The 142,148-nt window shown below is 49.9% G+C and overlaps 9 protein-coding genes across 12 annotated transcripts in view; 4 read left to right on the top strand and 5 right to left on the bottom strand.

Annotated features, from left to right (window-relative positions):
• The window catches only part of LOC128274710 (leucine-rich repeat-containing protein 20), a 9,507-nt gene extending 9,212 nt beyond the window's left edge, over window positions 1-295 (top strand). The window contains exon 3 of the mRNA XM_053012992.1: window positions 1-295. This exon is cut by the window's left edge and continues 941 nt beyond it. The gene's annotated coding sequence lies outside the window, so the exon portion shown is untranslated.
• A 1,735-nt stretch (window positions 296-2,030) lies between these two features.
• Window positions 2,031-17,938, bottom strand: LOC128272357 (GTPase-activating Rap/Ran-GAP domain-like protein 3). The gene is made up of 13 exons (XM_053010149.1): window positions 17,778-17,938; window positions 15,437-15,506; window positions 11,173-11,259; window positions 10,162-10,243; window positions 9,773-9,891; window positions 7,953-8,184; window positions 7,772-7,870; window positions 7,495-7,598; window positions 7,183-7,300; window positions 6,519-6,628; window positions 4,753-4,905; window positions 3,389-4,304; window positions 2,031-3,328 (listed from the first exon to the last, which is right to left on the bottom strand). The coding sequence occupies exons 1-13, from the start codon at window positions 17,936-17,938 to the stop codon at window positions 2,031-2,033; spliced, it is 3,549 nt and encodes a 1,182-aa protein (XP_052866109.1).
• On the top strand, window positions 13,661-14,990 carry LOC128272358 (uncharacterized). Its single transcript, XM_053010150.1, has 2 exons — window positions 13,661-14,416; window positions 14,502-14,990. The coding sequence occupies exons 1-2, from the start codon at window positions 13,831-13,833 to the stop codon at window positions 14,606-14,608; spliced, it is 693 nt and encodes a 230-aa protein (XP_052866110.1). The 5' UTR covers window positions 13,661-13,830; the 3' UTR covers window positions 14,609-14,990.
• A 56,284-nt stretch (window positions 17,939-74,222) lies between the features above and the next one.
• On the bottom strand, window positions 74,223-76,424 carry LOC128271706 (adenosine 3'-phospho 5'-phosphosulfate transporter 1). Its single transcript, XM_053009324.1, has 2 exons — window positions 76,109-76,424; window positions 74,223-76,029 (listed from the first exon to the last, which is right to left on the bottom strand). The coding sequence occupies exons 1-2, from the start codon at window positions 76,138-76,140 to the stop codon at window positions 74,640-74,642; spliced, it is 1,422 nt and encodes a 473-aa protein (XP_052865284.1). The 5' UTR covers window positions 76,141-76,424; the 3' UTR covers window positions 74,223-74,639.
• Window positions 76,425-76,783: 359 nt separating this feature from the next.
• On the top strand, window positions 76,784-78,799 carry LOC128274698 (probable glutamate--tRNA ligase, mitochondrial). Of its 2 annotated transcripts, none has more exons than XM_053012978.1 (3): window positions 76,784-76,995; window positions 77,055-78,239; window positions 78,306-78,799. In XM_053012978.1, the coding sequence occupies exons 1-3, from the start codon at window positions 76,797-76,799 to the stop codon at window positions 78,545-78,547; spliced, it is 1,626 nt and encodes a 541-aa protein (XP_052868938.1). In that variant the 5' UTR covers window positions 76,784-76,796; the 3' UTR covers window positions 78,548-78,799. The 2 variants fall into 2 exon arrangements, with proteins under 2 accessions (XP_052868938.1, XP_052868937.1); XM_053012977.1 differs by having other exon boundaries at window positions 78,297-78,799.
• Window positions 78,609-81,108, bottom strand: LOC128274699 (serine incorporator 1). 3 transcript variants are annotated; one of them, XM_053012980.1, is made up of 4 exons: window positions 80,935-81,108; window positions 79,637-80,651; window positions 79,206-79,371; window positions 78,609-79,143 (listed from the first exon to the last, which is right to left on the bottom strand). In XM_053012980.1, exons 1-4 carry the CDS (start codon window positions 80,968-80,970, stop codon window positions 79,005-79,007), a joined length of 1,356 nt encoding a protein of 451 aa, XP_052868940.1. In that variant the 5' UTR covers window positions 80,971-81,108; the 3' UTR covers window positions 78,609-79,004. The 3 variants fall into 3 exon arrangements, with proteins under 3 accessions (XP_052868940.1, XP_052868941.1, XP_052868942.1); XM_053012981.1 differs by having other exon boundaries at window positions 79,206-79,362; XM_053012982.1 differs by having other exon boundaries at window positions 79,206-79,352; window positions 79,642-80,651.
• A 288-nt stretch (window positions 81,109-81,396) lies between these two features.
• Window positions 81,397-83,065, top strand: LOC128274313 (probable N-acetyltransferase san). The gene is made up of 2 exons (XM_053012465.1): window positions 81,397-81,537; window positions 81,656-83,065. The coding sequence occupies exons 1-2, from the start codon at window positions 81,530-81,532 to the stop codon at window positions 82,368-82,370; spliced, it is 723 nt and encodes a 240-aa protein (XP_052868425.1). The 5' UTR covers window positions 81,397-81,529; the 3' UTR covers window positions 82,371-83,065.
• Window positions 83,066-83,129: 64 nt separating this feature from the next.
• Window positions 83,130-88,323, bottom strand: LOC128274312 (hormone-sensitive lipase). Its single transcript, XM_053012464.1, has 6 exons — window positions 86,548-88,323; window positions 85,654-85,931; window positions 85,430-85,567; window positions 85,124-85,361; window positions 84,926-85,051; window positions 83,130-84,859 (listed from the first exon to the last, which is right to left on the bottom strand). Exons 1-6 carry the CDS (start codon window positions 88,282-88,284, stop codon window positions 84,746-84,748), a joined length of 2,631 nt encoding a protein of 876 aa, XP_052868424.1. The 5' UTR covers window positions 88,285-88,323; the 3' UTR covers window positions 83,130-84,745.
• A 20,337-nt stretch (window positions 88,324-108,660) lies between these two features.
• LOC128273828 (uncharacterized) lies at window positions 108,661-111,306 on the bottom strand. Its single transcript, XM_053011883.1, has one exon. The coding sequence runs from the start codon at window positions 111,304-111,306 to the stop codon at window positions 108,661-108,663; it is 2,646 nt and encodes an 881-aa protein (XP_052867843.1).
• Between the last annotated feature and the right edge of the window lie 30,842 nt (window positions 111,307-142,148).

Here is a 142,148-nt window from a genome sequence, read left to right as displayed (position 1 = left end):
CGCCACCGTTCACATGAAGCGGCAATCGAAAGCGTTACCGGTAGAGGAAATTGATCAAAATTATGAACAAGAACGAATCGCTCAGTAGGCAGTGCCCAGCCATTGTAAAGACTGTAAATCAAACAATAAAAACGAATCGCTGCGAACCCTCTGGGCGGTGCGTCCTCCGGATTGTGCTTGGATGGGTTGTGAGTGACCACTAACCGGTATTTGAATCGTATTGGCCCCAGGCGGCCGTGCTTTTTTGTAAATAGCACCGTGAAAAGGACGATACAATCGACAATAAAGAATCTTATACACAACTGGACTAGTCTTGAGAGTAACGGGTTCCGGGGGGACAGGAGAAAACCTGCTAACGGAAACAGTATCGTTTCTTTATCGCAACGTTGAAGTTTCCCGACCAGATGACGCCGAAATTAATACACGAACTATTCGGTCGTTTTAAGGGACATTTATGCAAACGAAATCGTTACAGTAAGTCAAGAAATGTTGCCAAAGATACGCAATGGAAAGCAAGCGAAGTAAATCAGTTTCTTTTGCAACGTTTATTCATCACCACCTTGAACGATCTAGCATGATAAACATCTGTTTGTGGCTGTGACTGATAAATGATGATAACAGTTCCTCGTAAGCAGAAATAACTGTATGGGTTTTGGTTTTACGTTTGGCTCTTTGGTTCGTGGCTTTTCAGCTGTGTAACAGACGATTTAATGAATGCCTAGGTAATGCTTGATAGTTGTCCTACGATGGTTCGGATAACACCGGACAGGTGAAACAGAAAATTGGTGCAGACAGCCGTGTTGAGTTTGTAGGACGAGCAAACAACTGGATGGCTGGGTTCCTGTTATTATTGTTTTGGGACTGTGTATATTTATATTCTCTCAATCTGATGGCAACTAGAATAATGTGTGAGCACTGATTCAATCTGTTACTGTCCCGCAAACCGTTTTGCCTTATTGGTTAATAGTCCTGTACCGTCTCACTTAGTGAAGACGACGTTCTGTAGGAACCACCGCAAACCAGTAGCGTGTTCCGACAGCTAATAATGATAATGTTGGTTTGAGGGACGCAACAATGACTCAGTACGGTATGCTATGTGTATATCATTTAACGTTCTATTAAATACTATCTGTGGTGGATTAAAACGAAACTACGCGCCGGCTCTGGGTACCGCTGGTTAGCCTACCCAACAATTCCTCTCCGATTTGTGCAGCTGCATATTACCCTTTTCTAACGATGGTCCGAAAGCCGGTTCGGAAGCCCATCATGAATAAGGACTGGTTGAAATCCGGTCATGGTTCGAATGCGGTGCGTGCGAGATGGATGCGATCAATTCAGGGGGCTCAATTGAACTGATCCTTTCGGGTGTGGCCGAGATCCGAACCCCATCCGAACCATAAACGATTTCGTTAACACGGGACGAAACAGTGGGGCTTCTTAAATATCTGTATTTTGATTCGCCTTCGCTGCGGGAAATACGTAACCATGAAAGCATGGCTTACCGAATGGCTTGCGAACGGGTTGCTGGACCCAGGCTCGGGCTCGCGAAGGCTGCGAATGAAAGTGCGTGCGTTTAGCGTTTTTCTCTGTAGAAACCTGAATGAAGTTCTGGACATTTCGGGGGCAACAATAGTGTTCCACACGATTTAATAGGCTACCAACTACCACTCGCACCACGCTCAAACTCCAACGGGTTCTATGCTTGGCAATTTCCAACTATACTACACATTCATCAGTCACCGCGTCGGAACCACTGCCACGTTCCGGACGTGGCACGAGAGACGACTCTATGAAACCATTTTAATTTTGTAATGGGTTTGGGCCAGCTCAGGTTGGTTCTTCAACAAACCATTCTGTCCTCACACAGGACCTGTTCGTTCTGTGGCAGCTAGAAGAGTCGCTTGTCTTGTCGATAGAGTGTGTGTATGAGTGTGTGGCTATCGACCAACTTTTTATGTAACAACGGGATGTGGATAATGGGCGTATTTGTGCAATTTAGGACCGCCACCAAGATCGCACCAGTAAGCGGCTTACAGGGGCGTCAGTACGGAGTTGCGCAGATCGTCCTGCTCGAGCTTGTCCTTCATGCTCAGCTCCTGCAGATCCTGCTGGATCTGGTCGAAGATGCTCATCCCGGGCAGCGTGCCGCCGCCACCGTCGGTCGCATCCCCTGCGGCTGCGGTCGCGCTCGGATCCGGATCATCACCCGGCGAAAGTCCTTCTTCATCCTCTTCGTTCGAGGACTGCAGCTGCCGCACCCGTTCCTGGGCGCTCTCGCTGGGCCGCGTGACGACGGCCGCCGCGATGGCCGCGCTCGGGTGCATCTTCGTCGCGATGGCCGTCGGTTTCTTGCCTGGCTCGTTGCTCGGGTAGTGGTAGTGGTGCGACTGGACGTGCGTTCCGGTGAGGTTCGTCAGCGGGATCCGGTAGATCCGAAGGGGCTTACTGTTGGAGCCGTTCGAGGGCGATGTTTCACCGTCGGCCGGGCCCGATTTGCCCAGGTTGAGCGTTGGCTGCCGGATGAAGGACTTACGCGTCGGCGAGCTGGGCGAGGTGCCCTTCACGATGGTGCTGTTGCGGGGCGAGTTGGGTGGCACCGAAGCCTCGCCAAAGTGCCGGCACAGGTCCTTCGTGTTCGGTAGCGGCTGGGCACCGAAGTGTTTCGCCAGGTCCTTGCTGCAAGTCGTGGTCGGTATGGAGAACGAGGAACCAGCCTCGCCGTACGAGTTGCTCTTGGACATCGAACGCTTCAGGTCGTCCACGGAGAGGGTCGCTTCTTTCGCCTTGCCACCGCCACCGACATCCGCTTCCGGTTTGGGGTTTTGCAACGATTTCGCCCGCTGTATCTGTGGCGCTGCGAGTGAGCTGGCTCCGCTGGCCGCTGTCTCCTTGGTGGCATCACTCGGATCCGCTTCGGCCACGGTCGCCGACGGGGAAGCATCCTCATCGGAGCTCAGCCGGCTGCGGCCAGGGCTCCCGCCGGACGAATCGTCCCCGGGCGCCACGCGACTCTCCTCGATCCGCGGCTTGCTCATCTGCTCGTGGTCCTCCGCGTCGAAACCGCGCAGTTTGGCACCTTTGGGAATGAACTCGGGAGCGGTAGTGACGAAGAAGATGTCCTTCTTCGAGGTGACCAGCTGCAGCTCGGCCATCGTCACGGTGTGCACCAGGTTCCCGTTCACCAGCAACCGGATCTCCATCGTGTCCGGCGTGAACGCGATGATGTACGGAAAGGCGCATACCACCGACGACGGTGGCGTATTGAACTGGAAGTCGAACTCGGTGCTGTTGTTGCACTCCTCCGACAGCTTCTGAAAGTGGCATGTATCTGGAAGAAAACGAAGGGTCAGACGAGTTGATCGGAACTACGGTAATGTCGGCCACTTACGGTTATAACACAGTAGGATCTCCGTGTCCTGCCCATCGTACAGGTCGAGGGCCGCCACCAGGTGGGTCTGGGAACGCTTCAGCGTGTCGGTCTCGTGGAGCTTCGTGGCGTGCCCGCTCAGCTCGGAAACGATCTCGAAGTGGTGCCGGTACCCGACACAGATCAGCAGGCCCGCATTCGGACACGAGCCCTCCAGAATGGTCATGATCGTCGGCGAGTCGTGCAGGTGTATCTCCTTCAGAAACAGGAACCCCTCGACCGTGTCATTGTCGCTGTTCGGGCACCACGAGGTCCAGGCCGCCGTGTGCTTCCACTGGTAGATGAGCAGCTTCCGTCCGACGGCCACGGCCATCCGAAGGTGCGCTTCACCGGCCCGCGAGATCGCGTACATGTGACAGCCGCGGGTCTTCTCGATCCGGCGCTCCTTCACGTCGACCCGCGAACGCTGCACGAGCCGCTCGTCCGTGAACTCGTTCAACCGGAACACGTGTATCCGGTGGCCGTCCTTCTGTACCGCAGAGCCCCCCCGGACCAGCATGATGCCGTGGTCTTCCACCACGTTCATCTGCCGCACGCAGAGCGTCTTGTCGAACACGGTCCGGTGCGTTTGGTCCTCCTTGATCAGATATGTACCCTCGTCCGAGGCGAGAAACAGCTGGTCCTGACCCCAGCTGTCGCCGACCAGATCATTCCGCGGCTGAAACGTCGGATAGAAGCACTGCGGTTCCCACGGTGGCCGCTTGAACACCGTGCCCGCCGACGCTATGCTCGTCGGGGCGTCCCCGCGCACGATCGCCTCCAGCTTCAGGGCCTGGCCGATGCGCACAAACTCCACCTGCCGTGCGTCTTCCTTCAGCTTTGATGTGCGCGGCACATCATACAGCACCTCCGAGAAGGCCCTCCGGTTAAGCATATTCTGTTGGGCGTGAAAAAGAGAGAGAGAGAGAGAGAGAGAGAGAGAGAGAGAGAGAGAGAGAGAGAGAAAAGCGTTATTAATTACACATGGATCAGCGGGCTAAGAGATTACGCTTCCGGCCACAGATTCCGGCGAAAGATTCTTCCTGGACGGAAGAAGATTAGTATTTTCCCGTGCACATCGAAAATGAGACGCAATAGTGGGACGTAGGGCGGGCGAACTGATGGCAAAGAGCACCGTATGGTCGTTCGGTTTTATGGCCCAAACTAAGACAATCATTTATCTTTTCTGCCGTTCTTTTTCGACCCACCCGACACCCGTGCGGACCGTCCTGGTCCTGGGAAGCGATATTACACTCCATTGCCGCAGCGCGGCCAGGTGCGTAATAATCACACGAGGAAAACTCACAAACACATACACACACACAGAAAGAGCGTCCCGGACTTACCATTTTATTGTCGTGTACGTACTCTTCGTACAAGTCCTTGATCAGCATCTCGAGCGTCCGTTCACGCTTCCGGGCGAAGGTTGGCGTCTGGAAGGTGGCCTTCTCGCCGTTGATCAGCTTCACCAGCAGAAAGTCCCGGAAGACGGCCGGATCCTGGCGTTGTTGTGGTGGCGAGCAGGAAAAACACATTTTCAGTTGATTACTATTCACTTGGACCCGAATTTCGAACTCGCTTTAATGTGCGTGCGGCTGGAAGCTTGGAACTGGAAGCTTTATTAGGGGGGGGTCCTAGATAGCTTGCTGTGAGTTACGCAAGGAAAATCATCAATCATGGCATCATTTGGCAGGCCTGACCTGCTTCTGTCGTAGCAGATTTCGCTTTCAAACGGATTCGTTGTGGGCCTTCTACGCTCGTAAAGGTGAATGAGCAAACTGTCTGTCCACTACTTCAGAAGGAAGGGTCTGCTGTTAAGCTATTCCATCACTTTAATGTACAATTTTGAAGCAGCCAATCACATTCGGTCTGCATTTTCGGTCGTAGTTTACGTACATTGAAACAGTAGCCTGAATATTGAACATTAATGTACCAAGGACGAGAACTGAGGCGGAACTGTTCCATTCATCCTTCCAAAATTGTCGACTCAACTACCCACTTCATCCAAAATGGGACACCATTATTGCGGGTCCGCTACTGGATGACTGTGGGTTTTCAATTTTCGACAAACCCCCAACAAAATGTTACTATTTAAAGTTCACGGTCCGAAACAGTCAACGTGGCGTTATTGCAATTTTGCTAATTCAACGTGTATCGTTAACGCTAGTTGTGCCAATGCCCGGTCCGGTGGCAATAATGGCGAGTGCAACAATGTTCATCACAATTGGATTACCCGGAACACGCCAGTTAGCCATTACGATGCGAACAACGGCCACCGCCCGTACGCCTTCCGGTTCCGGTGGGGTGCCGGAGAAAGGTCCCCGACTTTGTCGCGGACGAACTTTTCTACTTTGTGACAACCGGTCGGGGGGGCAGGTTTCACTATCCGGATTAGTCACTAGACGTACATGAATATGCATTGTATCGCCGTTGGCACGATTCCGGCGAATTCTCCAGACGCTGGCTCCAGATTGCAGCCATATGTTGGTTCGCCGTCTTGGTGGCTGAGGCTCTTAGTTTTTATGTGCTTCGTAAACCATTCAGCGGCGGCTATAATCCTCACTAATCCATAAGCAAACCACAATCTGGGCGCGTGAGCGACGTGAATCTGGAGCGGGAAGGTTCGGCCCCCGAGGTTCGGGTTGGAAACGTCCTTGAATTCGTCCCATTTCGGAGGTGCGGCGTGAACGAAGGACTACGCCCTGTAACCGACCTACGACATCGCGCCAACACGCTGCTGCCGCTGGTGTCAGTCAATTTATTGAGGAAGCGGCACGCGGCGCAACTTCCGCCGTACAGGGTTTGGCGCTCGAAAAGTGTTCACTTTTCTCACCCCTGCTGGACTCGCCCAACGTTCACACTTTTACGCCGTGAGCAGGATGCGAGTAGAAACGGTCAATCAACACAACAATGAGATTTGGATTCTACCCAATTAAGGCACCGTTAAAAGGCCGACCACACAAAAAGCACACCGTCAGGTGGCGAGCAGTGTGTCCTCACGTGGACCGACGGCGTGACAGGTGAGTGGTTCGTGACACGCCATCATTTTCGGGGCCCTGTTTCGGAGAAAGGTGCGAAATGGTCCTCCTTCGGGATGGAGCACCGTACCTACCTCGAACTCGGGCGGGTTGGGTAACGTTGGTCCGAACGGGGGAACCGTCTCGTCGCAGTACACGGCCAGCCGGTAGCGTGTCCCTCGTCTCGTCACCACGGCGAAAACATCTAAAGCGCGAAGTGAGGGAAGAAGAAAAAAAGGTAATCAACAGAACGGTCCTTTGAACGTACCGGACGTAGGTGTGTGATCCGGTTGAGTGAAAATGATTTATTACTAGATGCGCGATGTGACACGACCAGATTGACCCACGGGACCCGACTAATGAAATTGTAGAGAGAACTGACCACCTTTAACCTACGTGAGCCCATTATGGTCTAATATGCGACATGTTAAACAATTCAATCGTCGAAAGAACTGCGATTGAGTGTGTGAGTTAAGAAAAGGTTTATTTTCGCCTGTTTATGGGTCACGTCATTACTAGTTTCTGACTGTTTAATGTGTGTTCTATACTATCTACAGTTTCAGAACTAAAATCACCAAAGAACTGAAGAACTAACGATAGAATCGAGATTTTTGTAAAGAAAAAGTCGACAAATTTCATCGAATCTCAGCGATTGTTGGGGCATTCGGTAACAGAATCAAATCAAAGAGAACATCACCGAGAGGCGAATGCGACCCATGTTTGTGATTAGGAACCTCATAATGTCATGACGATACTTACGTGTAAATTGACTCTTTACGTTATTTGGAATAAACTCCGTCGTCTCCTCGCTCCCGGCTTCTTCGTCGATGAAGATGATGTTGACAATGTCATTCCCGATATGTCGCTTGCGCTCCACCTTTGGAATTGGAAACCGAACGGACGGACGCCATGGGAAATTAACAATCACGGTAATGGAACGGTAACGACCGACAGGTAAGCTCTACAAAGTACCACCACCATTCCGAACCGCCAACCGATCCGAAATCGATCGTCTTATCGTGCGGCCACTGGCGGCCGCGCATAAATTAGCCGCGGCCGCCGCCAACTCACCTGCTGCCGATTATCTCTGCTGAAGGGCAGCAGCGTCGATACGTGGAACATAATTTCGTGTCCTTCGTACAGCGTGTAGACCGAGTACTTTCCCGTCATGTCTCCTGGAAGCCGAAACCGAGGGGGGTCGATAGACAGGTTAGTTGGTTGGTGGGGTTTATCGCTCGCTCGGGTTAATTTTAGATACCGAACTGCGTACACGCCCGTTATTATTAGCTCAAACAACGAAAAGAAAAAGCCCGAAAAAACGATTAACACTTTCGTTGGCGTCACCTACCTTTAACGTCCAGCCCACCGCGGTACCGTTCCCATTCTTTTAGGCGTATTCTTTCGCCCAGCAGGGCCAGGAAATCGTCAAACTCCGCACTTCCGGTTTCTGTGGGGCCACGGATTTTGGAAAAAGAAAAGGAAAATGTAAGAAGGTGTACCAAAAATTGCCCAGACGCATCCCAACCAACCATTGCTCAGCATCTCGTCGTCCATCTTCTGGCCCGCCTTCATGTAAACGACCCCGAATTTGAAGTTCACCGAGCCCTCCTGCTCCTCGAGCAGCAGTAGGTCCTTCTGTATGTCGGCCGAGAAGATTTCCTTCGGTGATTTGTTCGCGTCCATGAGCGTGAAGTTGGACAGGATCTGCTTCACCGTCAGCTTCTGCTGAGGGTTGTAGGGCAGCGCCAGCTTTTGTGCACCCTAGGGGAAAGACACGACGCTGGCATTATTAGCATGAACCAACCCAACGTGATAACCGTGATATGTTTCCCAGACGCTACCCACGGCCAGCCGCCGGAGTACGCCATCCGCAAATGTTTCTGCTCCATGTTCTAAGCCCACGCTCCCCACGGATCGGTCGCCACTTTACATTCCTCGTGACGTCACGGAGAACCATCGCAAACGTGCCATGTGTGTGTGTGTGTGTTGAACATAACCGCTTACACGGCACGCTGCGGACGGAAACATCAAAGTGAGTGAAAGATTTGGAAAATTACTCTTCTATTCGCTGTTTTTCTTCTGCCTGTTTTCTTTTGGCGGCGCGATACAGCAAAATCGTATCCTTGATACTTGAACCGGGCTTGGGTGGTTGGGAATTTTAACAGACTTCGAGTGCCCTACTTAGCACCCGGGAAGCCCCGGTTTTTAGGGTGTACCTTTGGGACTCGGGCTCTGCAGCAAACGGGTTCCCTTTGGACAATCCATACAAATCAATAAATGTCAGCTCGACACGAGTTTGCTTTTGCTGAAAGTGTGGTTCTCAGCATTCCATCCCTGCGAGTGGCCGGTTCTGTTACATGTTTATGCTCCTTCCTTCATTACCATTTTGTGTGAATGACTTTACAGCATCATATTCGGTTTCTAAATACGTCCAAACTTGCGACGCATTAAATTGTTGGCCAAAGAAAATAACGCTGGTGACAGTAAAAAGGCTTGATATCTGTGAAGCACGTGTCGTATGGGCCCCTGGAGACTTTTGGCGCCGATCGATTGACAAATTTTCACCTTTGCCTCTTCAAACAATGGGCTAAAAATAGACGAAGATCTACGACTGCTACCGCTGGGGACGTACGCCATCGCCCAACTAACGTGCCGTGCGTCCTTTTAGCCGTGGCCACCTTAGAGTGGTTCGTTGTCTTCAGACACGCACCGGGAACAAAGCCTGCGGCCTGCGTACCTACTGTATCCATCGGCACATCCATTTTCAATTTGCCAACCCTCGGGAACCGCTGGCGGCCGGAAACCGACATCGACAAATCGTCCGTAAAACGAGCCGGCTCCAAACCGAAACGAATGGCACGAAACTTTCAATGGCCGGAACATCAACGTTCGGACATTTATCTCGTCGCCGGTAGAACCACGTGGGCCGGAAGCGTCCTAAGACCCGTCCCCAATTCCCTTTATCTTCCTAGGGTGGTCACCTGAGGCCAGCGCGAGGGCAAGGTTAGTACGTCAACGTCAAATGGGATCTTTCCCGCCTGGCTTGGCTTGGCCGCCCGGGTCCAGAAATGCTGACACCGGAGACAGCGAAAATAATGGTGGGCGCATTGGATTTTATTATGTTCTCCGCTCTTGAGGGACACTCGGGGCACATTTAATTAGTCTCTGTGGGTCGGCAAAAGGCCGCGAAATATTCCATCGGTTGAACGTTGAGGGCGTAGAAGATTGGTGAACGCTCTGGTGAACTTTGAAGGATTATGCACGCCACAGTGCCCCTTCTGGGAGATATGTCTTCTTTAACCACGATAGCGAAGTGTAAAATGTAATAAAGGGTGCAGGCTGTAGTTACCTGCTTCCGGAACAGCATGACCCGATACAGCGGCATACACTTGCTGCCCGAGTCCTGCGACACGATCGACAGAAAGTATGGATTCTTCTCCGAGTCGATGCCGACGTAGTTCTGGTGCACTGCGGAAAGGAACGGTAAAGCACAATGCGGCGAAGTTATTGAAGGAGTTTTCCACTAGCCAACCATATTGTGTCGTAAAATGTTTCATCGGAAACGTATAACGAGAACGAAGTGAATTAAACTGTTAGGTAAGAGGACCTCCGAAGGCCTTCCACGAAACAGACCCGGCCCGCCAGGAAGTGCAGCTGTCAGGTGCAAGGCTATATAAAAATAAAATCAACAAACCAGCCGTTGAGCACGGCGAGTGATAAAAATGGCGTCTTACTTACACTTTCCGAGAAAATACTTGAAGTACCATCGCGTTTGATGTTCCGGATTCTCGAGAATGGGTATGCTGGGTGAACCGAATACCTTTTTTCCGGCCAGCAAACGTCAGCAGAGCACCACCACGGTTCGTAGTACGTAGCGTTTTAGGGAGAAAGAAGAAAAAAAAAGGGAAAACTTTCAATGAGCGTCTCGCTCGACGGACGTCTCCCCGAAGCCCCGAAGCAGCGGGAACCGTGGCTCAAAGTTCTCCTTGCTGTTTTGTTTTACATCAAAATAAGCATAAGCACCATGCGAAAGTATTGAAAAGCGATAAAAACGTGGGGCGTAAATTGGAATTTTCGGTCGACCCGCTGTCGCTGGCGCTCTTCGCAGTGATTTAAGGAACCACCGAGTGGCACCGGAGCCACTGAAGTTGGAGGTTGAAGGTTCGGCAGAAGGGATCGAATCGCGTTCGGGGCCGTTGCTTCCGGGAAACTTGTCATTCTTTTCGACTTTAAAATTGCCGGCGATGCTCTTTTTTCGATGCCCTTCTTGGGTTCCGGGTTCCGCCACGCAAGCGGCAACGTAATTCATTCCAATTTCCGACAAAGTTTTCAAGAAAATTGATCTTCGTGCCGAGATTATTATTGACTGAAGGCAAATAGAGAAGGAAAAGCCAATTTAATACACGAGAAGGGGCGTACGTTCTCGAGTGCTGCCCAAGTGTGTAAGACGATTGTGTAATGATGTCGGAGCGGAGGCACACGGTGGAAAAGTTACCACCGCAGTCGGTAAGACTCGTCCATGTAATCGTTTGACAGGAATCGGCGATGCAATTTGTTGTAATGGTGTAAATCTGCAGCAATGTTCTAAAGTAAGACTTGCAACACAACACAGTGGAGTGCCCGTTTGTTGAACAAAACAATTCATGGATAAATTCGAAAAATAAAATGTTGATTCGCTAACCAAACGCTAGACGCTACAAATGGGAAAGCTTATTATGGGCGGTAAAATCTACGGTCAACGCTACGTACCTCATCCTTTTCGGCTAGCGATTCTCCGTTCTCTAGGCGAAACCGACGACAGTTGGGATCGAGTCCGTCAATTTCCGACTGCGGCAGCTGCACGGGCGAGTCGACACGGGAAACAAACCGGAAACGGAGAAACAAATCAGAAACTGATGCCGTGATCCGAGGCCCGAGGGAAGGCCCTCAAGCATGCTGCCAGCGCTGGTTGTGCCAGCGACGAAGTACGTTCGTCGTCGTGTGTCTTCAAACCAAACCAAGCCATAAACCGCCAGAGCCGGGGCCGAGGATATAGGTCTATTCCGGTGTCGCGTGGTTATGCCCTGCCCAGCGCCCAGATGAGAGCTTGAGATAGGGCGCGGCCGTTGTGGTGAATAATTAAAAACCATTGTCCTGCTCGGCGGTGTACTCGGCTTCAGCAATTATGACGTACGATTGCGCTCCACCGAGCTTAGGTGCTACGCGGGCGCACTATTCCTATCAGGACCTGCGCTGCGCCCATAAAGAACGTTTAAATCTCCTTTGTCATCATTTCTTTTGCTTCACGCGGCCCACGGAACAGTAGTGTAGCAGCGGACCAAAGTTCTGCTGCTGCTGCTGCTGCTGCTGCCGCTCGAAGCAACGCCAAGGACACGGCCTGCCACCCGAGGGCTGTGGGCCACGAAATGTATAATTCATTACGAAAAGATTGGCCCATTCGCTATGGTAATTTGGTGTGTCAAACAAGATGACACCTTAGCGCCGGAGCGTTGCCACTGGGTCACAGCGCAAAGAGTCGGCTCCACGTGGTACTTCCGGGGCAGATCACACCGAACGCGTGTTCCAATTTCAAATGGCTACCCATCAATAATGGGTGAAGGTTGCGCCAGCTGCGAGCCCGTGAAGTACCATCCGGCTTCCGATCACTCTGCCGCTGTCTCCGTGCTTTTTCGTGTTCCGATATGCCAGAAATTGATGAAACGCTGTAACGCCACTTCTGCTTGCCTGCCTTTTTCCGAGGCTTGGCTTTGGCGTGGAGTGAAAAAGCTAATGAGAAGCTTTGGATGCGACGGTTCGGCCACTGTTCGGTCTGCTCTGTTCCGTCACCGTACGACACGCTTTTTATTGAAAAATCGACCGACCGAATGTGGAAACGTGTCCTATCGGAGGCGACGGTAGTAAATTCTGTCTTTGTCCTGTCGTGTCAGTCGTGGCAAAGCGGATGGTTAGTAGATGGTACGGCACCGGAACAATCCATTTTCCTCACACAAACGGTTCAATTTTGGAGCACCAATTCAAGTTTTATTGTTTGCAAGACATCGACTTCCCGAATACCTTAGCGGTCACTTTTTGCTGTTATGAAAAATACAATCACTCTACTCGACCCGTTGCAGCCATAGCTCAGTGGTCCTGCGAAGCGAGTTGCAGCGTATGAATTAAACATGAAGCATGACGCGGAGTACCCTGCACACTGTCACAACAAGTGGAACCCCCTCGACCGGGTCTTTGGAGCGTATGATAGCAACTTTGCCCACCCGAGGGATGCGATAAAAGGCATCCAGACATTTCGGCCAAAACTTTCGGTCGCCGATCACAAACCGAAACGACCGGAATGCACGACGGGCCAACGGGTTGACGTTGAGCTAACACTTCTTTTTTGTGAAAAAGTGCTCAAAACAAAAACTCCCTCGCGGAGCATAAACTCGGATGGAATTAAACCGAATAAATGACCACTTTTCGTGCCGTGCACTTTTGTGCCTGTGTTTCCAGTGGATGGTTTTAAAAGTGTTGGACACCTTCCAACAAAGCGCATCCAAAGCTTCGCTATCGTCATTTGCCACCACGATTTTTATGACCCCGGTGAGGGTGATGTTTTTTTTTGTTTTCCATTTTGTCAACAGGTCGTCCCGAGTCGTGATAATTTGATCAACTTTGGCGCCAGCAAGCAATCATTTTCGGTGCATCGCCGGTCAGCATAAAGTGGGCCATTTGTGCCACCGAAAGTAGCCAGAAAGTCATTGGAGAGCCGCGGATCATGGCCGCGGATCATGGCCGCGGAATGTGACTCAATTTTAAAATGTGCCTTAAATTCAATCACTTTCGGTTCCAACGGCGGCACATTTTCGGAGCACTGGGTGCATCCTTGCGCCTTTGAGAGGGGGACAAAAAACAACACAAAGTCGTGCCATCATAAAGAGTTCAGCGACATTCCGGGCACTCCGGGCATGGCCGGCAAGCGGCGACATTGTTGACCGATTAAAATCAATTTTAATTGAAACCATTTAACCCACGGCTCCCACGGCCCCAGTCGCGGGCGCTTCGCGTGGCAACCGTGAATCCGGGAGCGGGGGTTCATGCGAAAAATGGCGCCACCTTATGCCGTCGTGGTCATCGTCGTCGTCGTTCATTGATGCCAATTGATTGACACTCAGCAGCCCGGCCGTGGTCAGGCGTGGGTATAAATATTGCTGGCCCGGCGCGACCGCGGGCAACATTGTATCCGACCGCCGTCGTTGCTGTGTGTCGTTTGCAAATCCCGCGGGTGTGATCGTTTCGCCTTTCGCCTGGTGTGCACTGTGGCGTGTGACTTTTTGGGAGTGCCCCCCTCGTGGAGCTACAGGTTTTGTGAGAGAAAGTCGTTTCAGTGACGGTGAGAAAGTGCCCGCCATCAATCGGCCGTTCGGAGTAATGAAGACGGCAAATGGATCCTTTCACCCGCACCGGGTGGCTCTGTACGTGCTGTGGCTGTGGAGCGTCGTGGCGGTCGTCCGTGCGCACGGCTCGAAGGAATCGCTTGCCGGGGGCGCCAAGTACGACAACCATCTGAACGCCAGCCAAGCGTTCCTGGAACCGGACATGATCTCGGTCAGCCGGTACGACTCGTCGGCCGACGGGGTCCACAGCGATGTGGCCGATTCGCCGTTCGGCAACCACCAGCACCACCACCACCACCACCATCAGTTTAGCTGCCAGGCGTGCCAGTACCGGAACGTGTACGCGATGGCTTCGCTGAAGTCGATCAAGGCGCACTTCCTGATGAAGCTCGGCATCGAGTACACGCCAAACCGGACGCGCTACCCGGAGGTGCCGGAGCGCATCCTGAACAGCTTCCACGACAAGCTGGCGCACCGCCAGTCGCCGGTCAGCCAGCTGAAGGACAGCTTCGACTACCAGGGTGACGAACCGTCCAGCATGCAGGCGGACGAGCCCGAGGAGGCGGAAGATGACTACGATTACTATCAGATCACGAACAAAATCTTCATCCTGCCGAACCGTGAGTAGCAAGCCGGCCACCGGAAGCGCCTACTAATCCGTGCCGCTGTCGGGTCCGCCCGCGTTTGTGATTGATCTATTCGCAGGAACGCTAAACCACACCGCAACCACTCGAATCACCCGCCACCGAACTCTGTTACCTAAACGTTTTAATTACTTTTACGGGGCATTTTCAAAAGAACATTTCTTCTAACCCTAACTCTGCGCGTTGCAGAGTCAGCGACAATTTTCGTCTCTCTTTTCAGCACCCCGGACAACATCGGTTCCGATTTCCATTCCAGGCATTTCACACTACCGGCACTCATCGGCGTTGTAATCAAGATTGATTCCCTTTTCCAGAACCCGGGCCGGGCCAGGGTTCGGGATGCACAACCCATTCGGATCCCTCGGTTCCCTTGCGCCGAGCAAACATTTTCGCCACGGGGCGGGATTTTCCTTGAAGTCCCAATTAATGCGGATTAATTCGTGTAAACGGAGCACGGCCGGGATGCGCAGTTTGTGATAAATGAACATTACGGACCGTTCTCCGGTTTCACGAACGGTCCATTCGGTCCACGGACCACTGGCCGGCCGGCCCACGGTGGACGATGGTCTGTGAACTGTTTGGAGATTGTCTGGATCTCAGCTCGATTTTAAATTTTATGGTCAAGCCAAAGTAGACTCATTTTTTGCCTAATAAAGAGATCGGATAAATCTGACAAAAAACCTGACTGTTTGGCGGTGTTCGTGGAAGGTTAAAACAATGTAAAATCACTAGGATAAAATCCAATGAAAGACACCAATTAGACGAATTGAACGTAATTTGCATTAGGCGACATAAATTGTCCGATCCGGACTATCATTACTTCTTATTGTTGCCTTACTACTAACGACCAGTCAACCGGTCGTAGCGAGTGGCAGCGATCGCGTCGTTTTCGGCTTTTCCACAGTCAACGAGCCAAGTGCCATTCAAATTTAGCGCTCTTTAAACATCTTTCCAGCACGTTTCCAGCACACTTTTGGAATGTTAATTATCACTTACCTGGTCCACCGATCCATAGTGCCGCCTGGAGAAGACACCTCTCCTCGATATGAGTTCGGTGGCGGAAGTGCTGTAAGTGAAAAAAGTAAACCCACGGAAATTAGTATTTTTTGTCACCTTCGGAGCCGGGTGCCGTCCTAGCCGAAGGCAAAAGATGGAATGGTGTTTCGACAACGAAAGAAAAAAACAACGATCATTATAAAGGATCTGCAGAACCGGAGAAATGATGATTCCATCCAACGGCGATGCGACTGCAGCTGCCGGGGTTTTCTCGGGCTCCAATTATCATTAACTAGACTTTGCTGGAATCTGCCGTGCGCTTTTGTGAGCGGAATGCAAACGGTGGCCATCGGCCCGGAATGGGACAGGGCAACGAACAAACTGCGATGCGGCCAGTCCGATGTTCTTTTAATCCCGTTTTGGTGGCGACCATTAATCAGTGTCAACCGTGACCGTCCACACTGCGATGGTCCGTGATTCTTGGCTTTCCTGTCGGTAGTCCGGTAACCTTTGGGTACCTCAAACTGTAGCCACAATAGTGGCTCCCCCTGAAAGAATTTGCTAAACCATTGCATCATCCCATTTTAATTTTCATTTACAGATTTTTTTCTTTTCGATTTTTTCACTAAAAATGTTAAGAAACGAGACAAACTTATCGATTAAACACAGCACACCGGAAGCGTAACCTGTAGCACCGGCAAACATTGTTACATTCGTCTGCAAAACACACTCAACGCCGAACGCCAAGCCGATGTTTCGCCAAGCATCTGTTTATGTAGGCCAACCGCAAACATAAACATCAGCTGGCACGGAACGGAACGAAGAACCGTAATGTGTTTTTGGCGTTTTTCGGCCCCAAACCTAAAACGGGCGGTCGGTCGGCAATCTCTTTTGCGATGACTCGACAGAACCAACCCCGCAGTGAAGGTCGGACCCGAGTCCTGCCGAGGGTTTATGTTGCGGAATCGACACGGTTTGGGATGTGGCTTTATGGTTGAAGGTGGGCAACGCTCGGTAAAGCCGAAAGGAAGATTATGAACTATCGTTGCAGCCGACTCGCCGAGTGCACAACTGGAGTCGACCGATCCCCGGGTGGCTCCTGATTAGGTGCAGCGAAGCGTACCCTGTTTATGGCGTCGAATTCGAGTTCTTTTGGGAGCCACAAAACTCGGTGTTCTTGGGTTTTCTAAATAAAACCCCAGGAGGATGACTTCCCTTTACGGAGCAACTTTTAGCCATCGAGATGCGGTCAAGTGTTGTTATCAAAATGAGCTACCCCCAAACACGTGAAGCACATCGTAATGGCGTCACCGGCTGACTGCGCCATTGCCAGGCGACGGCAGCGGCAGTCACAACGGGAACCGGAAATTAAAACGCTTCTCGTTAATTGCCTTTACGAGATAAAGGCAGCATCATTCTCTCGCGCGTATCCTTGACAGCGCAAAGCGTCTTCGTTTGTTTTGTCAGAACGGGCCTCGAATGGCTTGGCCCGAAATGTGCCACTCACTCGATCGAAATCTTAAGCACCCGTATTCCAAAGTTTCGTCAAGCAAAACCCGTGGCCACACGGGAACACGGGGCCAATTCGGGGATCTCTCGAAATGACGTCTTAACGTAGCAAACCAGGCATACCGATGAACACGGGCGGGGCGCGTGCTGATTCATGCGGAAGGCTGTGTTTTATGCACGGGGATTTACGGCAGTTCGTGTCTGCGCACCGTATGCAGTGTATGCTCGGAGGTCACGTGGCGGATTTTATCGGCACAAAAATAAGGTGCATTACAGCACATAAAACGGGGCAAATAAGCTGGAAGTTGTTGTGGGAAAAAGTTCGTTGTTCGGAACCGAAAAGAGGTTGCCTCCTTGGTTTGCCTACACCTCCGGGCATCTCTCGGGAACGGGCAGCCTGAGCAGCTCAGTCGTTCGTCATTATGTTTTATATTCGTTCGAGTTTCGGAATGTTTTCATAGATAGCGACTTGTTGGAGGAACATTTTAAAAAGGCAACAGCATACCTGACAAGCGGTAAGCATAACTTTAGGCGTTTAAGGCAGGGCAAACTCAGGCATCAGGACTTGCGGTATTGACTGTTATACGTTGCTCTTTTAATAAATGAAATCTCCGACGGGAGGGTAAATAAATTATGATCGTCCGCAAAGTGCGAAGCCGAGTTGTAAGCTGTACGCTCCCCGTAACGCTAATGTGTCATTAATGGGCAAACAACGTGGTACACTATTTACACTATTCCTGTTCCGTACAGGAACCAACATTGTCCCCGACCCCTGGTCCTGGTAGGTCCAGCTGGGTTTTCGCATTAAGCGAGCAGCCGGGAAGCAACTTACATCACGCTCGATGCACGGCGCTGCAGGACCCGCAGTGCACCGATGTCCCGGTGCGGGGCCCTCGGTGGTGGTGTGAACAAACTTTGGCTCCGATCGCGCACAGGATCCGTTTCCCGGTACGCCCGGAAGATGGTGGCTATTTTCAGATTGAAGCACAACATTCTGTCCACTGGTCGAGCTTTCGGCAACGAAGGGTAGCGCCCTTCACCTACGCAAACTCCTCATTACGCGCAGCGGGGACCCACCGCTTGGGACCCCACCGCACGAAACTTTGTAACCGGGAAGTGTCAGCCAAAGCAGCCACCGTCAATCGAGACGCAATCGAAGACTCGCAATTGGTTGTAACTGCGGGAAAGGGGCGACTCCTTGCTGCTGCTGCTGCTGACGTCGTTCGGCCGCTGCTCTCGATTCGACAACAAACTCGATTCCGGATCCGGACACTCACACGTACGCACACACACACACACACTATCCGGTTAACGCTCCCCGGGAGACTGTTTATGGTCGGAAACACTTTGGCGCGGTTGTTGTTTACTTGGAAATTCAATTTCCGTCAACACATCGCTGGGCGGCTGGTCCCACGGACGTCACACGCTCGCTGCGTCACGCTAGGCGTAGGTTCGGCAAACTCATAACCTGGTAACGGTTCACACAGATCATTGGATTAGCAGAGCGGGATCGCCGTCTGGCCCGCACGCCGAGAAGGGTGGCGTGACAAGTGACAGTAAACCATTCTCTTCGACGGCGACCTTCACAGTAACGTCACCGAAAGTAATTGGACCGGGAAGGGAAAACGGGAACAACGGGAAAACTTCAAACCGGGTCGGGATGGGAGCCAAACTTTGCCTCTTCCCATTCAGACTGCCAGCAGTCATCGGAACAGATCCTGAAGTTGTCAACGCCAGCTGCCCAGGCAGGATGGTGCATTTATCGACGGTCGCTTGTATCAATCTCGGTCCGCAGCACGTGTCCCTGTCAAGTTCATGGCGCTCGGTGCGCCAGGGCACTGAGCCCCTGAGTTCTGCTCGTAATTAACTGGGGCGCTTAAATATGCTCTTAACATGCGGCACAAGACTTATGTGGCTGGGATGGGTGGGACACGACTGAGAATCGGTGCGCCCCACGGCAAAGTAATTAATATGCCGAAACGGCTCATTTACGTCGGCCCGGACTCGGCCCGGAATGGGTTTTGGGATTTGAGCCCTTTTCGGAGTGGCCATTTCGTGAAAAGTGCAACCCCGGAGGGACAGCGGTTCTGTAATTGGAAATCTAAACGATGCAATTAATCGAAGCGTTTAATTGCTTCCCGAGAGCGTTACGGGGGACGGGGCGAGTGGCCTTTGAAATGCAATTGGAAAACGGACCTCGCGGAAGGATTAGTTTATGGTTTCGCCATTCGAGAACGGGTTTGGGACCAACGTTTTTTAGCAAATGGGCACATTAAGAGGAAGCCAAATGGGTTCGAATAAAGACGCTACACGCACATGTTGCCCAGTTGCTGTTAAAGTTTAATAAAAATTGCTATTAATGGGTCCCAACCATGCCAAAGTCCACGTGAAAGCAAACGGAAAATCCTCATTTCGATCATGGACAAGAGTTTCTTTTTTAATTTGCACGCTTTTGCTGCACCTCTTATCAAGTGACAGTCCTTTACTCTCTAGAAGCAATCGATCTATTTGCTCCACTCTCGGTATTTTGGATTAGTTTTCCCAACACCACAGTGTCCCGGCCCGGTGATCCCATAGACCATGATTTCCTGATGGGCCGCCATTTTTTTGCTACCCAGTTTTTCCACTATCCTTTGGGCCCAGTGTCACGCCTGGTGGTGACCTGAACCGCACCCGGCGTGATGGACAAAGGGCGCCCAAGCAACACGGCGTCCCCGCCAACAGCACACAACGATGACCTTATTTGCTTACCAACGCATAACAGTGTTTTTTAACGCCGGCGGGGCACACACTGTAAAGCCGGAGTACGGAACGTACGGCCCAGAACCGGACGGACCTGGAACGTGAAGCATGGGCGAAGAGCGTTGTTCCGATGGTCAAGAAACGATGTACTTCCGATGTAGGGCACAGCAAGTCGTCTGTGGGCAGCCGACAGTGTTGCGTACCTTGCGCTTGTTTAACATCCCTTCACCGTTGCGTTCACACCCTCTTTTGTTGGCTTCATTTTCTGGCAGATTGAGTCCCTTTATAATCGTCTCCGAGAGACGATAACAATACGGGTATCTGAATGGGACTTTTCACGATCCTTTTGATGAGCAAATCAGCAATTACTCGATCGCAACGCAACGTGCACCGTGTTCGAGTGACGCCAACATTGTGGCACGCCCCACGATAATGGCTCGTAAATCGTTCAAAACCCTCAAAAGTACGCCCTTCAATCGAAATGGTTACATTTCTGCACAACGTGAGCCAACGGGAATGTAGTTACAAAAACCGGTGTAAGCTCTAGTGAATGAAAACGGTGAGCAGAATAATTAAATCAAAGTCCCAAAGCCACGGTCTTACGTGGACGTGTCGATGGGAAAATTAATTATCCAATCACCGTTTGCCGGCCCCCGGTTTTGCAAATAGAAAATTAATTACCACTACCAGTGTTTTCGGTGCGTGAGGTACGGAGCCAATTACGCGAACGTGCCGTGGATGGTGTTGATCCGCTTTTAATTAATCATTCGAAGCGATCTCAAGTGGCACTTCTTGTCGCTATAAGCAGATTGTATAAGTGCTCGACCATCAAATCTGTACCATTTCGCGGGTCGTGCGTTATTTATCGCACTGCCGGAATGGCGCCAAGTGGGTCGCCGGGACCCAGGGAATAGATGAGCTCATGGTGCTGTGAGTTCATTATCACTTTGCTGCTGAAACGATTCCAACCGATTTGGCTGGAGGAACGCGCGTGCACGATGCATGTGCACTTTAAAATTATCTGCTCTCCCATCACGCAATTTTCTGGAGCCTTTGGAGCCATTTTGGGTTTCATTCGGATCGACCGAGCTCCCGAGCCGTGCTTCTGCGGTTCGCACAGTAAACATAACCCTGGAGAAACGGCATCACACGGATGACCCGGATGGTGGCAGCAAAGGACAATGACCTACAATGGCACCGACCGAGTCCGACCGGAAGTGCGCGTCACCAAGTGTGCTCGGAGCTGGCCGGAGTTTACTGGCCAATTTTTGGCATACCCTTCGGATGCGGTGGGGTTCCCTGCGGCGCGATCTAGTTTTAAACCGAACATTCACATTCCGGTGCGCTCTCATGGGACGCCAGAGTCCACAGGAAACGATATGATATGTTATTTTAAGCACCAGCACACAGCGCGTATCGGGAGAAAACGCTGCTTCCTTTGTGTCGCCGTTGCCGAGGAATTTCACCGGAAATGGTAACTCTGAAAGAGTTTACCGTTGACTTTAAAGTAAACAGGTTCCCAAGAACATTCGGATGCAAATGTAATTTTGTCTCGTTCTGGACTTATGTTTCGATTTTGACCTCAAGGACAGCCGCCGTGTTATTGGTTTTCCGTGAGCGAAAGTTTGTAATTGATAAAGACCATCCCATTGCGAATTTGTACTGTACCGGCATGTTTCGGTTGAGATTGAATTTAGAAAAACTTTTAACACTGCTTGTCGAATACGTGCCAAATCTTACTATTCCCAAGTGGTGAAAATTCAGTCCCTTTCGATACACCACAAAACGTCCAAAGTGGAAACCATCGTATTCGAACATTAGCGAAGCAGAAGCTCCGACCCAGCGAAAGCGGTCCAATTTGTTTCCAGAATCCGGTAGGTAGTGCTTAGTACCTTTTCGGGATATACCGGTTCAACCGATTGAAGCGGCTAGTTGATTGATGGCTGAAAGCTATACGAGAACGTGAACGACCCACCATCGGTCCAAGTGCTGCTCAAGAAGACTCGGGCCACTTCGGAACCACCAAAGTACGTAACGAAAGAAGCAAAAGGTAAAAACTCCGGTACCGGTAATGAAGAACGATATGCTTTTGGATCCTACGCTAAGAGAGCCACTTCAAGCACCGATCGATTGGTTTCGCTCTTCATCTTCAGTCCACCTCGCGGCACGACTCGAGTTTCTCGAGGACGCCAAACTTGCAAGTCGAAACTTTAGCTGTCGACCGGCCGAAGATCGTAGATTTTCTTCACTTACAATCGAGATTTTCCGATTCGAGCTTTGGCTAGACTCCTGTACGGGCGGGAGCTATTTCTCTCACGTTCCATCGTACAAAAGACCCTTTCACCTCCGCACGCGATTCATGATTACCACGGACACAAAAAAAAAGTTATCCGACCGGAAAAACCGATCCATCGTGTCTAGTCGGACGATTGATTACTTCAAACTTGTTTGAGTCCATTCGGTGAAGGATGTGGCCTGCAGATTGAATGTTACAATCAATCCACTGCGAACACTTTTAGCCACAAATCAACACATTCAATGTAAAATATTATTTACTTTAATTCCTCATTGCGCTCATTAAAATGTCATACTTTTATGAAAACTATAGTTCTTTTTATATAAATAATTTTCTAGTTGTCTGAGAACCATGCGACTTGCGTGTAACTATTATACTTTGCGGACTAAATTTAGCACCACCGAACGTTAGTGCCGAAAAAGGGCCGGGATGCTTCATTAATTGCTCCATTAAGCTGAAACGCAATAGCACACAACGAGCGCCGTAACCTTGGTCAGGTTTCGTAAGGGCATCATGTAATGACCCCTTGGTTACACTATCTCTTCGTTCTGGGATGATGGCGTTTTAATAGTTTTCCATCGAGCGAGCCGATTGCTCAATTACTAAGAAGTTTCACGTGGCGCTTGCAACTGTGTGAGGCTTGAGTGTCGGTGGTCCCAACATTTACGTCGCCAGCCATTCGTTGGCCTCAATTGACGGCCCCACCGTTGACAACCGACGACTAAATTAATCATTTCGGTGAGCAACCAGGCCCATCCATCGGCGGGCGGCGTGCGTGAACAATGAGCAGGATTAGAGAAGGAAAGCGTTACATTAATGTTGGCAGTTTATAATTAAGAATAATTGTCGTCCCGTAGCTCCGTTTAACACTCGCTTGGCATGCGACACTCGCGGATTACGATCGCAACGGATTACGCAGAAAAATTGGTTAATCCTTACGGGACCTGAGCCCCGTATCGTAGCCCCTAGTTATGGAAAGCAAATTGGAAGTTTGTATAGGCTTACCGCGTGAAGGTCACATGCACCAAAGTTAAGACCCATTAAGGATGCTTTAAACTACAACATTGCCCATTGCTATACGAATGGGAGAACCAACATCTTTATATCGTTTTAAATCCAATATTGTTGTGGAATGGAAAAACTCTATTGGCTTCAGCCAGCAAACGGCAAGAACTTTGCTGTGCCACTTCCTTTTGTGCCTCACTGGATGCATCGATTTCAAAACATCCAGCATCGCTTGCAAGAAGTAAAATAAGTTTCAAGCAGTTCCACCTTTTTGCAACAATTCCCGGTTGGATATTTTTTCCCTTCGGTTGACGAGTTGAAATAGTTGAAAACTCATTTTATTTCCGCTTGAAAACGTAGCCCGTTTTTGTGGCGACTGGAAGAGCGCTTTTGTTGGCAGACGCTAAAGTTGCGAAACAATTCGTTTATTATTTTGCAACAAAAAATCGTCCCCAACGTGTCAGCTAATCGTCGCGACAGATTAATCAAAAACTACAGCCACGAGGACACTCCGTTCAACTGGCAGGATCGTCAAAAATAGCAGCTTCTGAGAATCTGAAAAGTTATTTTACCTTCAACATTTTGCCTTTATCCATAAGAACTTGAAAGACAAATACAGTTTAATATGCCAGTTTCTGCATTTATACGTGTTAGTATACAGAATAAAAATCAATTCAATTCGAAAATGTACTTCAGGATTCCCGTTCGCCGTTTGGCCGATGTGCGATGCATCGGAGATTAGAAAATTCAGTTCTCCGATAGCGCCACGAAAGATTGCTTCGGCAAACAAGACGAATCCCATTCGAGCGATCGACCTAATCCGGTTGAAGCCATGTTTGCACGGACGGCCAAAGTGCAAGGCAATATCCCTGTATCGCTGTTTGATACCTACCGGGCGCCTCCATCGCCGGAGTGCGGGTAGCAAGCAGTACGATTGAGCTTATTCCTTTGTTATTCACCTCCCAGCGTGGCGAAATGGGATGGTAGATGACATGAGCTGACTGTTGAAAGTACCGGCCCAGACGGGCATACAAAGGAAAGAAGTCGATTGGGATCGCAATCGAACCTTCGCGTACCAGGTTGGGGGCGCATCCGCCAGAAGGAAGGCGGCACCGTCCTGTAACGTGAGCTATCATCTCTGCAGCCGGCAGGTAACGTGATGAGCGCTTCCGGGAATTGAAGGCTGGCTCGGTGCGGCCCACGTGAGAACTTGGCCCAGGATATACACATAGCTCCGGCCATGGGCCAGAGTTATGATCACGGTGAAGGGCACGCTCGTGGGACAAATAATGCAGCCCATTGATGACGCAACACGCACTCAGCTTAACAGAGGATGGTTCGAACGGGTTGTCAAGCGGATCCAGACAAATGCGCCTCATAAGGCCATCGCATTTCGTGCCTTTATTATAAAAGCGATCGGACAGTTTCGGATTTTATTATCGAACAGAAGAAAATTCATCGATTTTCCAGCAGCTGAACAGCTTCAAAGGGAATGTGAGAAAAGCTCGGCAACTGTTAGTGACTGATGATGATTGACAAACGGAAGCTGACGTTTCAGTCCAGATTTCCCTTGGGCGTCCCGTCGTCCCCATTCAGAGCGTATTGAAATATCGTAGCAGAAGCGCCGGAATATCCATGGCACATTAATTTGTGTTTTGAGTGTGTGTTATCCTTTTGTAAATCATACAAATGCATCAAAAAATAGAAAATTTCAATGGATCCCAGGAAATCCCAAAGGTGGCGATAACAATGTTACGTAAACGCAGGGCGATTTACTTCATTCGGGCTGCCTGGGATACGCCAGTCCGTGCCAAGAATTTGGTTGCAAATTCGTTTATCATGAGAATGGGTCCGACGTTGTCGGCCAGTGGGTCAGAAAAAAAAATCACAACATGTTATGACTTTCCCATAAATTGATTCCATTCATGCCATGCCTGCATTAGGGGTCTTGATACAATCAATCCCTCCATTCCGAGAACACCAGCAGCACCAGCAGACCATCAATTTCGCACGAGTCTTCGCTTCAGCAGCATCCCGATCCCGGCCCGGTGGTCCATCTGCAACCAATGTTGCCGCCGAAGGTTGTATACGATCCGTTATTTCAGAATATTGAGTAGTTCGAATACATTATGCGATTCCGCTTGGGACACTTATGGACTTTTTTTCCATATACATATCCCGGGGACTTAATGAGGGGCGACTACCGTTATTGACAGCCCCCCGAAATGGACACCCAAGACGTGCCCGCGTTCGGGGCCACTAAAAATAAATCAAGAGGTTGATCGCCAGGAGGAGTCTTTCGGGAAAATGCTTCAAACACCGTTCGTCCTGTGGGACACGTAGAATGGAAGAAAGCTACTTCAAGACTGGAGCACTCGGGGTCCTTGCTCGGCGTGTCTTTAAAACCTTCTCACGAAATGCGCGGCACATTTGAACTTGACTCAACTGGACCGTGCCAGGGAACGGCCTTTTTCGCTACCCATCGTTTCGCTGGAGTTTTTGTTGCTGGCTTCCGGAATGGTGCGGTTTTGTTTGCATTCCGCATGTCGGTGCCCAACCAGTGTTCGCTGCTTTTTGCTCCCCAGCTGGCAAAACGGTTCCGTCCAGTGGTGTGTCTCTAATTTTGGACGATGTAAATTTTGCCATTTTTGTCCACCCAATCCTTTGTGTGCCCAATTTTTTGTCCTGTACCCTAGGATACGGAACAAGGGTCGTAGGACTTTGGGTTCGCGCAACTGCGCCCATTTGTCTATGGATAATGATTAATTTAAATTTTTGTAAATGAATGTTCGGTTCGCGCTTGTCTGCTACAAAGCACGGACTAAGCGCCGGCTGACGAAGAATGTTTAATTGTGTTTCAAACTTGTAATAGGAAAAAAATCATCCTCCCCAAATCGAGTTTACTGCCCGAAAAAACGGTCGGAAACGGTTCGACTCGTTCGACAGGCGTAATCTAATTGAGGCTTAGTGACTTTGCCAGACCAACCGAGCCGAGCCGAGTCCTGCGAGCAAATTTCCACTCGGTGCCGACGGCCGTGACGGGAGCGGATCTCAGGAGATTTGAAATTGATTTTACTATTTCGGCATCCCACCAAAAAAGATCCGCGGGGAAATGGGGAAATCCCATCGACACTTTGGCGCTGCCCTTCCGTCACATGCTCGATCAAACATCCATTAGCCGGTGGCGTTTCACTCATCAGCATCCAGGAAAAGGAAAAATAAACAAAGTAACAAACGATCAACTTCGCGCCCACCCCAAAACCCGTCACCCTCAGAGGTCACGACCCGGCCCTCTGACGCCCAGTCAGAGTTGCACATTTTTCGCTTGTTTTTTCACCCCGCGGGAAGCTATTTTACTCACACGCCGTGCCTTTCGAGCGACCCATTTCGGAGAACTGTCTCTTCGTTTTTTGTTTCGTCAAAGTTCCGTTTTCCAAGCCAAGTACACATGCCAGCGGGTTCGCGACCGACTCCTAAATATCCCACCCTTTACAGTAGTCCGAGGCACGTAGGCGAAGGTAATTAAAACTTTGACCTATAACACGTTCGTGTGTGGTTGGGCCGTATGGGAGAAGCTTTTGCGAAGGGCCAACAGTTCGCGAATAGGTGGAAGCAAATACGTCCTTAAACACGCTTTGAAGCAGCTACCGATGCCGATTATGGTTTGCAGCTGGAACTAATGATGTTTTGAGCCGGATGCAATGCGAAGCATTAAGGACTCCTTGGCATTCTTTTTCTTTTGGCACGACCAGTGATTGAGGACAGTGTCGGTAAACGTACTGCTTCTGGCGTAGCACGAAAGTAAGCATTCCTCCAGGGCTTATCTGCCCCGGTCATAATTTCATTTGTAACTCCCCGGGAAATTACAGTCACGTAATAAGCGCATTGACGAAGCGGATGTCGCATAGCGACTGGTGATAGAGCCAATTTCGACCGGATCGTTGCCCGGATTTCGGCCAGACATGGTGGACTTTAGCTACAAAAGTAAGGTTGTGTACTGTTTTCGCCTAAACGAGTGGCTTGCCTTAAGTTTGCGAAAGCCCTCAGAATTAGCTCAATCAGGGCCACTTTCTGGATAACGTTCTGTATGAAAAACAAATCAATTTCTCGACATTGAAAAGAATCACAGTTTACTGTTTCCTCCCGCCCATTGCAGCCACAAAAAACATTCCAACCGTGCGTTGGCATAACGATTGGCACAGTCTGGCTACCGGGCCGAAGTCAATTAGGGGCCAGCGACACACAATTCGACACCTCCCCGTCGTGACACGTGACCCAAACGCAATCACGCTCGATCATGGGGTTTCCACCGGGAAAAACCACATTTTCCCATTAAAACGAGTGCACAGGACGCTATCGCCCAACAGCTCGCAATTGGCTCGTAATGCTCACATGGCGCGGTGCTTTAATACGTCGCACAAACAGGCGCCGTCACCTGTGGATGCGTTACCGGGAAAATTTAATCTTCATACCGTGTTTGATTACCAACGGCGGTTCGCGATGGTGTCCATTAATGCCATCACCGGTGGTCGGTGATGGGTCGGCGTTGATTGACCTCAGCGTGGATCGATGTCGAGCACCGGTTCCGGTTGGTCGGCTGGAGGACACTCATCGAAGATGTAATTCGATGCCAATCCGTACCAATTCCCTGCCGCTGGTTATGAATAATGAATGCAACAGCCGTTGCGACCACAGAAAAAAAAACATGATACCAGCGAGAAGAAGCCCAACATGGTAGCGAAATAAATGAGCGGCTCAAAGGCTGCCATTATTGGTTATTGGTACGCTCGGTGAACGAAACAACGTCGTACTGATTCAATTATCGAGCTTTCGGTTAATTGATACCGCATCGTCCGCCGACGAAAGAATCCGCACCCGGTTGCGCCTCCCAAGGGGCCGATGACTGGAGATGAATAAATTACAGCTGTGGCCAACTCCTCAGCCTGCAGACAGTAACGTAGCGGAGGCGACTCGCGGGGCGCTACATGCGGTCGAGATCGGAAGAGGAACTTTGGCTCCAAATTTGGCCACTTGTTTGGTGAATGATTTATTCAGCCCTTCTTTCGGTGACCTCATTCAAGAGCCGTCGCGTTACGCTCGGCGCGGATAGATCCTTCTCAGTAAAACTTCACGAAACTTCACGCGCAATGGTTTTGCCATTGAAGTACGGCATTCTGGGTATCAATGGCGTACGGCGCGTGCCGTCCAATAAATCTGCAATCCGTTCCACCGTTACCTAGTCACTGCCAGAGCACTCAGGTGTTTAGGGAAACCTTCAATCCGTGCTTTCATTTCCTCGCTGCTCACATAATTCACCACCCCAGTCGAGGCGTAAAACGAAACACAAACACACACACACACGATATGTAAAACGGCCGCGAGGTGTGGTCCCGAAATCCCTGTCACCCCAATGCAGGTTGTTTAGCGCTTTCGGAGAACTGTCACACCGACTCGCTGACCATTCACTTTCCGTGCCGTTGGCCACGTTCCGCGAAACGAACGCGCATCGATTGGCCCCTCAAAGCAGACACCGCGAAGGAAGGCCGCGTACCGACTCACTTTGGCGCGCCGGAAAATTGTGAAAAGCGAAAAGCGCGACACCGGTCCGTGCCGGTCGAAAGCTCGTCGAAAACTGACTGCCGAAGCGTGGCGCGTTGTCCGAAATAGCGTCAGCCGGATGTTTCCTGCCAGTGCCTCCGCCTCAGCGGCAGCTGAATCCTGCGCGCTGCGGGATCGGCGGGAAATGGAGAGAAAATCGAGAGGGAAAATGGGTGGTGCTCTGCCGACGGCTAGCGTCATCGATTGGACGGGCGGGCGGTCGGCTGGCGCAGTTGTGGGACCAAAAACGACGCCCAGGACGAAGCGGATGAGGCCGTCAGGGTGAGGCTCGACGAGCCGACAAATACTATCGGCCGTGCACACACACACACAGCGTAACATAGGCCATGCGGTATCTATGCGGATGGCCCAGACTTTTCATTCATTACGCTCCGGTACGGTGTGTTCGTGATGGCGTTCATCTCACCAATACTGGTGCAAGCGATGAGTCGTTGTGGTGTGTTTGTAAACAAACGGGCACCACGAAGCCAAACCACGTGCTTGGCGTGCGGATCGGGATCCGAAGTTCGGGTCGGCCATCCTGCTGGTCGGCGATGAAAACGCGGAAAATACGGTTCGTCCCGGTGAGCTTTTCATCGACTCGGTGACGATATCAGTGAGTTTTCTCACGAACCACGGCAAAGCTCTGGAGGTGCTGGAAAAGCTGAGCAGCTCCGTTGGAAGCTCAGTTTTTCATCGAAGCAAACAATTTGCTTTTGCGATGAAATATTTCAAGTGGATTTCGTTCGAGTTTCGTTTTCAAATCGACGACAACGTTTCTGGATGTGACACGACACAGTGAGAATCTCAGGAAATTTCCCTATACTTTTCGACACTTCTTAAACGAAATGTATTAGAATAGCAAATAAATTTAAATATGGGCCCTAAGTAAGTGCCTTTCCTTCAACTATTCGCCACCCATTAAGCAAGCAATTGAGTGATTAGTTTTCAATAAAACATCACATAAATTCACATGACAATATCTACTAATTCAATAACCGTGCCGACAACTTGAGTGCAAAACTTTTAATTGGTGCTTGGTACGGCTCTGTCCATGCAAACTTCAACAGTTGTTTGTCATCAAACAGTTTCTCGGCTACAGATGCATATGGTTTGATTCTTGGTTTTGATTGTTACGCTTTGGCAAGGATTTGGAACTGCAAATCTGTAGCTATTTACATAAGCTGATCCACCGAATTATGCACGGCCACTTCTCACCAGGGAACTCATTCCATTAGTGACAAACCGTGTCATGGGAGGCTCACGGTTGGCGCAAGGTACGCTGCGTGAATAATTTATGTAAATCAACTTCATCGCCTTAAATTGCCACACACCTGTTGGGAGAATTATTGCGCTCGACGGTACGGCTGTTGGTCTACACAAAATGTGTCACTCACGATTACTATTTGTATAGTCGTCGACAACCAATTGGACAATTGCGCTCCGTTAATATAATCTCATTCCGGAATTGCCAACAATATGTTCAGAAAAAAGGCCAAACGTTGATCGAAGGGCGAAAACATTCAAAACCAACACCATCACCGGATGACAGCAACTGGATCAAAGGCAACGAAATCCATTAATTGGCTGATTGGTAGTAAAACGACACTGCAGTTTGGTGCATGTTTGGTGCGCTTACTTTCTTTCAACCCGTCCAATCAACCGTAACTCTATCGGCCAGCGTTTGAAATATGTTCATCCTGTCCAGGGGATTGATAATTGAGTCTCTGTCGTTCCCGACGCCCGTCCGAGCGTGCGTACGTAGAATTGATGGACAATCAACAGACAAACACGGTTCGATGAAACGGGACACGTGGCGATGTCACCAATTGTGCTGTTGCGTAATCCGATTCGACTCGGCTGGCTATTTGCTTTTGCGGAATTCATTTCGAGCGGCGTAACACGATTCCCGCGGGCGTTTCGAGGGACGGCTTTAGGTCAACAGCTATCAACACTATCGCCATCTCCAAACAGTGCGCAATGTTTGCACAACAAGTGCCCAAAATAAGTGATCTCTTCCGGGCGTCCGTTCTAGGAATGGAATAACATTGTATCTTCGGAAAAAAGGCCCACCAGTGAACCGAAAAAATCACACCCGCTGAAGGATGTCGGAACGTTGCGTTCTAGCGAGGCCCCAATGCGTGGCTTGTGTCGCACTAATGGTGCCTAGTCCTGCTTGTTAGGGTGACACTTTCATTATTCTGGTTCTTCTCACTATTCCGCACGACAGTGGGTGAGCTCCGTTTCCCTCCTCGCTCTGACCCACCAGCGTGTGGTGTCATCGTGTAGCAGAATTATTGTGTCCTTCGGATAGTGGGGGAAAAAAATTGGTCCTAAAAACTTGGCCCACCACCCATAGGAAAAATAAGGACACAATAGGACCAGCCACTCGCAAATCACACAAATCTCCTACGCCATTTATCAGCGGCGATGATTAACGGATTTGGCTGCGTTCGTTCGGGTCGCGATCCCGGAAACGGCCTGTCACGGTCAACGCATCCATCCAAGGGTCCGCTCGGGCACCGGGTCGGGCGGGGTGTCGATTCAAACCGAATCACATTTATCAATCCTCTTCGCAGCTCCATTGTTTGACAGTTTTGGGCTAGTTTTGGGATCGTTTTTCGGGGCGAGAAAAAAATTCGAGCTCTCTTTCGTGTTCGTTTCGAGTCCATCACGAGTCTGAGGTGCTGAGAGGCGGACATCCTGCGGACGGTCCTCTGAGGGTCACTCAGAATGTGGAGCGAACCATTTTGTAATCGATGGAGAGTATCTTTACCACAACCGGGGGCCTGGGCCACCTGGGTCACAAATTGCTTCCCCCGGGGGTGGCTACTTTTGAACTATCATCGAGCCCATGTTGCTCGATTAGCCCGCTCGCGGAACAGACCCCCCCCCCCACCACAATTGAGAGTGATGACTAATGCGAGGCAATAAATAACTGGTTGTTGGGCGGAAGTGGTGAATCCCAAATCTGAGCCACAGAGTCTAGCCAGGGGCCGAGCTCGCGGTGCTCGGAGATCCGATGGATCATGCCATTAATTTTGCATTAGCATTAGCCCGCTCGCAGACCACCACCACCTGCGGGTGGTCACTTCACCTGCGAACGGTATCTCACCTGGACTGGCCGTTCCAGCGTTCGATCGAAATGCTGCTACTGCGGGACCGGAAGCGCTCCTTCTGTAGCTGCCGCAGCTGCCGCAGTTCCTCGCAGTACGCACCGAGCGACTGGTGCCCCGGGCCCGGATCCGCATCGCTCGTCGGTGGCTGTGCTGGCTCCCTGCGCAGATGGGCCGGCCGGCTGGGCTGCGGTCGTACCACACACTCGCCCGCCTGTTTGTTGGCACGTCCTCGCGCGCCGTTGGCCGGACTGTTGCCGGACGGACTTTCGGGCGCGTAGAACAGGGCCGTCGACGAGGTCGATTTGGGTCCGACGGATTGGAAAATCTTCTTCGATTTCACAAACTTGGGCGACGCCGAGGCTAGCAGCCGATCGCCGAAGCTCTGCGTGCGGAAGAACTTCGGTGAGTGGCGGGGCGACGGGTGGCCGCCCGGACCGGCGACCGTTCCGTCCTGTTCCGCCTGGTGCGCTAGCTGCTGTTCGTCGAAACTTCCGGCCCGCAGGGCCACACTTTGACGGCGGGCCACCGCCGACGGGGACGACGAACTCGATGCGCTCACACGGTCCTTCGAAGGTTTCGTCGGCGGACGAGACATGGTTCCGAGAGACGAGAGATTTACTCAACCCCGAAACATGCGGATCACGGTTCCGCTAAAGCGATTAGTTCCGGTGCAATCGAGATGCAGTTCACATACACACACGAAAGAACACTAGAAAAAAGGGCCACATCAACCTGGGACCGAAGAATCTGATTACGGACGGCACACGCCGATTGGTGCGCTTCCGGGCGCGCTACTAAATCACTGGCGGTTCCGGTGGCCCGATGTTGGCGCCCCAATCGACGCTCATGCTCGGCAGCGCACCAACTGGGCCGTACGTAATCCGGAGCAGACGATGAACGTTCGATAACGTGTGCGCCCGACGACGGGGTGGCTCGGTTCACCCGCTAGAACATCCCAGGGCCCCGCAGTGAGGCTGCTGCACTCGATAATGAACAACTTTATAGATCGCCTCATCCAGATCCACTTCCGGGTAAACCACTTTGCTGCTGTGTCCCATCTTGCCGCCATTGTTTTGCTGCCATGTTTTCGCGCTCACTGCCACAATATCTTCCGTGGGCAGTGGAGCGGAGCGCGCGCACCGGGTTTTCATTATCCTTATTCACCGTACCCACGAGGGCACGGATTTTTCGTTCAACTAAACTTTGCCGTTCGTCCTTTTCGTGCTGCTGCTGCATTTTCCATTTCACCGTTCACCGTCGCGTTCGTCATCGATCGAGATCGACCAGGCACCTATGGCCCGGCGGTCCGTGATTATGTGACACACTCGCAGGCACGTCCCTGACTGTAGTGTGCCGCCATTGTTCACCGCCAGAGAGAGAGAGACAGAGAGACAGTAGCAGAAAAAAGGGATACACAAACCGCGCTCACAGGGCGGCCCTTTATCGCCTGGATTGTTGTTTTTTTGTTTGTATTCTTTTATGGCGGCGCTGCTACCCGCCGATTATTGTTCGCGTCATTTTATCAAAATTGATGAGCTGCTGAAGGGTGTAATAAAATACGCGCCATCATCATCATCATCGTCATCATCGTTGGATCGTCCCCTGACGGGGCGAAAGCGCCACCGGAAGACTGTACAGATTTTCTCGAACATAAAGTTCGGACGACTGTCGTCGTCGGTCTGTCATCGTCGTCTGGACCAACAAACTCATAAAACCTTCGGGACCGAGTCGGAATCGCGCAGAATGAAGTCTTCTGGTTCATCGTTCCACCGCCCGCTGCGGAAAGGATTTAATCAACAGATAATGAGGATGAAAAACACAAATTAATCCGAATCCGCTATTCCACTATGCTAAGTAGTTATGCCTTTTTCAGTTTTTTTTGTTACGACTTCTACTTCATTAGGTATTTTCTTTACACAAACCGGGGACCATTACAAAACACAGTTTGATCGGAACGGCGTTCGGTTTTACGGCACTGGCTTTCCTCTAATTTCGAACTTGCGTGACCTGGGGCGGTGCACTTGAAAGATGACCGCAATTCTGTGACCCCCGTACTGTTGGTCATTACGCGCTCCTTTCCTATCGCTCCCCCTGGAGCGTTCCTTTAGAGTGCACTTCAATCGGCGAGTCGTTTCCACGAATTGGTGGCTTTCATCTTGTGGTGGCGGCGATTTAAATGCCGTCACTTCGACCTTAATTATGGTACCCATTAGCTAAACGAACCGTGTTCGGGAGTGGGCCACAAATGAAGCTTAAATTGTTGAACATTAACCGACGGAGCCCGGTCACGGTCAACCGGCCAACCAGCCGTCCGCAACAGGCCTCAGCCAAGCTGTTGGTGCAGCTCACAACAAATCAAGCTTCAAAAGTCGGACGCAGACACGATCAGTGGAGCGATATTTTCTGATGGTTTTTTTTGTTCTTTTCTGGCTTGAAGACTGACCGACGGCTGTCGGAGAAATTTGCGAGCCACAAACGAACTGCCACAGGATGCTGTCAGGATCATGAACCGTCACCAGCACACGACACCGCGGCATCACGGCACAGCAACACAGTTAAACAAACAATCGCGCAAAGAATGGCACAAGCACAACATTTTTTTCCGCAAGAAAAATAAATACCCCGCCGGAGGCACGGAACGGAAGCGGAAGTTATTACACTGCAGAGCCGAGACTGTCACGCGATATGCAACCGTCCATCGTTCTTCCGTTTTTCGTCGGACCGTCGGTCGCAGAATTTGCCGGAGATTTCCGTCCGGATTTTTGAGATCTTTTCCGCTTCTGGTTCGGTCGTTGCACAATGCTCGAAAGGACCCGGGATGGCCAGGACCAGCCCGGACCAGCGGTTCTGGACAACCGACCCGACCAACGCTGGCAGCTTCTGGCACGTTACTGTCACACAGCGTGGCTCGGTGACCACGACCAGCACCAGGACGCCAACGACGACGACAACGACGACGACAACGACGACAACGGCGACGGCACCGACTCCGAGGGCCAGGGGCAGGAAGGGAGCAGGTTGATCTATTTGCTTTTCCCCTCCACACGCCACTCCGGAAAGCCCGATGGTCGCCGGTGGGGTTAGGATAAGCGGCCACCAACCCGCACCGCCACAGAGGGCAGGGCGAGATTTGCCAGCCACCGTACTGTCTGTGATCCTGTTGCTCACTACCACTCACACACACACACACACGTGCGAGCACACCCACAGTGACACACCGCAACACACGCTCACCGAGAAAGAAATTATCCTTCGAGGCCCCGGGCCGGAGCGATGGAGCGACCGTCGAAAAGTGGCGAAGAATCAAAACGCTTCCCGAGTGACGCTGTGTGTGTGTGGGTGTGCTCGTCCCGCCGTGTCCCCTTGTCGCCGATCCGGATCTGTTGCCGGATGGTTGGCCATTTGCAGTCTATCTGGGTTTTTTTTCCTTCAAGCACCCGACACTGTGCTGACTCGTGGGGGTTGGCTGAACCGTGATTGGGGCCCTCGGAGTAGCGAACACTACACAGGGGGCCAGCGGTGGGTGGGATAGTTTACGATCGGAAGCACCACCCGTCCGGGTCGTTGTCGGTAATTTCGGCCCATTCCCCCCCCCGGGATTGTTTGACTTCCCCGGTAATTGGGCTCATTTACGGTGGCGGCAACTAATCTCGGAAGATGTCGCTCGCGGGGCGTGAAATTAAGGGCGTTGGGGTTGCAGGTGACCCGCGGTAAAAGAACTCCGAGCGTAACTCGGGAAGGGGCCCCGGTGGCCAGCATCCTGCACCGGACAAGATAAGCACCAGCAGCGGCTGGGGGTGAAAATTGTTTTATCCATTGCGAGTAACGATGCGTAAACAGCAGCAGGCAGCAGCAGGCTCTAGACTGGAACCGGAAGTCAGTCCCCTAGTTGGTCTAGTTTTGGTGTAAATTTTTTAAAAGGATTTACAATTGAGGTTATGTTTTCGGTGGCAAAAAAAGGGTCGAGTATCTTTGAGTTGGTGGGATCGGCTGAGAGTTATCCATTACAAAATACCGGACAAGCATCTCGCGCCCGAATCGATACAAGCCGACCATCTTGAACCCCTAATAAATGGAAAGAGGCCAAGGATGTGCCTAAGAATCGGAAAACCATGTTCGGTAAACTGTCGATCCAACCTTCGCCACTGTCTGTGGTGCCCATTACAGCTCTGCCAGCTCGAAAGACAAGCGTGTGTGCGTCTATGTGAAACTGAAACGCTCCAGACGGCGCGATGCTAAGCGGATTTCCATCCTTTCGTTCCCACCGGGCCACCGACGCCGATGGCGATGTCAGTGTGTTCGGTTTCGGGAAAAGCATATTTTTATCACACCACCACCACCAAACACAAATACCGGGCCGACAGCCAGTTTTATGTTTCTGTTTCATTATTATCATCTGCGGCCGTGCTCCTTCGTCGGTCGCGATGTTCTGGTGGCGTCTGCCGTAGGCTGTGCTTTTCTTGAACCTGCGACACTCCGAGGCACTGTAGGCGATGCGCGGCAACCAGCACGGAGGATCGCCGGTGGAGCTCGTGTCAATAGCTCTGACACCGACACTCTGCCAACCACTGACTGCCGGGCTGCCCGTCAGCACACGTCAGCACGACTTTGACGAGTCGGGGCCGGGCCCGTTCCGAGTTTCAATCGGTATTCGAAATCCCGTCCAGTCCGGAGGCCAGCGAGGGGTATTCTAGGGTAGCAACTCTAGGTTGTGATGCACGTACCGAACCGGATACGCACGAACAGTCAGGACGGGCCGGGCTGGGCGGACGGAACGGAACGCAAAATGGAACGTCCCGTTGCCCGCAAGACCAATATCCGGATCCATCTTCTTGAGAGCTTTCGAAATCATTCTCTGCGCTACGGTTCCCCGGTTTGCCGATTGACATTTCGGTTCGGTCGCCGTCGGTTTAAATTTGCAACATTGACGCCATCAGAGGGCCTGAGCTGGGGGGCTAGGTTGGCGATGTGTCAGTTGTGGGCCGGGTGAAGGAGTTTAACCGATCATCGTCTGAGGCACGGTATCTTTGCATAATCGTCCCAAGACGTTCGGAGCTTTCTCTTAATTTCCGCAAACTTTATTAGATCTGTCAGCAGAACGCAGGAGCGACCAGATCCCGTCTGCTGTTGTCCACGATAGTCATCGCCATGAATCATGCAAATCGAAAAGCTATCGGATTAGTTTGAAGAACACTTTCCTAATCACTTTTCCGTTCCGGGTGAACAACGGTCCGCAAAAGAATCAGTCTAATTACATCGGAACACAAATTAGTGTTAGAACTCAGTTCGGGGGTCACCGATACCGATGCCAGAAGCATCACGGTTGAGTGATTCAGATGGGCTTTAGAGCCCGAAACGAAGACGTGCCTCCAGCCAACGGTACGGGCATTTTGCATAGACTCCGCCGGGCGTTGGACCGCGCGAAAAGGAAGTCTTCGTTGTCCCAGAAACACCATTGTGAGGGGTCGTAAAAAAGTTCGCTAACTAAATTCGCATTCCTTGCGCGTGTTGCGTAAGGCAGCCCGTAGACGGAGTATCACTTCGCGCTCGGGACCAAGTTCAGCGAACCTGGTCCCGGGTACGACGCCATCCGACGGCAGCACGGCAAAACTTGTTGATATGTGGCTCACTCGGACGGAAGATGTAGAGTGGCACTCTTGAGGAGGGGTTGCTTCCGTTCTGAAAGGAATTTGCCCACACTTCCGGCGGCGACTGCTCGGTGCTCTCTCTCGCGCGCTCCCCTTTGTGTGTTGTGGAATCCTTTGCGAGCCGTCCGGAAGGACACGCCGAGCCTTCGGCACCGTAAGCCAGCTTACCGCCCCGACCGTAAGCTAGGCCAAAGTACACACCATCAAGCCTTCTACTTTAATGGGAAAAGCTGCCTCTCCTCGCCTCGCCTGTGCGTCGGTCCTTCGGTTCCCGTTCCCCGCTAGAAGCGAGTATCAGGTCCGCGCCCAGTTGCTCAGCCACCTAGTTTACTTTAATTGTTTCTCTTCACTTTTATCGCCCAGCCCGTTTTGCTGGCCGGCTCGGGCACGGCCACGGCGGGCACTCGGGAGAGATTTTTCACCTCCATTTTGGTTGTTTGTTTGCCGGTATCATTTTGCCCCTTCTTCTCGGCAAACAAACGGGGTCTCTCTCTCTCGCCAAATGTACATAAATCAAACCCTGCCCTCGAGACCAGGCCAGGCTGCCGCCATCACATCAGTGGCAGTGGGCCATTTCGGTCTTTTATTCTGGTCCTTTCTCGAAAATCTCGAAACAATGCCCATCTGGTTTAGGGTCTGCAGGGTCTGCGTGCCTGCTGCCCAGCTTGACACCACACGTTCCGTCGGTCGGCGGTGGTGCGTTCCAATAGAGTACACAACGCTACGCAGCGACCCCGGACAGCGGTGTGGGCTCGGCTAGAACGCCTGACAGGAAATCTAATTTAGCCGTTTTCACAACCAATTTACGCAAAGCTGCCGGTGGAATATTATTGGCGCAAAAGGGTCTCCGGGCAGCGGGGTCCGGGGACCCGGGGGCGGCATATGAGCACGGGAGCACGATTCGGAAGTGGCTTTCACCCGAATGATGGTTGTGGCAGGCAGGATTGGTCGCGTACCGATGGATAAATCTGGTCGGACGGTCGCCCAATAAGCTGGCATCTCCCGAGGGAGTGCATCTCGTGGAAATCGTGACGTAGATTCGAACTGTGGATGTGTTTTTTATATTGTATCGGGCGGTCGTTTTATGCTGATAAAATGAAAGTAGCTTCGGACGAAGCTTAAAGGATAATTGTAATTTGTAACATGTATGTTAACACTGACTTTCTGCAAATCGGTCTCATATAGACGCCGACATTATGGAACGAATTGAGCTCACATTTAACTTCACTCTAACTATAAAATATACCAATCCAAACATCGAACTCAGAGTGCGATCATCGGCGCCTTAGAAAGTGTCACCCTTCGAAAGGCACCGTCGTCCGGCGTCATCAGTAAAAGGCAACACGCTAGGCAACAATATTTTCCATAACGAATTCCCGGCAACACATTAGCTGCCTGCCTATGATTTCATTAGCACACGTGCTCCATCTGTGCGTTCATAAACGTTCGACGCCGGAGGCACCATCGAAGGAGGCGCCATCGTCGGTCGGTCGAGTGCGGCACTCACGCCTTCCCCGTGTGTGTTTGCGCGCACTTGAAGCAACATGTTGACACTCTGCACCATGTCAGCATGTTGATTTTATGCCCATGAATACTTTTACATACTTACGGTTCGAGCTGAAATGTTTACTTTGCCCAACACGACCGCTACGTACCTGAAATGGGAAGAGAATTCACTTTAGCAATGCGTTCAATCAATCATCAACCGTTAAACACTGCGAATAAGGAATGATTAATCATCAACCTGCGAGCGGTGAAACAAAAAATGACAACCCAAAATGTTTGCAAAACGAAGGAAAGTGGCACAATTGAATAATAACCTATTTTCGTTTGAACAACAGCAATCCGGCCGAAGCTTTCGGGGTGGGCAAAAAACAACCACCACCACAAACTAACCCAATGCGAAATCGAATCAATGACCCCTGACGGGATTCCCAGGGCCCAGGGGATGAAGGTGAAGAACCTTTCCCCGTGTCTGCCTGTCTGCCGACCTGCCATCAGTCTTCGTTCGGGCGTTCCGAGTGCCGTTGTTGTGTGTCAAACATCAACCGTGATCGGTTGGTGAAAACCGAGCCTGATTGGTGAAAGCGATCCATCGATCCGTTTCGGATCCATCCGGTTAGGCGAACGGTGAACGATTACCTGCTTCACCGGTAGAGCCACCACTTGCCGGTGTTCGGAATCGTTACGAAAAGCCGCTACAAACGTTCGCCCGCGTCAGGACCGTTGCCCATTAAAACCGAGCCGGGCCGCTTTTGGGGTGGTTAAGACGCCACGTCGGATCGAGCATCGAGCCCGTTTGATTGATTTATGGACGAGCATAATTGAAAACGAATTAGATTAATCGCCACTTCACCTTCGAACCGGTTGGCGATGTTTTTCTTTTCTGGGGGGGCGATGTTTGCCATTTCGCTGCGGTGACGTTTGCTAATTTCGCTTGATTAATTACGCTCCTTGCACATTGCGCTCTGACGTGCGATGACGAAGCAATAGATTGCCACGTCGCGAACTTGTGAATTCTGATGCCCGTTCGGTTGATCCAAATCGATCACGTACACTCAACAATCGATGGGGCGCGGTTTTAAGCAGCTCCTTGGCACGGAAGGTCGGCCTTCACTTGCTTGTTCAGTGCTCCATTCAATTTGCTCTCCATGGTTGAGTTTGCATTCTGGAAGCACATCTGGAAACCGTACTTGAACATTACCGCTTTCCGGTGAAGAGAAATCACCCACAGAGAGAAAGCCAGGTGCACGGCTAACATGGGCTTCAGGGCTCGTAGTTTGGTGAAACTTTTGAGCAAAACATTATAAAAGCCATTAAAAACCGCTCCATTTTACGGCAAGGACCGCCCCTGGAGACGGTTGACTATACGGCGGTGAGAATAACCTGGTGCACGGTACAATTAATTTCCTTACACTTCTGGTACGGCCGCTAAGGGAGACGGGTGCGACAAGTGAAGGCATTAAAATTAATCTTCACACTCCGCTCGCCGAGTGCATCGGTGGGAAGAATTATGTTTCTAATAATTTTTTAATGCCAACCCGGAATGGACGGACTAAAAGTAACTTTCCGGTGTTCCGCATCGAACGGTGGGCTGCAAATTAGATTAGGCATCCGTTAGGAGTGCGGCCCAATGTTGGGTATAAAAAAATGTAGTGACTTGTTGACCTTTTCCCAGGACCCAGCCTCAGCAAACTTTACGCTTTTCGACGGCCAATTTATGGGAAGGTTATACGGGCCCCTCCCTTCCCACACAAGGAAAGCTGCGCTTAATCTGCGTTCCGCGTCTATTATACAAAATATTAAATTAACATTCTAGTAATTAAATTTAACACACACCGAATCCGATGTTTGAATCCCCTTTTCAGAAGCGACTTCGAAAGTGAATACCACATAAATTAGGGGGTTGGTGTAAACATAATTTACGACCGGCTGGTTGGTTGCTGCATTCGCCTGATTATCCCCCAACCGCCTCGAGGGCTCTTCCGTTCGCGAAGGGATAAGAAAATCATCGTCAAGAATGGTAGTAACTTCACAATGCCCACGGCTCGGTTTTTGCGGTTTTTATGTTTTCTCGAATTCAAGAGATCATTTTTCATTTCATTACGCAACTCGCAGACGATAAGAAGCGACCGGGTGAACGATAAGAAGCAACCGGTTTGTTTCTATTTATCTTAGCGCTAGCTGTCTTGTTTTTGAAAATCTGTTGGCTCGATCGAATTGCTGATTAACTGCTGATGCGGGAAACGGCTTCAACTTTTGCTGTTCAACTAAGTTGAGCCAAGGTTATTTGGTCATTTTTCGCCTTAACGCTTTGCATTTGAAACCCATCGACATTCCACTTTATCTCGTCAGCCGGTCGTTGAGCATGGAGCGCAAATTTATTGGTTTACTGATGTACTTAATCAATTATGAACCATTCCTTTCGCGTGACCGTTGATGCTTTTGAGACAAGCGTTCATGCATGAGTAATGCCGAAGAGCTGTGTTACTTTGTACTTTACCGGCACCTTAATCCACGCGCTTCACAGCGTTCGACTTTGAGTTTCATTTGACGGAGTGAACATGGCTGTCTCTGTCGGCCAACAAAACCAGTGCCACATACCAGTGCACGTAGCTTTAAAGCTATTGTGCCGTGTTGCTGCACCATTCCTGGTGCACTGTTGCCTAAGCCGCATTACACTTTCGCACAGTGGCACCGAAGCTTCCCTGCGGACGAGTCACTTCACTTTACGGTCTACTGAAATTCCAATGCGTCGCAAATGATGCCACAGGAAGCTGTCTGTTTGCCAGTAAACACACACACAAACACACACACAACATCATCATCATCGAGGGGTTGGTCGCGTTCGGGCGTCACATTCTTTCTGCAACTTCCACTGAGGGGGTTCCATATCCACTGGACTCTCAATCAGACCACAGCCCGACCCGGCGACGGATGAAAGCGGATTTTACAAAAGCAATTTATCCAATGTGGATGTGTCTGGCCCCTTTACACCCGTGTGCAATTCATATCGAACGGCCAGCGAGCGCTAGACATTTCAAACTCATCGATTCCGGTTCCGTTGCGCTGGAGCCATCCGTTTCGTCCGAGATACTGTTGCCTGCCGGACCGGGCCGGATCAACGTGGCCATTTGTATGCTAATTAGTGTTCCGCATTTTGGTTACCCGGGGCCGCTTATCGTCTACCAACCGGTGTAAGGTCGCTCCGAACGAAGGTGCTTGCAGCATCCCATGCATACCGATGGGCCAAAAGTTTCGTGTTGAATGTGTAAACTTTAAACTGTATTCTGGATCACCGGGCACAAAATTTATTTGCTGATCCAATATGCAGCGTAGGTGCTATGTTATGGGTCAAGGTTAAATCAAGCTGCTTTACCTTGACCTGCTCTACGAACTTCAACCCGCTTTGAAGGATTCAAACGAAGTGGGTTGAGTAAATAGTTGGTAAAACCACAGGAGTAGCTGTCAGGCAACATACTAATCTACTCCGGTAGCCCGACCGGTTCGGAACACTCACAGTAACTTTAATTCCATCCATTCAACAAAAGCAACCGATGGCGCCGCTAGGTGCAATATTTTAATACCACTAGCGCAAAGTAATTGTGTTTACAATTTCAGCGAACTTGGTAACCAAAAGTTTTCAGCGCTACTGAAGGCACAAACGACTCGTTCCAGGATCTCACTCCGGTGGTTTGGGCGTGCTTTTGGCAGCAGCGTTTCAACGTGAAACTAACACGTAACGTGTAAGACAACAGAAGGCAGCAGGATGCGTGAAGTGCACGATGATGCACCTGTTTTCAAACAGGTGAGCGCTTTCCGCTGGCTGAGAAATCGAAAGATGGTTTGCTGTTGCAGCCTGCGGGTTCATTTGAATACGGACAGGTTTTCAGTGGAAGCCGCCGTGGTCGAAACCGCTGCTCCGGAGCACTTTTCGCTGTCAGCCAACCATCACCAACATTGCTCAGCTTCGCAAAGTTTGGCAAACCTCAAAGGTTTTGCAGACCGGCCTTCTACTCGCCGCGGATCGCATCCCGTCAAGTTCTGCGGAAAGCTCGTCTATCTACGGGGAGCCCGCATAGTTGGTTCGCTTGCCATCGACCTGTTCCACCCATTCGCACTAATTTCTGCTATCTGGCGGCCATACACGGCCAGTGTCTGGGCCTCGCGTCCCTTGGGTCGCGGATCACTGCTTTGCGTGGTTACACCGACACCGTCGCCACTGAAACAGGCCCTTTAGAGATCTAGGGATTGGTTGTTTAAATAGACGCAGTGAGTCGCGTAATTTCAGATCCTGCCACACAAAAAGGTATAATGGCAAACAAGCTTTCCGTACGGCAATTGTATGAAATCTTAAATTTTTGATAACGTTATGAACCAACTTCTTCGCCTGTCCGATGATGGGTACCAGATTGGTTTGGCCACAGATTCAAAACAGCAAACAATCTCTTCCGGTGGTGGGCAGAGAATAACCAAGCGCTCAAGTTTTTGGGCAAACAACTTGCAAATAAAATTTTAAACAAAGTTTGCCATCTACCAGCGGTTGGCGGTAAAAACGGCTACCGCCCGGAGCCTTTTCAGTCCGCTTTTCATCCACTTTGGCCAGTGTCAAAAGTCACCTTTCTGTCAACAGTTAAACATTGACAATGGAAAGTAGTCTGGTTCCGTACGGAACGTCAATGGTTTTTCTTTTGGGCGTGATGAAATATTTGCCGAAAGAAAATTGTCTGGCCAAAGTGACACGGCGAACGATCCTTTTTTCTCGGAACGTTCCAATTTCTTCAACGATTCAACACCGCAAGCCATAGAAATATCGATTTCTCAATCTCTCGATCGATCGCTCGGCTTATTGACAGCATTCCATTCTTTGGTCGGGTTTGATTATGGCCCACTTTTCTAATATGGACGTCATTGTATTGGACATTTTCAAACTGAACGTTATCGAACTTGTGGCTTCTTTTGTGTGGTTGTTCGTTCACTTTGTGAACAAACATTGAAACGGAACATGCCAAGGAATAATGGCCATAAGTTTGGTAAAAGAGATGTGTTCTTTTCTTTTTTTCTAACTGATCTGAAAGTTGATATGATCCGAGTAGTAAATCGAAGCACGTTAAAGTACCTCGGATCCCTCTAAGCCTGCCCGAAAGCTATTCCTTAGTTGAGCAAAATTCGAGGAAAAAATGACAAAATAAATCAAAAACAAACATAAACTCGCACAATGGGCAATGTGTAACTTAAAATCCGAAACATGTTTTGCAATGCAATAAACCTACCAGCGACAACTACAAAATTTCTAGCAAGTTCAGCAACAAAACCGTGCTGCTTTTTGTGTTCCAATACCCAGTACTTTTGTTTGATCTTTTCTCGCGTTCTATGGTTTAAAACAATATGCAAACTTTTGCAGCACAACGTGCTTTTCGGTCGCTAAGTAATCAGGTTATCAGACCGTCGCAGTGAAGCAGACCATGTTCACCTCCGGGTGTTTCTGGCTCTTTGCGAAAGGCCCCTCGGCAGTCGTTGTCGCCGTCGCAGAAGACTGAAAGGATCAAAAGAAAACGCTGGCAGCAAAAGGAGCAGCTTATTTTCCTTACATAACATTGCCTTTGTCGGACTTCCTTCTGTTGGATTTACAATTAAATACGACTCAGCTCAGCGTTATTCATGAGGTTCCCCAGTTCCGCAACTTGGCTAACGCGGGGCGAAGGTTCCAAATGCGCTTATGATAACGCAAAGGGCACGCAATACAACCGAAGAAGGACAACACAATGGTTCAATTTATTCGTTTGAATGAACCAGAGTGTCTTGCACATAAGGCCAATCGCATTGAAATAGTGAAATACCCCATTTATTATGCCTCGGTGTGATAAAATTGAAATTCGAAAGTATTGCAAACAATTGGCACAAATTGTCTTGGCCATGTTACATCTTGAAATACTGCACAACAGTTGAGTGAAGGCTACAAAGCTTATTCAAATCCCAGAAATTCAATCGGTAAAGTTCTTTCAACGAAAACTTTTACCATTGGTGTAGGATTGCAGTTTGATTGACTTTTTGTTTCAACAGTGCTTCACCGTTTTACTCACAGCTCTGTGCCACGAAGAGCCACCTTTCTGTGTAGTCTGTGAAGAGAGCAACCGTATTGTTTGCCTCTCGAAACAATAATGTTTGTTGCAAAAGTTTTTCGAATATCGTCCAATAAGTAGCAACATTGAAATTTACTGCTGCTACAACCAAACGCGACAACAAATATTGACAGGATGCAGTGCTCAAACACGAGTTCACATTAGCTGCCTGTTGTTGTGAAACGCCCATGTTATTATTTCATTCCCCTAGTGTTGTCATGCATTATTCGTGTTTACGTAGCGTTGCCAGTGCTGTTGAGCTCGCTCGAACGTTCGTAGTATATAATCAACAGTTTGGCTTTGGCTCTAATAACGCTCATTCCATCTAAGGAACAATTTCAATCAAGCTGCGGACAACTACGCCCTCCACTTTGTAGACACATTAGGGTAAATTATTGAAACACTTAAATATATGTTCCGTACGAATTGTTTATGAGGCTTTATTCAATGAACCAAGCATGTACGTTTGCGGACGAAATGTGAGCCTCTTATTCAAACTATTAATCTGCCTTATAATGTAAAGTAGCTTCTAATCAAATGTCCCTTGTGCACCATCATTCCTAACCCCCGTGTTTTCTGTGCCTTTCGTATGACCATGCAGCCAAACAGTAAGTGGACTCGAAGACAGTTCACAGTCGTGGAGAACAAAAAAGGAACGCAGATCGAGATTGGATGCTTGACATTCGCAAACAGAAAGCACAAAGAATGAGACTTTTGCATGTCAAAATGGTGCTTAACATTTAAGGGTAATTTTGTTCCCACTCCAAGATAACTACCATTGGCAACACTTTTAATGCTAATGTCACATCTTCTAGATTCAACGACCACAAGAGTTATTGGTATAATAAAACGACAAGAGAAAAAAGGGGCAATTCGGACGAAGCGACAAGCTTCAATGATATTTCGTCCTGGGTTCATTACATGCAGAAGGTTGCGTAATGTGGGAACCAAGAAAACAAAAGATAATCGATTTGCAAAAAGGGATTTAGTTTTAAAATGGGTTAAACTATTGAAGGTCCCGTATGTTTATGCTAATGATCCGTACCCATCCTCCGTTCAACATATTCCGAAGCAAATGGAGACGCCTGGTAGCTTGTGAACCTTTCTCCCGTTAATGGAGGCGCACGGTAATGCACAACTTGATATAGCACAAAGGCGGATTCCTTGGGACCAGTTCTACTGAAAATATCGAAACCATCGATATCGGACAGCAAATTTACACTGGAGCTAACCCTCGTTAGCAACTTTTAATGATGGACCATGACTAAGGCAAAACGAAGCGCTTGAAAGCCAACAGTTTCCCAACTTTCCGCGTTATCACCATGAACCATTCGTCCCGACATCCGTCGTGAGTGCTTTGTTTGTATTCTAATCGTGCGCGATGGTATTGTAATCTGATTGAAAAGGAAAAATTTTAAAATGAAGCACACGGTATCAATAATTCTTCATATCCAGCAGCATACTCCATTGCGATGCATTAGCGTGAAACAAGGCGCAAAGCCGTACGAAACATGCAAGCATTCTTATACAATACATCATTCTTCTCATATGAACAGCTGTCACATTTAATATGCAACCTTATCCTCCGAAACTAACTTTGAAACCCTCAGAAACAAACAGAATAGCTCCGGGAACCCTACACGACAGCATTATGCATGAGCATTGTTCTCCAAAAAATAGAAATTTGCTGGCGGCCAAATTCTTCACATTCGTCGCTGTTCGTGCATGAGAAACCATTCTAATGTTGGCCCCCGGGGGCAGAAAATGATACCCACCTGGTGCTGTACGGCGGCACACCATCCATCTTTTACGGTCTGCCAGACGGTCCTTGCGTAACCATTGATCTCCTTTCGTGAAATTCTTCGCCAAACTGCCCGTGAGAGCACCGAAGAACATGTGCCTGCTTCACGTAGCCGGCGGAAAGCATGCCAAAAATCCCCGAATGATACGAGTGAGCACGAGCACATATTTTATTGCATGTTGTTGCTTCCCCGCGCACATCTGCTGGCGCCCTCGAGCAATGCTGACCTTTTGCTAATGTTTCGCTTTTCTTCTTCCTCGACGAAACAATGTTCAACAGGGGCTACCATCCGTCCGCAGTCCGCGCAAGGGCCGCATCTTGGGACCGTCGTTAACATGCCTCGTACGGCCCACCCAGCCTAACCGGCCCCCCGAATGATGGGCCTACGATAAAAGAAACTGTCTGTGGTCGTTAGACGGGCCCGAACATCTGAAGAAGTCTGCTTGCCACGGGCCTTGCCACAGCTTGTTACGCAGATCGTGCAGACGATCAAGCGAACGGTATTTAATTGACAAAGTTATAATTGACAAAATTTTCTCTACAAACCAAAACGGACCCTCAACGTGACCACTCAAAGCTGATTCGATCAACGAACGAATTGTGCTGGAAACATTTCGGACCGTGGTTCGGCCACACCGTTTGATATCGTTAAACACCAATTTCACCAATCATGGAAACGATGCCAAACATTCTTTGCCTTTGAAGTGGAGCAACCAAATGAGTTTTGATTTATTGTTTCCGTAATAAGGTGTACCCATCATGCTGATGCTGATGAAGACAAACGATGAAGCATAATAAATGCTTTTCTTCTTTTTTATGCTAATAAAAATATATTAACGTTGCGGAATGTCATTAGCGCACGGACCTGTCTTAAAACGGTTCCTTTCAACATGCAATGATTGTAGCAATTGAATTGAAAAAATCCCAAACACCATTCATGGTAATCTTCTGTACTAGTTAGCGAGTCGGCAAAAGCAGTTATCACAAACACGAAAAATGGTGCGGTGTAGAAAGCAATGCCGTCCGAACCCTCGGCGAGCTGACCATCGTTTTGGGGGAGAGAAAAATGGTTCTAATTGTAACAGGTGTTTGGAACCATAATTCCATTACGCAATCGCCAAAAACATCCTCAGCTCGCTGCGGCTCGCTTCGGGCGAAATAAAACGTTTACCAGCCCGCCGCGGGTGGGGGTCGACCGCAAAAATAAAAGCGGCTCCCGGTTGGTCGTCCCGCGGCGGGAAAGCTTTCCCACGAAAGAATGCCCAACTTTGATATTACATTTTTTTGCGCCCTTTCATTGCGTCCCTTCGTTTGGCTCCTCGGTTTCGGTTTTTCTCGCATTCCAGCCTGTCGCTTGTTCGAACCGTCGCTGGTCGCTGGTTGCTTACCTGGCAGCAACACAGTCGCTGGCGTGATAGGACGCATTGCGCCCTCCCGTCAAGAAGGTCGAACCACCGGCCCCGCCATCGTCCCAGCTGGTGATGCGAATGGGCCAAACGATCTGGCCGAAGCTGTCGCGGATAAGCGCCTCCCAGGAGGAGTACGACGGTGACTGGGACGACGACTGGGAGCTTTCCGATTGCAGACGCTCCGACCGTTGCAGCCGCGCCCTGCGCCGCGGGGATAGTGAGCTCTGGTGACCTGCAGCCGGGCCGGGTCCTGCCACGGCAACAGGTTGCACCGCCACACCCGAGCCCGTTGCCGAGCGCAGCTTGGCACCACTAGCGGCGTTTGGCGAAACCACGGACGAGGTCGGTGACAGCCCGCTACTGTTGGTGCCTGGATCCATGCCGCTAATGGCTGCGATGCGGCGATGATGAGAGTGTTTTTGATACGGACTTTCTTCGTTGCAACGTTGCTTCTTGGAATGCCCGACACGACACGGTTATCCCAAAACCCGACCCGGCTCCCTTACTCACAGCTCAACTTGTTAACTCGGGCCACAGACGCATCCTGGGCGCATTCAACGCGATGATGGATGGGCACAGGGCGTTTTCCTGTTGCGTTGTGAGAAACCAACGTTCGTCATTAGCAAACTAACCGACTATTACGTACGAAGTGCGGTGCTTGGGCCATCGACCTTGTAGCGGTTTTCACGGTTAATTTGGAGTCAGGCTCGACTCCGCATGTTAAGTGGCCCGCACTAGCCACATCGTTTGCGGTGATGCAACTGCGGTTACGTACCACGTGGACCACAATCGACGCTCTGTTAACGGGTTTGGTTCGGTGGAAAAACTTTTACACTGTTGCATCCGCGCGTCGACAAACCACAAGATTCGCGACCGACGTGCTTGCTGGAGCTCGGCCACGACACTTCCGGGGGGCCGGTAACGCAGGACCCCCTGTAAATCACCGAGGGCATTAATTGGACGCTCTTTCGCCTGCACTGGAGCGTCGGCAGTAGCGCACCGCAACGGGAAAAGATTGGAATCGGCTCTCACTTTGCTGTGGGAAAAGTGCACCACATCGAATTAAAAGAAACAGCAACGAACAACACCACCGCGGGACACGTGGGACACGAATGGTGCAGTGCAGGCGAACGGAACGGCACAGAGCGCAGGATATGAACCGTGAAACGGCGAGCGTCGAAACGCAACCGAACGCGAACCGGAAAAAATCCCATGAAAAATGGTAAGGCAAGTATAAAGCAATAACCATAAACCAGTTGCACAGTGAACCACGCGCGAACTTACGGGCGAACGAGAGGAAAAAAAAGCGAAAACCATCCAATATATAAATTCTACACTGGCAAACACCGAAAAAAAACCGCGAGTTACAGCCGAACACTCTGCCGGAAATGGGAACAGCTGTGGCACCAGTTGCCCGTTGCCCGATGTTATCGGGAAGTGAAATAAAGCACAGAACGAGAATAGACCTCACGGATAATGCACCCGAACGGGGGCTCGTCCCTCCGGCACACACACACACAGGGGTACGGGCACCAAGCGGAGAGCAAAACACGAGACCGAACCGTTACCGTGCAGCGGCCGAACGCGAATGGGCAGCGCGAACTCGCTCCGGTTAGATGCTGCAGGATTTGCGGATGAATGAAATTACGACAACAACCACCACGGCGAGCGCGCAAGGACGCAAAGGGAACGCATAAGGTTACGTGCGTTTCGCAAACACACCACACCACCAAACAAGCGCTTGTTGCGCCGTTGTAACGCCGAGTGGCGCAACGCCGGAACTCCGTAGAGCCCGTAGTCCGCGTGAGCGAATACGTATGAAACGGGACCCATAATATTCCATCCCGGTCGCACTACAAACGGTAATCATTTTTACGCTTCGGCCGAAGCGTACGGAACAGAACTTTCCGGGAAAATCCTAGCTACTCACGTGACGTGGGCAGGTGACTGCTGCGAGGCAACGTTTTCGCCAACCGCGTGCGAAGCTTGGCGAGCTTTCAAGCTGTTGCAGCGCCAAAAGCTTGCCAAAAGTGTCGCGCAACAGGACGACGCGATATAGTGTGAGCGCTTTTTGTTTATCTCTCACCCGTGAGATGCCGTGGCACTCACTGATAACGCGGGAAGGATGTGTACCATATTAATCCATTCTTGCTCCGAGGAAACCTTCTAATGGCCTGACTGCTGCCGAGTGCGTCGTTTTATGGACTCGCTTGTCTCGGGCACGCTCGGAGACGCTAATCGCAATTGGCATTTAATCATTGAGCCCACAACTTTTTGGGTGCCCCAGAAACTTAGGTTCATTATCCTTTCGCGGAACCCTTACTGGGTCACACGCTGAGACGGGGATATCGCCACGAGAACGGATACGTGGCATATCAACAACAATATCATTCCGATTCAGCTCGAAGTTGTTCGCCCGTAGGTTAAATTATAATTTCCCCGAATGGTTAAGATGGTCCCCGAAGATTGTGGTGGCTTGAAGGCGGAAATAGAAAACGCTGCGATATAAAAAGGGTCGCTCCGGAACCACCGCCGTCGTTCCCGGCTGTGACACGGAAACGGTGCGTAAGCGTTTTGCTTCGGTGCTCTAAGGCTTCCGCTAAGATCTTTCGTTGGGCCCCCTAATCTTGGACTTAGATCCCGCCTGGGATGCGCTCCATCTTAGCGATACTTTTGAAACTTCTCGATCTTCCGACTAAGCGGAACGAAGAACGGCGCCAGTGGCGAACTCGCCGAGTGCGGCCTAATGAATGGCGGCCTCCAATGCCTTCAGGGTCAATTTCAGTAATGACTTGATGGATCCACTGATAAACGACCGGAAGATGGGCGCGAAAGAAGGTTTGCGGTTTAACGATCGGTGTGGACCCCGAACTCAATCTCCACAAATTTTGGTGCCGCCTTTTGATGCTGCGCGCCGGATAGCCGGAATCATTTGTCTGACGATGCGCAACCAATTTATCCAACCCAATAACGTTCCCTCTGGGAAATGTTACCTTTCGATCTTATTTATACAAAGGGTTGAATTGAAATTGAATTGAAGATTCACCGTCTTAAGTGGTCGCCTCATGCGGGACAAAATATGTTTGCACAATTATGAAATTTCTTCGACAGGTTTATGCTCCGTGCGAAACAAAAATGTACGCACCCACGAGGACGACAAAGTTTTCGGTAGAACCTCTTTCAGCCGCTTACGGAACGATGTTTCGTAAATAGAATGCGACATAATTTGTGGTCAGGAAGCAATTCGCAAAACGTTCGCCTTCAAACGAACACTTCCGTCCACCCGACCGACGGTAGCGAATTTCCGGAAAGAGTTTTCGAAACAGTTGACAGTGACGGTGGTCTCTGTTGCATAATGAGAAATCCGGGCAGTAGTGCTGAGCACCTCATCAAAATGTCTAAAGAACCACACAGCAACAGCCGTGGACAAAATTATACACACCACGTTTGGTGCAGGAAACCAAACCACTGATGAAGCAACTTACAGGACCCGATTCCGTACGTGACTCCTGTTCGCCGTGTACGTCCGCCTGACACTGCAACTTCGAGCGTCAGCCTATTGCCAGAAAGCCATCTCCACCGAACTATCTGCCCCAGCAGGAGTGCAAACTGTTTAAAGATGCTCCTGGGTGGTTCGGCTCGCCACAAACGTGCCCAATTTCAGAGGCACTGGAAACTGGAAAAGATTTACTCCCAGCGAAACCCATCGATCCGGGCAATCCTTCCGCAGAGCTTTCCGCGTCACGCCAATTGGCTCCGGCCGGGCCCGGTTTCGCTGATGTCAGGACATGCCCGGCATGCACGGCACGGGCCATGATTTGTGTGCTGATCCTGCGAGCGGCCACTTGAATCCGGCGACCACCAGCCAGCCAGCAATTTCGCTCTCGAAACAATGCACACTTCCTGCGGCAAAGTCACCATTCCGTGCCCTGCCTTGCTAACATTCCAACCCAACGAGCCCCTCCCCCCCTTGTTTCGAGGCCACCCCGGTACCGGGGGAATCGGAAATGCCTTCCGCGAGAAATTTCTTCATCAACAATCTTTGCGAAGACGCTCATCCCGGGGTCATACCGGGGATGGCGCTGCATACCGAAAACTTATTATCAAGACGCAAGCCGGGTGCGCGCACGGGGGGCGCCTTTCGACAATCAGTTTCTCGTTATCGTTCACCGGCTTCTCCGTCGGTGGCGTCTCCGCGAGTTGATAGGGATGCTCCTGCCGCTGCCTGGAGACTGGGGAGCTGCTCTCCTTGGCAGAAAGTGGATCTTTAAACTTCCCGAGCAGACCGCACCCGCCTGGAGCCGCTTCTGGAGATGGGACGGTAAGACAGAAAGTATGGGGCCACGGCAAGCGCTGAACAACTTCAACACACCTGCACTTAGGAGCATGTGTCGTCCTTTGTTAGCCCGGCTTAAAAATCTGCCACATCCACAGTTATTTGAATTTCTTAAATGCGGACTCGTTAGTATTCATTAGGGTTACGAATGCGGCACATTATGCAAGGCCTGGGCCATACACACGCGAAAAGGCGTGCGCGTATTGTTTGAAACGGTTAAAGAAGTCTCGTACCCGAAGTAGAATCCTCTTTCCCCTGATAAAAGATAACAGCAGTGGGGTTTTTTATTCTCCCTCTGACATCAACTCCTATCTTCCTTACGGCTCGGACTGTCCTAGGAATCGTTTTATTTTTTCTGTTCCCAAGATTTAATCAAAACGCCATAAAGAATATGAAAATACGTTACGTTTGGGTAAGACACCGAAAAGGGAGCTCAAGTTACCTTGCCACGTACCGCGTTCCGGCAAGCACCGATGACATCGTTCGCGATGATCCGATTCAATCGAAAATATCTTGTTGAAAGAGACCCTCAAAAGGATTCCTTTTTACACTTCACGACATCTTCATTGAAAGAGAGAGAAGGGGAGAGAACGTACTTGGTGGAGACACTGGCGCTTCGTAGCGACCTAATCCCATCTGCAATCGGATCAAATCGGAAGACTGTGACACTGCTGTAGTCATGGTTTTTTCTATTAAATTAATAAAATTCCCTTCGGCACGTTCCGCACGTTCTGATATCCCGATTTCCGCCACCCTCGATTTCCGTTGTTACGTTGCGTTACCATCCATTCTGTTTCGGTCGCACGTCGCACCTTTATCTCAGTCCGTCGGTGGCTCCCGCCGTGGACTCAGCTTCTCTGAGCCCTGACCGAATAAAAAGCGGACCCTTCAATTTCCAGCCCAAACGGTCAAACGGTTCTAGGCGAAAACTTCACGCACCGTTGCACAGGAACACAATAAGACGCCACTGTCGGGGAGGGTCGTAAAAAACGCAGGCCCGAAGATTAACCAGTGGTACGTGATTTGAAACTTGGGCTCGTGGCAATAACACGGTGCGGAGATAGATGCCTGGGCGTTGCTAGTCACTCGGTCATAAAACAAAATTTACTTGCTGGAACAATAATAATGGCGCAGACCCTGCCGACACGCATCTGTTCACGGACATTCTGATGCTAAACAGTTTTTAATTAGTTCTCTTTCCGTCTGAAAACTTCATCCTTCTAACATTTCCAGTCAGTTTATCAATTTACTCGTAACTAAGCTAAGATAATTATTCATTGTGGGCCACACAGATGTGCCCAAAAGGCAGCCAGCGACACCAGAACAAACCAAGCCGTTGGAACTGGAATATTTGCGTTGGAATGATTGCCCGGATCGATGGTTTCGAATCTTTTCCAGTTTCCAGTGCCTCCGAAATTGGGCACGTTTGTGGCGAGCCGAACCACCCAGGAGCATCCTTAAACAGTTCGCACTCCAGCTGGGGAATAGAGTTCTGTTGAGATAGCTTTCTGGTCACTAAATACAGTGGCGAGTGGCGTTTTTGAATCTGCATTTATTTTTCTTGTACTTCTGTACGAAAGTTAGTAAAGTATGTCAATTTCAACAGATTTCAATCAATTCATAACACCATAACAATGGCAGAAAAATCACTACGAAACAATGAAACGAAATTACTCGGCATGATGGCTATGGAAGGTCCAAAGGCACAGTACCTAGATTCCATAAGCCTCACCCGACCAGCATGTGCCAGACAGCACCACTTTACGAATCGATAAAATCTCGGCAACAGCCTATCCTGCACGTTGCAAAGTACGTTCTTATTATCATCACACACCGCACATCATCAATCTGTGCCAGGCGACGATTGTGGGTATTGATTGGGGATGATTTCATCTACGCCGCTCTCGACACTCCAGCACGACAAAGTTTGCCATCGTGCCATCAGACCATCTCAGCCACGCTAGAGGGTAACAGATGTGGCAGCCGCAGCAGATCGTGTCCTGTTTGCTGATAAATGGGGGGCTCAGTATAACAAACGAATCAAATCCCCCCCGGACAGTTGCTGCCCTACCAATCGATGGGCCATTGGAGTTTATCATTTCCGTCCAATGTTTGGTTTGTTAGGGAATTATTTGATCCATCCCGAGGTCCGATTGGTCAGTTGGAGGAAAACAAGAGCAGTCGGAGCAGCGTCCCACAGTCACTTACGGGACCTACGGGTGTTCATAACATCAAAGACACTCAATAACAGCGTAAGACAAGCAAGCGTTTAGGGACCTGCCTCGCGCCTCGCACCTAATGGATGCTCCGTAATAAATCTTACAACTCTCAACGGTGTCCTGTGACCATTTACCGAAACCCATGGGCGGCTAGCCGAATTGAAGAGGCGCACAGTACGGTATGGACCAAAGAGTGTTACAGGAACGTTGGCAAAATGCCCTTTAGAGTGATGGCCACATTATATGAAAAAACGGCTTCGATTACCCGAAGTAGAAACAATTCCTCAGTTTCAAATTGTTAGTCAGTCGATATCACGCTTTATTTGAAACACAAACTCGTTTTGATGGAAAGTCAACATCGAAACCCCACGATGGTCGAACGGCCCCACGGTGCCCCCTTCACGGAACACCATCGAAAAACAGTTTCGTTTGACTTCTAACGGAGTTGAGAGTGTAATAATTTTCCCTCTGCCGTAATGGGCTTCCATTTCGTCACTTTTCACTCCGACCAGGCAAAATGCAACAATTTGTATATACAGCCAGCAACGTGCCGCTCGAGCGATCAGGTTGTGGGCCCTTAGGCCCTGACGCTGACACAGCCCCCGACCGCCGTCATAGGTGGCCACCTTCACATGAGGATCAGAAGTGCAGTAACAGGGCGAATACCAGATGTTCGAAAACATCCAAAACCAGCCCATGGAAAAAGAACCTTCACCCAGTATCGTTCTCTTTTCCCGGTGGCACAATGATTGATGATGGCGTAATCAACCAGACGGAGGTAGTTGGAAGCCAGAGACCAGAATCAACTGGCCAAGCGTTTGGCGTGTACAGGAAGCCTTTCAATAGCACCGCTCGGAACGACTGCAGAACTTCTCTGAAAAGTGAACGAAAACAAAACGAAAACACACATGCCTGCCTGATATAAAGTTGCCGCTGGCAAGGGTTACTGCTCGGGAGGAGCATAAAACAAATTTAATTTAATTCCAACTTTTGCTACAACTAATAATATTTGGCAGTGACTTAGTTTCAGGTTCAGGCTCCCCTGTGATGAACGGAATATGTTCAATGATGTTCACTTTTGAAACGAATCAATTTGTACCGGGGCTTCCGGTGCACTGTTTGGTGAAGGGTTACAGCCGGGACTCTAGTCGAGGCACACAGACAGCCTAATCCATCTGCAGTGCTCAACAACTGGTGGTAATCACACTGGAGTGATTAATTATCGTGCTTCCGTTACTCACATTACGGATGAGATGATGAAGAAAAAACTAAAAAATCATACTGCGCAGCCAACGGTTGGATTAGATTTACAACAAACCAAGGATCGTTAATTACTGCTTCATGATAAACAGCATAACAATGACACAAATAATAGTACTCCCAGTGGGTTTTCCTTAGTGGCCGATACTTGGAATTGATTAAGCTTATTGTGTGCTCGTAGTCCCGGCCAGATACCGGCTCACCGGAAATTCCTCCAGAAATGGTACCTTGAGCGACGGTGAGCGAGCGAAATGCGAGAGGAAAAAAAATCGATTCTGCATTCCATCGTCACCGTTCTGACCTACTTCCTGGGAAGAGAACTACAGCCAAGCCAAGCAAACACACACACACACGCATGGTGTGGCAGCGAAAAGTTGAGCCAACGACAGGGTGACCGTGACGGCAGCCACCGAGGGTGGAGGCCTTAGCATGACATCGTTAGGGCGTGATGAGGTACATGACTAACATGGCCTTACAATGGCATGGCCCCCACGACGATGACAACGACCACGAGGACGCCGAACGAAGCTCCTTTCGGTAAACAAACGAATGGTAATGCGAACCGTCACACTACGATGCACCGGAAAATTAAGCCGTGACCTCTGTGTGTGCTGCCCTCTGCCGACCGATTGGCTGGGCGCTTCGGACCCGGATGGCGCAAAAATATCATCGTAATGTCCACTAACCTCGCCTAGCTCGGAAAAGCCTCTATGTATTCATGACCGTCAGACCGGAACGACCACTGGCCCGTTTATGTAACACACGACACGGAACTCGCCCCGTTTTTTTTATCTCGCCTCCCTCGGTGAGGCTGCAGTGGCAGTGGCGTGCCATTGGCAGTAAATTAATATCATTAAACTAATGTTATTTGCACAACATTTTCTGGAACATTTAGAAAGCGAACCGAGCGGCCTTTATCTGTGTTGTAGCAGCTGGAGGGATCGTTTCTTTTGATTTACCCTCAAACAGAGTGAAGCACCAGGCGCCTCCATTTCGCATTAAGCTCAACCTAGGCGTTAACCGAGAGCAATATCCTGGAACGCAGCAGATAGTACGAAAGTAAATCTCGGTGGAATGAAAACTCATCGATGGCAATCCTGGAGCCGTAGTGTTCTACACGTACTTGACACTAAATGATTGCCTCTCGTACAGCATTCGAAGTGTGCTCCATTCGCTTCAGCTACCCTTGCCAGGTGGCGTGCGAATCACGTGAAAAATATTTTGATTCATCGATCCACCGGCACACGGTGTGAAAAGAATCAGGTCAAGTGCACTTGAACAACAATAAACGAGTGCCGTGTGAATAGGGCGGGAGGCAATGCCCAACGGTACGGCAGCCCAGGCAGCAGCAGGAGCAGAAACTGGTTGCAATCTAACGGCCAGTGAGCGGTGCATCGGTTGCAAGGTGCAAACAAGATTTATTGCCACTAATACGAGCGCATCCATCACAGCGACGGTGGCCGCATGTTTGAGTGATTGCACCGATGTGTCAAGATCACCTGCGAGGCAGGAAGGATCCTCTGCGTCCCATCAACCGTGTCGTAATTCGCTTACGTTCCGTTCCGACATAGCTGAGCACGCACCCCACCACTGGCGGTGCGAATCTCGTAAAGGTGGAACGCAAAGTTCCAGGATTTCTGTTCAGCGAAAGCTAAACCACTTCTAAAACTTGAATCTCCAACTTGAAACTGTCCCTTTTTTGTGTAGCAGTACCTTCCATTAGGCGGGACTGCGCTGGAAACTTTGCAACCCACAAAATCCCGGCATCCCGTTCGTGGCATCCCGAACCGATAGCCTGCTAATGGCGGGACATGAAAATTACAAGACCCCTTCGGCGCCTTTGCATTGCATTGCCTTCGTTTACATTGCGGCTCTGTTTTACTCTCGGATTGGGATTTCATTTGGCGGAGATTTAATTTACAATCTAATTGATTTGCCTTCACGAGCGCATCCCGTGACGGGTCCAGTGACGTGTTTCGGGAACTGGAACGGGTACTCTATCTACCGTTTTCTCGGAGCTCGGTTGCAAGCGGTTGAAATGGGTTGAATGTAATGCAATTTATCCGCAGCACAGTCGTTCCGTCATCGCTCCTCCGTACTTAATAATTAATATGCGTACGTTCGTTTCCGAATTCACCTCGTCCGGGTTAATCCTCTCAGAAGGTCAGAGAGAAGCATTCCGATCCTTCCGGTTACGCGAACCGTAAATACGTCAGTTCTTGGGATCACCAGGCTCCATGTTTTGGCCACGCTTAATTAAATAAAACCAACCAGTTCCCCAGAAACAAGTGCGTGTGCTCGTGAAGACTATATAGTTCAGCACTCAGATACAGATGTACATAATAAATGGCGAAAGATTATGAACATACTGTACGAAATGTACATTATGTTCCAATTTTCTTATTCCGATAAGTAGCTTTCTGGTACTTCGAACAACATAAAGAACGGTGGCAGGCGGTAGCGGGAAAACGCCCAAATTTATCCCTTCACCGGGTATCACATTTGAAAGATGACGACGGTGGCAGACGACGACGGTTCCGCCTGTTGAAAAGCGACCCACGACGTAATCCGTCGTCTGGTTGCCGGTTTGCTATCCTAACATTCACCGAAAAGTTATTGCGTTCGCGGCTCCGCGCGAGGTAACGTCAATGTGCCACATCTTCATCCAAAACGTAACGCCTGGTTGAAACTTTCCCTTCGCGTGTGGGTCTGTATTGTGTTCCTTGGTAGGTGGCATTCTTGGAATTGATCGAACAAGATGACGGCTCGGTTTCTGTGGCAACCATTCGCAACGACGCCATCGCAACAGTTGATGGCCCGGTTGGTTCTTCAAACGGGATAATCATAAAGCCCGAACCCTTGCCGTATGTTTTATGACAAAATCAATAAACTATCTCCACCACATGTGTGAACAATTCGTCGAACATAAAGCGGGTTCTGGAGCAAATTTTTATCTCACGGCACACGCACGTGTTGTTTTTATCGCCCATACTTAAGGCCGTACCGTGCCGTGCTGTGGCGAACACTGTATTTCGCACCGGCACCCGCCTAACTGACCACCTGTTACCCAACCAAGCAAAACTATTTACAAAACACACTTAACACATCTTCATTCAACATCATTTAACGAAAGGCGCTGTTTTGACGCTCGGCGCTCGACGCTTTAAGGGGTCGTAAAGTAACGTGGTCGAAACCGTACACGGAACCCATTAGGAACCTTCAAACCATGGACTCCGGATGGTGATAAAAATCGGACATAAACCGCTTAAGCGCCAACAGCGCCTTTGGCAGTGCTCAGTGGCGTTATTTATCCTAGTTTTGTGTTTAATACAATTTAGTGACTATTTGCTTTTGTTAAAATGTTTCGATTCCTAGTTTTTAAATAATCCTTTTTTTCAATTGAAACGATACGTCTTGCTTACGCCGCTAGTTCGGCACGATGTACGGTGTCCTATCAGCCTAACAACGAAAAAGATCCTGCTCAGTTCAGTGGTAGTAGCCTGTTATCGGCACTTCTTCAACTCATCACCAGTGCCGACCGTAGCAAGTGCTGCTTCAAAAGCCCCTCCGAGTGTATGTGTGTGCGGTGACTTAATGGTGTGCTGTGTGCAGCAATAGCATCCTCCGAGCAGCGGAACCGTCTTCGGGTGTCCGCTTCACATGCTACCGTCAGACGTCGATAAGACAACCAAACGACCGGCTGTTGACCTGCTTAAGCAGTCGTTGAATACCGTTGGGAACGGTTCCATAAATACTACACGACGGCTCGTACGGCTCAGAATTCTTCCCGCTTACGTGCTTGTCGACGTGCTCCAGTGATATGGACCGTGTTCCAGTGGCCGACACTTGAAATCGCCCACAACGTAAAATCGCATTAAAAGGCATCACCGAAACAGCGCACACGAAGGAGCAGAGCGCACAGTTCTGTGGACCGCCAGCTTACGGCATTTTACGTCTCGAATATACGCAACGTTTAAAGAGCACCGATTGCTTTCAGTATTGATTTAAATTGTGGAAAATTCCATAATTGAGTTTTGTTTTGGGTCTAAATTAATGCCATCCTAGGTCCTGCGAACCATAAAATCGATAGCAGCAGCAGGGTAACAGTGTTTAACACATTTGACCTCTGTTCGCGGTCTGTTAAAAATTAAAAGCCGCACGTGGCTAGAATTGTTTATTCATTCAATTTCCGTACGTAAGCAGCCACCATGTTGCCATCCAGCAAGCCTGATCCATTTCCCACACATGGCCTGTCGGCGAACGAACTATTAATAATTAAGCAGCATAAGTGAGCAAACGTTAGCGGCCCACAAAGTGGCTGACTTGGGGCAATTAATGGTAGCGAGCGCTGTATGTATCGATACTAACGGGCGCGGTGATATCGATTTTTCTCCCCCCCAACAAATGGCCCCAAACACACACACACACGCCCAGTCGATCAACAATCAGCCGGCCACCGCCGCCGCCGCCGCCGGGATCGGCCAAGGGCGGGAGCAAATACGTTTCTTGGTCAATGAATAAATTTTTTCATCCCCCATTACAGAAGGACCCTCGTGCCTCGTGTGCATGGCGGGCTTCCGGTTTTTTCCCCCAGGAACAAATTTTGTTGTGCTCGAACCGTCCCATAAGGAACCACAGTGAACCAGCCGTCCGTGTGATTCACGGCACGGGGCCCGCAATTTCACAGCCACCGGCCACTGGACGTCCGAGGAACGCTTCGAGCCTCTGCCTGAAGATGATTTCAAATGTAGCGCCCCTTGGCTTGTGGGCGCTGGCTGGCTGGCTGGCCAGCGGATAGGCAAACAAGGCCGGGCCTACAAGATGCCCGTCCGACCCGTCCGACCCGTTTCCGGTACGCGAGTGCCCCTTGTATGGGGTTTCTTCCAGCGAAGCGGGTATGGAGCAACAACATTTCCATCACTGCCAGAATAACATTTTCACATCTGCCCACTCTGTGTGTGCCCTCCACGCCCATTGTTTTCCACCTCGGGTTGCTGCCCGGGACGTGCGATGGTGTCCTGCGAGAATGCAACCGACGGGCATCTTGTTTCTTTGTGTCTTTGTACCGAGCTGGTGCCCGAGCGCAAGGCAAACAAACGTCACGCCAAGGGGCCAGGGGCCAGGGTGCCAGGTGCGGTGCCGTGTATTCAATTGTGGAATGTAAATTTCTTAAGCCTCTCGCCTGTGTTCGCCTCTTCTCGGTCCCGTGGTCTGTTCTGGAACCATGCACCACGGTGTGAGTCAACTGAAGGTGACTTCAAAAGGCGGCTCCGTGTGCGGGCATCGGGACGGCCGCACGAGGGCCGCTGTGACATCATTTACAATGTTGATTATGGCCACAAATCTTTGTCTGTCGCGTAAACACCAGAAGTGCACCGCCAAGAGGACCGACCCGAGAGGACAAACTGAGCTGAGTGACAGTGTGCGGTGTGGTTGTTAGCGGTTAGGGTTGTCTGTTATTTTTCCCACTCGCCCCGTGGAACATTACAGATCGACGGGGTCGTCGATACACTCCCCGGCCCATCAGAAGCGTGTCAGCTGTCACGCTCCGTGCGATAGGAACACTCGAGTCCATAATCATTACGACGTTCCGTTTTCGGGTCCTCTTCCGCTGAATCGGCGTGAAGATTCATTATCGGACCGGGCAGACCGGGACGCCGTTACGTGGGTGACTGATCGCCGCCGCCATGCCTCGTGTGTGAAGGTGTTTTCCGTTCGCTGATTATTGCCGTGTGCTGTCTGTCATCCATTCGCGGCAACCATCAACCGTCACGCGTGGTGTGACAAGTTATGGGCGTGAAGAGCACAATGTGACAGCAATGGATGTCGATTTCACACACTTCGCACACGCACGCACGTCAAACGGCTCCAGGAAACGAAGGCGGGATGAAGGCGGAGGAACAAAAAAAAAGGACTCGCACTATGCGCACCAAACAACCGGATCATCCCTTCCGGATCGTCGTGCGCTGGCAGCGACATGGGATTATGTCATTTTTTTGTTTCAGCACAATTCGCACAAAGCCTCGCTTTGCTAGCGATTGGAGGGCACAATAAGCCCGTCGGCCGGGAACGGTAAAGTTTTAGTGACATGCGAATACGTGAACGTGAAGCTGGTGTACTCTCGGATCGATCGCAGTACGGCCTTTCCGTTCTTCCGCCGGCTCAGCGCACCGGCTGTCGAGATATGTGTCCGGTGGCCAGTGTCGGAAAAATCTCGACCATTCTCTCGGCACGGAACTACATCGATCCATTATGGTGTCCGCCCGGGGTGAAACCGGGGCTTATCTCGGGCGTCTGGCCTGTTCGGCGCAAATGGGATAAAATTTGTACATCGCCCATGAGAACGGTTTTCGGTGGGAGCCGGCGACTAATAGCTGTCGTAGTGGCTCCTAAACGATTTGCAGCCCGAAACCGGAGGGCTTTCATTGAAACGAGTCGTGGCGGTAAAGGATTTGCCGGGGGGGGCAGTTTCAGGTACGATGAGACCATAATTAAACTAATGTTTCCAGACGTCAGTTTACCTTGCCTGAAAGTGATAGTTATTCTGATTGGAAGTGCCGTCGACGGGATTAGCCAGTGCAATGCCCTCCGCCATCCATATTCATTAGGGATCCTCGGTGTCTGCCCTACTCTAGCGCTACTTATCAACTATTCACGCAAAAAAGTTTTCCTTTCTCCGAACTAGTTGTTCTTACGATGTGAATTCCAACATTTTTTACCTTTTGCAACCCTCGGAAGGCGAAACACACATCACAATGGTCCTTCAGATTATGGTTCCCATTGTGCCCGAAGGTGTTGCGGTTCCGGTGCTGTGGTCAACAGTTTTTGAAAACCACACACGCTCAGACGAACCCCCGTTTGTTACGCGTGATGATGTTGCCATGGCGTCGGAAAGGGTCGGTGTCCCAACCACGACAACCAGGCTGTTGGATCCTTCCTGATTCGTGGCGGGCGCTTCTACGCAAAGCCCCTTCGAAAACGCTTCCGTTCGGTCGGGATTCTGTGGGCGGGTTTACGAGCCGTATATCCACGCAGTTTCCAAGAAAACATAAAACTTGATACCATCGAAAACGGGCCGGGATGAGCGAAGCACACTTATGCACTACATAACAAGTTCGGCTTGGCTATAAATAAACTGAAAAAGTTCAAATTTTCCGGCACCAGATAAGGGGTCCCATCCGGGGTGTTTATCATCCATGTTTGTCTGTCGGAAAGCATCGGATGAACAGCTTACAAGGTAAGCTTTGGTCTTTGCAATCAGTTACAAATTTGTAGACTTTGATGCTCCCGGCGGGGCCAATTGATGCAAAGATCTGATAATGCAGACACCGGTTCAGTAACGGTACAGCAGTCTATCTTAAACCCTTCGGTTGGGATGGTTGGCATTGTTTACCGTTACCGCTCGCATAGTCAAGAACAATTATGTTGGATATTCGCAGAAATTTGCCTAACCCCTGAGAAGGAACGTGCAGGATATGAACTGCCCTGGGCTCGGCTCGCTGTCGGTGACAAGCGGCGACGCACGGAATGTTGCCAATATACAAGGAATGCCATGTGCAGATTTTCTACTACAGGTCTTAGAATGGGAAAATCTTTTTTTTTTTTTTCGTTTTCCCGTCGCCATATTATCAGAGTATCTGCAACGTAGTATGTACTGAGGTTATTGTGCAATCTACGTGCTGCTTTAATTACTATCGATAGGTGCCTGTACACATTAGCCTACCTCCAAAACTAACGGCAAAGCCACCTCGCCAGGCAGACAGAAGCACTAATTGCAAAGTGTCGTTCGTTCGGAGGCGACGCGACGCGCCCAACAAATTGCGACCTAGCGCGGGCATACGCCAGGTATCTGGGTACAATAAACACGCCAGCCGGATAGCAAGCCACTAGCATAGCGCCGTAATGGCGGATATTACCGTTGCGGGAGTCACCTCTAATCGCGTGGGTGCAAATTAGTGAGCAGCTTATCGAATTTCGGCACGGCGTAGGACGAAACTCACAAACGTGCCGATAATGACCGACAAAAGTTTAGTACTTTAATCTTCCCTTCCCTTATCTTAGCATTCTATCGTACCCGATGCTGTGAGGCTGCCGTTTTTTTTGCGTTAGAAAGTCACAGCAACGGTTTCAGAAGTATTTTCTCCACACACACACACACACTCGGAAGAAGGCCGCGATGTGGTTTCTCACATTCTCAATCCATCATGGCGAAATGGCATCGTTACGGAATTCTTAGATTGATGGTAAACAACCATCAAACGGTTTATTGCTTCATACGGGCGCAGAGCCCGTGCGGCACTTAAGCCCACCAGCAGGATGTTGGCACGATGGTAAATACATGCAAACAGAGTATTCGGAAAATGGTGTCCCAATAACGGCGGCGGCCGATCGGTCGTTGTGGTGTTTGACAACAATGTTTATTGCCTTTTCGTCGAAGCCCTATTTTGAGATGCCTTCCGTTGGCGCCTATTACGAGCCGTAACGAGTTGGGCACTCACCTCCAAACAGTTGACGCAAAATGTGTTGACCCAAGCCGAAAAGCGTGTAACGAAGCCACAAACCCTATGCCGTGCTGCCCAATTTGATTGGCAAAATAAATTTATTAGGTCGTTATAAAAACTTACCTCTGCGCATTCATTAATTCCTTATCCATGTCGACAGGGAGGGGCCCGCCTGGGGGGTGTGCGCCACGTGTGCTCACACACGGTGCGGCGCACGTCTGGGTGTTGGCTCAAACAACCGCAACACCGATGCCGTCGTTGCGATGAGGTCAACGCTGGCTGCGTCGCCAATATCGGGACTCACTGGGCGGTGTTTTCGCTCACACACGTGTGTTTATTGCACCATCTTGCAGGGATTGGACCCGTCGGTGGCTGGTCGCACGTTGGTGCGATTTTCGCGCCCACTATTTATGTGCCTCGCAGTAACGGTTCACCGTTGTGCATCGCACATCCGCAAACACGATCATAGTCGAACTGCACACGCGCCCTATTCACGCCCGCCACTTCACTTCAGCCGCTTATCTGTCGAACCAAAACACGGTTATGTCACAGGAAAAAAATAAAATGAACCGCCATTGAATGGACCCGAAAACCCGTTAACCACACTTAATGGCCCCCTCAGATCAATAGAAGGACATTCACGCTAATGGCAAACACAGACCTGCGTGGCCTTTCGTGACTAGGTTTGGTTCGCTGTTTTCTTACTTCGTGCCACAATTTTAACCCCCGGCGTTACACAACCAGTTATCATAACAATTAAAATTTCATCAGACCAGTGCCAAACGTGAGGGTGTCACGAACCGTCCGAACACGAGGGTGCGAGCGTGTTTCCACGTCCAATTACCTTTATGGTGTGCGGCGTTACGGAAAATGGTTGACGAAAATATGGTGGACAGTAATTCACTTATCTTGCCATCGACCGTACGGCCACGCAACAAGCTAATCGCCGACAGTAATTCGAAACAAAATAATAACCCCAGATAATAATTGAACCATTCGCTGTGTTTGCTCAATCCGCGGTCGTGCCAAGCCTTGGTCACCACCACCTTAAAGTGTGCTGTGCTAAGGTTCGCAATGCGTCACACGCGCTGGTCAAACGGCTGCTGGGTGTTGGTTCTAACGAACGAGAAACGCACAACGGACCGTCAAGCGGACCCAACCGTAACGGGCCACGCTGGAACAAACCGTATCTTGTGATTTTTCGCACCAGACTGAGTTGTGATCTGTGTTTTCGGTTGCAGCAATGCTAGCCAAACACTGGCCCGAGTTCAAAGTGGCAAGTTCACGGGAGCGAGCGAGCGAGCGAGCGGAAGAGAGCGAGACATCGTGAGACACTCGCTAACTCCTAGCAGGCTATGGGGCGGAAGGGTCCTCTGGCACCGCCATCCCACCCAAACGACTCGAAACCGAAGGCAGAACACTAAAACGCGCTCCGCCCGACGCGGTCCATCGGCTTTTCACGTTTATACGCCACTGCACTCACCGAGTTCTTCCATTCATCCTTTGGCGGGCACGTGCAGGGAACCGGCGGCGTTATGGTAGCGTTCTGCGGTGGACACTTCCGTTGTTCTTGGATACCGTAACACCAGGGGCACGGTGCACAACTATGAGCACGATACAAACGCGGACGAATTTAACACAGGATCGCAGCAACCTTACCGAGAATTGACACGCCCAAGGTGCTTAGTTTTCGCTCGCTCTAAATAATGACCAAAAACGACGGCTTAGCACGTCCAGCCAGCAAGGAGCAGCAATTACAGTTAAACTCACGTGACGACCAGTCTACCATCCACGCGATCTGTATTGGACCTGAGTGACTGGCGGCACTGGCACATGTACGAGCGGCACTCACGAACGATTTTCGTGAGCGTCGTTGATTAAATTTCATTGACGAAGAGTTTCTAATCGAATTGCCTTCGGTTCGTGTGAGAGACCCCAACTGGCCCGATTCGGCGGCAGTCGGCATTTTCGCGTTCGAACCCACGGATCCGTTTGAGTATTTAGTTTTACATTTCAAGGGTTTCACCCTTCGCACGTGTTTGCGTGTGTGTGGTTTTGTTTGAGTGTTTACGGAACCAATTGGGCTTGTCCTTCGCGGGGACTGCGAAGAGTAACCTCAAAGCAACAGCCACCACAAAAAGGCCATTCATAACCCCACGGCTCGTGGCGCTGATGCATGCAGCAAAGCGTCTTGACCCATACATAATGTATGCGACGCTGACAAAGGACCACCAGGGCGGCCACGGCAGGGAAATGAGTTCCACCAAGCGGCAACTTGCCGCAGGTTGCATCTAAACCACACAATTATTCATTTTTTCCATTCCGGCTTCCTTGCTCTGCGAACTCCCCGAACCGGTGGTCCGAAGCATAAATTTGATGCTGCTAGCGGCTCCAGAAAAATGCCGCTTTGTCAGCGCCATTACTTTGCTCATCGCACTCAACGGAGACGCCTTTCAACCTGAACAGCCCGTCGACGCCTTATTCGGTTCGCTTGATGCGGGTTTTTCGGTTTTCGTTGTCCCTCCCAACGTTCTTATGGGCGCTAAATTTTGCCCCAAACCGCCGAGTGGGGCTGCCATAAATTATACAGCCCACATAAGACCATCGTAGACCATCGCACGGGCCGTCTCGAGGAGTCAATATATGCAAATGAACGATCGATTGGGGAGCAGAACCTTTCATCGGCCATGAGCCATAGGCATGTTTTGTGTCGCTTCGTATGCGACGACTAAGACGCGCCCGACGTCACTTCCGGTTAATGAGCGAACGAAAGTTTTGTATTTTTCGCGGTTACCAAACGTTGTACCAGAGCATAACGGGACTTCCAAAATAAACCCACTAAAACCTACGTCAGTGTAAAACTGTGTAACAATAAAATTCAATTACTACGGCACTTCGTGCTCGCTGTTTGTACTGAAACACAAATCATCTTACTGAACGAAACTATTTTCATTACGCCAAAATGGAGCGCTGACGGAAAAGTTATGCTCACACCAGTACCCGTCCATTGCTGGCATCCCCGGGTAGCCCCGGTGCAAGTGTTTTAATAAGGATCACGTTACGGTACAAGAGGGCAGTCATCTGCCGCAAACGCCCTTTCGCAGCGAATCCACTGAAAAGTGTCTTCCATTATCCTTTCATTGCGCTGTAAATTATAAAGGAAGTAACTTACTGCATCAAAATAGAAACGGGAAATTCAAAATGCATATACCGTGACATGTTTCACGGTTAGTAAAAGCATGAAACTCGTTCGTAACTAACGAAAAACTACTCACTGGTACCTTGGAAACTTACAAGATTATAACGCTCTTGTCGTCTACGTTTATCTACGCAGAGGCATCCGCCTGAGCGCAAACGTTGATTGGACAGGTAGCTCGCGGAATTAGCTTGCGCGTCAAGGGACCTATTGATAGATGTTTTCGTAAATTGCAAGGTTTCCTTACTCCGTAGACCCCTTCCCGAACGAAGCCATAATTCGAAATAAGACGTCACGGAGGAAAGAGATTTTCTCGATTCTCCGATCGTGCCGTTACCAATTGTTGGGGGAATTTGAATAGGAAGAATCCCTGTTTAAGAAGAATCCAAAAATCAGTTTGTCAACACGCAGAGACTGGCGTTGCTCCATGTTTAACCATTCTGTAGATGGCAACGATGCTTTCGGGACTCTCGGCATAAAGTTCAGTCAACCAATTGACTTCGCTTCACAATCAAGTTCCGACACCCTTCGGTGAAAAACCCGAGGGGCCAGTTTTTCATGCCTCCTTGAAATGTACTTGTAACGATGTTCATGACTTTGTTCCATTTTCATGACCAACGGTGCTGTTGTGAGTGGAAATATGAAGAACCTGCCGTAAAGACCAACGTTCATCCATCACACGAATTTATGTGGCGGAAAAACCGGAAACAGTGTCCATTTCCTCCATCGCGTGGCGTGCCTTAGTTGGCGGAAGTCATTCGTGCTCGGGCCGTAAACCGCTCGCCGATCCGTGCTGAGGGTTTATGTTGTTGTTTTTCCGTTTTTTTCGTTCTCGTCGAGCGAGGGTTTAGTTCCTTCCACCGTTGCTTATCCCAATTTGTTTTACCTATTGAACCGAGACCGACAGAGAATGACCGATCGCAACGGAAATGCAAACGGCAAAAGAAAAAAAACCGCACCGGACAACAGGTCAGCCAGTTTCAGCCAGCGGAAAAAACTACCGACTGGCTTTGGAACCACGAGCATGGCTTGGATACTACAGGGTTGGTGCTACTTTCTATCACCTGTAAGCCGAGAAAAGTGTCGGCAAAAAATTGAATCAGAAAAATATGATTATCCATCGGATTGGGGTGTATGCCAATATGATTACTGTCATTAGATTGGATTTGGCCAGTGAACATACATCGTGCTCCAGTCTGTATACACACCATCCTTTAATAGTAAACCTTTTTGCCCCGTTGTTGAGCACACTGTCGTGAAAGACCTTTGTACGAGCGGGGACCTTTGCCGAGCTCGTTTGCCTGGGTTCTATATTTTATGCAGTAATTCAACGATAAGTACCTCATCATGAATAATTCCATTTATGTTCTAAGTTTGTCCCAACGGTAGCGGAATGCACTGATTTTTGGTTTTGTTCGCAAAGTACGGTATACTTTTGTCACCTCTCAACAAGAACTCCATTTGTGTATGGATGGAAAGGATCAGCTTTAGTATTTTGCTGGGACCCTGGGAATCACACTTAAGACGAATGATTCAATTTCTGGTGCCTCCCAAATGAACTTTCCTGAATACGATGGACCAACGTCAGAATAGAACAAACGCGGTTGTGCAACTAAAATATTGAATACTACAGAAGGCGTAAAGCTTTTCCTGAAGCTGATACAAGATACCACCTTTGAATAAATATAGTTAAACTTCATCCCATTTTACGCCTCAATCCAGAAACAAGCAGAACGCAGAAATAGTGCCCTTCGTGAAAGTAATATTAGTGGGAAAGCCGATTGGTTATAGCATCGGACGGTCCACCTAAAATATGCATGTCCACTTCATTCGAAATGGGATGACATTGATTGGAAACTGTTTCAACAGCTGTATCTGCCGTTCGCCGTTTCCTTTTTTTGCCAACACTCCACCGGTGGTTCACAACCAGATGGGATAAAGGGTACGTTCGAAATCCGGCAGCATTTTTTCCCCCTTGCTGAAATATGAAACCATTTGCAGTGAAGAAGGTCAAGCGTTTGATACACTCACTACAAGCAAGCAACAGTCCCCTTGGCATCGACGTTGACAGTGGAACGTCGAAATGAGAAACCTGATTTCCATACTCATTGTCAGCCTTATGCGAGGAATAGGCAGCATGGAAAGGAAATGTTACCCTACACCCATCGGATGCCGGTGGAGATCAGATCAAACAGCGAGCACAGACCGTGCTTTTATCATCTGCATCGCTGGTCTGGGATGGGAAATATGGTTGATCATCTAATGGAGTTGCAGAAGATATACGTACCTTCAGTTCCCGATGATGCACGTCGTCTGTTGGGAAATGATGCCACAAGATGAGTCTATTTTAGTTCCCAACCGAATTGAAATGACAGTTTATGTTTGCCGTTTTACCTTTAGCAACAATACACCATTGGCGGCCCAATAAAAGTGTTACTTAAATTAAAAAACTTCACAAAACCTACTTCATAACTTTCATGAGCTATGGCCGCAGCCAGCCATTAACCATTATAGCAAATAAAATGGCACAACGCGAAGCTATGATTGCATTTGTAAGTCCACTCGCAACTAATGGGCAATCTTTGTTCGCAACATTATGCACCGCTACACTCGAGAAGCTTTTCAACAAAGAATCACCCGTTTTCGGCTCCCACTTCCAACCGCGTCCACACTGGGCTAGAAACAATGTCCAGCGTGCTATCATGCTGTTGTTTGTTTTGTGCTTTGATTCGCCGCTTTGTTTTCGTAGCACCGAACGCCGGTCGGTGCCGGAGCTTAAGTGAAACACCAGGCGCCCCCATCTAGACGGAAGTCTGGCACAATAGCGGAACGCGCGAATCAAGATTGAAAACTATCCAGCCAACACAACTTTGCACGCCACCGCGAAGAGATTTGAAAACTTTTCCACCGCCGAGAAATCGGACGATTTTGTGCCATCGCGCCATGACGGTGAGACGGTGATGCGACGGTCCGATGACGGTGGTAATGATGAGCAGCCCCCCCAGGGAATGGCACCTTCCGCCGGAGCTATCTCGAAATGAGAAAAGGAACAAGCGTCCTGAAGCAGTTGAAAGGCAAATCACGATGGAAGAATTGTAAACCCAAACCCAGCGTCCAAGGTACGTACCGAATAAGCTCAGGTCCTCGGCCGAGGCATCGTATTGAACGGCTCCATTGTTTCTTGGTCCTGTATGGACGATGCAAGGCACATCCGCCGGCAGCAGTCGACGAAAGTGGACCAACATTTTAAATTTCCGCTACGCTGCAAGATCTGAAACCTTGGCACGATGGCAAGATGCAAGTCGAACGTTGAACGTTGGAATATTTATCTTCTTTCACCACCGAACACACTGCAGCTGACACTGAGACCGGAATGAGAAAAACTGGGTAGGAAATTCGATTTAATCCTATCGGCACGGTTCGGTCCGGTGCACGCAACCTTGAAAGTCCCTTTTCTCACACCAGTTCCAGTCTGCTTTTCTTGAGAAAAAATACCCAGAGGTTGCTGGTTAAACAACAACCGAAGCAGACTCCGACAATCGATTTCCACGGAACTGTACGGACCAGACGCTTGATGCGATTGAACCATCGCCGATCTGATTCGTTTTCTTTTCATTTTGGAAATCATCCGAGCGTACTTGTGGCGCTCGAAAGTCCTCAAATCTCATGCCTAATTGCTTCATCAGCTCAACGCGTTCTCGGAAGCGCAGTGAGGGCAAAATACGCAGCATTTTTGCACCGCAAAACTGTGTCTTTCGTGGTTTACTTATGTACAAAATGAGACGACTCGTTGTATTGACTCTTTTTTTGTACTACTGAGTACTCGCTCAGGATTTAAGGAATCGAGCCTCGCAAGCCGAGACAAAGTGTAATTAAAACAGTTCTTCGCTTGAGTAGAAGCGGTGTAAGTAAAAGAGTAAGACACCACGAAGCATCGGAACACCTTGCTGGGCCAGCACCGTCCGAAATAGTGTCAAAAACAGCTCCATTTTCACGCCACGGATCTTTATCAAATTTCCACCCCAAACCGCAATATGAAGCAGGTTCCCGCGTAAGCGTCTAGTGACGTGATAAGCAGCACATTGAAAATCGTTATACCGCCAGCTACATGGTATCGTCGGAGCCTGGGGCGAGGCTAGCTAATTGTTGCTTCAACACGGTTGCAGCACTCGCCCGGCAGATGGTCTACCACCGTGGCCATTACGGTCCATCAACTGCTACTTTTGTTTTGCGGGTTGCTTGCGAGTCACCATTACGGCGGTGGCTATTTAGTTCTTCGCCTGAAGTGTGGCATTAAATTGCACCGGTGTGTAAGCTATGGCTGGCCCTGGGGCTTAGGTTCTCGCGTGAGTGTTGGCCGTGGAACGAGTAAAATAATTACTTTGCACGGGTGCTTCAGATTAATACATGTAAGTGTTGATATTTTACGCATAATAGAGTCGTTCTTCTTTAAAGGGTTCATTTGGTAATTATGCTTATCGTGAATTATGGATTTTTAGCTTAACTATCTGCACAATTGTAAGGTGCACGATTTTATCCGGAAACACTTCTAGAAGTAGCCACTGAAGACAATGACCGGAAGCTAAAATGATGAAAATTCAAAATTGAATCAATTTCTAGTTCCTACGGCGTTTTCTTGCCCATTTTCTCTAATCATGAAAATTTTACATTCAGTTTCAACTTCAATAGTTCAACAGATTCAGAACTCATGGAGAAGCCCAAAAACTAAAATGCGATTAAATTACCGACTCGTCCTTCCTGCCTTTTGATAATAGAAACGAATGTTGCGCAAAGTATCTCTTACCAAAAAAAATGCTCTCTGTTCACAACGGTGAAGGTCGTGACACTGGAAATGCGATCTCATTTTCCATCTCGGAGCGCTACTTATTTTTTCTGATAAAAAATCCCAGAATCAAGGCCAGCCGAAGCCCGACATCTCGTGCCACATGACAAACCTCACCATTTTCTATGTGCGGTTCCTTTCAAGTGGAGAGTTTTCATCACATTCCGCCGCAAAAACGCGAAACGAGAGCAGCTTCCAGTGGCCAGCGAATGGCCAGCTTTCGGCATGCTCACCCTGCCATGCACGACAATCCGGACATCCAGAATATTTGATGCGCACCACCGGATAAGCATGACGAGTGCGTTAGGCGGCATTGGTTTCATTACATTCCCGGCATGTTCGTGAACTCCATGATTGGTTTCATCTGCCAGCTGGGCTGAAAAGTAATCTAGAACGTGCCTATTAGGCGTGGAACCGAAATTAAATTCCGCTATGCCTACCGCAATGTAACCACTATGACTGTAATAAAGCTCCACTCCTAATTGATACGCTTTCGCGAAGGATGGCCCAAACCGTTTGAACAGTGGAAAATTGTCAAACTGTAAAGATCGATTAGGGACACAAATGGGGCGATTTCGCGTCAATGGCTGTATTCAAGTCGGCACAAGTCTTTCAAAAACACACCACTTAATCCTGCTTCAGTATCGCACTGCAGCACGTCGATTTTGGAAAAAACCCATCGGCACACAGATTAACGTCCGAAACACCCTCCAGTTGTCACCCGGTGGTTGTGACGAAGGACCCGAAGGACCTCGATTTTACCCCTTTTTACACCACGCGAAAAGTAGCGCCGGGTAGCCTTCATCAAAGGCAGGCCAAGTGAATGAAATCCGGCAACCCGCGCCAGTAGGAAGCCCATTAGCCGTCGGTTGTGTTCGTTCGGTGATTTCTCGTTAGATTCTAAAATTACCCAAAATGACATTATAATTTCGGAAAAGAAAAGGCAACATAAAAAAAACTGCATCAGCTCAAGGAAGTGGCGCGAACCTTTCCTCCGCGGCAACGATGGCCGATTTTATTGCAGCCTTTTCACGATAATGTATGATAATCGTGTTTGAAAACGGACCACAAAATGGGTCGAAGCTGCTTTCCAGGCGTGCTCTTTTCGCGCCACGTGGAATCAGTTATGCGGCCTCAGCACCGGCTGTTGTGGTGTCCCCCCGGCTTTAATGGTGATTCTGTTTGAACGGTTGCCGAAGGAATTGGTATTTTGGTTGCCGATGGATACCTCTGTTACCGTCGCCGAGTCGATTTTGGTTTCTGTCGTCATGTGGTCACGGTGACTATAGAGGTCGTTAGTTCTCTGGCAAGCACGGGCATTTCTTAATATCCATCGTTTCACGGCGCCAATCTAAATTCCTATTTATGTCGCGAGAACAGACAAAAGCGGTTACTAAAGAAGAAAGATGAAAGAAATGTGTTTCGTCTGAAAGCGATAGTACGTTCGACCTACCTTAAAGCGTAATACGTAATCATAATTAATTTTAACATTTAAAACTACATAACGCCTTTACCAGAGACCAATACCAGACTCCGGAATGAAAAAGCCAACAACGGTTCTACGGCGCGTGGGATTTCATTGTTATCTAGAGCACACAAAAATAAAACAGTAAATAAATAAGTGAAAGGCAATAGTTCGCTTTGTAGTTGTTTAATGAACTACATAAAATTTATTTGCGCAGTGACACTCGTTAATTAAGAAGCATTGTTTGAAACAATCATTTCTATTTCTTCTTTCGTCTCAGTACTGTATACTTTTATCGAACAATGTCCGTTGCCTACACACTGTGGCGGATTTCATAGTCACAGTTTTCGCCAATTTTTGGTTACAGCAAGCCTTTTGGGTGCAACCGGCGCCCACGGGCCGTCTTGATTGCAACATTCTAACGCAAAACTCTCGTCCTTAACAATCGCTGTACATAAATAAAATATCTAAGCGTTAACAGCCCCCCACTTTGTAAGCTTAAAATCGATTGCCATCGGTAAAATCGGCCGAAAAGCATGGTCGCCACTACGATTCCTACTTCCTACGAACGGAACGCCACTTGCTACAATTGCGGAATGCAAGTCGCCTTGGCTTAAGTCTACGAACAGCGCACCTAAACGGTGATGCGCGGCTTCGCTAAGTTGCTACTCTGGGCGGTTTGGTGGCGTAGCTTGATCGCTTTCAGGCGCTGGTTGCAGTAAACGCGCAGAAAGATCGCCAGAAACACGATCAACACGCCGATCACACCGAGGAAGGAGATTCGATGCTGGTAGATCAGACACGAGAGCAGGATGGCGATCGCCTGCCGGAGAGTCATGATGATGGTGAACACGACCGCACCGAACGTGGCGATCGTGTAGAAGATGAACAGCTGACCGATGGCGGACGAGATCGACAGGATGACGCAATCGATGACAAACTTCGGATGATCGACCGCGAACTCGAGCGAACTGTAAAAGCCACCCTGCATCGCAAGGGATGCGCCGGTAAACAGCGTGCTGAAGAGGTTCACGCCACACATCATCTGAATGGAGGACATCGAATACGACTTGAACAGCTCGCCCTGCCAGTTGGACGTGAAGCTGTCGAAGATCATGTAGAACGTTAGCAGCAGCACACCGGTGATCGTCGTTATGGCCGTGGTCTTGGACTCGTCGGTCGAACCGGTCAGGAAGAAGATCATACCCACGGAGATCATAACCGCGGTAAGATACTCGTAAAACTCGTACTTATTACGTGAGATAATCTTTCCCATGATCATCACCGGGATAATTTTGCAAGACTTGGCCAGCACTTGTGTGGGGAAGTTGACAAACTTTAGCGCCTCATACTGGAACCAAGCGCTCATGATATTCGAAAACGATGCGAAGGAATACTTGTACAGTGGCGCACGGTGACGGAACTGCCGTTTGGCCACAAGATAAATGGCGGTAATCATAAACCCGAGCACGCGGTTTGAAAATACCAGAAATTGAGAGTCCTTAAAGTGCGATTTGCCCTTCGCCGGCCCCTCGTACTCTTGGGTCATAATTTTCTCCTGCAGCACACCCCACGTCAGATAGGATCCCATCAGCCCAACGAGACAGTACGCGAGAAGCGCACATTCCTGTGCCGTCGTGCGTTTGCTCGACGCCCCTTTGGCACTTGCCTGACTGCCACCGTCGAGGGACCGTTCATCGGGGCCCGAACCGGAGAAGCAAAACTTCACCAACGACGAAAGATGCGATCGCTCCGAGCGCTCAAGATATTTGCTGCGTTTGGTGTACTTGTAGATCAACACGCCGGGAAGCAGGATGCACAGATAGCCGAACAGGTTGACCGACAGTCGCAACAGCCACGAGTACTGGTGCGATGTTCGATCGATCAGCTGGCTGAGCGTGAGTTCCGGTTCTGGTTTGACCCCTTCCAACGGAATCCCCGCCACCTCTGGACCATCGTGCAGCGATTCATGCAGAATGTGTGATACTAATCGTACGATCGTTATCGTAACGATTACAATAAAGCTGAAAGGAACGCAAAAAAAACTATTCATAGAACGGTCGTCGGTACGGAAACGGAATGTTTCTGGAACGCGCTACTTACCAAATGATTATGTCGGGCACATAGTTCCTCATGATGATCCGCCGGCAGCTAGGCAACTAACGAGAACAACGGAGCGTTTTGTTTCACGCAACCACCTTTTAAAGCAAACAGAGAACGTTCTTTCCCTACGCACGTAAACTTGATAACTTTCGTAGTGTTTCACGTGGCCGCGTTGCACATGTCCCTGCCGGACGCGTGTTGGGATATTTCCGACAAAGGAAAACACCACTATGCCGCCACGGGAAACTTTTAATTGCGGTACGAAAACATATTTAGAGCAAAACGGGGAAAGGAAGCCGACCAGATTTGAACCGGACTTCCCGCAAAGCTGTGGTGGAAAAACATTGAAAATATTGACAACGAAACAGATGATTTTTGACAGTCCTTCATCGCACCCATTTGGCAGGGTTCAATCACATGCCTGCGGTGATTAATTTGTTTCAATCATTTCCTTATTTTCTATTATAATTTTGTCGATTTTCTCATCCAATGGCCGATACGCGAGAAAACCAAAATTGCTAGATAAAAACATTTAAAAAAAGCTATATTTTTGTGCAAAGCAACGTTCTCACGCACACAGAGTAAGCAACCGTTTGTTTTGATCCTGCTAAGTGTCAAATAATCCCAAGAAAAACAAAACAAAGTGTTTCATCATTCGCGACGGCATGACCGCGAGGCTCAGCCAGTGATGACCGTAATGTCTGGTGCACTTTTGAGAACGGCCCTTCCGTTGGGGCTTCTTTCGGTCCAGAGGAATGTGCCGGCCACGGGCTGTTTCCGTTTGTTCTGTGACCAACGGCCACCGGGGGTTGCCGGTGCGGCTAGTTCCGGCGATCCGAAACAAGATGCGCAAATAGTGCGGGTACGTTTCGCACCCAGTCCCACAGGTACGGTGTTTCGCGTAAATCAAAACCATATAAAGCTAACGGCTTACATCACTTCACAGGATTAATGCACCTCGGTGGCCTACGAACGGCATTGTACAACTATCTCTATGCGAAAGCACACGGCGGTCAGTTTGTGCTGCGCATCGAAGACACTGACCGGGAGCGGTTCGTGAAGGGTGCGACAGAAAAGCTGTACGCCGATCTGAAGTGGGCCGGCGTTGAGCCGGACGAAGATCCCTTCAAGGGAGGCCCGTATGGTCCGTACACACAAAGCCAGCGCTACGACATCTACAAGCGGGAGGTGAAAAAGTTGATGGAAGATGGGCGCGCTTACTACTGCTTCTGCACGGAGCGGCGCTTGGAGCTACTGCGAAAGGAGGCGCTACGCTTGCGACAAGTGCCGAAATATGACAATAAGTGTCGCCACCTAACACCCGGCCAGGTTGCCGAGCGTCTGGCGAAGAATGATAAATTCTGCATACGCTTCCAGCTGCACTCGAAGGGTGACGAGTTTAACGATCTAATTTTCGGCAAGATCGTGTACTTCATCGCCCAACAGGAGGGCGATCCGGTGATTATCAAGTCGGACGGCTACCCAACGTACCACTTTGCCAATGTGGTCGACGATCACTACATGCGCATCACACACGTGCTGCGCGGTGTCGAATGGCAGATTTCAACCCCAAAGCACATCCAATTGTTTCACGCGTTCGGCTGGAGACCACCTCAGTACGCGCACCTACCGTTAATCATGAATCCGAACGGGACGAAGCTTAGCAAGCGACAGGGAGACGTGCACTTGGAGCACTATCGGAACAATGGTACGTTTCCTCAGGCCCTACTCAACTACGTGACTCAGAGTGGAGGTGGTTTTGGGCGGGAACTGCTGGAAATTGAAGCTCCTCAGCTGCCGGATCTGGTGCGGCTTTTCGATCTGAGCAAAATCAACGCAAACTCTAGTCGCCTGAACCCGGAACTGCTGAAACACTTCAATCGGGCCGAGATTCGGCACAAGCTAGAGAATGACAGTACCGCAGCCGATAAAATCGTGCGAGAACTCACGGAAATGGTTCGGAAAGAATTTCCCAGTCAAGCCAAACAACTTCAGCTCGATCCTGAACATGTGCGGGAAGTGCTGACCTGGTCGCTACCCCGGATCGACTCGTTGAACGACCTCGTACGAGGAAAACTGTCGTTTCTTTGGGTTCTGCCACAGCCATCGAAAGAAAAGCTGATCGACACCGGTAAGCAGGAAACGGGCCAGTAGACACACGGGGATTCTGAACGGCGTGCTTTTGTAGACATTTTAGCGCTGCTGGCCAAAAATCTCTCCACTGAAAACGACGTACCGGACTTCTGCAAAGCGGAGCTGAGCCGCTTCATCAAGGCCTTTGCCGAGCGCAACCATCTTGCATTTGAACAGCTTATGAAAGCACTCCGCACGGGACTGAGCGGACTACAGGAAGGTCCCTCGGTGCCGGAAATGATGGAAATTTTGGGTCGCGAAAAGACCGTGCAGCGGATCGTGCTGGCCGCCGGGAAGCGAAAATGATCGAACCCAACCGGGCGTTCCGAGCGAGCGGCCTGCAGCATCGAGACATAAGGAGCCTGTTCCTACTGAACTGTGGAATTTATTTAAGTGTTTTGTTTACATTTTTGGTTGTATAATACACAACGTTAGACAAAGCTGCACTGCTACCGGACGAGTTAGAGAATGTAACATCAAGCTTGAAAGGATGAAATGATGTTGACATTTCAAAATAAACTTTAAAATGTGGTTTGTTCAGAGTAATTCAATGAATATTCCTGTCCTCGTCCTCGAACCACATTTAACGCCTCGTTCCATATTTAGCCAACGTTGGCTTTCGTTCTATTTCTTCACAAACTCGTGCCTATCACATGTAGTGCATTATTAAGAAAACATAATTGGGATCCAGTTTTAAAGATCGCAAAGATTATTGAAGCTGATATTAATATAGCACCGCCGATGGCGCACCGTGGTGGGGTTCCTAGTTGAATTCACGTTCGCTGAGCACCATTGGGGCGATCAGTGTCCAGCCGTAGATGGCGATGCACATCCAGCTGGACACGATCTTCACCCACATGGACGCAGCGTTTGCATTGAGAGTGTCCAGCGAAGAGTTTGGTCTGAAACAAAGAGAATTTTGGTTATCACGTCCGAAGGAATCAGAAGATCAGGAGACACTTACTGATACCAGTTGGTAAGGGTCATCATTACGTAGAGGGTGGCCGTAATGAAAACAACGTGAAACAGGGACCAGTTATAAGCGACGGCTTCTTCTTCGTTGTCACGAACCTCATGACCACTGCTGCCATGGCCAGCGGAACCATCGTCACTGAGGGTGGCTGTAAGATCTTGATTTCATTAGGAAAAGTATTCACAAACGCCAAACAGACCAGCGAACATCGTCATCCCACGGTGAAAGAATCGGGGTTACGGGGCAACAGTGCGTACCAATTAGAAAGTGTTGGATTACAGAAATAAATGGAAAATAGAAGAATTGTTAATAGTCACACAGTGAAAGCAGTGCCAACAACAAATTAATGATAAGTTACTTGGACAGATGACGGATGATGCACGAAAACGAAAAAAAAAACCTTCAATCGGCCGTCTTCTTACCTTGCTTTTCGGGATCGGAAAACCGAGAAACGTTGCTGGCCGAACGCATGGACGAGTAGAGAATGCACAGCAACCAGATGACCAGGCCGATGATGCTCGTTTTGTCGAAGTGTACCCGGCTCGACTTTTCACCGATGATACCGAGAAAGCCGGGATTACACTCCAGGTCCGGATTGTTGGCGACGGCCGACCACGTTAGATAAATCGTGTACAGGGTTACCATCGAGCTTTGCAGTAGTCCCGAGCGGGGCTGGAACTCCTGGACGTTGGGCCAGATCGACATGATGCTCACGCCGACACACAGGATCATGTTGATCGTGATGAAGAACGTATTCTGGGAGCAGTTCGACGATTGCGTGAAGTAAACGTACAGCAGCACCACGCCGGTCAGCGAGAGTACGTACTGGATACCGGTGGCGCAGCAGAGGGCCGCGAACCAGCCGCGGGACTCTTCCTCCTCGTAGTTGCTCACCCAGGCGTCGGCCCAATTGTGCGCAAAGTCGATGATGTACACCAGCTGCACCAGAATGAACGCGAAGCCACCGATCAGACCAACCCACATCCAAGCCGGACCGAAGCCCGTCTCCGGGATGAAGAACGCTCCGATCGCGATCCCGACCACGATCATAAACTTGATACCCCAGAACCCGTTCTGCAGCGAGGCTCGAGGGTCCTTCGATGATCGCACGTTCAGCATCATGACCGCCCAGAGGGCAAAGAAGCACACGAGCGCGAAACATATACGGTACACAGCCAGGTAACCGACGGCCGAGCTGCAATCGATCGTTTCACCGCTCGGTATAATGTGCGACGCGGAAGAAGTGGAGTTCGCACAGAACGGCACCTTCTTCAGCAGATCTTGAAGGCCGGGTGCTAACATGATGGCCCCCACGATAGCACCGAGCACCAGCATCAGAGCGTACATGAAACGGGTGGCCGTTGAGTTGGACTTCAGCGACGAAGGGCATAGCGAGCAGCACAAAGAGCACGCCGTTCCCGTGCAACAGCAAGCCAGCTACATGGAGACAAGTAAATAATGGGGTATTTACGAAAGTAATAAATTCTGTCGTCATTCGTATTCGCCATCGTCAATGCGCGTTGAAAGTGTCCCATATCAGCAAAGCAGCTTGTGCTAATCTAATTACCGAGGAGTACTACTTTCATCTGGCGTTTTTTTCCCCAGCGTCATGGAGATTATTCACTTTTTCGCACTTCGCTTCGACGGACTTGTTTTACCAAGGACAAAAATCAATAACAAAAAAGACTCTTCTGTGCGTATCATTTCCCCCGTTACTTACATTGGCTGCTGATACCAGACCCAAGACTGCTCCCATTTTCGCTGCACGATTGTCGAAGTTATTCGATGGGCACGGTTTCTTTACGAAGAAATATTAAACAACGGGGAAATTTAGCCTTTTCCGCAATTGCGACTGTTTTTTGCTTTACGAAACAAACAGATTTGTCGTCTGTTCCTGACACCTTGCGATCGATGAATAACAAAGGCATTCTGGTGCGTGAAATAAGCTCCCAAATGGCAGGGTCCAACGCAAACCCCTGCAATCGGTTCCACACTAAAGTGCACAATTTTTCATCATTCTTCAATTCGTTTAAACCAGGATTTTGTCCCTTAATCACAAAAAACAACAAATTTTTAATTGAAAGTTGTGGATAATTTTAATGTTAGTTCTGATCACTTCCAAAAAGTCCTGCGATGCAGCCCTGCATAAACGTCACATCCCCGTTGTCAGAAAAGTCAGAATCACAAAAAAAGAAGTCGAGCTTCGGAGCGCCCAAATATCGCACCGTTCCGAGTTTATTGGCACCAAATTGCGATAGTTTCCCTCGCTACACCGAACGTTTTTCGGTTGTGTGCATTTTTTCTCGTTATTTACTATGACCCGGTAAGTAGGTGACTCCAAATCCCGTCCGTTTCGATGTGGATCGTGCTGTTGCTCCCCCGTCGGTTCCGTGCGATCGTTTCTAACCTCAACCTGTGGGGCTCTGTTCTTACTCGACCAGACTAATTGCCGAGGTGAAAGCCCCGGGCCGAGCTAGCATCGAGCTGGGCGACGTGACGCATCACAACCTGAAGCAGCTGAAAAAGATCAACACCGTGGTCCTGCCGGTATCCTACAACGACAAGTTCTACCTCGACGTACTAGAGTCGGGGGAACTAGCGAAACTCGCCTACTACAATGATGTGGTCGTTGGAGCGGTTTGCTCCCGGATCGATAGCTCCGAGAATATGCGCCGGCTGTACATTATGACCCTCGGATGCCTCTATCCTTACCGGCGGCTCGGCATCGGCACTGTCATGGTACAGCATATCCTCAACTGTGTCGAGCGGGACGGTAACTTCGACAGTATCTTTCTGCACGTGAAAGTCGACAACAAGGGGGCGATCGATTTCTACAAGCGCTTCGGGTTCGAGATCGTGGAAACCAAGCAGCACTACTACAAACGCATCGAACCGGCCGACGCGCACGTGCTGCAGAAGACGCTGACGAAGAAGGCTGCGGCGGCGACCGCGGCGGCCGCCAGTCACTCAGCATCGCCAGCAAATCAGCACGCGGAAGAGCACGGCCAGGTAGCGGGCAATGGAGAGGCGGAAGATGCGGCCCGGGGGGCCGATCGGGTCGAGGCTGCAGCAAACGCCAATGTGCACAACAATCACTCGAGCATCCAGAACTCGACCTCGCAACAAACACCGCCCGCACCGGAGAAAAACCGATAAGTCCACGACCAGCAGACCGCGTCCCAAGAAGCACGTCCTCGTACCCACGGGAAAGGACACCAGTGAGCACCGAAAACCGGACATTATCGTACCCCTTGTGTGTGGTGCAGCAATTAGACGTAACGTTTGTATGTTGGGCGGTGAAGTGTTGCTGCCTGCGGCCACACCTACAGCGGTCCTACTTCCGTTCGCCACTCGTTGTCGCCAGTGTGTTGCTATGTTTAGCGGAATCATTATGTTTGTTAAATTATTTTCACCATGTTCTGCTTCCAACAACAAGCAGTTTGTCGATGGCCCGAAGTGGACGGTTTTAAAAATAAGCATCCAAACTTCGCGCTGAACCAGCACGTGGTCCGTTCGGCTTTAAAGCAAGTCATGATGCCGGCTGCTGCCTCCGTTTCGTCGTTTCACACAACGCTGCCAATAGATCATCTACCACCGCACGGACATCAGAGCTTGCTCCTGGGTCTCTTCATTAGTGGCAACACTTCTTTGTCGTTCGTTTTCGTTGTTTTTGATGTGGTGCAAGATTGTAAATGGGAAGTCGCGACAAGCCATGGAGAGTAATTACCATAAAGCGAATAAACACACATATATCTTAGGACGAATCAAGTAAAGCCGTATTCCTTATTACACTTACAATCCTTAGTTTTCCAACAGTTTACTAGAGCTCGGTTAAATGGCACATGTACGAAAGGAACGACCACCAGGATACGGTGGAACCGGTCGGACGATCGAAAATAGCTCTGCTCTTCCAATGCAATAAGGTTTTATTCTTAGAATTCATCAATTACAAGTAAATGTAGTTTCTTTGTTTGTCTCACTCCTGCGTCACTCTCAGCCTGGTTTTGTGTGGCTCGCAGCAGGTCCTTGCCGCGCCACACGCTCAGTCCTCACAGTAGGTTTCACCCAAAGGATTCTTACATCGAAAAAGTATTTTTTATATATTATCCACTCTTAAATTTAATCGTTTTATTCTTTTTTTGTTGGAATTAACCGTAACGTTCCATTGGGAAAATATATGTATAACATCTCACAAAAGTTTAGGTACTTTTCGTCAACATGCTGAATTTTTGGTTCACTTGCCTCCATCCGGTTCTTATTAATCCTAATCAGCTGCTTTTTACGTCACAAAAGCACAGTATAACAACAAAACCACGTAAATCGAGCACAATTGTTCAGTACTTTTCGTAACTCCATAAATTCTTACCGTAAAGACGAAAATGTGATTGAGTGTGTAAATAAAGCTTGACCACGAAACGACTGATTGTTGCACATTAATATTTCCGTTTTTTTTAGTTTTCATGAATGTCCACGATTATTAAGTTATGTGGATTAATAAAACACATATTTAAAAAAATACTTCCACTTTCTCCTTATTTGACATTCTGTTGATGAAGAGATTGTATTATCGAAATATCGTCGGACCAATAACGGCCCCAATCAATGAAAGCGATATAGTAAAGTTTGTAAATAATATCAGCACTGGTTTACCTAATACTCTAACCTTTGTAAAGGAAAAATCAATTGTCAGTAAAACGGTAGACGGCTGAGTTGAGATTTCCACAGATTGAGCGCGCTGGCACCTAAGTAACAAAAAAGTAACAACCATGTAACGTGCCGTTCCTCTCCCAATCAGCGACGGAAATTTATCGGTGGCCTAAATTGCGGTAAAACGTACCACCAATTAGCAAAGGGCAAAATAATACGGAACGGAGAACGCTGGCGACCGTCCGATCGAAAGCTTAGCACTAAGAGTGTGTAGCGGTGGTTGCCATCACTTCGCACCGTGGTTTAGCTTAGAAGCGGAGCAGAAGAGGCGCCCGCCTTAACATACGGATACCTAGTTACGATCCTAGTAGTTTATTGGTGTATATGCTCCGGGGCCAGGGCTGGGCCTGGCCGCGCGAATAATAAAGCCGCATCGCAGTAAAAAACAATGCTAGGGGAAAAGGCCAATTGGTTGCTGCGCTCTAAAGGACGTCAGACGTTGTTTGTTTGTTCGGCTACCTACGGTCTATTGTTTTGTCTGCCTTTTGGGTCCAAATTGTTTCCGAAGCGGCGCACTGCTAATCAGCGCAAACGCTACGGGCGTGGACGAAACTGTTAAACAATGTGTTCGTAGTTGGCTTTGCCGGTAGCCTCGCTTGAGCTTTAGAGGGAAAGGTAGTGAAAATGTTTTGTTTGCATTGCGATGCAATGAATTCGTATGAACTAAGCTTACGTTCTAAAAACAACGTTCGGCGTGCGGTGCGTGCACTGCATGTATAATCAGCATCAGTGGTAAAGCGCATTTGGGAGTTTCGGTAAGTTTAGTAACTCGATCCATGCTGTTGCCGGCCACGGTCCGCACGACAACATCAGCGACAGAATCGCTAACAACATCCCTGCTTCGGGCCTGTATCATCGCCGGCCGTGGCCGAAATTTCCAGTAGCTCGGCAATGCGCTGAACGCACTGCTTCGATCCCTCGTGCGCTTCTTTGGAAATCTGTCGTAAAGGAAAGGGCATTAACACCGACCAGATACTAACCCCCTGTGTAAAGACACTACTCACGGTGGCGAAATTGAGAAATCCGTGCGGTAGCCCTGGCAGAATGTCGAGCGAAACGGATCGGTTCAAGCTTTTCAGTCTTTTAGCAAACATCACACAATCGTCCAGACACGGGTCCAGTACGACGGTCTGCAACGGGATGCAATTCATGACAAATTTACGTTACCACTCCCCGAGGTCATTCCCATCGGAAATACTTACTAAAATTTTGGTTGGAGGAAATTGACTCAAAACATCGTCAGAGGCCCAGTACGGCGATAGATGGGAATCCTTCGGCACGTGAAAGATGAACTCATCCGACGGACTGCGGGCGATCAGTGCATCGAGATTGCTTTGCAGCTCACCCTGTGCAGCGCCGATCGTGATCGGTTTCGAGGCGGTCAGGCTGTTGATCGTGCTGGACACTTTGCTCACAAAGTTACTCGCTGCACTGGTGACACTGTGCAAAGGGGAAATGCGATATAAAGCATCAATTACGGACCTAACACGACATTGTCGACGGATTACCGTTCTTGTAGATTCTGTACGCTTATCGCTTCTCGGCCGATGTCGAGTACGATGTTCTCTTCCGATTGCGAACGTGAAACCGGTCGAAGGATGGGTTCAATCTCACCCGCAGCATTAGTGGTCGTGTCAAGTACATATCTAAATAGAAGAATGGTGGACAACGTCAAGTATTATTAACCTACGACACGAATTTGGGTAAAAGGATTGTCGAGCATCACACGTACCTTTCGATAAAATCGGAAACATACTGGTTCGTGTTCTGCTCCGAGCTGATATCGCTCGGCATGTCCATGTCGAGATCGTCCACAACGGTAATGTTGCTCCGCTCGGTGTTAAGGTTGACCTGTTGTAGCGTTATCGGCTGCGAATCCTCTTCCAGCGATGTGATCGTGTTGCTCTCGTCCGGACTGATGATGTCGATGGTGTTCCCGAGCGACTGGCTCTTGAGCGCGAGCGTGTCGCTGGCGGTATCGCTCACGGGGCTAAGATGCTGGTTCTGGAGCTTCAGGAACACGAAACGAAAGAGGGCAAAAATTGTAGGCACCTCCTATCAATGGCGATAACACGAGAGACGTTTCGCCCCTGACGGATGTGCTCGACCCAAGGTACTTTACGTTACATCATCCGAACCGTACTTTGGACTGATGATTGATTGTTGCCCCCCAAAAAAGCCGTACGCTACGAACCCAAAATAGCGCCAAATTGCCCCGCTGCAAGGTGAGATCCGGTTCCGGTTCCGGATCTGTTGCAAAGTAGAAAAGACGTTATCGGTTTCAAACAGTCAATAGCACCACTACATTTATAGGGATGCCGGAACGAAGTATATCTCATTTGAATATTGAAGAATAATTTGCATAAAATTCAATACCCTTAGCAACGGAATAGCCAATATCTGCCATGGACGGCCACAGCTTGTGGCTCATTTCTAACCCACAGCTCATTTCTAACCCATTGCTTTGGCGTAAAGTAAAATAATCTTTCTGCTGCAACAATTTTAAAAATAAACTAAGAGTCGCATTCATCACTCGATGGACAAACTTGGTCATAGTACTGCGGAGACGAGGTTTTCTTCCAAATGCAGTCAATTTCAAACCATTTTGTTCCCTTAGGAGACTCACCTGTACGGTGTTGACGCTGTTCAGTTGTTCCCACATAGAATTATCATCACCCGAATCCGATCGATCCGGCGTTCTGTTTCCGTTATCGTCCTGTTCGCCCTGTCCACCACCGGCAACCCTGGTCGCTGAACCTCCGACGACGTTATTGTTGCGCATCTGCAGACCCGCATTGACGATCGCCAGCCGCTGTTCGTGGCGTTTCCGATTCTCTTCTAGCACCTCTCGGCTGGGGCAAGCGTAAGCCTTCAGGCAGCGCATCATGAACCCGAACGGGAGCAGCGGATCCATCAGACACAGCATCCGGGCCGGACTCGGCACGAAGCTGATCAGCACCGGACAGTAAGCGATGAATATTCCGTCCGGTCGACGGACTCCCAGCTCAATCGCTTTCATTGCACAGCCCAGATTCAAGCTGGCCCCGGCCGAATCGCCCGCCAGGATGATTCGCTCACCGGTCGTTCCGAGCAGCTCGCAGTTCCGCAAGGCCCAGCAGTACGCGTAAAACACTTCCTCCAGTGCCCGCGGAAATGGTGCTTCCGGGGCAAGGCTGTAGTCGATCGAAAGGATCGGCACGTTCAACGTGACAGCCCACTCGCGCAGATACGATTCGTGCGATTTCGAGCTTTGCGCCACAAACCCTCCACCGTGGCAGTGGAACACCATTCCTCGGCTCGCCGGGTGGATGGTGCTACGCTGGGAGTTACTCCGCTCGCCGATCATTCCCTTCCGCTTAACGGCCGATATGAGCCGAGCCTTGATCGGTGCCGCCCCACCGTGACTCTTCGGGATCGGTATGTCCACAAAGATGGGTTCGGTCGGCGCGCTGCCAGCGTCTGTCGGCGCCTGTCGAGGCAATTGAATCGGTTCCGGCGGGATCGTTATCACGCGGTTCACCTTCACTTTGAACCCCACGAACGACGGTAGCGAGTGCATCATCTCCGATTCGGCCAAAAACCAAAACGCTTTGCAAAAGTCCACGTTCGAGTTTTGTGAGATGTTGACGATCCGCCGGGCGCGCAGCTCCGGATCGAGCATGTACTTGGTGCTCGTGTACATCAGGCTGGTGGCCTTGGACAGTCGGCCACCCTCCGAGTAGTAGCCCTCCGAGAAGCCGGCCATACCGATCGAGATGAACTTTAGCAGTGGTTTGATGGAGTCACAAAACTGAAACCCAAGACACCGACCGTAGAAGCAGTACTGGTTGATGATGCCTCCCGTCGCAAACAGCTCCTCGACCGAGTGGGACTCGTCCGGGAACAGGTCGCCAGAGTCGCGAGTCCACTCGCGCAGCGTCTGCGTGTGCTGCAGGCAGGTACACAGACTGGCCATCAGATGGTTGTACGCTTCCACCTCCTTCACGTAGACCGCCTTGCGGAACAGGATCGTGCTCCGGTTCTCCATTACGTAGCGGGTCAGCTTCAGGGCCGTCGAGACGCAGCACTCGACCACGTACAGAAAGCTCCGGAACCCGTTTCCCGGTACGCTCGGGTCGAAATCGTACTCGTGCATGAAACCGTGCACCATCCGCACCAACGGTTTGGCCATCTCAATGTGATCGATAAGCCCGACGAACGCCCCGTGTAACCGCAATCCGGTCTCCGTTTCGTCGCTCTCGAAGAAGCTTATGTTGTTGCGGCAAAGCTCAATCAGCGAGTCGAACAACATCAACCGTTGCTGCTGCTGTTCCTGTTGCAGCTCCTCGTAGCCACCGTCACTGGTCGTTGCGCTTTGGTCCATTCTTTCACCTAGTTAGCGTCGTTCCGATGAAACTGATTGACCGCGGGACAGCCGTTTAGCTTCGTGAGATGCGGCTTCGTCTGCGAGCTGCGTGCGAATGCCCAACCAAAGAGATTACAACAGGGGCGCACTACGTAAGGCGGCTTCTCGGTGACTGGTCGCTTATCATTATCGGTTCGTCACACGGCGATGGGTCATCCAGTTCACAGTTCCGCTTCTGCTCGACTTTGGACCGATGATTAATGTGATTCAACGTGTATCTCCCGTTCCAGACCGCTAATAAACTCCTCTGGCCGTCTCCGGTGACGTGGATCGTGCAACGTGAAGCGGGGAAAGCTAAGGCCCTCGTCGCCCTTCGTGAAACACACACGCACAATCACAAGACAACCCGCGCGGCGGGTCGATATCACGTTTTCCACTTCGATGCTCACGAGACACGGCCCGTTGGCGGCCTGTGTGGTAGGTGGACGTAACACGCGCGACTCGACCTTGTTTTTATTTTCGATACGCCGATTTCTTCACCGTGAGCTGCGGTTTGGGTTCACCCGTTCTTCGTGCGGCAAGCGTATGGAGAAAGTGGTTTTCACAGCCTGCTTGCTGTTGGTCAACACAACAAGGATAGAATCCGAAAATCCAGCAAAAAAACCCAATCCAGCTTCACGAACGCTGCCGGAACTTCACTAAACTATGGGACGGAAGGCGAAGCACGATGCTCAGGGTGCCGTGCAAATGTGTCGTGCGTTGAAAAAGTGAAATCGATAGTGAAAGCATGAAAATTGATAAGCAAAACCGACCGAGAAAACCAATGTTTTCAATTCACCGAATCCCTACCCCACAGCGGAAGCGGACTGTCAAACTAACAACGGCGATGATTTCAAGCTAAGCGATGTTCTATGTTTTTCTTATTCAGCCTCAAACAAGGTTACTACAATGAGGATTTCTTGATGTTTGAAATGTACGTTTGAAGTGGGGCAACGTTTAATACGACAAAACACCTGGACGATGTATTGCAAAAACCAATGAATGGATCGATTAATGCATTTTGAATACTCTATTCGAATCTAACATTCTTCTCCAACTCCTAAACGTGTGCTATTTTCCCAATCAACTCAACACAGCTGGAAACTGCCGGCAGCAACTAGTGCAAGGCCTTTTCACCGTGTAACTCTATTGCTTTTATCTTTACATCATATTTTGTAGGCTACAATGATGAATCAATAGCAGCAAAGTAGCCCACCTCGAACATATGCACAGGGCTTAACATCTAAATTGCCCTCAGCAAAGGCCACCTTTCGCCGCGCGGCTATTAATGGTAAGTTGTACCGCTCAAGAAGAAATGGCAAAGAAAGAACCGAACCAAAAAATACAACCCCACAGCTTTAAGTGATTGGTTTATGTCGTGATTTACGGCAGTATTATTCGTCCGGTTTTATTAGAGCCGAGTCTGCCGGTTTTCGGGCGCTGCTCTCACGCCGTGCGCCGGCATCGTTCGAAAATTGGAAAACCGCGCCCGGCAGAGTCGCCGGAAAACAGCTGTGCGACAGTTTTCCTTGTCCATGTTGCTCTGTCCTTTTCAACAACATGCACACGAACTGTTGATCTCTCGTTTTTGCTCGGAAAAGCACAGCGGTTCTCTTTCTCCCGTTACAGTGGTTCCACACGATCGGCTTACGACAGAACTAGACACGGCTCGGTTTGTGGTGGCAAACTTTTTGAAGGTTTTCCAGCGTCCTCGGACAATGCCAACGATGTCATCGATTTTTATCTGTCCGCTTTTCCGGACTGCTCCCCATGCCACCGCGCTCCGCTTTGCGCCGCCCATGAAGTTTCCAATTTCGCTCCTGCTGCTCTATAATCCTGTTTCGGTGGCTATCCGCCACACACAACTTATCTTACTTGCTATGGAGATTCGATTACCTTTTTTTTCTGCGTGGTGTTGATTAACGAATTTCGTTCCACCGTCGGGCTGTCGAAACCGGATTTTTGTTGCTGGCGCTACCGGCGCCAACCGGTCTTGGGCGGGCCTTTATTGCCCGTCGCAGGGCGCAGGATACCCCGGTGAGCCCGAGCAACAAATTTGATTATTTTTAGTTCTTCTGGCGCCAGGCTCGCTGGCTCTGGGGCCACTGCTTCGAAACTATTTCGATGGGAGGGACACCACCATCCGACACACAACCACAACACCTTCCAAAATGGAACCTTCACCGCATACGCTCGGTTAATTGCGAAAATGACCACCACTGCCTCGGTACAGGATGGCGATGAAATCGATGCATGTTTTTTAGCCACAGGACTTCATTAATGGAAGGTTTGGATGGCCCACCAAATGGGGTGACACATTTGGGACCGAGATTGAAATTTATGGCACCGGTGGACGAGATGGAGATCCCCAGCATCCGGTCCAGCACGGCCATTCCTGCACGTTCCTGCCGACCCGTTTACACGCTGGAATTTCATTTCGTGCCTCGTCTCTCGCATGACCGAAGATTTCTGAGTGGCAGCCATTCCACCGCTCCGCCTGCCACCGCTCCGCCTGCCGCGGGAACTGATTTCCTCCACGATGGCATTTGCATTGGCCGCATTCGTTACCCATGCAAGCGATGTCCTTCGAGAGCCGGTACGGGACAGATGGAGCAAGTGAGAAAACGATTTTCACCTTCATGTGACGGTCACGCGTGCAGTTGCTGCCACCGTCAGCAGTGCCCGGAATGGCAGCTTGATTTATGCTGCCACCCCCAAAGAGCCCCAAGATCGCTGACCAGTGCAGGCAGCCTGGTTGTCACTGGTTCCGGAAGAGTAAAACTCTTACGCCGTTCGGGTGTAGTGTACGGTGCCCGTTACATGCGGGCTTTGGCAACGCTTGACCGTCCGTAGATTAAAGAAAATCTGCAGTGGAAAATATTATCTGAGCCGCCTGACTGACCGCAGGCAATCTACGGGCAAACTGGATACTTTGCCGACCACACCACCGGTTGGCAATGGCTAGACCGCCCGAAGGATGTGCGACGAACCGAGAACACCGCACGGGCCGGACCGGGCATACAAACCGAGGCTGTTCTGATTATTCAATGACGAGGGATATTATTACGATGATTACAAGCCATGATAGTGCCCGGCCCGGGAAGGAAGTGAAGATTGAATCCGGGATGAGGTTTTCATCTGCAAAGTTCTTGCAATGTGTGTGTGTGGAGGACTCCGTGGAGTACGTTTGGACCGATCTAGCCAAAAGCATTTTGCGGCTGTCGAGTCGTAAAAGTTCCACAAGGCCATAATCGTGGATTGTAATCATCCGTGAAAATGTTTCCTTTTAAAATTGAAAAAGTGTAGTCTCAACGCGTGATGCCATTTCGGTTGCTATTCTAGATTGTAACACTCCGAATAGATAATTACCCGGAACGACTGCAAGATCTTGGTCGTCCTGGGCGAGAGAAGTACCATCCCGGGGTTGGATCACGTTTTGTTCAACATATAATTACAGCAGAAACTCGTCTCCAGTAATGCCGGGTGGGATTAACATAATTATTCGCGAACACGGACTTTCGTTTAATGCTGTTCCGAAATGGAAAGAATGAGTTATGATTCTCACCCGTCGAACTAAGTTATAACGAAAGCAAACCTTTTCCAAGCATCATAAGTGATGGGTGTTGATGTTCACAACACTTTACTTTATTTCCTAATTGAATCTCTGTTCCTAGCACGTGCAGCGCTATTTGATCTTTGCCTTTGAAATGTGTGAATGTTAGTCGTCATATCAACGTACCGAAAAGATACATCAAACCCCTATCTGTGGCATACGGTGGTCCTTGAATTCGCTTTGAGTGCAATCTGCAAGTTTCGGTGTAGATAAAATTGTAAACTTCCTCAATATCAAACATCAAACCCAGTTAACGCCGAGCAATTTTGCGAGCGTCAAGAAACACATTTGGCATCCTTTGCCCTACGCGTTGGGAGTTGAAGAGTAAAGGGAATGCCCGTATGCTTCCACCAAACACTCTGACTCTGTGTGCCAGAGATAGCTCGCTCGAGCAGGGGTCCTTACGGTGGCGTTTATCAAGTCCTTCCGCCTGTTGGCGGATACAGACCGGCGACTGGTGCAATGTTTGCGCATGAAACAGTTCGATGGAGATAAGTGCCTGAGAAAGTTAGCCGCAAACCCGGTTGCTCCCGATCACGATACGGTGCAGCATCTTCGGGCAACTCTGAGTTTCTGAGAAAACCTCGAGTGAGGAGATATCACACCGTTCAAAAAGTCCCGGGACTACCATAGAGATGGCGCTAATAATGCAATTCATATACCAGGGTTCGGAAGTACCAACCTTCAGATGAGGTGTGTCAAAATTTGATGCAATTCGAAGCATAACCAAGAAAGCTATAGTGGTTAAAGTGACGCTACTTTTGCAATCCTGAAAAAATGGATCAAAGCGAGTTTCGTGTGTTGATAAAACATTGTTTTCTAATGGGAAAAAAACACTGTTGAAGCTCAGAAATGGCTTGAAAAACGTAAACCGGACTCTACTCCGTCGAAACCAACCATTTTTCGGAGGTATGCTGACTTCTATGTGGTCGTGCTGATACAAATGATGCGGAACGTTCGGGTCGGCCAAATGAGGCACTAAATCCAGAAAACACCAAATAAGTATTGAAAATCGTGATGGATGACCGCAAAATGAAAGTGCACGAGATAGCTAAGATGATGAACATATCAACTGGTAGTGCATTTACTATTTTGCACCAAAAATTGGATATGAAAAAGGTTTTCTCAAAATGGGTGCCGCGTTTGCTCACAATGGAACAAAAGCCACCATGGCACAATTCAATCAAAACGATGATTAACTTCAAAGAATTAGGCTTTCAACTGCTTCCTCATCCGGATCTGGCCCTCAGCGACTACTGGCTCTTTACGGATCTCAAAAAGATGCTCCAGGGAAAAAGATATGGCTCGAATGAGGAGGTGATCGCTGCTACTGAGGGTCATTTTGAGTCAAAAGACAAACCGTTCTACAAACATGAAATTGAAAAGTTAGAGAAGTCTGGAATAATTGTATTACACTTTAAAGAGATTATGTTGATGAATAATTAAGAATTTTGCCGACAAAATGTTGTTTTCATAGTTAGTCCCGGGACTTTTTGAACGATGTGTTACCTCAGGATGGATGCCGGCACTACGCCGCAGGATGCACTTGGCTGGCTCGAAGAGGAAGATCGACGGAGCCCGAGTACGCCCGGTTTTAGCCTTTCGTGGGATTCTGAAAGCGTTCGAGTGTTTGCTGTGCCAGGAAGCAAAACGGGACCAACTGCGCTGGTGTCGGATATTGGAAAGTTTATCGTTTTAGCAGCACTTGTGCCTCGGTTGCGCCTAGCGTGACAAAAAGAGTCTCCTGGCAGAGAAAATTGGTTGACTGACAATAACTTTGATGCTGGGCTGTGTGTCACAACCCGTCCGACCATCGGCCCGAAGCCTAGATTGAATAGAGCGCTGTGTCGAGCGAAGACAAAGTAAGGCTTTCAGACCAACCCAAGGAAGAACTTATTTGTTTCATTCGCCGAGGCTACCTGCCGCTGCCGAGAGCTCATAAAATCCATATATCATCGGACAATGCAGTTGAATCGGTTGAATTATTAAAACGAGACACGAGTTTTCTGCTTCCGAGCGAACTCCGAATCGTTTGAATCCTTGTTGGGCTGTCCTTCTTTAGGGGGTGCTTGCTGGATCGGTGGGGCCTTTAGCAAGGTTCTGCTAAATTCATGAAACAATAGGATCGGTCACATCACACTTGGTGACCGTTTTGTGCTCCAAGGCGGTCGTTTCATTCGCGGAAAGCGGATTTTTATTGTTATTCGCAAGAATATCGATCGGGTGGGGGAAATTGAATTGAATTTTTATTGTTGGATGTTTGTTAGAGTGATAAACAGTTTTATATTTTATTGAAAGTCCTTCAATAACTACCATTTAGATGCCAATCAAACACATAAACCTCGACCTATACTATGAGAGCTTCATTCACCACTTCGTCAATTGCGTCATCTTATTTGGATAAACAGTCGTAAAAAGGCGCGCAATAATTTCTGCTGATGGGTTTTTTTAGAGATGAACATTTGGAGTGATTGAAAACTTAAAATGGTTGTTGATAAATTTGCCAAACTTTTAATTCCTTGCAGCACCGAAAGAAACTCGAAATGAAATGAGCACCGCGATACTCCACGCTCATCGGTCGCCCGTTCGCAACCGTTGTCAACCCGGCTTCAAGTTTTATAGCTCCGTTGGGATTGGCTGGCAAGTCAGTGTCTTGGCCAGTGCCGTCAACTTTCGTGCAGCATCTTAGTGGCGCATGTAGTGTGCCGCCTGTTTCGTGCCTCGGTTCTCAGCGACAATACAATACCCTTTTTAACGATCGCTTGCGTAAATTACATTTACCATAAACGCGCAACGGTTCCCGGGCCGACGGGTGTTTCAATAAAGAATTTCATTCGCCCACTCTGCTCGCCATGTTTCATTTTTCTTTAAAGTATGCTATCGGAGAAGCCTGTGTTCGACCACCGTTCGTGGCTATGGTCACCGACGTTCACAGTGTAATGCGTCTATGGCATGTTTAACGACTTACAAGCTAACGGCTCGAATAACGCCGACCGATGGCGTGTTTTTGGTTTATGCTCGGTGTCAATTGTAAACCACGGTTATGGGCTACACTTTCAAACGTACCACGTAGCACCGTCGACGGTTTGCGAAGGCGAATAGTGTCACTCTGCTCCCGAGCTTAGATTAGGGCCAACGTTTCAGCATCCAACCGCGCAACTTTCGATGCGGTTCGAAATTCGCCGAACAGCCCATCGTAAATCGGGGCGCTATTGTGGCGTGACGGTCTGCAGCGTAGAGACACGTATATGGCTTAAATAAGTAAAACCGCTGGGTCTTCGAAGGCAAAGATACGACCAATTGTACTTAACCGTGGATGGAGACGCCTGGTTGCTGGTGAATCGATTTCTTTGTAACAAGTTATTTCCATCCGCTTGGATCAATAGTACGCCGTCAGGGACGCCGACATTGTCGCTGAATAATGCAGCTTCGCCAACTGGGGGTAAAAAAGTAGAAGAAAACCAGTTGCATGATGTTGCGTTTGTCCGTGCAGACACAAAAGGACTCACCGTTGCAGGACCAGATGGACCCGATGGATTGACTGACTGACTCGGTCTGGGCTATTGATTGATTTCTTCGATGTCTTCGCCCATCCCGAAAGAACTGCCCACTCGGGAATGATTAAAACCGATGATGTTGACAATGATTGTGGTGCAAACAACCGCTCCCGTACGATCCTCGCTCAGCCAGCAGGGTCAAGTGCATCAGCACAGTGACTTGCCAGTCACTATCGTTACACTATCTTCATGGAGCAGGACTCAACTGCATACAGAGACAGAGAGAGATAGATAGCTTTCGATCGTCCGACCGGGTATCGTCGCACTTTTTATTTCCTTCTGGTCTCTGGACCATAAGCGACCCAACCAAGTGACGCCGGTGGAAGATAGGAGTGCTGTTCCGAAGGTGCAAACTGGGTGTTCCTTCAGCGTCAGGGTCCAGCGAGTGGACACAGTGTTCCTGTCGTGTGCTGCACTTTGCTTGCAAGGTTCGAGGTCACAAGGTTGTCCTCCGTACGCCCGACACGTTGACGGGGAGGCGGCGTAAATGGGAAATTCAATTCCATTGTAATGGGTTGCCGGTTAAATATTCAGAAGGTATCGGTTTCTCTGCCAATAGTTGCGTGATTGATTGCAATTTAGAGTGATGTTCATTTATGATTCCATTGTAGTGCCAATAATGTAATACCTTGCTCCATTTCCTTCCTTTCTGCATGGCTTATTGTTATGTTGTCCTCAAGGCTATCAATTAACTATGTGGCCTATTGATAAAAAATTAATAATATACAGGACTGTGTGGAGCACGACACGGCTTACTTAATTTATGCAATTTAAGGATTTCTCAGGTCCTGACAGTGTCGGTATTGATGAAAGTCAGCCAATTGTATAGCTTCACCTAAAATCGATATTAAATCACGTAAAGTGGTCAGTTAGTTACCGGTTCAACATCACCAGCATCAGACCGTTAAATGCGAGGTATTGTTAGAAATATTTGCAAATTGAAGTGTCATCGAAACGAACTCGAACAGTCTGCCGAAGAACGTGTCGAGCATGTTCAACGCAGTCGAGAGGCCAACTCTGAAGCGAACATCGGGAGAACATTAAAGTTGAATCTATTTGCATTGCTCCACCATCCAGCCCGTACTGCGAATCATTTCCACTTGAGCGTGGTGGTCAAGAAGCTCGAGCATTAAAGTTGCATGGGTTGCATGGGTGGCATGGCTACACGACGGCTTAGGGAATCGAATCCTCCACCAGGTGGGAATCGAGAGAATCGCACAAGGATCATTGAAAAGTTATATTACGATTGCTGCCCAAGTTTACTTTAAGTGAAAAGCTTCAGTGAGTACCACACCGCAAAAGGAACAAGTTGAAGGTAGAAACCCATTAGCAATCATTGGTTTGCCGATATCTAGAACATTAGAAATCAAATTAAACTTTCCTATCGTTGAATAAATAACTTGTTCTTTGCATAATTTTCTTTTTCTACAAAAAGGATTGTAGCAAAAAATTGGCTTTTTCCGATCTACGTAATTTACAGTCCTCCATACAAAGGAGACTTGCGTGAGACCCCCGTTTGTCGACATGTGCCAACATTTCCATGGCCACTGCAATGAGGTTGTTTCCAGGAGCGGTAATCAACAGAAGTTATTTGTATTTGCAGATCTTACATTGCAGTCCATTACACACAACATACACAAACACACGCCGAGAGGTTGAAATGCAAATTGACAGCAATGCGGCGCAGCTTTGCCGGGTATGCATCAAATCCATCATAAACAACGATGGTGGCAATGATTGTGTGATGTCCGACGGATGCAGCATGATTGACTCCACCCATGATGATCCTCCCTGAACGGCAGAAGTGTGTGGCAAAGCAGGGACAGTGAAAAGAACTCGTTTAAAGATGACGGATATAGAGGAGTTCAAGGTTGCAAGGTAGGTGTGTAAATGGTTTGAATCGTTCTTTCTTGCTTTCTTTCTTCTGCCCCCGGCCGGGGCTGAGCTGTGACCGCTGATGGTGATTGCATTAGGTACCCTCGGCAAGGTGAACCGTTGGCAGGTATCAGAAACGACATGACGGTTTCTTTTTGACTCGTTATCCTTCCTTCAGCACCAGAGATCGAGATTGTCCTTCTTTATGGTACACCCATTGTAGCAGGGTAAAATACCTCAAACATTGCACGGTACCCGTGTACTGTACACTGATCTGAATAATCGTATCGTTAACCAGCGCACTCATTGAATATGGTTATACTGAAGTAACGTGAAAATAATCGTTAAGAATCCTGGATAATAGCTTGTAAAATTGAAATGAAACGTCCTGTTATGCAGAAAGTCTTAACTAAGCAACTCCGCTAGGCCATGGGATAGAAAATCTGCTTCCACCTTGCCCCCTTACGGCACTCGCTGTCGCATGTTGGGGCTACCTACAATAGCGTCCCGCCACTCTTTTGCCCAATCCCTCTTTATCGCCAACCTCCTGCTCCATAATATGGATGCTCCCTCCCTACTTTCCTCACTCCCTTTCTATGCCCCCTCTCGCCGCCTCCGCGACAGACCCCCATTCCTCATTCCCCCCCGCCAATCTCGCTTCGGATCAGACGAGCCATTCCTGCGGGCGATCGGTTCCTTCAATGCCGCAAGCCACCGGTTCGACTTCCACCTCCCCGTGTCCTCCTTCCGCTCCCGCCTTCGCGCCACCAACGCCCCTAGTATTTAAGAACTTAGTATGTAAGCTTGAATTTGTTAAGCCACCGGCGACCAATTTAATAAACGAAATGAAATGAAATGAAATGAAAACCTCACGTTGCATCGATTTACGTTTGAGCAAGCGGCTTCATAAGAAGTTTGTGAATGATTTTGAAAACTTTCCCTTTTCACTAACCTCAAAATTTGATCCACTGAAAGACTTATCTATAAGAGACCTTCTCCTATGTGTGCCTTCTATCCTTTCACAGCGCTACTTAAATATTCATGGAGATTGGCCACATGAAGAACAAGTCGTTTCTTGCAATATTTATGGTAATCGATATGTTTGTGCGATGTCTGCCGACCTGGCGAAGCAGGTTGCAGAGTACCCACGAGCAGCCCGGCGCCCAATCTTCTTCCATCTTTCGCCGCTTGGTGCAACTTTAGAGTTCTCATCCGCTTTCGCTGCCGCGACTTTTCCGTTGCACTTGTCCCGCAATTTCCTGCGAATCGACATCCGTGCGTTCGGCGTCAAAGTCAAGGTTCAACATCGGCTGCGAATCTCATGAGGCCCGTTAGTGGCCGGCACTGTGCCGCCTCAGGCAAACGATCAATAAACTCAACCTTGAGCAAGGACGAGCCGGTTGTGCACGAAGGAAGTTCACACCGAGCGGCTGCACTTTTCCTGTCTGGTGCCTGGTCACACCGACCACCGACGGACACGGTGACGTCGCCCAGTTTCGAATGAATTTCGTAAAGTATCTGGCCTGGCATCACAACAACTGCTTAGCAACGTAGTCTTGATTAATCGGCCACCGGCCACGGTGCCGGTAACCTCCGCTCGCACGCAGAAAGCACACTACCCGTCGAACCTTAGGTCTTTGAAGGACCTCTTGCTGTCGCTTTTGATCGCGAGAGGGCCTTTCTTAATGGGCATGTGTTCAGCAATGAAATTGATTGATTCCTACCGTACACCAAGAATCAACATCTTAGGACCCAAAGTGCCACTTCGTGTGATGGCCATGTCGATAAAATTATATCCTAACAATGGTGGGGTCTTTCAGGTTTACGATTCACAGAACAGTCGGCGATTTGGAGCTCCCCAAGTTTGACTTTCGCTTCAACTTTACCACTCTTGAACTTATGTGGATTGTTTACAGGCTTACGTTGAATTTGGTTTCGACAGGAATGTCGGCGTCGATCTCCGAAAATGTCAACCCGAGTTTCGTAAGCAAACGTGACTCGGGCATGGAAACTTTTCATGCATAGAATAACATATCGTGCTCATGTTTGATGTCTTTCGCGACGTTGTAACATCACCGGGGTTCCTATTAACTTCAGTGACATTTGCGTGCGCTCTACGCGGACGCCGGAGGCGCATTCCATTCTACTGGCGGGTGCGTGTCTCTTCTATTTATTTTGTTTTCTTCGACATCGCCTTGTATTAATATGTTGTTTGGTAGTTGACGTGAGGCTAATGACGAGAGCATAATTGATTATTTTATATAATTACTTCACGAACACTAATATGTCTCTTTAAAACTCTAGATATGTCTGATAGATATTTCAATATTTGATTCCTAACATGACTTGGTACCGACAGCACCAATGATGGAGCAGACCAGCCAATATCTAAGCAACGTAGTACAGCGGTTACAGGAATTTTCCAGCCCCTTCATTCCAGGTCCCGGCCTGAGCATCCAGATTTCCATCCGCTACTTTGGCGAGGGAAGCAGAAAGCATTCCGGGCCACAAGAAGAATGAAACTTCTCTTCAGCGTTGTTGAGCTTGCCCTTCGGGGGTTAGGCTTTTGCACGGACGGAAATGCCACTTCCACACGGACCTTCTCGCCTTTCTGGGGCCAATCTTAGGATTGAATAACATAGAAGCACGCCACAGCCAACTGACTAACCTTAGTCCACGGTGCCAGACATGGCCCAGTGTCAAGAAATGATCGGTGAAATTCCCACAGCAACGGCCGCCCGACTGTTCGCACCAACCGATCGGCTTACCATCGGGGATGCTTCGGAGGACTTTTCGGGACTTCCTCGAGGCTAGAGCTTGCGTCAGCGGTCTTTTTCCTTCCGTTTTGAGAGATAATTTGTTTTTGATAAGCTAGTCATAAGTAGAGCGTGCACCAACGTCAGCGTGGTCCCTTTATGCCGTCGGCCAAACCATTAGATTAGTCTCAAAACACAACCCCCACTCGATCGATTTATGGAAATTTTCCCTTCCCGTGTTTGGTGGGAGTTTTCGTTCAAATTACTCTGTTTTCCCTTTTACCGTGTAATATAATTGATTTACATTTCGTGCTCTCGCGCTCGTTTTGCGCGTGAAAACCCAACCCAAAATGCTCACGGACCCCGGCCGCAGCTGGGCGCCAATGGTCGCACGGTTTTTTTTAATGGATTTCCTCTGTCTCTAACTTGGTTATGTTTTTATTTTTCATTTGGCCTTCCCTTCCTTTGCGCCAACACAGAGTGCGCCATTTTCGTTTCGCTCCCTCCGGGCACCTTAATGTTCCGGAAGTGGGACATTTGGCGTGGAATAAAATGTAAATACGCGGTACAAAAGACGGACCGACCAAACGAGAAAACAAACCGAGACGGGAAAAAAAACAATCACAATACGAAACGGAAGGCACAATGGGCCACAGATGACAACTGCAACAATACTGGGGCTGCCCCCAAGCGGCTGACCAGCACACGGCCCAGGATTTGCATTACACGTGGCCCGCGAGATAAGGGACCGGAGCCTCGCTCGTCGACGGCGATACGTCGTGGGCTCCGAGCGGGCTCAGGCTCGGGCGGGCTGGGAACAAGGAGTTGTGATTTGTTGTGCAAATTACGTTTCGGTTGGGGCTCTAAGTTTTTTGGGTTCATTTTAGGTAAGTGCATCAACGCGCCCAGAAGCCCTGGGGCTAAGCGATTTTAATAAAGGTGGAAAATATGCAAAACCTGTTTGATTTTCACCCTCGGTCGGTTAGCTGGATGGATGCCTACCACTGGCCGCTACGAAAAACCATGCCAGGCCTCTGGTAACCAGGTGGTGAACTTCGGTGTGTGTCTCGACCGGTGGGTTGGAAACAAATAGAAGCAATAAGCAGGGCGCGCGCGTTGCATTAGTATGCGCTCCGCTGCCCAGGGTGTGGCCCAGGTGGCACAATTGACCGGGATGATGAAAAATGACCGGGAAAGAAGATAATATACAGTGTGCTTGCTTTTTTCTCGATTTCGCTGCAGCTTTGTGGGACACATTTTTATTACGGCCATGGTGGACTGACGCTGGACATGTTTTATGGCTGTGGCACACAACCACGCTGGTCAGCTGGTGCTTCCAGGGTGAGTCTGCATTGTTTGTTGCACAAAAGTTGGAAACTTGGTGCAAGAGACAAGAGTCTTAAAGATTCCGAACACAATGGCTGAGGCGAACTGAAAACTAAGCTCAGACTGGCACCAACGATTAATTTCAATCATACCGGGAAGCCGGGTTATTTCAAACGCTTCCCTGATTAAACAGTAGTGGTCCGTGTATGCTGCCTGAGCTAAGCCAGATTTTATTATCTTTTCTAGTATCTTATCATACCGATAATAGACTTGGTCACTCGAAAGCTGTGATCTAACGATTTGGTTTCAACAGCGAAGTTGCTTTTCAATTGGCTACAAAGAGGCACGAAACAATGTGGTTAATACACAACAACTAGGGCAGTAGTAGGGTGAGGTCCATATGAATGTGTTCTACTGTGCAGGCTGATTGTTTATCCGTTTCATCAAAACTCAGTGACACACGCACGGCGGCTACGATTTACCTCACGTGTCCTAATGGCGGCACGATAAGGGCGCCGGAGGGAACTGATAATTTGCCGTCCATTGGTGCAATAGATAAGCAGAACCGAACGATCCACCTGATCCGATTAGCCAGACAGATAAATGCCGCTTTCAAACGAGTTCGATACTTTGTGTGTGCCGAAGGGAAGCCAACCCCGGTTGATGGGGTTGCTGGCAACAAGCGGTTCGTGGTGGGATAAAAATAGGCCTATTAGCTTCCACGGTAATCTACGGCGATGGCGATGAATCCCACGAATCATAGACCACAAATTAACATACTCACCACGTGAACTTTGCTCCTGGAGCAGCTTCAGCTCCCTCAGCGCATACCGATCGACTGGAATCTATGCCGATGCTCTGTCATCGAGGCGACCTTTTATTAGATGACTTTCCAACATTGTGCCCGTCCAGTGTAATCGGGTTCGATAAACCAGCCAGCGGGTGAATCACAGGTGCTGTAGTTGACATCAATTAGGTGTATACATTTCCGACCAGCCGGGCCTGGAAGCAAGGTTCGATCTGAAGGGCATTGCCTGGTAGCCCAGATTAATTGACCCGTCACCGACCACACCAACCGGGGGCCGCGGGCTGCGTTGATAACTGCGCGCCGTCGGATCGGTATTTTAATTAGAACTCAAGACCATTCCGAAAGGGACGAACTGGAGCCACCGGAATGCGTCACACCATCGCTCTTATCACACCCGCTATTTGCTGGTCAGCAAATGTGTGGCGTAGTGACACCCCGAAGTAGGTTGAAGCCCACTGACGCCACGGCGAAGTTAAAACCACCAATAAATTGTGATTACAGATGACGAAATGGAACCGATGCGCGGGGACCGATGAACCGAAGCGGGCCCAGAAGTGAAGTCCAATCGAATTTATCATCCATCGGCGGCACCACCACCGGGTGTGTCGTTGATTCATGGTCAAATAAACCTGCCGGGGGTCTCTTTTCGAGCCGGAGGGTGCGTTCCGATCCATGCCACGCGCTGTTGGCTAAAATTGAAGCAATAATTAGGTACACATTTCACACCGAACATTTATCGGCCGGGGGTTCACTTTAAAGGAGTGTTGGCCAAAAAATGACTCACGATACTGTTGCCAATCGAATCCACGGTTGAGTGACTAACGTACTGCCGACGACGACTCTGGTGAAGTTGTAGTATTTATTAAAGTTGAAAGGAACCTCTCGAATACCGGCTGCTAAAAAAATCTAACTCTGATTGATTGGGTTTCCTTGATTGGGTTCAGTTGCCGCAAACGGAATCGAATCTGAAATATTCGAATGTAGCCTTTCTTTCATGTTCAACCTCTGCCAAGGTGAAATCAAAACTACAATCCAGTGCATTTAGTACTTTCCACCGTACGGTTGTTTTATTATTTCTATTAGTGGTGTGTTTTTCATGTGTTTTTCTTTTTTCATTCGTTCACCATTTACTTACTTCACTTTCGAGCATAAAACTACTCAACATTTGGATTCTGCGATTCTCGCTCCCGCCTGGGCGCATTGCCCTCGTATCCACATTTAATGCACTAGACATTTACCATTTTGTGTGTTTTTGTTTCTTGCATTAATATCGCATTAGCGTATCAGGTTAAGGTGTCATGTTACAGTGCCGGTGTGGGTGTGCGGGATTTTCTCTTATCAATCTCGTTTTGCACGGTTGCACCTAATAAATAAATAAACTTCTACATACATAGTCTAACGGCGGGGTGTGTGTGTGTGCGCGCTCTTCGTCAGAAAGGACCAGCCACCAGCGGCAGGATCTGCCCACGTACGCGTTCCGTGTATAGAGAGAAAAAAGAGAGCATTTCTGTACGACGTCTTGAGCTTCAGACGTCAACCACCAGACATCACACAGAGCGGCCTTTGCGAAAGGACAGCCTTGTGATGTGCACACGAACAGCATCATTTGCGATCGCTTGCCATTATTTATGGTACGGCCATTTGACCCTTTCGGCGCGTGTTAACATCAAACACGACGTCAGTTACATATTGGGGGGTTGCTGGTGCGATTAATCGTCTGGCCGCTGTGCGAGATTCCTTTACCCATCATCGCAACTGGTCTTTGTTGTCCCCAGATGAAAGACAACTCTCTCGAGAGGTCTCTCAAGTGTGTCGCGTGTCGCGCTCGCAGTTTGCTAACGATTTACTTTCCACTTTGGATCTTCTGGGGGAAAAAACTTATTCGAGGTTGTGGCCCGTACACAGCCCGGTTGACTTCGTGATAGCTTCCTAGCCGGTGCCGGCCGGTCACACGGGCCCTTCATGCTGAACAACAATCATGGACGCGGCAAAACCTGTTCGATTCGACCGCGAACAATGCAGCATAACCTGCTGCACACACACACACACCCCGGAGCCGTTGCATCCGCGTTGCAAGTGACGCACACTCTAGGCTTTATGGTATGGTCTTTTAGATTCTTTTTCCCTCTCAACGCATGAATACAGTTTGAGCCTCATTAATCGACATCGATGACGACGTGCCTTGGGTGTTTTGTGGGTCTTTTGATCCGTCGTCTACTACTGGTTTACATTGATAACACCGAAAACTTTGATTGAATAAATTCGAGCGATCACTTCAGCTCAGCACTACTGATTGCAATTGATTTGTCCGGGTTTTTGGTTCGGTTGCTTGGTTCGCACGCCTGTCGGCACTTCCGTGCTGTGGTGGCTGGTGGTTTTGGAAAGTAATATTGGTTGATGAACTCCCCTGTGAACCTAGTGCTCTGTGCGCTTCGCAAGACTTCCGTTGGTTAATGCCCTTCAGGTTTGGAGGTTTTTGTAAACATTGATCGTACATATTTGTTCAACGGGCCAAAGTACTGCGAGACCGAGCGAGTCCCCGCCGGATGCCGGTTGCACTAGATACTGCCTACTGCTACGGTAATGCTTCGGAAAATGCTGTGAGTGATTTGTTCGTTGGTTTGCGTTGGTTACGTTGATGCTTAGGTGCCGCAGTATCATACACACTAAAGGTCACGCTTCTTTCGGTTGCGGTTAGACTAAACATAGTTTGTTTTGCGTTTCGGAAAAGAGGGTATACGGTACGATTGCCTGCTAACGGCCTACACTAATAGTAAATAGAGCGCATTGGTAGCTACCCTTGTCTAGCACACGCTTGTCCTTCTGAAGGCTCTGCCTATGGGTTTCTCTTAGAGTACGGTTTATGCTCCGCTAAATACAAATATCTTCTGGCTGCTTCGACGGCTAGCAGAGCGGATCGCAGCAAGCAGCGATTGTTTCACGTCGTCTTGTGGTGACATAAAGCGTTGGTTGCGCTCTGTTAGTAAAAACTCTCGGCACGATTGTAACCTAACAATTCCCGTCGCCCCCTACACTGACAAAATACGGTGCACAGTGTCCGAAATGAAACAGCGCGGAAGAGTTCTGGTTAACAGCCGGTTGTCGGGTTAGGTAACTTTCATGTTTCAAAGGCTTGCATCTCCAGGCCCAGGTGGCCACTTCAGTAACGTTCCATAACATAATTCATAAAGCACCATTTTGATTACTAGAACTACTTCTAACGTTGATCATTTTCGCTTTCTTTCTCTCTCTTTGATCAAGTAAATACATCCAGAATACATCTATCGAGAAGCGGCTGGAAGCTTCGTCTTAGGCCGGATCCGATACGAGCTGAATGCAGTGTAGCTAATCGTGTCTCACGCGTTTAAAGCATTTTTACCAGTCAGTGTTGAAGTTAAAAGTAAACCTAATCTACACAATTGTAGCCACTTCTGACATTCGGCTCGTCGGATCCTGGCCGCACGTTTATCGGGCTTTTCACTTGCTTCGCAGTTGGACTGGGCTACAGCTTTCCTATCTAGGTCCAAAACTCTTCGCCGATCCCTAACAAACCACTGCGCGGGAGCAGATCACGCGGAACACAAGTACTGGTTGGTTTCAGCCACGCATTCCCGAAATAGCTGTGTTATTGATTAGTGTAACGTGGAAACGGGATGGCCAAGACGATTCGATGGAAGTTTCGCTCTGTCCGTTGTTGTCCAAATATAACCCACGCATTCGCCTTCGAAAGGTGTCGGAAGGTGAAAATGGATCCCCTGAGCCCTTTGGGTTACGCCACCCGTCGGCAAACAGCCTCGAGTGTGCGGTCCCCTTAATGTGCAGCCAGCCGGATCAGATCAATAATGAAGTGGCCGCCGCGTGTCAATGGATTGCCAAAGATGGACAAAGTCTTGCGGCCGACTCCCTTTCAGAGTGCGCCGGATCGATAATCGATTCCGATCAAATGTGGTCGGTTAAAGGGTTTTCTTTTTTCGGCTCGATTGGCTCGATACCAGAATAGATGTTTGCAAAGAAAAACACCGGTCGCCCTCGGGGTGTCCAGGTCACAAGCCAGCCGGTAGAGTGCGGCAGACCTGTCACTAGCAATCAGGGCACTATTCGCACGCACGAGTTCACTTTCACACTCCAACCGCAGCGATAGTGTCAGGGTGAAACGATTCCAGACTGCCGACGCCCACGAGACCCACGAGAGTTGTACGTTCCCTGAAAGTGCCGGGAACGATAGTGTTCGTTCCCCTTCGTCGATAGTGTTGGCCGTACCGTGGGTTGTGGCTGGGTTGATGGCTTCACTGGGCGTTGGCGTTGTAAACGTGCCTCCGGTGGACTCGTCTTCGGTCACCCTTTGACAGCATACCATTGTGCTTTCGGCGCCAAACTACGGCGGGACCTATGATAGTATCGAGTCTGATTCCTGGAACTACCCTCGACTACGACCGTAGTCGTCCTGGGTGGGGATTGTTTTAATTGAGTACAAACCGGGGACACGGAACACGGGAACAATGTTGGACGCTCCCGGCCGTACGAACAGCTGACCCATACGTTTCCACGCGGTCATAACGACAGACGTGCGGTTGGCTTCTGATTGCAGTAGTTGCTGGTGTCCCAACGAGCGTAACCATTTCGGTGCACTACCCTCGGGGCGTTGCGCAGACCGCAGCACTTCGGGCTGCAACTGCAGTTTGGCGACTTCTGGCGACATCAAGGAAACTGAAACCAACCCCTACCCAAAGCTCTTGCTCAGCAAAGGGGCACTAATTACTCGGCCAACCCAGGCAGGTTGCGCTGTAGAGTAACGAAGAAAAAAAAACACACCCTTCGACTTTGCGTGGCCGTTTCTTCTACCGTTTCTAGCGTTGGACTTGTGGCATTCTAATGTGGAGAGAACTTGAGAAGCAGGCTAACAAGCTGGGGCAAAGGAAGTGCTTGGTTTTTGGAAATTACGGCCCATTTTTCCTTCCACGCACGCAACGGCCGGCAAGTGCCTCCGGTAATGGGGCTTAATTATTTCGTCCTACTTAGACGCGTTTCGAGTATCACGCTTTTTAATAGAATAACTAACAGTAAATGCGTCGAGTCCGAGTTTCACTTTTGGGCCGCATTTCTACCGGAGTCTCTGCTCGAGCTCTTCAAAATCAGACCGCGCTAGGCGCGTGGCTGGATTGCAACGGCCGGGCAAGACCTTAATGGCAGGTGCTGGTACACTTATTGATTTGAGCTTCCAGACGTTCGTTTCCATGACGTGGTATGGTTTGCTCCAGCATTCCAGCCGTTAATGCTCGGGGTGCTAATTGCCGTACAATTAGCAGCCGACAGCTCAGTTGTTGACCGCCGAGCAGTGGAATCCTAGCATCGTAGCTCGAGGCCACGGCCGATTAGTAACATTTATGTTGGACTGCGTGCGTCGGTCAACGCACGGCTCGCAACGTGCATCACACGGATTGAAATTAGACTAAGCCGGCCACCGGCGTGGCTCAGGGCGCCTCCCGAGTCCCGGCCGTAGTGTGGCCGTCCTCGTGGCCGTCCACCATCGGTTCCTATTTCTGGGGGGCCAACACGTGTGCCATGTTGTGACCGACCGAACGAGCATCGGTGACGATTATCAGTTCGCTGGGGAACCGGAACCCCGCTTTTTATGCGCAATCGGCAGCAGCAAGCACACATGAGCCAGGCAACGTGAGCCTTCTTGGGGACATTCGGTGCCCACGGCGGACGCGCCATTGCATGTGCAAACCCGTGATTGGTGACACTCACGCCTGCTGGCCCAGTTTGGAAGCCCGGCAAAACGGCGAACGACTTGGCAGACTACGCGCTCGGTTTTGTTTTGATCGCCCTTGAGAGTGATCTGGTTAGGTCAGATCGCAAAAGCTCCAAGAAACTGGAACCAGTCACGCTTATTAATTGGATTCCGGTTAACCTGCGCCACGTCGTTGCTTTGTTTTGATGCTTCGGAAAGTGTGAATTAGTTTTTGTTTTTGTTTTGGCACGATCTGTCAAACCGCAAGGGCGTAACGGTTGTGTAACGATGAGTAACGCGTGCGGAGAACGAAACTTTCCATCGAAAAACCCCGTCGGCGGAGGAACGAAAAGTAAAGCCTAGTTTTGGTTAGGTTTCAATCAAAATAGAGTTCTATATTTGGCAAATAAATAGCGTGGTGAGATGTGGTGGTGATTGGAAGACACAGCGAGATTTCCCGCGTGTGTTCCCGTATGTTCCGTCGTGTTTGTTGTACTTGTGCTCCCCAGTGATGTGTGCTCCACGGTCGCAGACTGTGTTTTTGGCACCCCTGGCCGGAGGCCACCACCGCTGTCGATGCTGTGGCCTCCCCCTATCGCTACCGTAGCCTTTGCCACGCGCGCCCGCGCAAGAAGGACACCCAACCGGTCGCCCACCCTCCCTTAGATCAGGGTCTCCCTTTACAGCTACACCTCCGTCTGCTCGTCTCCGTTGCTGGTGCAGGAGTTGGTGGCAAAGTTGCAGCCCCACTTGCGCGAACTATCACAGACCCGTTTCAGTATCGATTTCTTCTGTATGCAGAGACTATTGAGCTCGTCCGACGGATACCGCTCGAACTCCACTATGAACCCGTTCGCGACGGCCACGGCCGCCGCGTGATTTGGCGTTAGATACTTGCACGAACTACCGCTCCGCGTCAGGCTGCCACCACCGCCAGATGAGCCGGCGATGCGCACCTTGTGCGCCTTCTGGGCCGCCCCGTCGCAGGAGACCGCGTCGTCCACCACGTTCGCCAGCGTGATGTTGGCCTCGTAGTTGCCCTGCTCCAGGGCGTGGCCATGATCGTGGTGCTGGAGGGCACCGATGGCCGTACAGCTGGGAAGCCGTTGCAGCGACTGTTCCGATTCGCGGTGCTGCTGCTGTTGCAGCTGCGACTGCGGATGGTTGTTGAAGTGCGTGTTGCTGCTGGTCAGCTTCTGGAGCCGCTCGTTCGTCTTCTTGTCGATGCCGAGCAACCGGCGGACGCCCCGCCGGACGCGCTTGTTGCGGTAGGCGAAGATGAATGGTGAGCTCAGGTTCGCGATCACCACGGTGAAGATCGCGAGCAGGGCCTGATCGGACACGATGATGAGATCGACGTGGCCCTGCATCAGCACCAGGATACCGTACGGTAGGTACGACACCAGAAACATGATGATCACCAGGATGCTGATCCGGGCGGCACGCGACTCCTCGCGGTACTTGAACAGCGAGGACGCGTTCGAGAGCCGGTGCCGGATCGACGTCATGTAGCTGAGCGCCTTCGGCGGCACGTGTACCGCCGGCAGCGACAGGATGTGGTGCTGGCCGAGCTGCTCGAACTCGGCCCCGGCACCGTACTTCTGGAAGTTGGGCGTCGAGTGGACCTGCCGCAGCCCGACCGGTGCCAGCTCCGGTTGGTCCTCGCAGAAGCTAACCAACCGCCCGGCACTGTGGTTCCGCCGGACCTTCCCGAAGTCGGCCGGTGTCTCCGGGAGGTCGCTAGGGCACGTCGGAATGGGCCCACTCGCGGCGGAGTCCAGCGGGGGCAGCGACATCAGAATACTGTTGTGGTTACGGTCATGTTTGAGCGGAGACTTGAGCACACTCGGCAGCAGGGCGGTGGGCGTCGCGATCTGGACCACCTGCGACCGGCCGTCGGGCCGATCCGGCTCGTGGTGCGTCGACTTGTGCGTTGGCGTCGGACCTGGCGACGGCTGGAGCAGCGGTTTCAGACACGAGTCCCGATGCTGGTGGTGGTGGTGGTGGTGATGCGGTATGCTGCTCACGGTGATCGTTTCATCCTCGTAGTGGATCTGCTTGTCGATCCGCATCGTGAGACCTTCACCGTCGGCCGACTTCTCGACCGACCGCTCCGCTATGACGGGCAGCGGTTGAAGCTGCGGTGGCTGCTGCGGCTGCTGCTGCTGCTGCTGCTCTAGCATCAGCTGCTTCTCCGCCAGTGCGTGCTTCTGGGAGGACACCAGATTCAGGGCACTCTGCAGTAGCGGCGACGAGCCGTTCTGGCGCATCCGCTGGCCACTTTCGCGCGCCTCCGAGAAGATGCGCCAGTACATGCCGCACACGAGCGCGAACGGGACCAGGATAACGATCACGAAGTACGCGTACGAGAAGATCGTATTGTACAGATCCTCGGAGATGTGCAGCTGGTTGATGAACCCATCGCCGGTGCCGGGTTCACCCCAGCCGACGGTACCACTGCCGTTCCGCGCCCAATGACTAGATTCGATGGCGGCCACCTCTTCCGCCGTCAGGCGGTTCTTGAACAGCGTCACGTGTTTCTGATCGCCCCGGAACCCGGACGCGATGCCGAACGCGATCCCCAGCACCCAGCTGCCGATGATGAGCGTCCAGGCCTTCAGCTCGGAGATGCGCGAATGGTAGCGCAGCGGGTCCGTGATGGCACACCAGGTGTCCCCCACGACCAGCAGCACCGACAGTGCCCCGAGGGCCACCACCAGGTCCAGACCCCAGCAGCGGATCTTCGTCAGTGTCAGCGTCGCGTGCAACTCCCCGTCCCGACCGACCGGACTCGGCCGTACGTAAGGACCTTCCTCGCCACTTTCCTCCGCCTCCGGGGACTCACTGGCCCCCGTTCTATCACAATTGTTCGTTCCATCGTCGGCACCTCCCATGGTGCCGTTCTTGATGCACTTCACTTGATTCCGTCCGGTCCTGTTTGACGGCTTCGTCGCGGTCTCGCGGAACTGTACCGTCGTCGATGTTGCTCCTGCTGCTCCCTCCTGTGCTCCTGCCTCACCGCTAGTCGGTGGATCCATGAAGTAGGCCGTCGGTGCGACTCCGACCTCCGTTCCGGCGAGCTGGTACACGGTCGATGGCGTCGCCATCGATACCGTCGTCGCCGCCGGAGAGTTGGTCGAGGTGAAGGCATTGAGCAGCAGCGAGGGGCCAAGTATGATGCAGCAGACCAGGTTCACGATCAGCAGGTTGATGACGAACCGGTTCGCGGTGGTCCGCAGGCTGGGCGTCACCCAGAACGCCCCGAGCGCCAGGATGTTGACGCCGATCGAGCTGAGGAGCAGGCCGCCTACCAGACAGTCTATGGCTAACATTGTTCACTTGCGTATCCGGTGGCCCTGGCGAAGGTACGAGACTGCGGTGCTACGGGGCACCACATCTTGCCTTGTGGGTACGTCCTCCCCGGTGCCGGTCTCACATTACACCCCGCGCGTTAGCGGCCTTCACTGGCCGCGGCCACTTTCTACCCGATCTCTAGTATGGGCCTGGGTTTGGACCCGAAACTGTCACTTTCCACGCTCGCTCTCTCTCTCACACCCGCGCGCGTATTGTTTCGCTTTCGCTTTACACGAACCGTTTTGTTGTTGTGGAATTGGTTTTTGAGCCCAACAAAAAGGCCGCACACTAGTGCGTCCTCTGGCGGCCCCTTTTTGGTGGTGTGCGTGACCCTCCGCGAGTCTATTGCAGTCGCGGAATGTCGCGGAACGGCGAAGGAGACTGCGGCTGAGGTCACCAGACTTGGCGAAACAGACGCCAACAGCTGACGGTCGCCAGGTCTCGATTATTCCCAGAATACACACACAGCCACACACCGCTCCCACGGTCGTGTGCTTGGGTCTCTTGGGAAATTCACTGCACACTCACACACGGGCGGGAATCGCAAAATAATAATTCACTCCGTTCCGAAACCGTTTTGTCGCCTCGTGTGGCGTCACTCACGCACGCACGACCTACGTGTCGAAAACTCGTCGATAGGGCACCTCACGGCCCTCTATCGACGCTTCACGGCTTCCACACTGCCTGCACGCACTTCCGCGTTCGAGACGCACCCGGGTCCGGCTCTGGTTCCTTCTCGGCTTGCGTTACGGCGGATACGTCGCGCTCGGTTGCCGTCCAACGAAATCACAGACACAAAAAGTTGGCAACCGCCGCGCGCATCAACGGGTTAATTCACGGCGTCCGTGAATCGGCAAGCAAAGCGTGCGTGTTCCTCCGACGTTGTCCGTTCGACTGGCACGGTTCGTGTGACCGCGAGCGGATTTTGTCTGCCGTTCCGAGAGCCCGAGAACCGACGATGTGGCGGAATGCGTTCTGAGCGGAGACCCGATCCGACACGAGCCCGAACCCGACGACGATATAGACCCGACGAAGTGCGCGACTTCGGCTTCGGATCGGGTTCTTAAGCACCCCGCTCGTCTCGCCACGGACCCTACGGTGCCGTTGCTTCACTTTTCCGCATTCGCCACACACACGTGCGTGTGTGTGTGTGAGGACAGTGCCAATAGATTGACCGCGCGGCGCCGGCCGGTGCTGGACCCTCTGTGATTTTCCGTCCTCCTTCGCTTCGCTTCGCTTTGTTGCCGCTGATTATTTGGTGCCAATTTAAACGCGATTCCTCCCGTCTGCCGTGGTGGGGCCGGGGTACGTGGGGGGGCAATTTTCACGCGCGGGCGGCGTTTCGTTGACCTTGTCTATTTTTAAAGCCGCCGCGGCGTCTCGTGTGGGTCCCTTTCCGGGGGTCGGTGCCTTAGATGTTCCGCCTGCCTTCGTCTAATTGGTGTGTGCCGCGGTGTGCCTACCTTGCAGGCGCAAGTCAGCCCCACTGTCACTAGAAGAAAGAGATAAAGAGAGAGAGATAAAACGGTATTAATCAATCATCGACTCGATCCTTCTGTTGAAGGTTCATAGATTGACGTTTTCGAAAAGTTTTGTTTTTGGGACCTTTGGAGGTCCTTTCCTTATTTCCGCCGGTTTAATCCACTTTATCCTTTGCGAAACTTGGCGGACGGGCGCGCCTCCTGGGACTGACCGACACAACGTGCCGTGTCTAGCGTGATGTCGTTCTAGGACTAGGGACACTAGACTTCGACTGTTGGACACACCGTAACGTAAACAGTTTTTGGGCCACGCTCCGGGAGAGCCATCGATTATTCATCACCAGTTGAGACCCCCTGGCGGATGGCAACCGAACAGAGCAGCAAACAGTGTCCGGACGTCTGCGAAATGGGCATCTTTTATTGGCCAATAACATCACACACACACACACACGGACCTCTTGGGGAACATCCTCCCCCGCTTGTTTATGTGGTACGCTACCCCATGGGAGGTTGTGAGGCAACAAGGCGAGTTGGTCGATCCCGAGTAGCGCACCGTGTGACACGATCCTCCGTCAAAGGTGACTCACTTTGGGGTAGGGCCATTCGGTCACATCTTTGACAGCGATTACCGGGCGAGGTGATAATGTTATCGGAACCATAGATTTGATGGTCTCCTGGGTGTGGGCATCGTAAAGGGTAGTTAGGTCTTTAATTTAGTGCAAAAACTTCACTCCAATCAATTGGAACCCAATCCCTGGCGGCCTAACCTAAGCCACAATTGATTGGATGTTAGTGCAACATTATTCAACCTCTCTCGGGATGGTCTTTTTTCTTCGCTGTTCACGGTACATTAATTTATTCCTCACGGTTCCTCGGGGCCCCCGCGCGGTCAAGCGTGAGCTCCATCAGTATCCTTGTAATGCTTCCCGACTGATGAACCCGCGCGGGTTCATCCTTTTCGTGCAGCCGGAAACATGAATTAGCGGCGGGAGCTACAGCTCATTAAATATGCATGCGTATTACTGTGAGTGAGTCTTTTCGTTGTTCGTCTGCTGTGGGATGAAGCGGCTGTACTTAAGCTCCCCGGGGTCCTGCACAAAAAGGGCCACTGGCCCCTTTTCCGGCTTTCACTTTTACCACCATCCGGCTTCGTTATCCTTTTAGGCTGATTAACAACTCCTGCGCTGGCGCTTACAGGACGGAAGTGCTGTCGCACTTTTAGGACCGGATCACAACGGAATCGAAAAGTCGGCTGATGCAATACGCGCGCCGGAGGCTGGACCCACCGAGATACACGGATGTTCTTACAAGTTGGCTTGGCGAATGTCATCACTGTTTGTTGGGCAAACAACCGGGTGGTCCGATAAAAGTTGCAAGTAATGCTGGTCAATGGCGAGACCACTTGCAGCACGCCCTGACTGTCCACGTATGTGTCCACGACTTAGCCACTGTTGACGCAGTGCAAGATTTAAAGAGGCTGAAGCTTACAGCTTAGCCACTGGCGGCCAGCGTAAATTTCCGTTCTTAGGTACACCTTCTCCAGCCGCAGCTAACGGAACCCGAAGAAGGCCCGACGAAGATCGCCGATCTGCTCGCGGACAACAAACAAACAGCTTTCCGCTGACTCAGGCCCCCCTAAGCGAGCTGCTGTCGCTACTTGCAACCGGTTCAAAGTTGCTGAGTAATCGTCCAGCCTCTTTATTGCGACACCGAAAACCCAACCCCGAAACTGCACGAGAACTGTCAGCCGGTTGACGGCAGAAGAGCTGACGCCAGGGCAACGCGACCGCCCGGGAATTCCACCGAAAGTCCAAAAGTCCGAGGAGTCCGAAGTCCGGTGCTTCCATGCGGTGGGTAGCGTGGAGTCTTGAACTTTGAGCCTCGGAAACAGCTGATCGGAGCCGCGCGTCGTCGTCCAGGGTCGTCGCGGTTCGCCGAGCGAAGGCGGATCTTACGAAATTTTTGGCCCGCCGCCGCATGAGAGGTTCGCACGGGCCGCTGCTGCGCAAGCGGGTCACGAGCCGCGCACCAGGGTCATCGGAATCCAGTTTGAACCGTGCTCGCGGAGCCTTCGATGAGCCGAGCCGAACTGATGTAGGTTGCGAGCTCCGTTCAGCTTTGTTTACGATTGCTGTCCGTTTGATTCGTCGGTGGCCAACGTCTTCGGCAGGTCGGTAAGTGTTGCAGCGAAGCGAGCAGCTGAAGCGAACCAACCGCAATCCAAACAAGCGCCGTCTACGACTGATAAGACCGGTGAGCCGGTCGCATGCCCTGCTGTTTGGCTGTTTTGGAGTCACTTTGAGATTTAGGAAACCGATTTCCGGGCCCAGTATCGTCCGGCCTATCTAGACCATTATCATTGCCAGTTGGCCAGAACCTGCTGCCGTAGCTGCTACTGCTGAGGGCGCAGAAGTTTGTTGGTGGATCAAGATTGCTGGACCACTTATCGCAAGATCCCGGACTTCGAGATCGATATCAGCGTCGAGCGACGCAGTGTGGTTTCTTGCACCGCTCTGAGGTCTACAAATTCTAGCCAAGTCGATCGATCGGTCAACGCGCGAGGAATTCAACGTGATTCAAGGTCGCAAGTGTAAAGCACTCGAAGAAGCTGGCTCCGCTCCGGAGTTGAGAAATGATAATTAAGTCGGCCGGTGACAGGGCCGCCAGGAAACTTGCAGCCGCCGCAAGCGATGTGTAGCTCTGTTTGCCGTGGAGTTATTTACCATTGCAGTATCTGTTTCATCGGCGTTGTCATGGCGTGTAGGTCGGTCAGGTCTTGCACATTGTGTCGGGCCAATATGACATTGTGTACTGCGAGAAGTTAGTTCACCGAAAACGTGTGTATGCGTGTAGTTCTCGACCGTAACTTGCCGTAAAGGTTCTTGATGAAGCTTTAGGAAGCGCCGTTTTCAACGAACCGTGTAATGTGGCGTAAAACAAAAGAGATGATGTGTCAAGTCGTCGCCCCAGCCCCAGGAAGCAGAAGCGGAACGGACCGTGGCCAGTAATGGTGACGATAGATCATTGCTCTTGCGGAAAGCTCCAGGATATGGGGGGCACTATAAAATATAATTAAGCTCCAAATAATTTAGTCGATTACGGCGTACGGGTCGGACGCACTTGACACTTGCGCTTCGATCGACGAGGCAGTGGTATCCGTGGATACCACCGGGGATTCCCCGTGGCAAACGGACCTTACCCGATCGAGTCGTGTTTCGGGTCCGGTTAGCGTTTATTGCGCCGTTTACGAGTCGGCCGACTGATTAACTGCTCCCAGATGGCTTCCAGGAAAGCAACGAATCATTTTCCACCATCCGGTACGGGAGCCTGCCAGATTATTACATTGTTGACATTTACTGGGGAGACCAAACTGGGAATCCCCATTAAACCACGGCCCGTTCGATGTCCGTTTGAACGGTCTCTGGACTGGGGTTAAAATTTTGGAGTCGCAATTCAATTTGGTGGCGAACTGAAAACAAGAGTTCCACAAACAGGTTTGCATTTCCGGCGAGCCGAATCATTATCAACGCTGGTGATTGGGAGCGGGTAAATAACGGGTCACACACCGCACGTGGCGTCTTGAAGTCGGCCTCCGTCGTAGCCATCGTAGTCCGTAAGGGTGGGCGTAAGAATAATTGGACCAAAAGTAAACGACGGCGTGCCGCGTCCCTTATCTTGGGGTACGGAAGTCCAGAAGGTGCTCCTTGGACTTGGGCATTTTCGGTGCGATCCGCCCAACAGCCCAAGATCAATATTTGCGTTCCGGGGCACAGGGTACACAGCCCGAGAGCGATCAGACAGTGACTACGGAACGGAGCTGCTACAGACCACGTAACCCAACACAGTGTTGTTCGGTTGGTGCCATAAATTGGACCAATCTCGTCCCCGATGGTGGTGGTGGTGGCCGACGGCGCGTGGCCTATCGATCTATCGAAGGCTCGGCGGCAGCACCCCTTCGGCCGGGCGGCACGCAACATACGCGTGCTGTAATGCCCTCGGCTCGCGCAGGCAATCAATTCCTTTCCATTCCGATGGCTTATCTGTCGCTGCCAATTATAATTACCGTCAATCATCTCACACTTTCCGTGGACTTTACGCGGTTCTTTTTTTTGTCTACGAATTTTGTGGTTTAGCGCCACGAAAGAGAGAGAGCATGCCGCACGGTGTGTGTGTGTGTGTGGGGGGGAATGAAACAAAAATGTGAGGAAAATCCTATTATCGAACGCAGCGCGGCGTAAATCGATCAGAAGTCGTTCTTTGCTCACTGAGGGCTTAGGAGTGGACCGTTCGTTCGCTTCTACATCTACCGCCGCCACACTCTGTTTGATCTAATCGTCTGCAATCGTTTGGCTACCCCCGGGGTGGGTTTCAGCATCAACATTGACACCAGCATTCCTACTCTAGTGGCGGTAAACATATCGATTGGGTGCGATTACATGGTGTGCGGCTTGAGACGACGGATATCAATGGAATGATAGCTTTGCGAGCTAAGGCAAGACTCAGCTTCACACAACGCTCTGACACGTCTAGTCTGGAGTCTGTCTCAGAACAGCCGTACGCAAATCCCTGCTATTTACCGTACCTATTAGATGGTGCTTAGCTAAAGGCACACCGTTAACCCGAGGATGGCGCAGCGACCGTAGACGGAGCCTTCTGGCGACTTCTGCCATCAAAAACCGGAAGCCACCGCGGGCGCGCGTGTAAATTACAGTAATCTCAGTTCGATCTCGCGTCGTTCCGCGATTATCGCAATGTCGGGGCAAAAGTGAGAGGTGATTGCTGCTGGGCGGTGAACTATCGTTATGAAATACGATCCCACCCGCCCTCCCGTTTCCAGTCCATTCACAGTTGCGGACAGTGTGCGGATAGTACGGGGATCGCAGTTCCATGAATGAAATGCCCGACCCATGGGTTGACCGGAAAGTTAGTCGGGCTCCAGGAGACGGTTCTAGAAGAGATCGTCGAAGGCATTCCGGTGGGTAGAGGTTGTTGTTACACGGCGCAGAAACCGTAACAGCAATAAGGTACCGGTCCGGCTCAACCTTCTTCAGGTGGAGAGTATTCCCAAATGGTGTTTCCAAGTCGTGCCATCGGCCGTGAATAACAAAACACGTCCGGCCCAAAGGCGCTTCGTAGCCGAACGAACGCACATTAACGCAACATTATTCGGGGCACGTAATTGAGGTGGTTCGTTCGAGTTTGTCATGTAAACAGGGGCCGCACCAACTTTTGATTGAAAATCCCGCGTGGTGTGGTATCCCCCGGATCACGAAAATAGAACCAAACTACCGACCGTCGGGGGATGGAATCTGTTTTCTCTCTCTCTCTTTCTCTTTCGCTCTCTCTTTTATCCACTGAACATGGGTGCGGATGCACAGGGAAAAAGTGGCACGTCGTGCGACACATTAATCATTTGAGTTTGTGGACTTTAGGTCGGAGCAATATTCATCCGATTTGGGTTTTGCTTTCCCTCAAGCTTCTCGGTGTCAACAATAATCAAGAAAGTGCAATGGAGGTGATTTTTTATTTCATTAGACAGAGTTGCCAGAAAGTAGAGCAGTGGTACTAATGGTAGCATAATTGAACATAACATGGTTTGAAGAACGAGCTATTCTTAGGAACCTAGAACGCAGTTGCACTAAACGCGGCTGGAAAAATTGTTGGGAACCCTGTCAACTACATCTGTAAACATTCCCTATTTTCTCTTAGTACTTAGTACAAGTTTTAACTTTAATCTATACCCAATCTATTTACAGATTAAAAAGCAAACGGTTTTCGAATAATGGAACGGATTCGGTCGGTACTTCTTTCTCTAACGTAAACATAACTTGGAGCGATGTGCAAGGTTAGTAGTTCCACTTTACTCATTGCGTGAACTCTTTTTGTGGCAGAGAGCTAGGAGTTTAAAATTGATGTTCGGGAAGAATTGAGTAATTTTGTTTTTAGGTTCAGTAAAGACATTCTTTTTATGAAGGGCTTCATCGTAAACAGTGCATTTTATGTCGTTTGAACGTGAGTCTTTCAGTTTAGGTGGAATCTGAAATGGGATAGTAGCACAAATGAGATGACTCTCTGACTCTCTGTGAAAGTTCTAAAGCCAATGAATGATTCTGTCATCTGCGGGCTTAAAGACCCATAATAAAATCGATACAGTAACGCGAACACAGCGCACAGCGCCGCACCGTCAAGGTCACAGAAACATTGAGGTGTGCAAGCCACGATCCCCACCTTTGGGAAATTCCCAAGATTCCCTTTAACTACAAGCCCCAAGCCGCTTTAGTGGCGGCAGATGCAACCTTTGGAGTGCTTTACTTTTTCCCAGAACGTCTGCGGAAAATAACCGGCCGGCTGCTGGCACTGTGTTCGACTTATACGGCCCCGTTGATTCCCTCCCAAACCGCCCCCCCCTTACGGGTAGGGGCGGTCTCACGCTTGGTTCCCGGTTGGGGTCGCAGGTGCAACGATGCAATGCTCGTAAACCGGCTAGCGCCCAGTGGCGCCGGGTGGAGCCGGGTGCATCGCCGGAACGTCGGCTACATGCTCGATTATATGATAATTAAACGGCAGCTCAGCGTGCCGCATCGAAGCTGCGCTGTTCCGAGTCGCGGAATTGCAATCGCAAGTGCAGTGCCCCTTAGCGGGTGCGCAATATGCGCGATCGCGGTTTAATCGATGCGGAGTCAGGAAGGAAGCCAAACGCTTGCCACGCCGCCGCAATCACTCCGCATTATTTTATCGATCCACCAAGATATCGGCTGGGGTACGTATAGTTTTCGATAGTTTTCATACTATTTGTAGAGTTTCCTGAACTGTTTCTGTTACTAAAGTTTAACATTGACTAGCGAATTCCAAGAAGAAACCTCCACTTTCCACGCGCAGTGATGCACCAGGCCGATAATGTACTCGGCACTCACCGGCCGGAAGCAAAAGCTATTGCCGACGGTGTTTACTACCGGCTCCCGGGCTGGGTGAACCCCATTTGCGATGAATGAAATTAAAACGGAACATGCAGCGCCAACCAACAGCCAGGCAAGGGCCCGTTACCAGCACCGGTCCGGTGTGTTCTGATCCGTTTTCCGCTGTTGCCAAGTCCCGTAATCGATTTATCCGTCGCTAGAGCCCGGGAAAGCGGTCTTTTCTTTGGGTGGGTCGGGTGCTCAGAAAACAAGCTTCAAGTCCAGTGATTCCAAGTTCTGTGGCTTTTCCGCCGCGCTAGACGCGCAAGTTTCGTTCTTCGATTCGGCTCGCTACGATCGATTCGAGAAAGAGCAAAAAAACTAAAAAACGGAGCGAAAAATAAGGGACAAAAAACATTGACGTGACTTGACGGGCCATTCTGTCTGCGCATTCATCGCCATACTTAACGATAGCCGACTGTCTGGCCACGATCGGAGCCTGTTGGGGGAGAAGAGATGTCTTCGCAAAGAACTCCGGGTCCGGGTCGCGCCGTTGGGCTGCGGTTCGTGCAGACAAATTGGCTCAAAATGGTTCGCGACAGCCGCGTCAGAGACGTTCCGAGTGGAAGAATGATGCTACATTGATTAGAACGGACGCTGGCCGTTGATTAGATGGGTTGCCCGATTGAGGCGAAACTTTCTCGCATAATACCTGACGATGCCCCCGGCCCTGGTGATTGGAAAACTTTCATTGATTAGCCGAAACAGAATCAAACTCACGACCGACGAACTGACGGGGAGCAATATTTTGTCCAATGAATGTCCGACTAATTTAATCCCAAACCAACAAACCATTAAGGGCACGCTTCAGCTTCAGCTCCCGGGTAGGATACTGTCAAAATAAATCAAACACTGTTGCAGTCCAGGGTATGACGTTTTGCTTGTAGCCGTTCCCCGGCAGTCGTGTTTGTTTTCTCGCCCGGTGCATTCGCTGCATGATTTACAAACTATCAGTGACCGAACGACTTGAAATTCCCGATACGCTGGCCAAACAATTTCGCTAATGTTCAGCTATTTATAGGAACTATATGGAAATGTACTGCAGCCCCGGCTGAATGAATATTGGTTTAATGAGCCTTTTTGCATAACAACAGCTGACGATGTGCAGCGGCGATTCCTGGGGGGCACACGTGCGTCACAACATCCATGAGTTATGGACGCTTTCGCCGATTACTTCTTGGATCAGCTCGCTGGCTATTGAACGTGATAAAATTATTTTGGAATTCGCCTTAGTTTCCCAGCCTTAGTTTACTTTAAGACTTTTACACAGCAACTAAGGCGCGATATTCGTCCTCGGTTGTCTGACGTGGGCTGTGTCGTGAGCAGCCTCAGGGTAGTTAATTTTATAAGATACGATGAACATATCTCGACTCGGCCGCTGGCGGCCGGAAGTGAAACGGTCAACCACTTTTCGGTTAGTCCATTAACGTCATGTGGTCAGCGTCGGGCGACATCACCATGAGGGGCCCGGGGCCAGCCGGCAAAATAAAATGGAACACCCTCCGAACCCGTAGGTCGCTTGGGTCGCCAATATTGGCCCAGCGGCTGCGGATGGCCTGAGGGCCACGGACTTACGATCCGGTTGGTCTGGTTGTACTATTTCGCCACACATCGAGCGTTCCGGCAGGACCAGTTCCGCCACGGGAAATGATGGCAAAGTACCGACCGACTCTTAATTAAGGCTTGCCACTTGATCCTGCGTGGGACTAATGACGAAATAAATGCACGGATGGTCGAGCATGGCCGAGCGAAATGGCCGGACACGTCAACACGTGGATCACACGGGGAGGGGCGCGTGGTCAGGGTCCCTTAATTACGCGGGAAAACCCCTGGCGGCGCCTTCAGACTCTCGGCTCTGTCTCTCTCTCTCGGATGTGTGGAGCGGAACCGGCCGAACCCGCATGTCGGAGTTTTAATGAGCGTTGACGAAAGACGTTACTTCCGGTGGAGATGCTCCCGGACGTATGACGCGTGTGTATTGCTCGAGAATCAATCTCGACAAGTGTGACACAGTGTAACTTATGAATGGGGAATGGACTTGTGTGTGTGTTTGCAGGACACACTTGACGGTTCCGGTGGTGAGTGATGGAGCCGCCCGGTGATAATTACGGTTTAATGTGCAGCCTTTTTTATATCCCCCGCCCCGGATCCGGGGAAGTGCGTCTGGGATGACCGTTCTAATGGCAGCGGGGAGCAATCCGGCAACGAATGGTGCATTTAAGTGACAGGCCACATGCACGTTATAATCACGTTTTGTAGAATGACACAGGGATCACCGGGGTATGTGGAACGTAAATGGGTTTAGAATGAGCATTTGATGTGTCGTTTTTGTAAAGCAACAATAAGACTAGACCTCCGTTCGTTCCCTTGCGACGAAGCTCTTAATTGTGCATCAAGCTGAATTCGCGCTCAACGTGCACATTTAATTGAAAAATCAACGGGAAGTTATCGAGCGCCAGCGAACGGTTGGGAATTAATTTTCTAATTTTCCCGCCTTCCTGAACTATTAAAAGTCAACCCATCCTCAAGGGAGCAGCGCGATCAAACAGTGTCCCAACGGTCTATTTCTGAAACGGGCTTGCGTAAAGTGTAATGTCAAAGGATCCGACAGATATTAATGTCCCGATGGTCCCGTGCGCACAGGACCCGCGCCACAGGGTGGTGTTTCCGTTGATCGATTGTCGTTCGCCGTTCGTGTTTTCTAGAGTTTTCCTCCGCATTCGCAGCAATTAGCCCACAGACCGCAATGGACCACCATGGACCTCCCGGGGCGGGCTTCTGCCTGATTGAATAATCACCTGAAGCCTTCCGTCGTCGTCGTCGGTTGCAAAGGCAGGATGAACTCCGGTGAACTTAATCTACGATAATAGAATAAAGTGGGGTAATGCCAGCAATTAGAATATCAAATGGCGGCCATGCTGAGTGGCACTTTTCAATTAACGCTTTGTGCGAAGTTCTCGTAACCCTCCCCGACCATAGGATGTGATACGAATTAGTTTGGTGTTTGGTGGTTTGTCGCATTTAGGCTTCATTTTGTAATCTGTGACCGAAACTTTAATGTCAAACGAAAGGCCGTAAGCAACCGTCATCTAATCATTCTACTTGGGACCTTTCCAGCATTTCCATGCCATGTTTGTGACGGGCCCATTACTTTGTTTCAGTCTGTCAGCCCACGCGGACCCCCGGACCGGACGTTACCGGAAGCAGTAACGGCACCGGACCGGAGCGATCTGGGTCACGGTATCGTAAATCTGCCGTGGTTTCCGCGTTTCGTCCGATCATTGTCGTCCATCGCGTGGTGGAGAAAATGAGATTAAATTTCATTTTTTTGTTTCACGTCATTCGATCATGCTAAACTGGACAATGATGCAGCACCGCCGTCGTTGGTGGCAGTAAGGGCGACGGCAGAGGCCCCACAGTTTTGTCCGACAAAACTTGCCTGCCATCGTCAGACGCAATATCCCGTGGACGGTCCCCGAGGGAGTGGAGAATTTAGCATATTTTTGGCAACACACAACCGCGAACCACGGAACGTCCTTGGGCCGCACCGGGCGGCGCAGCTAATTGGATGAGTTTTATTGGACATTTAATTTACGACATAATTGTGGTCAATTTGACAAAGTCGCATCCGCAAAGACGTTCCAGATTGAGGGCTCCGGCAACGCTTCGGGGCATTGGATTACGGTGATTGGCTGGCATTTGATTACGCAAATCAGCTGAAACTCAGCACCTTCTAGAGCGGCAGATGACGGTTCCCCGCTAATTAATAGTTTTAATAAAAGTGAGAAACGTGAAACTCCCGAGCACACAACAAAAAACAAAAACCCCGCAATAATAAGGAAAGCGGAAACAATTGGTCTACACGCCCGCTCGCACCCCGGTCGATTGTTGTTTGATTGGGAAAATTAAATCTGGTGCTGGGCTCTCTCGGATTGAAATCCGAGCCCGCGCGTTCAAAGAGAATGCAAATTGCCATTTACACGCCCGTTTGATGATTGGTTCACGGTGGCCCGGATCCAATTACGGAGCCGAAGCGCGCAAACCGGAATGTGCGTATCGTTACGCGCGCAAACAAAATCGCGCTTATCGCTGCGCACGGATCGAGCTACCGGTCCCGCGGTCCGACGGTGGAGGAACCGGTGGGTGGCTTACAAGATAATGACCGGTCGCGAATAAAATTACAGCCGCAGGCGGCGAATTCGGCGAACTACTCGTGCGGGGCTATACGCGGGGGAACCAGAGCACATCCGCCGCTAAACTCCGGTTGCAAGAATGCAGGTGAGCGCAACAGGTTCGATGATAGGTGTGGCCACGGCCCTGTCGGTGAGGCTGACCTTGGCCAACAAGGATGGAGCTAGGATGTCCGCGGGCTAATTAACCCTGAACTAAACTGTAGCATATCGGTAGCAGCAGCAGAGAAGTCAACCGATACCACCGGGGGTCGGGCGCCCGCTGGTGAAGGTCGAAGGTTTCTCTAAACCGTTAAGGGGTGGCTAACCGATAAGAACGGCTCGCGGACAAGCCATAGAACCCGATGATCGCATAGCGATGCTCGGTAATTGTTATTATTAATTAAACTCTTATCGCTCCGTTTGGTGCCTCATCTTTTTGTGGGCGATAATAATTCAGATCCTTTTTTTTTTACTGACCCTGACTGAGTGCGGTTCTCAGCGTAGAATAAAGAAATCCGCTTGATTGACTGTTGCCCGGAGAGGCGTTTTTGCCCTGATGTCCTAACCTCTATTTTAAGCTACTGACTTGCAATGCAGCACCAAACGCCACGGGAAGTGACGGCGACGTCGTGCACGTTACGGAACGCACTTTGGCTGCACGACAGCACGCAGCAAGGCATCGCTGGGCACGTGTTGAACCATAGGACACGGCCCTGATTTCTCACCTGGAGCGCCATGTGGACAGCGAGTTCGGGACCGACGTCCACCGTCGGTCCATCATTGGTTCCGTCCATTGACTATCGAACGTGTTGCGCCGGAGAAGCCGGATCCATCGCATCGCGCGCCGTCACGTTTGATCGATGCGAGCTCGCTGAAGTGGAAAACAATTTTCAGCATATCGATGCATAAACCGAAAGATCGGCACTGCCCGCCCCCCCCGCGGGTGTGCCCATTATGGCGCCCACCCGGGCGCCGGGCACATTTATTTGATGCACGATATTTCGAAGGCGGCTAGCTAAAAATAACGCTACGCTTGTGCTGATTCACGAACCGTGCCGGAATGTTTGGTGCGATCGTGCGATGTTTCATCGGTTCGGTTGCGTGATTTGGCTCAGGTGGAGGAAGCGTGATTAGTGGCCATCCCCAGTGGCGCCTTCGTTTGAGTGTGCATATGATGTGCACTGCCCGCGGTCTCATAACATCCAACATAAGCACCGGATCGGACACAATTTTAACAAGAAAGCCAGCTTAACACGATCGTTAACGAGGTGACAGATAGGTGTAATGGAACTATCACCGTCATCGTGGGAACATCGCACTTTCGTGCCAATTAATTTGCGTGCCGGTCCGGCCACATCATCAACCGGCCACCTGTGCTGGCCGTTAAATAAGTTTTTATAGTTGTAAATCTGTGTACTTAAAATTGCTGTTGAATGAAGTGGCGCTGAATGAATGTCACGCGAGTTAATTAGTGAGCTACGGACGTAAAGGCATGCAAAGTGTCGATTGATATCGGCAGAGCCGAGCACGCGGCCAAGTGCTATACCGTGGCTCATGATCGTACCTCGAAAAAAGTACAGAAAAGAAATATTAAAACAAAAAATGTACAAACAAATTGTGACAAAGTCAAGCGTTTCAACATGCAAGTGCGGGAAACATGTTTTGTAAAAAGAAAAACAAGCCACATTACATGGAGTGTGTTTTTTCGGGCAGAACAACTCGCCCAAAATGGCCTCATAAAAGTGTGCGATAAACCCATGCCCTTCGCCGCGGTCTGCCGGCCCGATCCCCAATTATTACTCAGTCTCTGCGATGCAACTTTTTTGGCACACACACACAGCTCCCAGTAAGTCCAGTGCCGCTGGAGTGAATAATGAAGCCGAGCCTGAGCTGCTGGAGTCCGCTTCAGGGCCGTCCGGCTGACGACGACGGCGGGGTGACGTGATGCACAACCACCACCAACGGAGAGTTGGGAAAATTATGGCACTCTTTGTGTCTGTGTGTGTGTGTGTGTGCGAAAAAGCGGGAGTTTTCCCCGTGCCGGAGGCTAATGTTTTATTTAAACGTCCGAACCATTTTCCACGGTCGCTCGGAGCTGGCTCGGCTTTAAGCAGCCGAGTGGACTCCGTGCCGAGTACAGGAGAGTGCGTTTTTGCAGCGTTGCCATAGTTGCCATCCTCTTGGTTTTGGGACGGTCCTTCTCCGACGGACGGTTCTGGCGATCCAGGGAGCACTCGGGAAACACTAGTGTCTCGCCTTCGAGCGGCATGTTCTGGAACGACGGATACGGCCAGTGGAGCCTCGAGTGCTCTCCTCGGTGGGCACCTCGCAAAACAGGATGCACTCGAGGGAGGCGCAGCCACGTCCAGAATGCGAGATTGGCAAACTTTTTGATCCGCTTTGGTGGTAGTTGCAATTTGCGAAAAGAGACTATTTCGGAGTCGTTGGTCGTTGTTGTCGGCTGGCCGGTGGTTTCGGCTTTACGCTGCGATATGCGTTTGTTTTATGAATATGAACCATCGTTCTAAGGGAGGGTTGTCGTTGAGCTTAAGGGAAATTTCCAAATAGTCCCAACGCAAACAACTTCAAATCGCTTTAAAGTAGGCAGTAAACGTGTTTGACCCTAGCGCTTTCGACTTTAAGGTGGTTGTTGAAATAAAGTTTCTGAAGTTAGCGGTTCCGCTACAAGAAAGTTTTCCATGTACATTTCCAAACAGCTTTCTTCATTTTCTGTTTTGACTCGGGATGGCCTCGTATAAAACTGTTGGCATTCTTACCAAGTTAGTCGTTGATTTGAAGCTTAAACATTACACACATTCCGTTACGGTAACGTTTATGGTTCGTAAGATGCTCGGAATGCTTTAGGATCGGTACATATTGCAAAAGTTTTATTGCAGTTATTTCGTGACCGTATGGGAGTTAAAATGGCACCCCACTGGCAATGGAATACGAGGTGTGATCAATAATTTTCGCGACATTTGAATTTTCTCGGGCTACGTATATCCGATTTTCGATTTTTTTGTGGAGTTAGGTTACTACACATGTCAGTAACTTATGGTGAAAAGTTCGGCCATTTTGAGTAATCAGTCAATTTTTGACAGCTGTTTTGCTTGGACGTGTTTTGGCTCATCGTCGATTTTTGTGTACTCCAAAAGTAATTGACCACGAAGCTGTAATTTGAGTTTTGGAAAAAGGAAAAAACAGGAAAAAGTTACAGGGGGCCAAATCTAGAGAATACGGTAGCTTTGGCATCATTAGTGTGTTGTTTTGGCCAAAAATTCGCGCAGAAACCACGATGTGTGAGGAGGGGCGCGACAACCAATTTCAGGTTTCCCACAAATTCGGGCATTCGTAACCGATTGCTTCGGACGAATTGCGCATAACTTGCAGGAAATATTCTTTATTGACCATTCTATCCTCTGGCAACAACTCATAATGCACCACGACCATGCAATCGAAGAAAATTGTAAGCAAAACTGTTCACATTCGACCAAACTTGGCTTTTGGAAGTTCACATCTTCTCGGACCTCTGGCAAAATTTTGAACTACCGATAAGCAATGCTTTTGGTCTTAAAAGCTTCACCATGAGCCACAACCAACATTTCAATTGCGTCCGAGCTCTTAATTTCGTTTTTCACACAGAATTTGATAAAGATTCTTTGCCATCCATTTTTTGGAAGAGACAAAAATCGACGATGAGCCAAAACACGTCCAAGCAAAACAGCTGTCAAAAATTGACTGATTACTCAAAATGGCCGAACTTTTCACCATAAGTTACTGACATGTGTAGTAACCTAACTCCACAAAAAAAATCGAAAATCGGATATACGTAGCCCGAGAAAATTCAAATGTCGCGAAAATTATTGATCACACCTCGTATAACGATTACATCGAGTCAACTGGATTGCCACTTCTCTTAAATCAATTAATGGAAAGGTTCCAGAGAAAATCCTAATGCGCTGGTTTGAATTCTGCTTAATGTGATTGCCGACTAACGACAGCATCAAACTCAGTAGATAAGAGCTCAGCCCGTTCCGACACGCTCTACGCAGTAATGTTACCCACCGAAGACCGTATTTCGAACGATTCGGCGCGAAATCCTTCGCTTCATTTGCAGCCTTCAACACCATTTACTGGTGTGAAGTTTTATGTTTCGTAGACGAATGCCTCGGTTGTGCAAATTTGGCCAACGCATTTTCCAAACTTCAATTTCAGCAAAGTAAACAAGAAATGAAACATTTACCACTCCACTGTCGATTAGTGGAAGATAAATAAATAAATACTGCTCAGCGGGATTGCTTCTAGTCGAGCCGTCGAGTTCATTACCAAATGGTTGGCCAAACCCAATCAAACACTTGAGAAGCTCGGGCTCCCTTTCGGCACGTAATCAATAATGCGGGGCAACGCGCGTGTAAGGCACCGGCACGGGGCGTGCGACTCGAGGCAGAGGTAATAAATAATAGGACAGCATTCTGGGCAACGATCATAGCCTAGGGCCCCCGTCTCTGGGGAAAAGAAATCCCTTCAATCCCTCACGACATATGCTCTCAGCGATGCGCTCCACACGACCGGTCCTGGATATGGTCCGGCCCAAGGAAATGTGAGACGCTGTGGATCGATTTCCGGCAAAGGACTAGGGCAAGGTCAAGTTCAGTGCCGGGCCGTGGTGGCGATTTTTCAGCCCCGTTCCATCGGCGCAGCTAATGGTTTATCGAAAAGGCCATCCCAGCAGAAAGGGGCAAACTTCGAAGACATGAAACCCATTGTATGGTACGGGACACTGCACTGCGACCTCTGGCGTGGCCCCACTGCGCCACGCAGACCTCTCCAGGGACGGTCGGCCAGAGTGCAACGATATGAGCAACTGAGATATTAGTAGAGGTAATCAATTTTCGAACGAGCGGTTACCCTTGGGCACATTGCCTTCTTTCGCGTTGACTTTGAGCAGTAAGAGTAGAAAGCCAAAGAATACTTGGAACTAGGACCTAACAGGAAAATGATACCAACATATTTCGACCGTTGGACGCTCGGAATATGTTTGGGTTATTTTAAAACTCTCATTGAGGCATTTCCATTCATGGGTAAGGTAATATTAAAACCCATTTTAACTTGTCACAATGAAAACGAGAGCGACATTGAACCAAGCCAAGCATAAATTCTGTCCCACAAACCATTCATCATTCGAAATTGCAAATTGCTCGTCCGACAAATCGTGTCATTGATCAAACAGCAAAGTTGTTTAGCGTACACGAACGCGGCTTCGGTGGGAGATTTATAACCCTTTTGGGCGATGTCCGCGATGTGCAACTGTCACATTTTTTGTGCGGTTTGTCGGCACACATCGGCAAATGAAAAGTACACCCGAAAGGAATGTTTCGGCCACGCCTGGGGTTACTCTCTCGTGAGCTGTTGGGCGTAGCGCAAGCTTAGCTATATTTTAGGTGGTCATAACTTTGCCGGACACAATTACAGCGTTTGGTGGCAGTACAGCCACCGTACAGCGGCACCAGCGGGCATGAGTTTGTCATTACGGTTTAAAATTTATTACATCCCTCGGTGGGGGCGATGAGTTCTAACGGGTAGTTTACAGTGAAGCGTGAGACTCACAACCACTGTCCAGACCCGAGCGGTTCCATCGCAACGCAACATTAGTATGCCGGAAAAGCTTATTCTGCGAACACATCGGACGTCGACACGACATTATGCGCCACGGGTGAAAGGATTGAAGCGAAGGACCGAGAGGACCGGGAAGAATGTCTTATTTTAAGCATTCCTCCCACACGTCTCGATGGTACTTCGAGAGTGCAGTCTCCCGTCAAGAAGTTGGGTGAGCAAAAACCACCTAAGAATCCTTCCGTTCGCTCTTCAAGTCAATGTTTCAAACCTGCATCGACGGGGTTAATCGGTTTATGGGATGCATTTCAGGCGAGGCTAAAGAGCAACAGCGCTAAGAGACCCTTCCGATGAGTGGGTTGGAATGTGGAGTCCTTTGAGCGCATTACACCAGATACCTGTGGAGCTGCCGGAAGCTGCCGGAAGATGGTGCATAAATTATACTTTAATAAAACGGAACGGCTCTGTCTGTACCGGCGCCACCGTGGCCACCGTCTTGATACATATTTAATCTAACATCTTCCTAACATCTCCACTGATGATGATGTATTCGACATTGCAGAGTGTGATTACGTTAACGAGAGATGGTGGGAAATTTGGTCAGAATTTGTCCCGTTGACAACAGCTGACTTACTTGCAATTTTGCGACGCTTTTCCTGCAGCTGTGGCCCATTCGGGAACCCACACGACACGTCGTTCGAACGGTGGAAAAGTTTTATTGGGAAAGTTCGGCAGAAAACCCACTGGACAGAACCTATTTTTTCTGCCACCCAAACTGACCATCCTCGATGAGGACAGCTCGACACAAAGATCAATGGGGAACGCTCAGTGAAATAAGCAAAACAAACTTTTTCGTTTGGGTAGCTGGTCAAAGTTTGTTGGGCAGAAAAAAATCAGAGAAGCCTTAGGACCGTTCTGTGGCATTTCGAAGCAAATGCTAACAAAATCATTGCTGGAGTATCGACAACTACGAATGGCAATTGGAATTTTGCTGATTTTTGGCTAGCTTTTAAGTAAGCTCGAACCAGTTATATCATATCACTCATAATTTCTGTTCAACTATGTTATGCGTCAGTCTGATTTGAAATCAAGTACGATCGTCAGTCGTCGGTGAACAGAGGAAGAAAAAAAACTCCCAACGGACAGTATCCAATTATTGGTTAAAGGAAGACTAACTTCAAAGCACACCCCACGAGAGCGTGCATGAACATGTGCCGTGCTAAATTATTGCTTTAGCCCAAGAAGCTAATCACAGCCGCACAAAAACTCATTATAAAGCCCAACATGTCTCAGTGCCAAATCATTAAAACTCAATCGAGAGAATCCCTTTCTCTAGGTGCGGAAAAAAGCAACATTCCGCGCACTAGTCCATCACGTTTCGCAGAACGTTGTTCCGATTACGTTGTGTGTGGTTTTTAGTTTTGTAACAATTATCGCTCGGCCGGAAGTAAGCGGGGCTTTGCACGTGGTGCGTCTATTTGCGACAGGGGCGATGGAAACATTGATCGTATGTCACTTCGCGTGCTTTGTGTCGTGTGGAAACACATGCGACACCCGGCGGGAACCAACGTGGGAAAATCGATAGCACGTGTTACCAAGAGCCGCGGCTATTGGTAGAGCCAGCTAGCCGCCAGCCAGCCAGCTAGCTTGCATGCCAGGCTGCAAACAAGCTGAAGACCCGCATACGAGCCAAGCCAAGCCAACGAGCCAAGAGAGATGATCACCGATCGACTCACGAGTGAGAGAGATAGGATCATCGGTCGACACTCTCTGGGACACTCTTGGCACTACGAAAGAACGAGTGATAAGCGAAACGCCGGACCAGACGGACTAATTTTGAGTCGCTTCTTTCGGGTCGCTTCTTTCGTGATCGATAATAAAGGACTTCAAGATACGGAACGGTCGCGGTGTTTGACTATTATTACTCAACAGCACGTGATGGGACCAAAGCACCGTTCCTGGGGGGGTGCCCTGTAGGACCGCACCGTCGTGTGTGACGATGTCAAAGGCAATAGTTTTTCACATTTGCCAGCAGCAGTCAGTGGTTTGATGGATATGCGCGATTGTGCTAATCAACCTATTAGCACAAACGACCCAGCCGGAGGTGTGGATCAGACATTGGTCTATTCGCCGTGACGGCCGCGGGCGAGCGCGGCCCGTAGCCATTTATTTGACGGCGAATTAGCAAATCGTTAAGCTAACGAGACGACTGATACGGGCTCGCAGTGTAAGAGTATATTAGGAGTTAATTATTACTTCCGCAAACTAAGTTAATGTGCCGATGCTTGACTTGCCAACTAAAGGGAATCCCAGGAAACTAAACAAATTAAAAGCATCGCACAAGCTCGGACCGTGTTTAATTCTAGAAAAGTAAAGATTGATCGAAAAGCATCGGCCGGCCGTTCTAAAGTGACAAGAGAAAATCAAAATACACACATAAACTTTGACGTGGAAAATATTTCATGAAATCCAATTTTCCCACCCTGAAAGAGTTCGAAGAAAAACGAGTGAGAAAAACTTTCATTTCTGACGAAGGAAGCACAAATTGCTTTATTCTTGGCCCCGCACCTTATGGCCAAATGTATGATGGCCACAGAGTGTGGCTCCGAAGAAAGCCAACGTTCCGACGAGTCTCGAATAAAATGAAACACGACAGTGTTTTTTTATGTCCCCGTTTGGTGCCCGTCGATGTTGATGCTCGGCAGTGCAAATGGCTGTAACTTTTACCAATACTCATAACCACCCCGGGGGTTCCGCTTTTTGCTGCTCACGCGGCACCGTGAGCGATGAGTGTTGCAGGGAAAACTTATGCAGGAATCGGTAAAAAGGACCGCTAAGGAAAAGGCACCATCGGCGCCCAAGAAAAACAAATTGTATTAACATGAAGCTCCGATTCACGTTTGCTCACGTGGCACACCGCACCAATGTGGTGAATGCGGAACGGCTCAAAAGGATATTTTCGAGATCCGAACGACGCCTGGGATTTGGTTTCATCATCGGTCCCGAAAGCCACGAGATCGAGGGAAGCGGACGGCGGACTGTTTCAAATTATGATTTGATTTTTACATCTGTTTGCCGCCCAAAAATTCAATCTGTAAATTTAAGTTGGTGCAATATCTCGGGACGGTTTTCTGCCGGGTAGCCCGTCGAAGTAAACGAGTCCTTAGGAGAGCACGACTTGCACTCGACGTTGGCCGATTGGTTGCCAAGAGGAACCAAGCCAATAATGTCACCCAACGGTTTCGTTCAGCCGGCTGCGTGTGGTGTGCCGATCGACGGAAATGCTCTCCGGGAATGTGTTATTGCATCCTGCACGTTGCGCTTTATTGCGCCGATACGATGACTATCGAGGACGTTCCTAAAATTGGAATCAAAATACCGACGTCGGCACAACGCACGCCGTACCGCTTAAGCAGAGCAGCTCCTGCGGACGGAATGAAAGAGCGTAAATCAAAACCCCGTGGGAGCCCTGGGACGGCACCGACGTAAGTCCTGCGAAAGGATACCTGGAAAGGTTATGGTAATTTGAATGAAACCGGTCAGGGCCAGCTCCAAGAAGGATCCCAATGTGTATCGCTTCTGGCGAGTCAGGTTTTGCCAGTGCTCCGAAGCAAAGGTAAATGTTGTTGTTGAACGATGCTACATGTAAGCATCGACTGAGCTGGCTCTGTTTGTTCACGGTCCACAAAAACGGTCCCAAAAAAGGGCACCGCTACCGAAACTATCAAGGTTTGGCCCAGCCAAGGTTGGAAGTCAGGATCCCAGCAAAAGTTTCTGGCCGAACCGTTCGGCAATGCTCCTGGCCATCTGTCAAAAACGGTTGGGTAAGCTGTTTTACTGTTTATTTTTAGAACTTTTTCTCTGTCCGACGCTGATGGACAACCTCCTCAACTAGTGCTCTTCTCCGGCCGATAGATAACGTATCGGTTCACCCAGGGTACGGTAATTAAATAATAAACTGCTTCAGTGGCACAGTGCCGGTGATTGGTGATCGAGAGAGCCATTAAATTACTTTGCATTTTAGGTGAATGGTCGGGTGCCGGTAGCTTCTTCTCATACGTTCCATCAGATGCTAGCCCAGGTTCTAGGAACACAGAGTCTGCTAATGGTGGCTGCTACGGCAGCAGCTCACTGAGCCAATGTCGACGACGACGACGACGAGCAAATGTGTTATAATGATGCGGTTTGTACTCGACTTTCATGTAAGCCGATGGAAATATGAATCTAATTGAAACAAAATAATCCCACTTCAGGGGGCGGTGGCGTGCAACTGAACCCATTTGCCAGCCTTTGATGAGCACACAGCCTGCGGTAGGCTCAGCAAACCGCCGAAGCTTACGATGGTGGATGCAAATTGTGTCAATTTAATGAATCATTTGCATATGAAATTGATACGTTAAAGCACGGCAACGGCTCCTTCTCATGGTCCGGGTGAGTCCCGATTTTGAGATCATCCCGTCGGGCTCCTGCGGAGCCGCGCGGGATACGAAGAGAAATTGAACCACATTAGAATGGGCCCATAAACATTGCTTCTTCGTCGGGCACTTCTTGGCTTTAAAGCTGTGCCTGGAGTCACTCAGTCATCCTCCCAGACGGCAGCATGCCGTTTATGGAGTCCTGCGGACCGAGAGTTGTGGCCTGACCTAGAAGACGTCGGTTACCACCGCCCGGGTACCGGTTTGTGGTCCGTTTTTTCCGCTTGTGTCCCCAGTTTCTTGGGTTCCAATTGCGATCGACATTCCCATTTCGGTAGAAGAAACTTGCGACGTCCCTCGCCGACACGACGGGCAGCGGTAATCGAGTAAATACCAATCGGAGTTGGGAACTGTCTCCAACGGTGGTGCTTGAGTTGCGACCGTCTTGCGGCCATGAATCATCATCGTACGACTGTCTGTCTTTCTAGACCACCCGCCCGCCCGTTGCCTTAGGGTGCGAGACAAATTGAAACACACGCCCCGGACTTTCTTGGGAGAATCCGACCACGGTTGGCACGGTTCGGTCGTGACTTGACAGTTCCTGCCACGGGCTCCAAGCGGCTGACTCGCTCTGGTCGAACCGGAATGAAATATATGCAAATGTGCTGGCGTTGGCGGGAAAGAAAGTGTCAAAGCTCTGCCCGAAGATCCAAAACCGACATCTGATCGGCAGAGGCACAGCGAACTGGTCATCGGCCACAAAGCGGCAGGCCACTTCTTGTTGCGAAGCGCAAGAAACCGAGACTACCGGTCTGTTGCCAGGGGAGTTTAGCAGCGACGCGGGTTGGCCAAAGATGCTCCATGTGGCGGAATCAGGAGAACGAGAAACGTTTAATTTCGCCAGACTGGGTGTCGCTACACGAGCATCGTGGTACGTGGTAACCGGTTACGATTTGGGACCATTTAGTTTTTTTAACGCTCCCAAGGTGGTGGGTTTCCTTTTTCTTCCTGCGGCCACAGAAACATTTCGTTCCCGATCGTGATTCCCGCGGTCTGAGAGACGCAAAACCCATTAGTTTCCACCGGGGCCAGATTGTGGTCCCGGCCCAGCGCAGTTATGGACCAGATTGCCACACGACGTTGGGAGTTTAGGTGTAGGAGAGCCAGACAAAGTTATGAAAGTTTCCTTAGGGTAAATTTTTTTGACGGATTGTCCGGGAGTGGGAAGTGAACTATTTTTCATTCATTAAATATGAAAACATACGGAAAACATTTTTCTTTCAAATTGTCTGTAAATAGAACTCCTCCCTCAGGTCGGTACTCAAAGACCTTTGGGCGATTGGAGCTCTCGAACTCTCGAAATCAACGTTCCCCGTTTGGGCAGCAGCAACATCGGCAATTAGTTCCAGGAATTAAGAAAAGAGCGACCGTTTGGTGGCCGAATATGTCGAGTGGTTTAATAACTTTGTTGCCACTCTTTCGGCGCGGCGCCCTGGGACGTGGGTGAGCGCGAGAGTTGCTGTAGACCGCGGCTGCAGACGTTGTTCTAGATTGTTCAAGAAAATAAACGAAATTTTCGACCTTTTCGCTTCCGATGCCTATTCTCGGACTATATCGACCCGCTCGGTGTTTGGGCGAAAGCTTTGGAGCAAAGTAACTGCATCAGTCTCTTGGTTCATGTTCGGGCCTCTTGGTTGGGTCCGGGTACTTCGAGTACTTCCACAAGAATTCTCATTGCTGTGAGTAATAACGATGCATAATTCCGATAAGCAATTAGCATCTTTTCTTTATGAATGTGAACGGTGATTCATTTTGGTACGATACTCAAGAATTCTTCTTTATTTTCAACCATATTTCCATTATTCATAATTGATTTGTTGAAGTTCAGGCTGAATAGATAATTTGCATTTCCGTAATCAACGTCCAACCTTGACTATGGCAGATATGGCCCGAACTAGAACTACAAATTTTATTGCTTCTGTAGGAACAGAGAGGAAGTGACAACTCAAAAAGTTTTACAACCGAAATGATTTATGTGTCAACCAAACTTTAAGACATCCTTTTCGAGCAAAGATGAAACGCAAAGACGGCTGATTGAATAATGGTAACTCTGGGGCTTCCTGCCGCGTTGGGAAGATTCCGAATCCACGTGCCCGAATGGTTGGTTTATCTTCTAAAATTGATTAATTTTTCTCGTCCCAGGTGATGCCATCAAACCATCAGAACAACTATCCAAAAGAGGTGGCGACCATCGATTCTAGTTATCGTCATATTTTTTTTATGTCCTGACATGCTAATAAGAAGCTGCTTCCTACACGCTGAGCTGATCGACAAGCGTTTTTTGGGTTGATCAACAAAACTCGCGGTACGGCGAATTCACCTGACAGCCGATAATTGATGATAGCGCAGGTTGGTTGAGAGATGCCTAACGCCGATATCGATCAACAAATCAACGGTTGCTGCGCAGCAAAGACGATCGTAGTTTATCTGGCAGTATTTAGAAAGAAGGAAAGTCAAGGGCACACAACTAATGCAGCTAAGTGCCTAAGTAAAGACGAATGGCTCCGGGCCCCTCTTGATATAAAATTATATTCACCCGAATGCGTTGAACCTTCGAGAACTTGTCGCGGATGTCTTCGGGTTCGGGGTGGAGTGTAAATTCTTGGTGCTGTCCCAACGCCAACCGGTCCCACCTACGGCGCAGGCACATGTAGCGGTTTGTCCAAATGGTCCGATGACCGTAGCCGAACCACGTCAAAGACCACGACCGTGACTCATGGCCGATGGCATCGCGTCAGGCGACCGAGAGATTGGTCTCGGAGAACGATTTTTATTGATGCCAGGCCTTCGTTTGCGTTAATCCCGGCCATTAAACTTCCACAGACCGTTGGGGACCACAACAAATCATAAAATTACCACCACTTGTCTTACGGCACGACTCGGGCGATGGCTTTGAAGAGGCCGCGATGGAGCTCGCCAGCTCGACCTGTCGTCGGCCGATGCCACCGCGAAGCACCTGTTCGACAAGTCATCAACAACCATTTGTTCGGGACTCGAGGCAAAGGTGTTTCTCAACTTCGAGGAAACTCCAGGTTCACTGCCTGGAGCACTGGTTCTCGGACGGAATGCAAATTCTTCGCAGATCGCTTACAGCTAATCGCTTCATTGTCGCTGCTTGCTTGCCGATGGCCCCCAAAAACGCCCCTTCAGCTTTTGCATATTCATTAGTGCGGAAGCAACTGGTACCGGGAACAGCAGACCAACGATGGATCAGATGGCATGATAAATCGTGCGACCCCACTTATGGAGTGGAGAAGAAATGGCAAACGATCAAATAAAGTTCGATCTACCTCAGCTTCTTGGCGATTCGGGTGGGTTGTATCGTTCGATCGGGAGAATAGATATTTCCTTTCATCCTGACAAATTAAATTGGTTCCCGTTTCAAAGATGATGAAGTGTTAGAAAAAATACTCGAAATGTGCTTTGACCCTAATCTTACATTACGTTGTTCAGCTTTTACTTTGCAACGATAAAACGGGCTTTCAGAGAACTGCCAATTTTCGGCACAAACCCAGACGTCAGCCAGACACCGGAAAGCTTTGGGGAAATCCAACGAAATCACCCCAAGAAAAAAGGTACGATTGACGTTTTGTTTGAATTGCCACAAATGTGACAAACTGTGCGAGAGTGGTCATGCCCGGTCATGTCTTTCCAAAGTAATTTAAATAATGGAAACTTTTGATTGATGCCGTCTTTCGCCCAAGATGTTGAGGGTCGCTTCCGTTTTATAGGAATTATCGTTCGATTAGATTAGCCTATAGAACATGCAATTTCACTTAAAAGAATATTTCTTCACAGTGCGCAAAAGCGAGTTGCCGTCACGGGTGGTTTGGTTGATGAATCACGAAGTTGTTTCACTGTCTATAAAAGCTCCCTGAGAAAGGCGTCTTTTTAAGCTGATAACAAAAAGGTTTTAAAAAGTTGCACATCGACTTTGACACAGAGCAGTGTAATGGTGATTGCGTCACAAAGTTGTGGATAGAACGAAGACACTTACCAGTTAGCCTTGAAGTTGTTTCCGATGTCCAGAGGACTTATTTGATCACTTGATTTGATACTTTCAATCCAGAAAGTTCAGTTTACGCGTTCTGCAATATAAAATGTGAAGAAAATTACGTGGATTAACATATTTGGCGCATAAATAGAATCAACATCGCAAACTGAAGGTCTTTCTAGCGTCTTAAGTCTGTAGAAAAGTCAATTTACGGTATTAAGATCTATTTCGTATCCCAACGGCTCACAGCACTGGCATCGCGGCGGAACAAGCTTTATTTTCTATTCAAATGCTTTGACTTAACTAGGCATCGAAATAGACGACAGTCACGCCCACCCGAGTGTGCTCCGGCTCCCGAGAACATTTTTCAAAGAAGCAGCAAAAAAGGAGGAATTAAAAGCGTCCTTATCGAAGCCTGATTTGCATTCGTTCGGCGCCGGGGCACGCCGTTGATCGACAGCCAGTAGAATCCTCCCGTCGTCCGGACTTCCGGCCCCGCAGAGAGGCAGCGCGGTTGCTGGTTGCGGGCATCGGCGTTGCATTTTGGCTCGTGCGGCAAACAATGTTGCCTCTGCTGGCAGTCTGCGCCTGCGGTACCAGCATAAAACCGCCGGGCTTTCCGCCGCCGGCGGCGATTCCCGGATCTCGGGCCGGTCGGCCTGCGTCTCTTTGTGCGCCAATTTACACTCGAATAAATGTTTATATGCATGGAAATTAAATTGGAATTAAACAGACTCGTGGAGGGGTGGCACGGGTCGGAGGCGGGTCGCACGGAGCAGAGGTTACTGTTTTTGACGCAAATCGCACCAGACGCCCAGACCGGGGCGGGGCGCCCAGGGTTTACCGGCGCAGTTATGCTGATGTTGCCGGTGTGTGCCGGTTTGTCTTCTATGGTTGATGCTTCCCAATCCAATAGGGCGCGCCTGATCCGGTGGTGGCCCGGCGTTGAGGCCGGGCTGAGCGATGGGAGCCCGACGGGCCGACGGGTTCAATTTATCGAACACGAATAATTTACTTATGCACCGTTGGAGGCCTGCGTTGGTGGGGCCCCCGTTACCATTCGCACATTATCGGGTGAACCTCCAACGCCCAAAACGTGTTGCGCGGTGCGTAGCGTGATGGATTGGCAGTTGATGAGTGAAATTCGCGGCTTTACTATCTGGCAGTCATGTTTTTCCAGCCGGCTGCGGTGATCGTAAAGTTAGCGTTCATTATCCTCCGTTCTTTATCCGGACCCAGTAGGCCCAAAGCCCACAGTGGGCCCGTGCAACATGTTAAGGTCAGCGGAATGTAATTAATGCGGCCAAACGGACGCACCAGGTGCTGCTGGTGCTGCTTATCGGCCTGCGGCCCATCCGTTGGCTGAAAAATCCCGATGTTGGTCCGATAAAATGTGCGTGTTGCCGATTGTTGGTACACTGCGACTGTTTCCTACTATCAGTCACAAGCGCATGTTAGTTTGAAGAAACAAGAATCCAAATTATAATTGATTCGTTGTTGAACGTCAGTTCAAACCCTGACAGTGCCATCATCTTGAGTGCAACCCTTGGAGTTGCTGATATGGCTCTGTCTAATAATAATGTTCCCCGTTCTAATAATAACAAATAAATAATCTTGGTTTCAATTACAGATTATGCCAAAGACAGACCTAGTCATGATCTAGATGTAGAATTTGATCTAAATGCTATTCAACAGATAAAACATAAACTTTATTCGCGGTTATGAATTAGGCACAGACAATTTCTTACCATCAACGTAATATTCGCCAAGACACTAATGAGTTACCCGGCAACACTGAGTTCAGAAAAAGTTCACCAACTCGGGCAGCATGATCGGGTGCAGTATCGCGCACTACTAAATCCATCATAAAACATGGGGTGAATGAAGGGGGGACTAACCCGCCACCTCAATCTCCGCTGCTCCGGAATGGGCCGCGATCACGCTCAACCTTAATTATGCCGGGAGCTTTAGACATTTCGCTACATTTGCGACTCGGAACGAGTGTACGACGCTCCGTCTTAACGACATTGCGAAGCTCCACTCCGTGGCAGGTGCAGTCCGGGATGATTAGAAGTAATGGTTGAAAATTGGTAACACACCAATGGGCGCCGGGGCGCCGGGGCACTGCAGCTGCGTCCGTAGCGCCACGTAATTGAGTTGGGTGCCGGGTTTTTGTCCGTCAGCCGGCATCCAAATTCAATTTGCGTTCGGGTTTGTAATTATGCGCTTCGTTTCTTGTTTTGTTTGCGCCTTCGCTCCGCTGGGCGCACTTTTTGCAACCCGGCGGGAAGGGTACAGTGTAGTAGATCAGGTCGGTGCAGTTCCACTGCAACTCTACACCGCCACCGATCATTACACGCCCCGCGGGTGAAGGCGTGTAATTGTTATTTGAATTAAATTTCAGCAGCTAGCGCCGAGCGTTACGCGACCGCCTGACGGTGTTGTTGTGACAAGTCCCGAGCCCGGCAACTTGGCCCGGCAACATCCTGCCGGTGGCGAACGTTCCCGAAACGGGGGCACGGGAAGCAAGCTCCGGCGACCGGATCGTTCTAATTGGAATCGGCCCAACGGAAGGCCTGACTGAGCGCGGGGAGCGGATTGACAAGTCACGGTGTTTGCCAACGCAGAACGTGTATGACGCAAGACCGAGACCGGTCGCGCAGACGTGCGCGAGACTCCGCGTGTGTAATGACACCGCGGTCAAAGGTTTGCCGGCTTCGCGGGGATACCCGGCCGGCTGTTGCGTCGCGCCGTTCCCGGTCCCGGCAATTAAAGGTGAGGTTAATTGACGAGCAGCTGTGTGTGTGTGTTTGTTTGGGCCAGGTCCTCAAGTGGAAGTTTCCTTGCTGCAGCGAGACGCAAATGCAGCTGCACGCCAGAGTCTACAGTCCGCGTAGAACTCGTTCTAATGAGCGCACCGATCCGGTGATCGGTTATGTCATGGCACGATTAACGTCCCGATTAACGCTCGCAACGTGGAAGTGCCACAAACACACACACACACAGCGTGCAATAAAGCTGTGAGTTTATTGCAAACCACGACGCGCCAGACTACCCTCGAAGACTTTGGCAAGGTTGCCCAAGAGCATCCACGCTCGGATCGGTCGAACCGTTATTGATTTTGATGGATTTCCTGCACGGAGTGGTGGGGGGTTCCATTAAAATTCATCGTCATCCACCGTCCCGTAGCGGTCGGCAAGGCCACAGACACACCGACCCGTGCCGGCGGTCGAAGAGGCGTACACTTCGGTCTATCAACCTCCGCGTTTTGACACTTGCCACGGCAGTCGAGCGGAACATGGCCGGCGCAGTTCTGCAACTCAGGCTTGAAAAGCTCCTTAATCGTGTGAGAAACTTCAAACATCACATTCCTGCCCGGGTGGGGGGCTCGTTTCGGGTGAGTTCGTCCACCGTAAGGGGTCAGCATGGTCGTCGATAAAACCGATCGAGCCTCGAGACTGCTAGGTTCGGAGCGATTGCCGGGGGGCCTCTAAAAATAACACTGCCACAGGCATCGACATGCAAGTGTCCTTCCGGAATTACCCGACCGGTCCGGACGTTTGCCGAGCAGGGTCGTTAGTCACGAAGGCCTAAGACGCTCCTCACAGAGTCACAGTTCATTAATAATTCATTAAAGGTTATTTATCAAATAATTAGCAGCCAATTGGTGCTCGGGGCACACCGTGGCCACGTGGAGTCCCACTGTCAAAGCTGGGGGTGGCCGGCCGGTGCCGTTACGCTTTGTTGGATCAACCGTTCCGGTCCTTTCGGGAAGGTAACCGAGGCTTTTCGGGCTTCAATTGATTGGGTTGGTTGCCGCAAACCAGCTCGCGATGCTCATTGATCAACCCGGTCCCTGGTGTTCGAGTTTGGAGGTATCTCCTCGGAAGGGAGGTGTGTGATAATGTTCTACAGAGGGACCCTGTCACACAACAACGGCCATGTACAGCCCCCTGTCGTTAACATTCCGAACACATGTTTCCCGTGTGCATGATACCCCACCGGAAGGCGTTGATCGGTCAGCAGCAGGGGCGAACATAATGGGCGGCCCTTACGGTTCCGGTGACCTAACCTTCCGGGGGGCGAAGCGATGCATATTGGAAACACGTAACGTTGGGTTATACTGGGC

This window comes from Anopheles cruzii, chromosome 3 (genome assembly GCF_943734635.1).
Source record: "Anopheles cruzii chromosome 3, idAnoCruzAS_RS32_06, whole genome shotgun sequence".
Taxonomy (NCBI): Eukaryota; Metazoa; Arthropoda; class Insecta; order Diptera; family Culicidae; genus Anopheles; species Anopheles cruzii.
Note: the sequence above shows the minus strand (reverse complement) of the source record. Positions and strands in the feature narration are given on the sequence as shown.

What these genes read in the sequence shown, in the direction of transcription:
- LOC128273828 (XM_053011883.1), bottom strand. Translation starts at nt 111,306, where the DNA reads ATGTTAGCCATAGACTGTCTGGTAGGCGGCCTGCTCCTCAGCTCGATC.
- LOC128271706 (XM_053009324.1), bottom strand. Translation starts at nt 76,140, where the DNA reads ATGAGGAACTATGTGCCCGACATAATCATTTG. An exon ending in GTGCCCGACATAATCATTTG is followed by an intron (nt 76,030 to 76,108) that starts GTAAGTAGCGCG and finishes CGTTCCTTTCAG; the next exon opens with CTTTATTGTAATCGTTACGA.
- LOC128272358 (XM_053010150.1), top strand. Translation starts at nt 13,831, where the DNA reads ATGAAGACGGCAAATGGATCCTTTCACCCGCACCGGGTGGCTCTGTAC. An exon ending in AATCTTCATCCTGCCGAACC is followed by an intron (nt 14,417 to 14,501) that starts GTGAGTAGCAAG and finishes ATCTATTCGCAG; the next exon opens with GAACGCTAAACCACACCGCA.
- LOC128272357 (XM_053010149.1), bottom strand. Translation starts at nt 17,938, where the DNA reads ATGTTGTGCTTCAATCTGAAAATAGCCACCATCTTCCGGGCGTACCGG. An exon ending in CGACGAGATGCTGAGCAATG is followed by an intron (nt 7,871 to 7,952) that starts GTTGGTTGGGAT and finishes GTGGCCCCACAG; the next exon opens with AAACCGGAAGTGCGGAGTTT. An exon ending in ACGTACACGACAATAAAATG is followed by an intron (nt 4,305 to 4,752) that starts GTAAGTCCGGGA and finishes CACGCCCAACAG; the next exon opens with AATATGCTTAACCGGAGGGC.
- LOC128274312 (XM_053012464.1), bottom strand. Translation starts at nt 88,284, where the DNA reads ATGGACCAAAGCGCAACGACCAGTGACGGTGGCTACGAGGAGCTGCAA. An exon ending in ACAGCGTCAACACCGTACAG is followed by an intron (nt 85,932 to 86,547) that starts GTGAGTCTCCTA and finishes GTGTTCCTGAAG; the next exon opens with CTCCAGAACCAGCATCTTAG. An exon ending in GTACAGAATCTACAAGAACG is followed by an intron (nt 85,362 to 85,429) that starts GTAATCCGTCGA and finishes CCCTTTGCACAG; the next exon opens with TGTCACCAGTGCAGCGAGTA.
- LOC128274699 (XM_053012980.1), bottom strand. Translation starts at nt 80,970, where the DNA reads ATGGGAGCAGTCTTGGGTCTGGTATCAGCAGCCAAT. An exon ending in GTCTGGTATCAGCAGCCAAT is followed by an intron (nt 80,652 to 80,934) that starts GTAAGTAACGGG and finishes GTCTCCATGTAG; the next exon opens with CTGGCTTGCTGTTGCACGGG. An exon ending in ACCCTTACCAACTGGTATCA is followed by an intron (nt 79,144 to 79,205) that starts GTAAGTGTCTCC and finishes TCTTTGTTTCAG; the next exon opens with ACCAAACTCTTCGCTGGACA.
- LOC128274698 (XM_053012977.1), top strand. Translation starts at nt 76,797, where the DNA reads ATGACCGTAATGTCTGGTGCACTTTTGAGAACGGCCCTTCCGTTGGGG. An exon ending in TTTCGCACCCAGTCCCACAG is followed by an intron (nt 76,996 to 77,054) that starts GTACGGTGTTTC and finishes ATCACTTCACAG; the next exon opens with GATTAATGCACCTCGGTGGC. An exon ending in AGAAAAGCTGATCGACACCG is followed by an intron (nt 78,240 to 78,296) that starts GTAAGCAGGAAA and finishes GTGCTTTTGTAG; the next exon opens with ACATTTTAGCGCTGCTGGCC.